Source organism: Nilaparvata lugens, chromosome X (assembly GCF_014356525.2).
Source record: "Nilaparvata lugens isolate BPH chromosome X, ASM1435652v1, whole genome shotgun sequence".
Lineage (NCBI taxonomy): Eukaryota > Metazoa > Arthropoda > Insecta > Hemiptera > Delphacidae > Nilaparvata > Nilaparvata lugens.
Genome location: NC_052518.1, coordinates 20,436,369 through 20,577,478, shown reverse-complemented (window position 1 = coordinate 20,577,478; position 141,110 = coordinate 20,436,369). Strand labels below are relative to the sequence as shown.

The following is a 141,110-nucleotide window of genomic DNA, read 5'->3' as shown; positions in this document are numbered from 1 at the left end:
TGGCTTGGAACGGTGTGATAAGGCAATCTCCATAAGATCAACACTTAGTATTACCAAGCCGTGTCTCCTCAGATCTTAAAATTAGCTTAGTGTACAGCTGGTAACTTTAGATGATATTATTCATATTATTCCAATTATTAATTTTAATGGATTTTATTTGTATGTTGATAATTTTTCAACTGCAAAATAAATTATTTACTAAAAATCAATTGATTCTAAACACCAAAGACAATGGCACAGAATTATTCGAAACAAAGCAAAAATGTCTTTAGAGCATGTAAGTATTTAACCTGAGGCCGCACTGCTGGATGGCACAGAATAGTCATTTTGTTCAGAATAAAAAAATACATGGGTGGTTATGGAGCAGAGCAGCACACACTCTTGTCCACTATCTACCGGCGGCTGTTGGATGATGCATCAGATTATAATCACATCTAAACAAGAGTATTGTTCCAGACCAGAGGTTATGCTACTTGAATTATCCTTATCTAGTACTGATGAATTACTCGTTGGTATCTGTTATCGCCCACCAAAAATAGGTCATTTTACAGATTTCGAAAGTGCCTTGCTTTCTCTTATGCCTTGTTATAGCCGTATACTAGTTATGGGGGATATGAACACCGACTTGAACATGACAAATCGTAACTTTGACTACTTTCAACTGACTACTATTTTCCAATGCCTAATCATGACTATTTTACCTCTCGATCCAAGTCATCATACTAATGAATCTGACACACTCATTGACCTTCTCATTGTTAGTGATCCTAACGAGGTTGTTCAAGCAGGCCAAATCCCAGTCCCAGCTATTTCTGGACATGATTTGATCTACTGTGTACTTTCCCATAAGATATACCTAAGCCAGAACAGAAAATTATCACTTATAGAGACTTTAAAAACTTTTATGAAGCCGCCTTCCTGACTGATGTGGCTCAGACTCCATGGCATCAAATTGAAGCGTTACCCTCAGTTGATGACATGGTCAAGAATTTCGAGAATTGGATTTTGACTTTGTATGACAAACATGCACCTTATGTGACAAAGAGGATTAATAGAAAACGACGAGTACCGTGGATGACTGAAGACATACTTAAGATGATGGGACGTAGAGACAAAGCACACTGAAAATTTAAAAAGACATTTGACTTGGACAGTTGGATAGAGTATAGGAGCCTTAGAAATAGAGTTAAACAGGAATTACGGAACTGAAAGATTAGGTACTTGAATTCGTTTATGACAAACAATAGACAATACTCTAAATCACTTTGGCAGGGAATAAAAGAATTTGGGCTTGGCAAACAGAAATCAAATTCCCAAATTGACTTACCATTGAACAATATAAATGACCATTTCGTTCCACAATCTAACCAACGCGACGAAGTTATCATTGCTAATCATATCTATGATCTTGAAGAGCAGGTTACAAACTTAGATTTACCAATTACTGATCAATTTCATTTCCATCCAATCTCAGAAGAAGACACTTTCAGAGCAATTCAACGTATTCATAGTAATGCTATGGGTGTAGACAAAATTCCTATTGAATTTATCAAGAAGATGTTATTTGCTATTTTACCAATCATTACATACATTTTCAACAAGTCACTTGAAGAAGGCATTTTCCCTGAAAACTGGAAGTTTGCTCTGGTTTGCCCTCTAAATAAAGTTCCATCACCCAATAAAGTTGAGGATTTTAGACCAATCAGTATTTTACCTGCATTGTCCAAAGTGCTAGAAAGACTCATTCATGCTCAAGTTGTAAAATTTCTAGACAACAATAGTAAGCTTCATAACTTTCAATCAGGCTATAGAAAATTCCATTCAACTGAGACAGCTCTGCTTCGTGTCACTGATGATATAAGGTTAGCTATGGACCAAAGAAAATGCACCATCCTCACCCTATTTGATTTTTCTAAAGCATTCGATACTGTTGATCATACAGTCCTTCTGAATAAGTTGGCTATTCTTGGTTTCAGTCACAACTCGTTAGTTTGGTTTAAATCCTATCTATTAGGTAGGAAACAATGTGTATCCACAGATAAACTAAGTCCTATATCTGTCGGTGACAAAAAGTCTACTTGGAAAAACGTTATGCATGGAGTACCACAAGGTTCAATTTTAGCCCCTCTCCTCTTCACTTTGTATGCTAATGACCTTTCTTCCATTATCAAATTCTCCAGTTTCCATACTTATGCAGACGACCTTCAAATCTATTTAAGCTGTCCCATAACAAAAATTAATGAAATAGTTGGAATAATGAATCAGGATATCAATTCGATAGTGGAATGGACAAAGAAGAATGGCCTTAAGCTTAATCCCATCAAAACACAACCCATTATAATTGGATATTCTCGTCTTATAAACAATATTGACCTTGAATCGATTCACAAAATTAGTGTAGACGGTAATGACATTCCTTACTGTAGCTCAGTTAAAAATGTAGGCATTATTATGAATAATACTCTTGACTGGTCAGAACAAGTGAACAAAACTTGTAAAATGGTATTCTCAGCCATGCATGCATTGAAGAAAATGCACGATATTCTCCCTAAAAACATTAAATTATTATTGGTTCAATCTCTCATCTTCCCACATTTAATGTATTGTAATTCTGTTCTTAACTATATGCAAGTCACTCTGAATGATAAACTACAGCATTGCCAAAATTATTGTCTACGTTTCGTCTACTCTCTCCAATGCCATGATCATATCACCCCAGCCCACATTGCTAGTTCAACATTCAAGCTTCCCGATCAAAGGCTTTTTCGAATAGTCAAGCTTGTTAGAGATATCTTGAAATACGGTAATCCGAACTATTTTAAAGATGATTTCAAATTTGTCTCTGAAGGTAGGAGGATAGATGCTTCACATACTAGAACCGGAGAAAGTACTTTAAGGATACCCAATCATCGAACTACTATTTTCACAAAATCCTTCTTAGTCAGTGCCTGTCGTGCATGGAATGCACTTCCTGTTTCTATCAGGTCCATCGAGAGCAGTGAGCTTCATCCTGACTTTGGAAAAACATCTTTTGGAACAAATGACTGAAACTGTCCGTCCCTAGAACGATCACGTGAAAACCATCCACAATTCATTATATATATATTATATCATGATATATATATATATAATATATATATATATATATATATATATATATATATAATTCATATATATATTATATCATTATTTATATATATATATATATATAAATTAAAACAGGAGACACAATATAAATAGATTGAAAACACTTGAAAACTTACATTAGAAATGGGGGAAATTTTCGGAGACTGTGTCTCCTTTCTCAACCGAGAAGACTGCAGTTTTGAATCCAATGGTTGTGTGACCACAGAGTACGCACGGACCCTCAATTGTAGCAGCAGAAACCACAGATTATGCGGTGCAGATGGATGGAGAGAAAAAGGGTACAGATTCAGGAGACATTATGGGGTATTTAGGTGGCGGTTACAAACGGGATATTTAAGATTTGAGTGAGTTATGAATAAGGAAAGGTGTAGCTTATGAATTGATAGAAAAGAGGAGATTTAAAATTAGAAATCAAAAAAGAATTAGACTAAAATTAGAGAAAGGAATTGTAGAGTTGAACTTGCATTAAATTTATTTTTCATTTTTATTGAACATTTAATATATTATATTTGATGGCTGTTAAATTTATTATGATATGATGAAATTTATTTCAATTTAATTAAACAGTTGGTAGCTATGGTACTATTGCTGTCTGTTGAGACCAGGACTGGAAGCAGCTCCAAGCACCCAAATAAAAGCCAATTCTTTCGTCTTGACATCTATGGAGGGGGCTGTGGGAGGGAGGGTGTTAAGGACTTTGACTTTGAAGCATTGGTCAAAGTTCTTGTTGTGCTCAGAGCCATGGGTAGGGATGGGTAGGGAAGTATTATTTTTAAAGGAAGCCCTGTGATTGTTGATCCGGAGGTTTAGGGCAGTGGTGGTTTCACCTATGTAGAAGGTGACAGAAGTTGCAGGAAAGGAGGTAGATGCAATTTTTGGAGATGTAATTATTACTGGATTGATGGATTTGATGGGTGTAGTTGGTGATAGGACTGGTAAAGGAGATGGAAGAATCAGTGATAGGACAGGTTTTACAGCGGGGGCGTTTGCAAGGTAGGGTAACAGGAGACACAAGACAAAAAGATATACTGTTTAACCAGCGAAAGAATGCCCCCGGCGGAGTGGAGCAATCTTAGGCTGTACTAGATTTTTTGAACCGTCCTTAAAACATCAGTCATAAAATAAAAAATATCTCCAAAAACTTCATAAATATTGAATTAGTGATGTAAAACAGGTCAGAAATCGTTTTTGTCCAGTACTTTTTTTTATAAATTCACTCATTTTAAAGATAAATTTCATTTTTGTCAAATTAGTTAGTATTTTCATTGAAACCCCGTATTTTTTCGTTTACAACTCTTCTGACCAATAACTACTGAACGGAATAATTTTTTTCTTGGCATGCATAATCCTTGATTCTTCTTTAAGCCGATGTTATAACTATTCTTTAGAAAAAAATGTTGGTTTTCTTGAAAATGGGCCATTTCTTGGATAACGTTAATGAATTTTGATTGTAAAACACGAAAAAGTTAGTAATCGACAAACTTTTTTATGGTTAGAATAAACTACACACATGCATCATATGAAATAATTATAACATTCCAAATTTATTTTCTGTGAGAGAATTGTCAAAATCGACTGAAGCGTTTTCAAAATAGATTGAAATTAATTTAGCTCTCATGTCATAAAGTACACGCAGTTGAGTATTGGATAGAGAGTTGCCAAGATATAACTTTCTAACGGATAAAATCACACTAGAAATAAGTTGGATGTTATACAATATTTATGTATTTGAATCAACATTGAAATAATTTTTAATATAACTTCAATCACTCACCCACATTGTGTATCTTTAAGTTAGGCCTAAACATCGACCAACTCTGCACAGCCCAACTCACTATCCTCTGATGTTTCACTTTCATTCAAAATTTCAGCCTCAGAATCATCAGAACATTCTTTCTCTAATCCTCCCAAAGAAATGATTAATTCGTCAACAGCACTTTCCATTAGCCCATCCTTCTCCCAGTAATTTGCTTCTAATTTTTTAACATGTTCCATGTAGCCTTCCCAGTCAGCCGCGCTAACTTTAGTTACAGCATTCAAAATTACGTCTTTCAAATAGTTCACTGTAAACTCCCCTGTAACATTCATTGCCCTTACCTCGCGTTTTACTTTTGCCCAAGCTAGTTCAATGGGATTCAATTTGCACATATAGGGGGGAAGTCTCAATACTGTATGGCCATGTTCTTCTAATAGACTGTCAACATGGTACACTTTTTGATTTGGCTTATTTTTTTCAATCAAAGAATAGAGCTGGCCTTTCCTCATTGATTGCTCAAAATGAATATTTTTCCCCGCCAACCAGTTTATCATTTAATTTTTGTTGGCATACTTGGATGGGGGTTTTTCTTTTTGAATGCAGTGATAAGGGACACCCCAAAATACAGTTCACTCTCGAAATAGAAGAAGAAGCTAAACTACCGTTCTTAGACATTCTAATCACCAGAAACGAAAATGGCAATCTAGAACACTCTGTATACAGAAAACCAACCCATACAAATAGATACCTCAATGCACTATCTCATCATCACCCCGCACATTCCTTCTCTGTAGTCAATAGTCTAATTTTTCGATCTCTCCATTTCACTGATGAAAAAAGCAAAGAAGAAGAGATCTAGACAATCAAATCCATACTGAAGAGTAATGGTTACAATAGTAGTATAATTGAAAAATCTTTGAAAAAACAACTGACACCTCCAAAACCTAAAGACCTGTATTTTGGGGTGTATCTGGTTCAGCTGATAAAGGAATTCGAAAAGTTCTTCTTTACCATGAGGCCAAATGATAAAGATATCATCGACATATCTCTTCCAAAGGGTTGGTTTCAGTTTTGTTCTACTGAGAGATTTTTCTTCAAAATGAGTCATGAAGAGATTGGCTATGGCTGGAGAGAGGGATGATCCCATGGAGGCTCCTTCAATTTGTCTGTAGAATTGGTTATTGTGGGTGGAATATGTATTTTTCAGGCAGTGGCTTGTCAGGTCAATAATTGATTTAGAAAAGTGTGCATTTTGATTCATGATGATTAGGGCTTCATCAACAGGGATGTTGGGGTATGTGGGAACAAGGAGGAGTTGTTGGTCAGTTGGAAGGGTTTTGTTTCTTGTCCTATCACCAACTACACCCATCAAATTCAACCCAGTAATTGCATCTCCAAAAATTGCATCTACCTCCTTTCCTGCAACTTCTGTCCTGCCTTCTACATAAGTGAAACCACCACTGCCCTAAACCTCCGGATCAACAATCAAAGGGCTTCCTTTGAAAATATTACTTCCCTACCCATCCCCACCCATGGCTCTGAGCACAACAAGAACTTTGACCAATACTTTCACCCTCCCTCCCACAGCCCCCTTCATAGATGTCAAGACTAAAGAATTGGCTTCTATTTGGGTGCTTGGAGCTGCTTCCAGTCCTGGTCTCAACAGACAGCAATAGTACCATAACTATCAACTCTACACCAACTGTTCAATTAAATTGGAATAAATTTCATCATATATAAAAAATTTCACAGCTATCAAATATATAATAAAATATATATTTTCAAAAAAAAATAAATTCCATTCCAATTCAATTCTATAATTCCATTTTGTAATTTTATTCTACTTCATTTCTGATTTCTAATTCTAAATCTCCTCTTTTCTATCAATTCATAATCTACACCTTTCCTTATCCATAACCCACTCAAATTTGAAATCTCCTGCTTTTAGCCCATAATGGCCCACCAACTAATCCCATAATACTCCTTCAATCAGTACACCTCAAGTACTATCCTCAAGAAACCTTTCACCTACAGATCAATCAGTCCTCAACAAGGGTCTCTCTTTTGCCCCAACTCCCTAACTTAATGCCATAAACCTTCTCTCTGATACTGTTCACTTCACTAGATATCTCAGATGGCAAGTATACTCCAGTGACAAAAACACTTCTGACCCTTCTTGCCCTCCGCGCCTCGACTACTTCTGACCAAATCATCAAAAAGTTTGCCCCAAAATTCAATCGTGAACCCAAGTCTCTCCCAGCCAACCACCCTGTTGAAATCTTCTGCAATTTACTTCTGAACAAAGTCAGTTCTAAAAAATTCATTGAGTCTTACTGAACACCACAGATTACATCAATGAAGCCAACCGGCAACTCACCAACCCTGAACAGTATCAACTCCTGCCTTCTGACCCTACTCCACAAATCCAAAAGAAAGTCTTCAAATTTCTGATGCAATACGGTCCATCTGAAGGCCTCACGGACTCTCCCAACACACCACACTTCTATCTTCTTCCAAAAATTCATAAAGAAGGCAATCCTGGTCATCCCATTGTTTCAAACATAAATAGCCCAACTGAACGAATCTCTGCCCTTGTTGATTTCCACCTCCAACCCATTGTTGCCTCCTTACCCTCTCATATCAGAGACTCCTTCCACTTCATAGATATATCCTAAGAAACACAACCTTTCCAACTGACCAACAACTCCTTCTTGTTAGCATTGATGTAGCCTCCCTCTACACTTCCATCCCCCATTCTGAAGGCTTAAAATCCCTTGAGCATTTCCTTTCCTCACGACTCACACCCTCCACCCCTTTGACCTCCTTCCTAGTAAACCTTGCCAAACTGGTGCTCACAAGCAATGCCTTCAGGTTTGAAGATGAATATTATCTTCAAACCCAGGGTACAGCGATGGGCACCAGGATGGCACCATCCTATGCAAACCTATTCATGGGCCTCCTTGAACAAGATTTCCTTTCCAAACAAACCCTATCCCCCCTGATATGGCTCCGTTTCATTGACGACATATTCCTCATATGGCCTCATGTCCATGATACCCTCTCCCACTTCCTCAATCAACTCAACTCCAACTACTCTGTCTCCTTCACCTGGAATATTTCTGAATCCTCAATCAACTTCCTAGATGTCAATGTAATCCTTTCCAACTCCAATACCTTATCCACCAATACATTCACCAAATCCACCCACACTCAACAGTTCCTACACTCTCAGAGTTGCCATCCCTACCACATCAAAAGATCCCTCCCACGTTTCCTCTCAATCCGAGGCCAAAAAATTTGCAGTGATCCCCACCATCTTGACCAGTACCTCAAAAAACTCCACCAATCCCTCCTGAAATGTAACTATCCTGAAAGGTTGTTACAGAAACAAATCTCGTCCAAAACTGGCACTAATCCAACCACAAAAAATTCCCAAATCCCACAAACTCCAAAGCTCTGAACCACCTACTTCCTTCGAATTGAAAACCTCAAACCTGTCCAAATCTGTTTCATGTCGTCTCCTCCAATCCCTCTACAAAACACCTTTTCAAGCAACTACCCACCCTTATCTATAAGCAGCCTCCCAACCTCAAGAAAATTTTCAGTAAAAACAAATCACTCACCTCTGATGAAATCCCAACTCCACCTGGTACCCTAGCACTTGGAAATTTTTCTCGACTCCTGCCCAGGCCAAAACAAAAACTTTACAGCAAGAAAATATTCAGTGAAAGCAAATCCTTCCATCTCCTTCACCAGTCCTATCACCAACTAAACCCACCAAATCCATCAATCCAGTAATTGCATCTCAAAAAATTGCATCTACCTCCTTTCCTGCAACTTCTGTCCTGCCTTCTACATAGGTGAAACCACCACTGCCCTAAACCTCCGGATCAACAATCACAGGGCTTCCTCTAAAAATATAAATCTTCCCTCCCCATCCCTACCCATGGCTCTGAGCACAACAAGACCTTTGACCAATGCTTCAAAGTCAAAGTCCTTGCCACCCTCCTTCCAACAGCCCCCCCCCCATAGATGTCAAGACAAAAGAATTGGCTTTTATTTGGGTGCTTGGAGCTGCTTCCAGTCCTGGTCTCAACAGACAGCAATAGTACCATAACTATCAACTCTTCACCAACTGTTTAATTAAATTGAAATAAATTTCATCATATAATAAATTTCACAGCTATCAAATATTAAATGTTCAATGAAAATGAAAAAAAAAATTCAAGTTCAATTCTACAATTCCTTTCTCCAATTTTAGTCTAATTCTATTTTGATTTCTAATTTTAAATCTTCTCTTCTCTATCAATTCATAAGCTACACCTTTCCTTATTCATAACCCACTCAAATCCTAAATCTCCCGTTTGTAACCGCCCCCTAAATACCCCATAATGTCCCCTGAATCTGTACCCTTTTTCTCTCCATCCATCCAAGAGAGCTCCTCTCTCTTGGCTATGTCGAGTGAGTGAACGTGTGTCAGCTCGGCTCCATCTTCTAACAGATATTTCGTAGGGTTATACAGTTCAAGTCACTAGATATTATACATCAAGTTATTCAGTTTCTCGAGCTAAATTCAATAGTGTAATTATATTTTTGATTAACTCACACTCTTTTTATTTATCTTGAAAAAACATTCCTAATTCTTCAGTTCATCTTCTCGCCTAGCCTATAAAAGTGTAAATCCACCTAACGGTACACGATGGCTCGACCGAACAGAGGCACGCCAAAGAATGAGGTCAATGCTCCGAAGCCAGGGCCAGCTATTTCTGGATCACTGTCTGAAGAGACCCTCCGAATTATTCGACAGCAAATCGAAGAGTCTGTCCATTGTGCTGTATCAATGGCTGTGAAGTCCATTTTCGAGGAACTTCAGGCATTGAAGGAGGAAAATAAACAGCTGCACGATAGAATTCGTGAGCTGGAGGTGTCTTGTCACCTGAAGGTCGACGACCTCGAGCAATATGGGCGCCGACATTCCATACGTATTTTTGGGATCCCAGAGAGCGACAAAGAAGACACAGACCTGCTGGCGCTTGATGTCTTCAACAAGAAGCTGAACGTGCCCGTGACTCTGGCGGATGTAAACCGCTCGCATCGCGTTGGAAGGCGTCAACCACCTCAACAAGGGCAAGCTAAACCCAAGGACCGACCCATCATAGTTCGACTCTGCAGCTACCGGACCAGGAAGATGATCTTCGATGCTAAGAGGAAGCTGAAGGGTTCCGGCGTCACCATTCGCGAGGATCTGACTGCGGAGCGTCTCAAGATCCTCAACGCTGCGGCCGACCGTCATGGGCACAGGAATGTCTGGTCATCTGATGGGAGGATTAAGATCTCTATCGGCGAGGGAGGATCCAAGAGGGTCCACACAGTCGAGAGGATGACCGACCTTCAAAAAATAAAGGTAAATTAAATCATTTCAGGATTCAATGACTAAGGTGCCCTTCACCACAATAATAGGAAATTCGTATTAATAGATTTCACAGTAGATATACCTTGGCATTTTTCATGAGCTGGCTTTCTGTTCTATAAATGAATCCTTCCACTGCTATTCATGATTATATATAAGGCAATTATTTCAAACTGAAGAGATCCACATTTGTTAATACTGATTAATAATTTATCTTGATATTAATTCCCAAAACTACGTTCAATGCATCAACTACTTTACTCCAGAGGGTACAAAGAAAATCATCATCTCTATTCTTACTAATAATTACATCTCTTACCAAAAGTATTTCCATAATTAATAATTATTTTCGAAATGCTAAATTACAAATAAAATGGATGATTAACATATGTTATAGATATAGATGTAATCTATAGGTATAGATAGTAATCTCTTCTATATTAGGTATACATAATGATATCTTCTACTATTGCCACAGCTCGAACAATAAAAGCTAATGTGTGAAGAGTTATTGATGGAACAGAGAGGTGGGTAGTCTGTTCATATGCTTATAAAGGGGCTGTGTTTCATTTAACGTTGTCTTAGACATTCATCACTAAAATATTACAGTACTCAATTTACTACTCTTATCGTTATTGTAACTCCCAATAGTTAATTATACTTCTAATACTATTTAATATTTTTTAAACTTCACCGTTCAATCCTATTTAAAACTTATCTAAAATAATCTAGCTCTTTCTCAAGCGTCTCCTCTACTTCTTATTTTTCTTTCTCATTTCTTGATTTTTGCAATGATGATTATTATTCGTTTCTATTCTTCTTCGTCTTCTTCTTCTCCTTCTCTTTCTTTTTCTTTTCTTCTTCTTCTTTCCTTGATCAATTCAAGATCACAATACGATGTTCTATTTCTTATTCTATAGTTCAGTTTCATAATTTCTTCTCAATTGTGCACATTCCTTCTTTCTCTTCTCTTCTTCCTCATTATTATCATTATTTTCCCTGTGATTTTTCCACTAGCTATCCAGCATGTTCAAATATTTATTTCTCTTTCTATCTCTATTATTTCTCTTTCTTCCTTTTCTCTTTCTATCTGATTACTTTCCACTAATATCCATATTTGATATTCGGTTCTTTCTCACATTAAATCATACTATTCCTCTTCCATTTTATGCAAATATTATTCATTATCAGTTGTATTATGTATCTTTTCTCAATTGATAACTTTCTTCAAAGATCTTTCGTTTTTCTGCTGGCTATTTCTTCTCTTTTGCAGTTTTTAATGGATCCCTTTTCACTCTATCTCCACCTTGAACACGATCTTCCACTACTGGATACCTTCTCGCTCTACCTCCACTCGGACTCGATTCTTCCACTACTGGATACCTTCTCGCTCTACCTCCACTCGGACTCGATTCTTCCACTACTGGATTCCTACTCGCACAATCTTCACTTCGACTCGATCTTCCACTACTGGATACCTTCTCGCTCTACCTCCACTCGGACTCGATTCTTCCACTACTGGATACCTACTCGCTCTATCTCAACTTGGACTAGATCTCCCACTACCAGCTCTTCCTCAATCTTCATCGTATTCACCATTAGGTGAATTATTCATCACCGTAACTCCACAGATCACAACATCTACATCTTATTGATGTGTTTAGTGAATTTTTTGAACTAGTGTTTTTAAATAGTGAAGGGAGCCGAACTGTCAAGGCATACAGGATGCACTCGAATCAAGAGACTTTTTCATTTAGGTTAAGTTTTATCAGTTTCATCCCCATTTTCCTCGTCATGTGTCGTTCTGAGGTCGGTTCACGATTGGTCTGCTGCTTCCATGATGCCTCTCACTGATACGTCAGCTTGCTCGCCCTCAAGTAGGTATGATTATTTAAATAATAGTAATAATGACGCAGGTATGTTTCTAGCAAATAAGCTCCACTCTTCCAAAAAACTTTTCAAGGCTGCTCACCTTAACGTCCAATCCCTCAGCTGCCACATTGATGAACTCAGAGCAATCTTCCGTTTTCAGGACTTCAATATAATTGGAATTTCCGAATCATTTTTGAAGCCTAGTATTTCATCAAATTTTGTTGCATTACCAGGATATAATCTTTTCCGGAATGATAGATTAAATAAAGCTTGTGGGGGTGTAGCAATTTATGTGAAAGATGGTATCAAAACAAACGTTTTAATCACATCTAAACAAGAGTATTGTTCCAGACCAGAGTTTATGCTACTTGAATTATCCTTATCTAGTACTGATAAATTACTAGTTGATATCTGTTATCGCCCACCAAAAATAGGTCATTTTACAGATTTCGAAAGTGCCTTGCTTTCTCTTATGCCTTGTTATAGCCGTATACTAGTTATGGGGGATATGAACACCGACTTGAACATGACAAATCGTAACTTTGACTACTTTCAACTGACTACTATTTTCCAATGCCTAAACATGACTATTTTACCTCTCGATCCAACTCATCATACTAAAGTATCTGACACACTCATTGACCTTCTCATTGTTAGTGATCCTCCATGGCATCAAATTGAAGCGTTACCCTCAGTTGATGACATGGTCAAGACTTTCGAGAATTGGACTTTGACTTTGTATGACAAACATGCACCTTATGTGACAAGGAGGATTAATAGAAAACGACGAGTACCGTGGATGACTGAAGACATACTTATGATGATGGGACGTAGAGACAAAGCACATAGAAAATTTAAAAAGACATTTGACTTGGACAGTTTGATAGAGTATAGGAGCCTTAGAAATAGAGTTAAACAGGAATTACGGAACTCAAAGATTAGGTACTTGAATTCGTTTATGACAAACAATAGACAATACTCTAAATCACTTTGGCAGGGAATAAAAGAATTCGGGCTTGGCAAACAGAAACCGAATCCACAAATAGACTTACCATTGAACAATATAAATGACCATTTCGTTTCACACTCTAACCAACGCGACGAAGTTGTCATTGCTAATCATATCGATGATCTTGAAGAGCAGGTTACAAACTTAGATTTACCAATTACTGATCAATTTCATTTCCATCCAATCTCAGAAGAAGACACTTTCAGAGCAATTCAACGTATTCATAGTAATGCTACAGGTGTAGACAAAATTCCTATTAAATTTATCAAGAAGATGTTATTTGCTGTTTTACCAACCATTACATACATTTTCAACAAGTCACTTGAAGAAGGCATTTTCCCTGAAAACTGGAAGTTTGCTCTGGTTTGCCCTCTAAATAAAGTTCCATCACCCAATAAAGTTGAGGATTTTAGACCAATCAGTATTTTACCTGCATTGTCCAAAGTGCTAGAAAGACTCATTCATGCTCAAGTTGTAAAATTTCTAGACAACAATAGTAAGCTTCATAACTTTCAATCGGGCTTTAGAAAATTCCATTCAACTGAAACAGCTCTGCTCCGTGTCACTGATGATATAAGGTTAGCTATGGACCAAAGAAAATGCACCATCCTCACCCTATTTGATTTTTCTAAAGCATTTGATACTGTTGATCATACAGTCCTTCTGAATAAGTTGGCTATTCTTGGTTCCAGTCACAACTCGTTAGTTTGGTTTAAATCCTATCTATTAGGTAGGAAACAATGTGTATCTGTCGGTGACAAAAATTCTACTTGGAAAAATGTTATGCATGGAGTACCACAAGGTTCAATTTTAGGCCCTCTCCTCTTCACTTCGTATGCTAATGACCTTTCTTCCATTATCAAATTCTCCAGTTCCCATACTTATGCAGACGACCTTCAAATCTATTTAAGCTGTCTCATAACAAAAATTAATGAAACAGTTGGAATAATGAATCAGGATATCAATTCGATAGTGGAATGGACAAGGAAAAATGGCCTTAAGCTTAATCCCACCAAAACACAACCCATTATAATTGGATATTCTCGTCTTATAAACAATATTGACCTTGAATCGATTCACAAAATTAGTGTAGATGGTAATGACATTCCTTACTGTAGCTCAGTTAAAAATTTAGGCATTATTATGAATAATACTCTTGACTGGTCAGAACAAGTGAACAAAACTTGTAAAAAGGTATTCTCAGCCATGCATGCATTGAAGAAAATGCACGATATTCTTCCTAGAAACATTAAATTATTATTGGTTCAATCTCTCATCTTCCCACATTTAATGTATTGTAATTCTGTTCTTAACGATATGCAAGTCACTCTGAATGATAAACTACAGCGTTGCCAAAATTATTGTCTACGTTTCGTCTACTCTCTCCAACGCCATCATCATATCACCCCAGCCCACATTGCTAGTTCAATATTGAAGCTTCCCAATCAAAGGCTTTTTCGAATAGTGAAGCTTGTTAGAGATATCTTGAAATACGGTGATCCGAACTATTTCAGAGATGATTTCAAATTTGTCTCTGAAGGTAGGAGGATAGATGCTTCACATACTAGAACCGGAGAAAGTACTTTAAGGATACCCAATCATCGAACTACTATTTTCACAAAATCCTTCTTAGTCAGTGCCTGTCGTGCATGGAATGCACTTCCTGTTTCTATGAGGTCCATCGAGAGCCGAGCGAGCTTCATCCTGACTTTAAAAAAACATCTTTTGGAACAAATGACTGAAACTGTCTGGCCCTAGAACGATCACATGACAACCATCCCCCACCCATCCCACAAATACAAACCTTTAAACCTGTTATAGAACGAATTGTATATATATATTATAATTATAAACTCATGTTATTTCAATTATCCACTGCATACTGCTGTATATTACTGAAAGTTGATTACCCTGATCTACTTTCAGCCTACTTCATTTTATTAATCAATTATTTGATCTTATCTACCTATATCATTATTTTACTTTATCAATTTTCCGTTTTTTTTTTTATCTTAAATATTCATATTGATTAAAACTTTTACAATATTTCCATTAATAAATAAATCCTTAGTTTAAATAATGAAATTAACGTTTTGGTAGAGAGTTAGTGGGGAGGATATTTTTAATATTCTTTCCGAAGAATGGACATTGATATGTCCAAAGCTCCGCCAATTTATGTAGATGCATAACAATATAATTATTATCTATAGTTATTATATTACAAATTGCTTTTTCATATCATATACAGTTCAATAATTATTTTCTTAGTCTATATCATGTAAATTCATCTATAATTTTGCTGTATTGTAAGCTATTGTATATAAGTGTATAAGCCAGTATATATTGTAATCTACATAAATAAAGTACTCAATCAATCAATCAATCAATCCATCTGCACCGCGAAATCTGTGGTCTCTGCTGCTACAATTGACTCTCCCTGCGTACTCGGTGGTCACGACCATTGTATTTGAAACTGTACCAGGCACTACTCGGTTGAGGAAGGGAACTCAGTTCTCAAAAATTTCCATTTCTAATGTAAGATTTCAAGTGTTTTCAATCTATATCTATTTATGTCTTGTGTCTCCTGTTATGTTCTATATATATATATATATATATATATAATATATATATATATATATATATATATATATATATATATATACAGGGTGTCCCAGATAAGCTGTAAACCCCGGCTACCATAGATTTTACATGCAATTTGCAACAAAAAATGTTTAGTAAAATTTTCTCCTATCGACCTTCGTTTTCGAGATATATCGATTTTTTAATATTTTTCAAGTAGGCGTACTTCCAGTCATTAAATCGTCAATATCTCCAGAACCATTGGTCTTAAGTGAATTGTGAGGACATCGTTGAAAAGAGGACAAAATTTCACATTGGTTTGAGGTATAAAACATGCCAAAGTCAATTATTGAGTAGTATTTTTTAGCGGTCAAAGTTGAAAAAGAGTGATTTTTGAAGTTTTTTTGAAAACTTCAGACACATTTTTCTCGATTTTTTTTCCAGGGTACGAAATAACTTTTATAGCGCAAAAACTTCCTTTTTTGATTATCTTTCGAATGATACCAAATACAGGTGTCTAGCTCAAATCATCGAATCAGAATTTCAGTTTAAATTCTATTTTTTAATTAAAAACGAGACTTATCTTGTTTGAGTGTGAATAATTGTCTACAATTTGATAGCTTTATGTCGAGTGATTGAGGGCGTGAAAATACTTTTTCTATAGGAAAAAGTATTCGTTCGTGTTCCTGAGTTATTAAGTCTAGTTTTTTCATGAGTGTTTGATTTTTCCAATTCACTATTTCAGTTTTGTTGTTTTCTGTTTCCAAGTTTATATTTTAGTTAGAGTATTGTTTTCGAGTGTAGTTTGTTTGAGTTTTTTTTTAGTTTATTAGTATTTTAAGTCTTTTTTCTACTCATTGGCTGAGAAATTCGGCTGAGAAATTCAATGAAACTGGTTAGAAGTTCGTATCTGCAATTGTTATTGAGATACAAATTGAAAAAAGTTCAAAGTCGAGTTAAAATCTAAACTTTTCAAACAGTTTTTTCTTGACTTTTTTCACAGTAACAATATTTTTGCAATAATGAAAAAACTTTGCCATTTTATAAACTATCGAATAAGTATAAATTTTCCAGGAAAATTTCAAAACTAGAGTGTTAAAAAATAAAAATTTTCAAGAAGAGCACCCTAAAGACATATTTTCGTTGTTTTAAATTCATAACATTGAGATTCAATTGAGTGAGAAGGAAAAATCAATTTGTTCATTAATCAGCTGCTCTGATAGAATAGAAAGTTTTTCTGATGCTCACCCAACAATAGAGACAATTCTCGCAGTCATTGTATGAAAAGTAACGTGCTTCCAGTCGGTCGATAATGATGTTTTTCCAGTCAATAGTCAAGTTTTTCCAGTTCGTTAGTTTGTGTTCCTGAGTTATTAAGTCTAGTTTTTTCATGAGTGTTTGATATTTCCAATTCACTATTTCAGTTTTGTTGTTTTCTGTTTCCAAGTTTATATTTTAGTTAGAGTATTGTTTTTGAGTGTAGTTTGTTTGAGTTTTTTTTAGTTTATTAGTATGATAGGTCTTTTTTTACTCAAGTTAAATAAGATATCAAGTGTCCGTGTTTATTATCGTTATCAACATGAAATTCTCCACAATTGAGTATACAGACATGCTATTGGTATATGCAGAATGTGCTTACAACTCAAAAGAGGCGGAGAGACTCTACAGAAGACGCTTCCCTCATCGACAACATCCTTATTTGAACTCCTCCTCCTCCTCTACATTGAACTTTTTTCAACTTGTATCTCGATAACAATTGCAGATACGAACTTCTAACCAGTTTCATTGAATTTCTCAGCCGAATTTCTCAGCCAATGAGTAGAAAAAAGACTTAAAATACTAATAAACTAAAAAAAAACTCAAACAAACTACACTCGAAAACAATACTCTAACTAAAATATAAACTTGGAAACAGAAAACAACAAAACTGAAATAGTGAATTGGAAAAATCAAACACTCATGAAAAAACTAGACTTAATAACTCAGGAACACGAACGAATACTTTTTCCTATAGAAAAAGTATTTTCACGCCCTCAATCACTCGACATAAAGCTATCAAATTGAATTTCATGTTGATAACGATAATAAACACGGACACTTGATATCTTATTTAACTTGAGTAAAAAAAGACCTATCATACTAATAAACTAAAAAAAACTCAAACAAACTACACTCAAAAACAATACTCTAACTAAAATATAAACTTGGAAACAGAAAACAACAAAACTGAAATAGTGAATTGGAAATATCAAACACTCATGAAAAAACTAGACTTAATAACTCAGGAACACAAACTAACGAACTGGAAAAACTTGACTATTGACTGGAAAAACATCATTATCGACCGACTGGAAGCACGTTACTTTTCATACAATGACTGCGAGAATTGTCTCTATTGTTGGGTGAGCATCAGAAAAACTTTCTATTCTATCAGAGCAGCTGATTAATGAACAAATTGATTTTTCCTTCTCACTCAATTGAATCTCAATGTTATGAATTTAAAACAACGAAAATATGTCTTTAGGGTGCTCTTCTTGAAAATTTTTATTTTTTAACACTCTAGTTTTGAAATTTTCCTGGAAAATTTATACTTATTCGATAGTTTATAAAATGGCAAAGTTTTTTCATTATTGCAAAAATATTGTTACTGTGAAAAAAGTCAAGAAAAAACTGTTTGAAAAGTTTAGATTTTAACTCGACTTTGAACTTTTTTCAATTTGTATCTCAATAACAATTGCAGATACGAACTTCTAACCAGTTTCATTGAATTTCTCAGCCAAATTTCCTATAGAAAAAGTATTTTTACGCCCTCAATCACTCGACACAAAGCTATCAAATTGTCCTCTTTTCTACGATGTCCTTAAAATTCACTTAATACCAATGGTTCTTGAGATATTGACGATTTAATGACTGCTTGAAAAATATCGAAAAATCGATATATCTCGAAAACGAAGTTCGATCGGAGAAAATTTTACTAAACATTTTTTGTTGCAAATTGCATGTAGAATCTATGGTAGCCGGGGTTTACACCTTATCTGGGACACCCTGTATATATATATATATATATAATATATATATATATATATTATATATATATATATATATATAAGTTACGGAAGCCTCAGCTGACGTCTTTCACTATCTCTATGGAGACAGCTAAGATTATGATGTTGATTAAATAAACAATCATTCTTTGTCTGAGTTTCAATGAGACGTTTTATTCCTATCTACTTAACTGGTGCCGAAACCAAAATATTATCTAGTATTTTTAGTTGAAGTTAATAGGAATTTTCGGATAGATTTTGAAAATGCCAAGGAGGAAAAAGGAAATTGCATCAAATATTGAAATTACCGGGAAAGAACCACCACTTATGGACGTGAAATGTCTCATGAATTTGATCGGATCAATTCAGGAGTTCCAAGGAGAGGTAAAAGAACTTAGTCTATTCTTGGAGAGAATGGATGCCATCCATTCTCAAATTATTGACAGCAATTTTGATGAATTAACAACTACAAACCTGCATTCGTTTTTCTTGTCTAGAATAAGTACATCAATTATGGTTGATTTGGGAGTATCGTTCAGTTCATCTTGGGAGGATGTTAAAAAAGCCCTTGAAGAACGTTATGCAGGTGCAAGGAAATCAGTCTCTGCAATGGCAATGAGAGTGTTGGAATTGAATCGTGATTTGGGAGAGTCAATTGGTAGTTTTGCCAATCGGTTATCGCAATTGGTTGAAGAATTGAAATCGAAAGTTGTTTTAGATTCGTGTAATACTAAAGAGGAAGGGGTATGGAGAAATAAAATCTATGAAGAGTTATCAATGGAAGTTTTGTTAAGAGCAGCTTCGGAGCGAGTATGTACGAGTGTGAAAATTGCAAAACCTCAGTCTTTAGAAGAGACTATTCAAATTGTCAAAGATGAGGAGTCTTATTGGAAAGAAGCTAGTCATAGACACTCAAATTGGAGAGTGGTTGAGAATAAGAGAAGATATTCACTTAATAGTAGAACCTTTCCTGTTTATGGTAACAGATCGAACCAGAAATGGGGAACTGATGTAAAGGGATCGGTTACTAATGGGAAAGGAAATAGAAAGGAAAGAGAAGGGAAATTAGCACGAAACGAGTGTTGGGAGTGTAGGGAAGAAGGGCATTTTGCCAGAGAATGTCCTTACATTTATAGAAAGGAAGTTACCCCAAAAAAGAATTTTGGAAGAAGAGAAGTCAATGCTTTGAGGAGGAAGGAAAATCGCAAAAAAAATTTGGAAGGTAGTTCTGATGGAGAGTTTAACTCACTCCTCAGATAGTGAAAATAGCTGTTACCGTTATGAAAGTCAATATCGAGAGAAAAATGAAAAAGACTGGCCTGAATTGAAGGAAAATAAATCAACCAAATTATCGACAAAGAAAGGTAGGAATAAAGATTGAGGATTTCGGATGAGGAATATAGGTAGCAAGGAACAAAAAGTGGATTGCAAAAAAGGAGAGCTACCTATATTTTATGTGAAGAGTTGGGATGTTTATTGCTTGTATGATACAGGATCGGACAGTACAATAATTTCGGAAGAAGCATTAATAAAAATTGATCATAGTTTGAAAATAGAAGGGTGTCTTGTGAAATGTTAACTTTGACAGGAAGAAAAGCTTTAAAAGGGGAAGTAGATTTAAATCTGTTTGGATTGATTGGTTTTAAAAAAATTATGAGAGTTCATGTATCAACAGAAATAATGAACAACAAGTATGATGTGATAATTGGTTGTGATATGATGAGAGATCTTGGAGCTGCTCCTATCAATATAAATGGTCAATGGATAATCAAGTTGGGGGATAAAAATTATAAATCGAAAAATTCAATTGCTAAAGAAAAACATTTACTAATGGGTTCCATTGTGAGAGGAAATTGTAATGAACAATTTATAGACAAGGAACAAGAAAAATTAGCATTCTATATGCTGGAAAAGTATAAGGACACTTTATATAATGAAGGAGAGAGTCTGACAACAACAGGGAGAGTTCAGCACTCAATTCAATTAAAGTCATCAAAACCAATATTTATAAAAGCCAGAAGGTATCCACATGCAATGAAAAAAATCATTAGAGAACACATTAAGGAGATGCTAGAACAGGGCATTATAAAAAAGTCTATCTCTCCATTTTGTAATCCATTATGGGTTGTACCAAAAAAGTCTTCCCCTGGAGAACCGCCAAAACATAGGGTGGTTGTAGATTTCAGAGTTTTAAATGATCAAACAGAGTTGGAGAGATATCCCCTTTCAACGCTAGAGGATATGATTGACAGAATGCACGGAGCTAAAGTTTTCAGCACTCTGGATCTAAAGTCGGGATACCATCAAATAAGAATGAATCCAAGAGACATGGAGAAGACAGCATTTAGCTTTGAGAGAGGACATTATGAATTTACAAGGATGCCTTTTGGGTTGAAAAACGCAGTACCAACGTTTCAAAGGCTGATGGATGAGTTTTTAGAAGACATAAATGAAGAAGCAATACAAATCTACATGGATGATATCATTGTGTTCAGCAAGAATCTCGAAGATCATAAAGCACATCTCACACAGTTATTTGAAAGAATAAGGAAGTTTGGCCTTAAGCTGTCGAAGGAAAAAACTAACTTGTGTCAATCTGAAGTGAAATTCATGGGTCATGTGATTTCGGAAAGTGGAGTTCGTCCTGACAGCCAGAAAATTAGTGCAATAAAAGACATTCCAATTCCAAAGAATTTGAAAGAGATAAAAACATTTTTAGGCATGGTCGGCTATTATAGAAAATTCATTCACAAATTTGCACAGATGACTGAACCATTAACAAACTTATTAAAAAGAGGTGTGAAGTTCCACATATCATCAGATGTTATCCAAGCAGTTGAAAAGTGTAAAGAAGCAATTTGTTCAACGCCTATACTTCAGTTTCCAGATCTTCAACAACCCTTTACATTAACAACAGATGCTAGTGGGGAAGCAATAGGAGGTGTACTATCCCAAAATGAGAAACCGGTTGCTTTTGCAAGCAGGAAACTTACTCCGGCCGAGAGGCGTTATAGTACAATTGAAAGGGAATTTCTTGCTATTGTATGGTGTGTTGAGAATTTTAGACCATACCTTTACGGAAATGAATTTGTGCTAAGAACAGATCACATGCCACTTTTATGGATGAATAAGCTGAAAGAAACATCCGCCAGGATAACCAAGTGGAAAGAAAAATTGGCTGTTTACTCATTCAAAATTCAACACATTAAAGGAGTAGATAATGTAGTTGCTGATTGTTTATCTCGGAATATAAATCCTCTACAAGTGAAGCAAATTAATTTGGAAGTGATGTAAAATTGCATTATAAATGATAAACGTAATAAAATAATTCTTGAAAGACAAAACTTTGGAGGTATAACAAAAACTACCCATCGTTATGGCCCAATTCATACTTATACAATTACAATTGGCCCTCAGGCGACAGATGATGAACTGAAACATACAATAAAGCAGTTGATTGTAAGGGGGAAAGTTTATTTTATATTTTCCAAGGAAAAAGATTTTATTGATAAAATTAAGAGCTTTCATAAAGATGAATGCTGGGACTCAAAAATACACTTGATAATTTGTGATAGACAAGTTAAAACAGTTGAAGATAGAAGAGAACAACAAGAAGTTGTAGAACAATATCACATTGGAAGGACCAACCATAGAGGGGAAAAGGAAACGTTGCAACACCTGAAACGGCAGTATTATTGGCTGAATATGGCCAAAACAATAAGAAATGTGCTGGGAAAGTGTGCAGCATGCAATATAGCAAAATATGACAGAAAGCCTTACAAGACGCCTCAGATGGTCACACCTACTCCCGCAAGACCAGCAGAAATAATTCAAGTTGACATTTTCTATTACAATAAACTGAAGTATCTTACTACAATCAATTGTTTTACAAGGCTTGCTTCTGCATGGATTTTAAAGAATAAAACAGCCAAGTGCATGGAACAAAATTTACTAGCATTTTTTGGGCTCTTCAATACCCCCAACATGTTGTTAATGGATAAAGGAAAAGAATTCGACAACAATCGGATCAAAAAACTTTTAGAGGAACTTGGTATCGACAGCCACTTCACTACAGTAGGACATCCGCAATCTCATGGAATGATGGAACGTTTACATAGCACGCTAACTGAACATTTGCACTTATTAGAAGTTGATAGAAACATCTGTGGGGAAGAAGCAATGGCAAGAGCTATTCTGGCATATAATAGTAGCATACATTCTTCAACAAATTTTTCACCATTTGAGTTAGTTGAGCATCCAGAGGAGCATAGAGAAGTGGAGAGAAAAATCATGAACGAGAAAGTTCGGAGGACAAAAAAGTATAATTTGGAGGTGGCTGAAGACATGAATAAAATAAAAGTAGGTGACATAATCTTCAAGAAAAATCATCACAAGAGAACGAAATTGGATCATAGATTTGTTGGACCATATGAAGTGATTGATCTACTACATAGGAACCGAGTGGAGGTAAAAAAGCAACACAACAATGGACGAGGTAGACATGAAATTGTGCATTTGAGTGAGATTAGAAGATCGAAAAGGAACTATAATGAAGATGAGTAAGGAAAGATTTCCAAAATGTTTTTATTATGTTGTTTTCCATGTTTTGTTTTTATGAGTTCTATTTACATCTCTATAATAGAGATAGTAAAGACTGGAGGGGGGTAGTTACGGAAGCCTCAGCTGACGTCTTTCACTATCTCTATGGAGACAGCTAAGATTATGATGTTGATTAAATAAACAATCATTCTTTGTCTGAGTTTGAATGAGACGTTTTATTCCTATCTACTTAACTTATATATATGTGTGTGTGTGTGTGTGAGATGTGTCAGGATCGACCGAGATTCGTGGCGGAGGCCAAGGCCCACAGAGGGCTGTAGGTAAGACCTTACTATAAGGTCTTAAGGTCTACCTTACTACCTTACCTACTGTAAGGTACCCTTTAAGCTTACTAACTATTGCTAAGCTTTACTATACTATTACTAAGCTTGTCTCTTTTATGTATAGGGCTACTTGTAATATGAATAAAAATAGAAAACCCAGTACCCTTATTTTGAATTATTTCATCACAACATGTTTCATCATACATTGAAAATGGCATGAATATTGAAACATGTTGTGATAAAATAAATAATTTTGTAATAGGGAAATAAATAATTAGTCCAGTCAAATGATCGTTTTCCAGGAAACAGTATTTTGGGGCGCTGAATTCGAATCCGAAATCTGCTGACACGCCAAAATTTCGGACTTTTTCCAATTCTCCCATTTAATCTCGAAAACCTTGAGTTTCTCAAGAAAAATAATTTTTTACAAAATTAAAGAGAATAATATTTCCCAATAAATTGAGTGGTCGCACAGGATTCTACCATTTTTAGTTCCGGAGCTACGAATTTTCAAAAAAGGGGAGTTTTTCAAGGGGTTTTCAAAATTATGCAAACCCACCACTTCTACCCAATACAACTTGAATATTTCTCTAGTATAGATAAAAATCACACATCACGTGAAAGAACAATTAATTCCTCTCTTCCTAAATCTCCTACAGTATCTAACTGTATTGGAAACAAAACTAAGATATTTATAGGCTCACATATAATATGCTCAGATCAGAGAAAGGTGGTCAATTTGCGTTATCTATCCTGGCTCTACTTAATAAAAAAATTCTATTGACCGAACCGTTGACTGCTTGACCAGTAACTCGAAATTGATAGTTTAATATGATCAATAAAATGGAATACTGCTATTTATTACTTAAACAAACGTTAATATTATATTGAAAAAATATTATTTATATTATCTGCCATACCGGTACGCTATAAATAAGAAACTAGGTACCCTATTATAAAGGGAAACCTTATGTATGAATGCATGATTAAAATTATGTAGCATGTTAAATTATTTAACTTTTCGAGTGATTTCTATCCTTCTATAGCATAGGCAGAAGCTGTATGTATAGTAAGGTCCACGTTATAATGACAGTATTTGATCAACTTTGGTTTTGCTATCCTTTTCTATCATTCGACAAAGCCGTTGGTACTATCCTTTTCTAGGTCCACAACGATGCCAATTATGTTTTTGACAGTGTAGAAATATAATTAATTAATGCAGAGAATTGGCATCGCTTTTTTCCATCTCTTCCTTCCTCCATCCCATCTTTTCATACCTACCGTCTATTCACTTTTCCTGATGCATTTTTCACCTTGAAGGTTTTCCTAGTATATGGATAACCATAGTAGGAGAACCCTTCAATCCTCTCCCCTTTTTATCCACCACTGTTCTTTTGTTATATTGTGATTGTTTTGCATGTGTTCATTTTTTTATTCATCTCGTGTGTGTGTGTGTGTGTGTGTGTGTGTGTGTGTGTGAATAAATACGGTACATTGAAAATTGAATTCTATGATGGTCTTTTTTTCTTCCAAGTTCCAATTTTTTTTCTTCAATATTCTAGAATGGTATAACCTAAAATGCAGTATTCTTATCTATAATTTTAGTTATTCATTCCATTACCTTCCAAATAATTTTATATTTCATTTTTTAAATCCTCCTCCAGGGGAGCACAAGACCTGGTCGTGGTGGAGGGGCTTGTGTACTCCCGTGACCCGGAGAGCTATACCGGCGGTAGTGTAACTACCAGTAGGGCCACCCAAGCCGGACAGGTCGAAGGGTAGGAGTCAGACGAACAAGTGCTTCAAAGAAGACGTCGTTGGGCTAACCGGCCACACGTCGGTTTACATCGGATTCAGAGTACTACAACTAGCGTCGGACGGGACAGGAATTTACGTATTAATAAACGGACAAGCCACTTTATCAGATTCGGGACATGGAACATAAGAACGCTTACAGGAAAGGGGGATGTTTCTCCCTGGAGATTGGAGATGTTTCTCCCTGGAGATTGGAGTGGAGATGGTGGAAGAAATGAAGAGATATAAGATGAAGGTCTTGGGGATTTGTGAGACGAGAAGAAGGGGAGTGGGAGAGAGTGATTTGGATAATGGTTATGTCAAGAGATACTCAGGAATGGCAGAAGGAAGAAGAGCATGTGGTGGAGTCGCGATTGTGGTTGATGGAGATACCAACACAAGAGTCAGAAGCTGGAAAGCAATAAGTCCTAGAATAATTAGAGTGGATCTAGACCTGGAAGAAAATATTAGCATCATTCAAGTTTATGGACCTACTGAGGATGCAAGTGTGGCAGATAAAGATGAATTTTGGTTGCAGCTGGAGGGAGAAACATTTGAAGCTGAAGAATCAAGGAAACTCATAGTGATGGGAGATTTCAATGGAAGAATTGGAAAGGATGAACAAGATGGACATGGGAGTATGGGAAAATATGGCTGTGAGACAGTAAAGAATGATAATGGACAGCGTCTGATTGAGTATTCATTACAACATAATCTTCTCATTGGGAATACTTGGTTCATACACAAAAAATCATAAAATCACATTTGTAGGAGAAGGTCGAGAAGCAGAAAGAATGATTGATTGTATCAAGGAGATCTTAGGTATGCTGTGAGGGATGTCAAAGTGATCAGAAGAGCTGAGCTGGATACTGATCATAGGCTTCTAGTAGCAGACACAGGTTTTGCAGAGAGAAAGGACGGCAGGCAGAAGGCATACATGAGAATCAAACACGAATAATTAAGGTCTAGGGAGAATAGAGGAAGGTACCAGACAGAGCTCTCAGCCTGTACAGAGAATTGACAAAACCAGGAAGAAAGATACACCGATGTGGATAAATTCTTGAGTGACTTGAAAGAAGCCGTGACTGGAGCTGCCAAAGAGGTATATGGTGAGAGGAAAGTTTAAAAAGAGGACAAGGTGGTGGTCAAAAGAAGTGAAGAGAAAGGTTAAAGAGAAGAAAAAAGCATATAAGAAATATATGATCTCTAAGAGGCAGGAAGATTTCAGAACGTATGTAGATAAACTGAATGATGCTAAAAGTACTGTAAAATTGGCAAAGATACAGGCATGGAAAGGATTTGGTAGAGATCTACAGGATCAGGATAATGACCGAGCCTTCTGGAAAACAGTAAAACACCTGAGAGGAAAGTTTGGAAAGAAGGTAAGAACAATAGTGAATGAAGATGAAAGATTGGTGTCACAGATGGATGAAGTATTGGAGAGATGGAGAAGATTCTATGAAGTTAAATTGGAGAATAATGAAAATATGGGCGAAGAAAATGATCAGAATGAAGATATGCCTATGCTGGACGAAATTGAGGGGATCACGTCAGATATTACCAGAGATGAGGTTGAAGAATCTTTGAAGAAAATAAAGGTTGGTAAGGCAGCAGGGGGCGATGGGATTGCTCCAGAATTGATGAGATGGGGAGGGGATATGCTGACAGGGAAACTGCTGATTCTGTTGAATTTAATATGGCAGCAAGAAAGAGTTCCTTCACAATGGAAGGAAAAAATCATCATTCATCTCCAAAAAGGCTGCACTTCAGACTGTGAAAACTATAGAGCTGTATGTTTGTCCCAGCTGTGTATTGAGCTTTACACAGTTATTCTGGAGAAACGCTTACGCAGGGTGGTGGAACAGGAAGAGGAACAAGCGGCGTTCAGACCAGGTAGGCAGACCCAGGAGCATATTTCCTCTCTCCGAAATATATGCTCGAAATTCATTGAGAGAGGGAAAAATGTTTACTTGGCTTTTCTGGATCTGAGGGCTGCATTCGACACAAAGTGGAAGTGGATATGGAAGGTGTTGAGTAATAGAAGAGTACCTTCCAAACTTGTGAAAGCCATCAGAAGCGTGAATGAAGGAATGTCAGCCAAAGTACGAATTGGAGGAGATGTATTAAGAGCATTTCAAATGGAGAAGGGTGTGAAACAGGGAGACAGCCTCAGTCCTCTTCTATACATCTTAGTGATGGATGATATACACAATATATGCAAGAGGAGGATACCGAACATGGTAGTAGGGTATTGGAATACAAGGACAATTGGTACAAGAGCCCTCCTACCTGCTGACGATATAGTCTTGATCTCTGAGTCTTCAGCAAAAATCCTGCAAGCTGTGACGGAATGGTCAGAAGAACTGAAAGAAAAAGGAATGGTTCTCAATGTAAGGAAGAGCAAAGTGATGGTGGTCTCAAAGGTAGGAGGAGAAAATATGGAAATTAGGGAGGTGCTTGACCAGGTGTCGAAATATGAGTATTTGGGTGTGTGGTTCTCTGATGATGGAAAAATAGATATTGAAGTGCTGAGCAGGGTAAGGAAATGTTTAATGGCTTATTATTCCGTCAAATACTGTATATTTGGTGAAAAAGAGATCAGTAAGAAGATAAAGAGCCAAGGATACAGATCAATAATTGAACCAATTTTGCTGTATGGGAGTGAAAGCTGGCCCATGAGATCATGCCATGAAAATAAAATAAGAACGGTGGAAATGAAATGTCATAGAAAAACATTGGGGAAGACAAAAAGGGATAGAATACGAAAAACACCAGAATAAGAGAGGAAGTTGGTATGAGAGATGTAAGTGAGAGGATTGAAATGAGGAACCTTAAATGGTATAGACATATACAGCGGATGGATTACAGTAGAAAAGAGAAACAGTTTGTGAATGTGAGAGTGCAGGGAAGGAGAATTGTAGGACGACTGAGGTACTCAGGACATGAGGACAGAATTGAGGAGATTGAGAAGAGGGAGATGAGAAGGATGGCGATGGACAGACGGGTATGCAAGAACTGGGTCGAGGCTACCCCAACGCTGTAAAGGCATAGTGGGCAGAGACAAAGAAGAAGAAGAGATTTTTTAAATCATGAGATCAATCATATTATGTCAGATCAAAACACAACATGACAATTGTTACTAGTATTAATCGATATAAAACACTTTCGACTATTCATGAGCCCCTAAATTCAAGTAAACTACACATCATTTTTAATAATACAAAAAGTTCTGGGTTGAGGAAACTAAAATAAAAACAATATTTCAACACAATAATCTCTATTTTACTGAATGTAGTTGATAACATACATTTAACATGATCTCTTATATTGGTAACATTATTTAACATCAATGAATTCGTGAGAAAATTTATAAAGTAGAAATATCCAATATCAGTAAATATCAATATTCAATATCTGTCCAAATATAAGGAAGTTCCATTTCATAAAATTTACAGAGGTTGCGAAGGAATCTTAGCTTATGAAAATAATAGAATAAGGTTAGAGATGAGTCTTTGATTAACTGTTTGCTGTGTTTTTGCTATTTTGAAAGTGCTTTAACTGATTGGTCTCCAATTTTCTTCAACCCTGTATATGAAAGATTAGCTCAACACTCGGATTTATGATGGACTGGTGCATACAACATCAGAATCAGTCTGAAAGAGTAGTCATGAGTTCAACTGTTAAACATTCTTATAGTTATAGTATTCTATATGCGGAACGTTCTTGTCAAGGGCGTTTATCGTATGAAGTGTAGGCTACATAAATTATTGTATGTTTGAAAGTATTTAACCAAAAATATGACATAAATGGATAAAAAAATTAAAAAAAAACACACGAGATGATCCACAAAAAATATATCATAAAAAGTTCATGCTTATATTTGATTTAATTATCTACTATTTGAATATTCATTATAGACATATAAAATTGTTGGAACTATTGTACTGAATACTTAGTGAATGTGGAAATTATGTGGCGGCACGACTGGCAGCATTATTTTAGAATCCACGATTTCATCACGAAAATTAAAATGCACATCAATAAACATGTTGGATATTTAAGTAGTTTAGTTTGTACTTCATTCAGAAATTCAAAGATCAAATCACAATATATAATGTGATCGTGTTGATTTACATATATCATAACGAGGGTAATATATATATATATATATATATATATATATATAGTAGGACCGATTCGACAGCCGGTCTAATATCCGTTCCGTTGACGGGACGCTGTAGACTGAATGTCGTCCATTCGTCTGTGCTTTCATCAAGATATTCCACTGTATTCAAGAAGCCTCTGCCTGCAAATAAAAAACATTATTTCTCATAGAAACAGTTGGAAATATCTCAAGCAAATCATCCAAACCATATAAACAATATCAATTTGTCGAGCCACAAACAACAATAATGTCTTAACAGAAATATTTCATCTAATAAGTTGGTCATTACTAGCATTATATTATTCACTGTAATCATTCTTTTCAATACAAGTCGACTATGACTTACTGACTTATTTATATATCTATTTGTTTACTATCTTACAACTCATAATTTGTTCATTACCACTAGTGGTGATGCCTTTTTGTTGTCAAATAGAAATAGTGTACCTACTAATACTCTATTTCAAAATGTATAATGGACGCCTGAAAAATTGATTTCCCTTCACTTGAAATATATAAGCATATTTGTTTCAACGTATCTTGCTTTTTTATATTCATAATTATATTTATAATTTATTTGACCTAACAACAATTTAGAAAGATAGAGATGTTATATAAATTTATATAAAATTAATTGATCAACAAGAGGATGATATTTCTAGGCATAATGAATTCCATGAGTATTAATTTTACAGTATATATATTTTTTGTATTTCACTTGAAGTGTGCAAAAATAATTGTAAAATTTACAATTTCGGTATTTTACTTACCAATACTGTAAATAAAAAATCTAGACAAAAACAAGAACATTAAAATAGAAGGTGTGGCAGAACCGATTAAGCAGTTTGTTTCGATTGTCACATGAGCTGTGGTAGAGGTAAAATTTCACAATTGGTCAGTTTTTGTTCGCTACATAACCTGTGATCGCTACAAAACGAGCTTTTAACGACAGTTCAAGATTACATGAGAATGCGAGAACCGCATCAACATGGCCGTTCCTAATACTAACACGATTCGGTCCTGGGTTCGGCAGTTGGAGCTAACTAACTACATGGTCGACGCAAATCCATTCGAACGCAAGAAAATAGGCAGAGAATGAAAGTAGATCACTGGAACGTTCTGCTCATCGACACAATCACACGCAATCTATTGCATTGGCGATTTCACAACGCAGTTTAAGAAGGATTTTGAATTTAATTTTGAAATAGAATCCTTTTAAAAGCTGCTGGGCTGAAGAAAACCCTCCAACTTATTCATGAAAGACTGCAAAACATCGAATTATTGATAAAGTTGTACCCCGCAATATGTGTGCAAGAGTTGCTGAAAACTTCAGAACTCTTCTTCAACATTGTAATGATGCTAATGATTACCATCCTCAGGACATTTCTATCAAAACCTAGTCCATATAAAATGTGCAGATTTAGCTATTTTAGAATGGAAGAAAATTTACTCAATCCATCCTTAGTCACTTTTTATTGCTCCTTAAAACTGTTTAATCGGTTCTGCCGCACTCCGTATATGGAATTTGCATTAGATTTCTTTATTTAGTAGTAGATTACAGTAGTCTATAGTTCTAGATTATTTTTTGTTCATTTTAGAAAATATAATCAAATGTTCAAAGAACTTGAACAAAGAATAAAATGAAGAATCATTGGACAATATGAATATGAGATGCAATTTTATTATTATTGATAATAATAATATTATGTTGTTGCTTAATAGAGCGTTGAAACGTTTGAATATCCATTCTTGGAAAAGGGCATCTATTTGTGAATGAAAATGCATGATGATGAATAAGACTCCTAGGCCCTACCTGAAAAACCTCCAACCGCATACAATCTTCCTCCGATAACAGCAACCCCAGCATTGGACCGTGGTGTAGTCATGTTTGGTCCCAGTGACCAGATTTTCTCAACTGGATCATAAACTTCAGTTGTGGAAAGAGAATACGTGCCATCAGATCCACCCACTGCGTAAAGTTTTCCTGCAAAATGAATAAATTATTATTATTAAATATCGTCGAAATAGTTTTAGAGCAAAAGTAAATGAATGGGAATAATTCCAGAGGTGAATGCTTCAAGAGTTAGAACCAGATAGAGTGAAGAAAGAAAAGCTGCATTTTCTCAATAAACGAAAAGCTGATTGATTGTTTGTTTTTATTTTGTGCTACGTCTAGACAGACCCATTGCACATCAAAATATTATACATCATAAATTATAAGTAGCATAAAAAAATAATAATACAGAATAAATTATATTCTGTATAATAATACATAAATTATATACATAATATATAATTCACGCGAAAAATAAAGATATAAGACTAAGTATAGGTTCGGAGCTCGAACGGAAAGGTGTATTGATTTTGTCCTCTCTTATCGCCGATGATTAGACTGTAACTACCTGATCCGTCTATGGACTATTCTATTGAATTGAGCATTCTAACCTATCAATTGAGTTAATTCGTGAGCTTTATGACAGTTTGAAATTATTACTTTGAGTTGTTGTGTATTAATTGAGTTATTCATGACAGTTTAAAATTATTACTTTGAGTTGTGCTTATAAAACTGTTCCAAATTCGTAATAGTATGAGTGCCTGTGGAAAGTGCAACCAACCGGTTAATCGATCCGACGTAGCTGATAAACTCTTCTGTAAGGAGTGTAATTTTTATTTTCATATAGCTTGTCTTAATATAAAATCAAGTGATTTATCATTTTTGAAAAACTCATCGTGGTGCTGTCCTTGTTGTCTTAAACAACAGCGTACATCGAGACAACACTCGTTAGATAGCACACCAGTTCAAACTAACGTGACCCTCGAGTCAAACTCTTCGAATATGACCGATCCTACTGTCTCAATGGAGTCTTTGGAGCAATTAATTGGAAATAGTCACTCGCAGTTCTCCGCCAGTATTGAGGAGTTAAAAAATATAATTAAAACCGGTCAGGATGGGCAGAGTGAACTTAGTAGTGTGATTAGTAAGCAGAGCGAGATAATTGATCGTCAGCAGCAGCTCATAGATTCACTTCGGATTGAAATTAAAGAAGTTCGTGAGCGACTGCAGTCTACTGAGAATCGTCTCGATGACCAAGAGCAGTATACCAGAAGGAATACGCTTGAGATCCACGGTGTTCCCGGGAAGGCGGACGAAGATGTGATGGAGACGATTGCTGAGGTGGGACGAGCGGTGGACGCCTGCCATCGATTGCCGATTCGTACGAGAGGACGTCACGCGGCGGATGCAGCTGGCGGCGGTATACGGCCGGGCCCCCCTGCGGCCATCGTCGTCAGATTTGTGAGACGTCTCGATGCTGATCAGTTCATGGAGCTGAGAAGAAAGATAGGTGTCCTCAGAAGGCAACAGGTCCACGGTCTGAGCCAATCAAGGCCCAATCTACATCAATCGCAGTCTCACTGCTAAGAGAAGAAAACTTCTAGGGATGGCTCGTGATCTTAAGAAGAAAGGAGTAATCAAAGATGCATGGGTTGATCGGACTGGATGTGTTCGTATCCGTAAAAGTGAAAATGATAGCTCACCGACAGTGATAAGAAATGACAATGATTTAAACTTCCCCAAGCTTTAAATTATCTCTCCTCAAATAAGCTTTAATTTTCAATCCATTAGTACTGGAGTCACGGATATATTATTATTTTACAGTTTCAGGTAAACGGCCAGTTTGTTACTTGCAAATATACGAACTTTTTATTCAGTTTTTCATCCTTCGTATCTTATCACAGTATTCGCTGTTATTCTTAAAGTAGTGATTGTTTATTCATTTTCTGGCTGATGCAATGTATGAAGATACAATGTGCAAAGTATTTTATTTTATTCATGATTGTTGTCTGATTTCATTTTATCGGTCCTATGCAGATAAGATAGCTCACTTTTGCTTTTCGTTAGCAATACGGCTAGGCTCATAATAACCTTCAATATAATGGCAGTTCAATAGCTATATATAGTTATATAGGGCATTAAATGATAAACAATCTAAGCTTCCGTACTTTCAAGATCACCAACAATTTTTCATTCTAAATTAAATCGATTGCTGCTGTTTTCACAATTTTTATTCTTACATGGTTTTAAATCGCATGCATCAGTTGGAGTTACTATTATTGTTTTTTTTCTTCTTTGAATCAGGAGTTGGTTGGGTAAATCTCATCTAATGTTATTATAATGTCCATGGACAGGCTAGTGTTATACTTTATTAAACAAATACTAATAAGATAATACTTCATCACATAATTTTTATCATCCTCAGTTTAAAATTTTGCTGTAATCACCTATCATATTTCATTCTTCTCCCATATATATTTTTCTTTTTTATTTTATTTCATTTTTTCAGTTTTTTTTCTCATAATACTGGATTTCAATATCTTATACCAAAATGTTAGAGGTCTGCGTTCCAAAGTTCCAAGCTTTTTCCGGAAGGTTTTAGAGTGTGATGCTGATGCAATTGTCCTCACTGAAACATGGTTGTACGATGGAATCCATAATGAGGAATTGTTCGATGAGCGGTACACTGTCTTCCGCAGGGATAGGTCTGGTGATCAGGGGTTGAGGGGTGGTGGAGTACTTGTTGCTGTTCGCAGTTCTCTTAAGGCCGTATTATTATCAGAATTTTCATCGCCGGTTTTCGAATCTATCTGGATTAAGATTTTATTAAATAATAAAGATCCGTACTACATCAACGCTGTTTATTTTAAACCATCGACTTCCTATGAGAATTATCTTCGATATTTTGAATTGATCGATTCATTCAATGAAATTTCAAATAACAATGTAATAGTCATTGGTGACTGGAATATTCCTGAAATAGGTGGCTCTAACTTTGACTTCAGTAGAGGGTCTCGTCTGGCAGCTGCATTGGGACTTTTCATGGGGGTGATGGGCTTAGAGTCTTATAATGGAATTGTCAATAGTAATAATCGGACTTTGGATTTGGTTCTTAGCTCGTTCCATGTTAATGTTTCAAGATGCGATGACTGTTTGGTTCCCGAGGATAGCCATCATCCTACGCTTTCTATTTCTTTTCCATTGCTTCACATGAGGGGAGATCACGGTGATGAATCAAATGACAACTTTCAATATGTTTTCAAGAGAGCTGATTTTCTTCGCTTGTATGAATCTCTGAGAGACGCTGATTGGACCGCTGCCTATTCATGTTCAGAAGTCAATGAGGCAACTGAAGTTTTCTATAACATAGTTTACTCATGTTTTCACCTGTGTGTTCCTAGAAGAGCCGCTGATGATCGGATTGGCAGGTACCCTCGGTGGTATACTAGGGATATAATTCAAGACATCAAACGGAAGGAGAAATGTGCCAGAAAGAGGAGAGTCTCTGCTTATCACGACGAGGAATTTAGAAGATTGAGATCTGCTTTGAAACTTAAAATTTCTCAAGCTTATCAGGCTTATATGAATTCAGTTCAGTCAAGTATTGGTGGTGACATGAGGAACTTCTGGTCATATATAAATAATAATCGAAAGGGTAAGCGGTCAGAGAATTTTATGAGATGGAATAATACTTTTGTCACAGGTACTGAGATTCCAAAGGCGTTTGCAGATTATTTCTCATCTGTTTTCAACAGAAGCGACAATCATGCTGGAGTTTTTGATGACAGAATTGTTCACTCCCCTTTCCATTTGAATTCTATTTCAATGACTGATATAGTTGATTCTATACGGAGCTTGAAAGGTAATGGATCTGTTGGGCCGGACTTGGTTCCACCGTATGTCATCAAGGGCTGCTCTGATTTGTTTATTGAACCGCTTAAGTTCATTTTCAATCTAGCACTGAAAACATCCACGTTTCCTGATCTGTGGAAGCAAGCCAAAGTAATTCCCATTTTTAAAGCTGGGAGCAGACAATTTGTTGAAAACTACCGTCCAATATCTATTATTAATTGTTTTGCAAAGATTTTCGAAAAATGTATTTATAAAAAAATATTCAATCATATAGAACCGTGGATTGCTGATAGCCAGCATGGATTTTTGCCAGGCAGGTCTACAGTGACTAATTTATTGCATCTCCGGAGTGAGGTATCAGCTTGTCTTGATGCAGGTACTCGTGTTGACACTGTGTATACAGATTTATCAAAAGCTTTTGATACTTTGAACCACACGATTTTGTTCCGGAAATTGTCATCCTTTGGGTTTTCGCTGTCAAGTGCTAGATTTATTCTTTCCTATCTGTCTGATCGGAATCAATTTTTTTCTGTTGGTGGTCTTCATTCCAGATCTTTCAGTAGCCCATCAGGCGTTCCACAGGGTTCAAATTTGGGGCCTTTGCTCTTCATAATATTCATAAACGATTTTCCGGCTGTCATAAAGCATTCATCTTGTCTGCTGTATGCAGATGATGTGAATATCTTCAGGGTGATTAGGTCTGAAACTGATTATCAGCTGCTTCAAAGTGATGTAGATAGTTTGATTGGTGCTTGAGAAATCAGCTCAGAGTTAATATTGGTAAATGTGCTACGCTGTCTTTCACAAGACAAAGAGATCCGCAAATTCCCATCTATAGAATCAATAACCAAATAATTAAGAGAGTGGACCAGTTTAAAGACCTTGGTGTAATTTTTTATCCTGAGCTCAATTTCAATCATGTGAGAAGTTTATGTTCCAGAGCATGTCAACAGATTGGATTCATTCGGAGAACCTGCTCTCAATTTGATAATCACAATATTCTTATCCTATTATATAAGACACTTATCAGAAGTTTATTAAACTACTGCTCTGAAGTATGGCATCGATATCTCGCCTCTCATGATCTGGAATTAGAAAGAATTCAAAGTAAATTTTTGAGGTTTGTATATCTCAAGCGTTTTAAAATGTTCTGTCCTTTCAATTTTCCCACAGCTAACCTAAGAGCCATATTTGATATGCAATCCCTGGAAGCATCTAGGAGCTGTAAATTGCTTTTGTTCCTATATAATTTATTGAACAACCGTGTTCTATCAACCTACCTCCTTTCATTGCTGAATTGAATATGTGTCTTCAGTTTCACGGCGTTCCGGCTTCAGATTTCTTCCTCCCCAATGCAACTCCAATAGTCACTTCAATTCTCCAATCAACCGCATGATGAATCTTTATAATTACCATAGTTTTCACCTAGACCTTTTTCATATGAATCCCAGTCAGTTAAAGAAGGCATGTAAGCAGCTTCACCCAATGTGACACCTATTCTTCCCACGCTAGACCTCATCAACTTACATAGAGTAGCATATTTAGTAGATGACTTCCTTTCATTCTCAGCTCTGTTATCATTCACCTCATTCTTATTCTTAATTTATTCTCAGCATATAATTCACATCATTCTTGGAATGTTATTTGTAATTTCTTGATTCCTCTCTTGTTATTTTCTCGTATTGTAAGTGGTTTCTAGCATAAAGTATAGTCTCTAGTATTCAGTATATTTAGTTTTCAGTATATTTAGTTTCTCATAACATTTTCACTAATATGAAATAGTTTTTTCCTTGTTTGTTTCTCTCGATTTTCAATTTCTTTGTAAAGTGATTATTGTAATTTTTTTGATTAGGGAGCAATTTTTGGGGGTTTCCCGTATGCTCCCATATTGTTGTAAAAAATGAATAAATGATATAAGACTCAATAGATTGGGCTGATGGGCAAACAAGAAAAACACCATGTCTAGTAATCAACGATCATGAATCATACTCAGTGTTTTCCACTTCGGGAGCTCGATGGATAATAAAAATAATAATAAAGCAACTATACCTATACTTTAGCAAATTTTCTATTATGTTTGGAAAAACATACTTATTTTGAAATATTCGAAATGAGGAACAATGATTTCTAGAAAAAGTCTCCTCTTTCAACTTCTCTGAATGATTAAATGGATGAAGTCACTATGTAGAAGTAGTAATTATCAAAATAATTATTTTATATTTATTATTAATTAATTATTTTATATTTTTTAATTAATAATTATATTTTATATATTTCATCATAATCAATAGCCTCTGAATAAATATTGATGCAAGATGTGAACATCAAGCATTATTAGAATTGTAAATTGTGAAGCTACTCATTTATTACCTTTAGGGCCGTTTGCACAGTGTAAAGCTTAAAGCAATTCTGGATTTTTTTGGTTTAAACTAAAATTCCGTTTGCACAGTATCAGTTTGAACTCTGTATTGAGTTTAAACTCTAGGAAAGTTTAAACCTCCTGGTGGATTCACGGAGCATCGGCAGCCTTGATTGTGGGTTGATTAGTTTGTGCGTTGCTTACGGAACTACAAGGCTAGAACACTCAGGTGATCAGCTGTTCAAAAGCGTACACTTCAACCCGTGTTTACATTGAAATCCCTATGTCGAGTGGAATTTTTCGTGAATAAACGTTGATAATTCTACTGTTAATTACTTTTTAGAATAGTGGCTTGTTATTTTATTTTCCCGATACATATTTCAACATCTATCATTAATTTTAAGGGCAGCAATCATTGAGTTCTCACAAAATTCCTATTTATTAGTCAACAAATTTGTAGGTTATTTGTACTTCAGTTATAATCACGTTAAATTTCAAAACACGTAGTCTAATAATTTATTGTCATGAAATAAAGATTATAGTTGAGTTGCTGAAAGTTTTAAGAACTAGGCCTACAGATTGTTTTTTTATTTTTATTACAATACACCTTGATTTCCAGAGAGGAACTCAGACTCCCCATTTGAAATCTTGTAGTATGGCAATCTAACTTTATTTGATTTCATAACTTTTCAGATGAAATACACAAATAAGTCTTATTAGAAAGTAAGGCGAAAGTAAATTTGTAAGTTTTTTGTCATCATATAATATAATAAGTATTTCTTTTTCTTATAGAGCTTATTATTGGAATATAAATTCTACTTCTACTTGAAGTACCTATAACAAGAATGTTATGAAATTGGAAACTTTTATGGTTTGGATTATATTGAGTAAAAGAGCCCAACATATTTCCAATAGTTTTTATTATAGACTAAAATATGTTTTAAATGATTATATTAGCTTACTCAGCAAAAGATTTCAATATTCAGCCTTATCCAGTAGGTACCGGTAACTTATATTTTATTTACGAATTTAAGTACAATGTATTTACGGTTGCGCTCAACTCTATTCTGGAGTTTAAGACTAAATTCATTATTATTTCAAAACTTCCAAGTAAAAAAGTGTTGATTTTAAATCGTGTAGGATAAAAATATTATATATATATATATATACATATACCGTATATATGATTCATGGCTGGCATACATTTAATAGAGAATGAGTTACAATTTATAAAATAGTGTACCGTACCCTGGTAGGTCTACAAAATTAACTGTATAGTTTAACACCGTAATTTTTTTTATTGAAATTATGACATTTACAATCATGAATAATATTTCAATTGAACTACTGTATATACCTATACTTTCTTCAAAGTTTAGAATCATTAAACTGCCAGTAGTGTTTTGGATTACGGTATGTGTTTCCTCTGACCCCACAACTGTGGGTAATTGATAAAGGAGAAGTTATTGAAGATCGTGCTGTAATTCAAATAGCAGAGCTTCAAAACTGAATGAAGTATGAACATATCAGTTTTTGACATTATATTTTATATTAATATATATTAGGTAGAAGTAAAATTACACTCATTCTTTCACCAATTAATCTATTTACTCACCCGGATAAGTAAGAAAGTCGTGTTTCAGTTGATTCGTTGTTGATTATCCATATTTATTACCAATATTATTACAATGTATTGTATTTTGATAACTTTAAACTGAAAAAGCACATTCTTTTGGTGTAACGACGACCGTTTAGTGCTGGTGTTGTACATTCTCAAGCCAAACAGAAACTCGAAACGGTCGTCGCCACACCAAAAGAATGTGAGTGTTTTTTCCCTTTAAAGTTATCAAAATGAAATATAGTTAATGTTCAACCTTCTAGTGGCGCACTAAGACACTACCTCCGTAAACTCGGAGGTGTAGTGACTGAGACCGTAATTGAAAAAAATTTAAAGACGACCAATACGGTATGCGCTTTTTTAAGAATTGACAGAAAAATGTTGTTAATGTTGTTCAGTTATAGGGTCTAGAAATTAAAAATAACTAAACCTTATTGACTTCTATATCGCCCAGAATAGGCGATTTTTCTGCTCTTACCAGCGTTTTCTTAGCTTTCAAGAGAAAATTCTTACGTTTGGTACAAAATTTCAGGTAACTTGAGGTGTATTAGTTATGTAGGCTATTGAAAGGGCTTAGAAGGTGTGCTAGAAATTGGCGTTTTCAGTGTTTATCTGTGTTTTATCAGGATTTTCAAAACCAAATAAGCAGAAAATGTTCAAATTTTATACACATTTTTAGCATAATTATGAAATAACAGTTCAATGAATGAAATGACAAATTTATAGCAACACTGAATTGGGTTATTAATTGCGCTATGATTCCCCTGCCATTTAGCAGATAATCTTAACTCAGCTGGGGGACTCTAGCCTTTGCATGTTAGAAGAGACCATCATGAATATTAATATAATTTGTGCAAGAGCGCGCTTAATTATGCATAACCAAGCGTGCAGACAAGAAACGTACAATATCTGAAAAGAGCAAAAGGAACACTAGCTCACACTGAAAGCGTGCTTGGTTGCGTTCAGTGTAAACAACGTGTTTCAATAGCACTTTTCAAATTTAGTTTTCAGTATATTTAGTTTTCAGTATATTTAGTTTTCAGTATATTTAGTTTTCAGTATATTTAGTTTTCAGTATATTTAGTTTTCAGTATATTTAGTTTTCAGTATATTTAGTTTTCAGTATATTTAGTTTCTCATAACATTTTCACTAATATGAAATAGTTTTTTCCTTGTTTGTTTCTCTCGATTTTCAATTTCTTTGTAAAGTGATTATTGTAATTTTTTTGATTAGGGAGCAATTTTTGGGGGTTTCCCGTATGCTCCCATATTGTTGTAAAAAATGAATAAATGATATAAGACTCAATAGATTGGGCTGATGGGCAAACAAGAAAAACACCATGTCTAGTAATCAACGATCATGAATCATACTCAGTGTTTTCCACTTCGGGAGCTCGATGGATAATAAAAATAATAATAAAGCAACTATACCTATACTTTAGCAAATTTTCTATTATGTTTGGAAAAACATACTTATTTTGAAATATTCGAAATGAGGAACAATGATTTCTAGAAAAAGTCTCCTCTTTCAACTTCTCTGAATGATTAAATGGATGAAGTCACTATGTAGAAGTAGTAATTATCAAAATAATTATTTATATTTTTTAATTAATAATTATATTTTATATTAATATATATTAGGTAGAAGTAAAATTACACTCATTCTTTCACCAATTAATCTATTTACTCACCCGGATAAGTAAGAAAGTCGTGTTTCAGTTGATTCGTTGTTGATTATCCATATTTATTACCAATATTATTACAATGTATTGTATTTTGATAACTTTAAACTGAAAAAGCACATTCTTTTGGTGTAACGACGACCGTTTAGTGCTGGTGTTGTACATTCTCAAGCCAAACAGAAACTCGAAACGGTCGTCGCCACACCAAAAGAATGTGAGTGTTTTTTCCCTTTAAAGTTATCAAAATGAAATATAGTTAATGTTCAACCTTCTAGTGGCGCACTAAGACACTACCTCCGTAAACTCGGAGGTGTAGTGACTGAGACCGTAATTGAAAAAAATTTAAAGACGACCAATACGGTATGCGCTTTTTTAAGAATTGACAGAAAAATGTTGTTAATGTTGTTCAGTTATAGGGTCTAGAAATTAAAAATAACTAAACCTTATTGACTTCTATATCGCCCAGAATAGGCGATTTTTCTGCTCTTACCAGCGTTTTCTTAGCTTTCAAGAGAAAATTCTTACGTTTGGTACAAAATTTCAGGTAACTTGAGGTGTATTAGTTATGTAGGCTATTGAAAGGGCTTAGAAGGTGTGCTAGAAATTGGCGTTTTCAGTGTTTATCTGTGTTTTATCAGGATTTTCAAAACCAAATAAGCAGAAAATGTTCAAATTTTATACACATTTTTAGCATAATTATGAAATAACAGTTCAATGAATGAAATGACAAATTTATAGCAACACTGAATTGGGTTATTAATTGCGCTATGATTCCCCTGCCATTTAGCAGATAATCTTAACTCAGCTGGGGGACTCTAGCCTTTGCATGTTAGAAGAGACCATCATGAATATTAATATAATTTGTGCAAGAGCGCGCTTAATTATGCATAACCAAGCGTGCAGACAAGAAACGTACAATATCTGAAAAGAGCAAAAGGAACACTAGCTCACACTGAAAGCGTGCTTGGTTGCGTTCAGTGTAAACAACGTGTTTCAATAGCACTTTTCAAATTTTGTTTTCTGGGTCATGCATGATTCTACGTAAATTTGCACATATCCATTCAATGTGATCATACAATTATTCTCATGTATCAGGATATTATTCATATTATTACTGTTGTGACCAAGAATAAATCTTTCAAGTAGTATCCTACCAGAGCGTCAATAGACATATCATTGGTTCATTAGCGCTATTGAAGAATATGCATAGATTTTTCATGATATGACATGGTCTTACATATGATATAAATATAAAAACTCTGATATCTCACTCTGCAATAAATTATTATTTACACTGTATCGATCAGCCATAACCCATAAAGAACACTTTACTTACTTACCGGTACAGTACTTACCTCCGATGAGTAAGATGTACTGTATTCCTCACGGTCCTGGATCGGGGAATCGTCAAATTTTCAAATTGTGTCAAACTCACTTTGTTAAGAGTAGAAACAGATTAGAACATCGTTTCGTTCCGTTTCTCCTGTTCCGTGGCGTTCGAGCTGAACGCAATTACCTCGTTTCGTTTCGTGATATATGTAAAATATCATATAGGCCTACGCATAAAGACAGGATATCGTCAGCAGTAACTTCTACACACGAGATACAGTCCACTTCCTCGCCAGTTCCAAGGTTAGTGCAAATTAAAGACTTACTTTTGGGGCTGTCGACGTTTTCGTGAATTAAATCTTAACTGTACCCCAATCCATAGGTTTGGGGACAGGACGGGATTACCACCTCCAAAGCAGGAGGTTTAAACCAAACAATTTGGATAAACTTGACATCTGTAAAGATTTGATGGAGAAACAGCTGATAGTAAATTATTTTTCGACGTTTGTTTTTATTGCTTCTGTAGACGATAATAATAATTGTTTAGGTTATAGTGAATCATTATTTGAATGTAAAAATAATATTATAGGAATTGATAGGAGTTTTTAATGCAATAGATAAAGATGACTGAGAATTTTGAAACTGAGAAAAGTTGGGAAAAAAATGAATAATTTAAATTTCTGGGATGATAGAAAAGTTTTTTAACGATTTTGCTTGAGTAAAGAAACTGCCAATTTAGTATTTGATTGAATAAATCACATTATATAAATCAAGACAATATTTATATAGGCCTACAGTGGTCTTTGATTAGAAAACATGTTTTTAATCATACATAACTGAGATATTTTGCTTCCGAGAGATTTCTAATAAACGAGGAAGACCGTAGTAGACTCAAGCGTAACAAAATAACTTTTTTATCTTACATTCTGAAATATATTTTTTGGAGCCAACTAAACATAAGTTTTTAAAGAATTTCTTGATCGCTTTTCACTTTTATTACCGTTCAGCTTACAGCTCTGTGGATTTCTAATAAACGAGGAAGACCGTAGTAGACTCAAGCGTAACAAAATAACTTTTTTATCTTACATTCTGAAATATATTTTTTGGAGCCAACTAAACGTAAGTTTTTAAAGAATTTCTTGATCGCTTTTCACTTTTATTACCGTTCAGCTTACAGCTCTGTGGATTTTGAACAAGAAAATAGTAGATACATAACCTCAATTTACTAATGGTTTGTAAACAAATAACAAATTTCCTGTAAAAATCAGCCTTCCTGATATTATAAACGATGACATTCTATTACCAACTTAGCTCTAAACTAGTTTAACTTAAACTGGATTAGTAAATGCACTGAGAAAACCGATTACAGTTTAAACTTTCAGGTTAACTTAAACTCGATTAACTTAATCGAGTTTAGCAATCTATACTGTGCAAACGGCACCAAGTATAGTTGAGATATTATATTTAGATATAGTTAATTACCTTTGAATTCGGCTACACCACAACCACGTCTAGCAGTGATCATAGGGGCCGCGAACATCCAAGCGTCACTTTCCGGATCATAAACTTCGACAGAATTCAAGCAATTCCAGCCATCACATCCTCCCACAGCCCACACTCTTCCATTGAACGCACAAACTCCAGCTTGATATCGACCTACAATAACAATTTATTAAACATTCAAAATTTATTGAAGAATTTTCATAGTTTTGACCAAATTTTGTGTTTCGGCTTTTCCTGTTCATTTTTGGCTTTCCTGTGTTGAGGCTGATTGGATCATACTCACTCAATTACTCAAGCATTCTTTCGTGTTTATCATATATTGTTGATGTGTTTTTTACAAAATTGATAGAATTTCTTCCAAAAATTATAAAAAACACACAATTAAAAATACCATAATATTAAATACAAACAGTAACCTTATGTGAATATGAACAGTGTAGAATCATCAAAATAAAATGTTTAAATCATTCAAACTGGTCAACAAGCTACTTGGACTTCTTATCCATTGCCATTCTAGTGTATATTACACCAAGATGAATGAAAAATACTTACCGTACTTGATAAAATAGATGGATGAATTTTGATGATAGCTGAGTTTAATAATACTAAAAAAGCAAGTTACACGTAATATTCTATGCATATATTGATCAACTTATTTTGATTATTGAGCTCTTTAATGAATGAAAATACTGTTGAATAGTGTCAATTCCACTTTTTGGAATTTTTAATTCCAATATTTAATAGGTGATCAAAATAAAATATTTTGATATAAATATTGACATCATTTAATTAATTCCAATATTTAACAATTTCTTCGTGCATAAATTATTTTCAAAATAAAAGTTAGTAGAACAAGATTGATTTATGAGAGACTGTCTATTGTGCCTGCTGATGTACTAACAATAACAAATGTAATCGGTTCATTTCTGAGAAATCAAAGACGTTTGTCTGATTGTCTACCTTTTTGAAGCTGAGCCATGCCTCCCCATTTCTTATGGTCAGGGACAAGACGATCGCACTGTCTAATGCCCATCTGACCATTCCAGCCACCAATGCAATATATCTTTCCATCCAGCGCACATACACCTGTCGATCAAAACGTGTCAAAAGATTGTGAATTTTCATAAAAACTGATAATGTGTTTCAACTCTTCCGAAACAAACTTGATAACTGGAGATTTGATTATGGCAAATTAGTGATTATGTTTAACTAGTAAACAATCAGTGAAGAAAAGCATCCGTACACAACTTGGATGTCATCCTTATTGTGAATAATGTTACAATTGAATTTTTCATTCGACTAAATACTCGTGTGAAATACCAAAAGTTTGATGAAAAGAATAGAAAATTAGAAAGACACAAATAAAAATTAGGAAATTTATAGAACATTTCTAGCAACAGGAGTAGTCTAAGTGACTTTTACATCAATCAGGCGAGCTAGTCTTATTGTAAAGTATCACAGCTCATCTGATCAGATGTTTCAGTCTCACTGAGAGGATTCATGAAATAAACTTTAAAATAATGATACTAATAAGTAGTATCTATTAAGGGCAGAGTTAGGACTCGGGGTCCAATCTGCCACACAATCCTAGATAGATAGATGCATAGATAAAATGGATTTTCATTGATAAGAGTGGAACAAAAACACTGTTTTGATGTGTATGTTCTACCTCACCTCTTGGTATTGAAAGAAGGATATCAGTTGAGGTAGTTTCTTAGACAGACGACACCTCACTCCCATTTTGGGATCAATCACAAAGTTGCTAGAATTCGTATTTACATCTAATGGAGGATACATTGAATATCTATGATGCATTTCAATAAGCTTCAGTATTTTGTTATTAATTCAAAGTAGTATGTGATTTGTTAATATTATGCCGATTTTAATGAGAAATAATTCTATTTGAAATAAGATGATTTATAAACATTGTGATTACGAGTATCCTAACCTGTATTGGACCTAGCCAAGGGCAGAGGTGTAACAGTAGTCCAAGTGTGCCGTTCGGGAGAATAACATTCGACAGTGGCCAGTTCCGTTGTCCCATTGCAGCCACCAACCGCATAGGCTAATCCATCGACAACTGCCATATTGAATCGTCCACGAGCATCTTTCATGGCTGGAAGTTCACTCCATGTGTTTTCGGCTGGATTGTATAATTCAACGTTGCGCAGGCATTCCACCTTGTCATAGCCACCTTTAAACGAACAACAAATTGCACATGAAACAATGATTCTAGTATAATATTACAATTTGCGATTGACATAAATATTACAAACACTAATCATCCTCCCTGAGCTCTCTTATTCTTAATGATGTCATACAGCCATAGACATTACTTGAATTAAATTCATTCTACATAGAATTACAAATTAAAATGTTTTGATTTCCTCGTACTTTATTATATAATACTTTATACTTTATTGAGCAAAATAAAGTATTTTTGCGTTCTTTATCTTGCTTACAAAGTATAAAGTACAAGACCTCCAAATAAAGTACAATACTTTATTCTAAAGTACGGGTGGCAACCCTAGACAGTAATAAAGCGAAACAGTTTCTGAATGTGAGAGTGCAGGGAAGGAGAGCTGTAGGACGACCGAGGCACTCAGGACATGAGGACAGAATTGAGGAGATTGGAAGGTGAAGAGGGAGATGAGAAGGATGGCGATGAACAGACGGGTATGGAAGAACTGGGTCGAGGCTACCCCAACGCTGTAAAAAAGAAGAAGAAGAAGAAGAAGAAGAAGAAGAATAAGAAGAAGAAGAAGAAGTTTTATTAATAATGAAGTTTGAAAGAACCATATTGACTCACCACAAACAAACAGACAATCGTTCAAATTAGCACATCCTGCTCCGCTACGCACAGATGCCATGTTGGTCAGTCCGCAGTAGAGATCAAGAGGTTCACCACCCTCGGAGTTTGGCTGACATGTATCCGGCGTTTGCAACGGACTCTGCTGTGTTGCAGATGCCACTTCGTTCAGACGCAACAGGATGGAAAGTGTTGCCAGGCTTCGGTTGATCATTACGAGAGCCAGGAATGTGTGCTCTACAAATTCAAATCAAACCAAAATCAATGTATTTCCCAAGTAACGGGTGTTTCATCAAGGGCAAAATCGAAAGTTGAATGACAAAATTTATTGTAACACATCATATGATATTGCACATACATGAAATTTTATTACAGCGAATCTTTACAATTGTTCAATAACTTCCGGGGTTTCCATTCTATCCATAGGTCGCTGGTTCATATCCGGCCCGGAGAGATGGTGGATTCACGGAGGATCGGCAGCCTTGATTGCAGGTTGATTAGTTTGTGCTTTCCTCCCCTTCCCCCTCTCCCAAAGAGGCAAGATAACCTCTCTCCCTCACCCCTCCTTCATCCTCCCCATTTATCTTTCAACCCAGCACTTCAAGAAGCGTGCTCGAGAAGTCAACAACGTTTCATTCCATTTCTCCTGTTCCGTGGCGTTCGAGTTGAATGCAATTACCTCGTTCCGTTTCATGATATATGTACAATCTCATATAGGCCTATACATGAAGACAGGATATCACCAGTAACTTCTACACTCGAGATATACAGTCCACTTCCTCGCCAGTTCCAAGGTTAGTGCAAATTAGTAGACTTTCTTTTGGGGCTGTCAACGTTTTCGTGAATTAAATCTTAACTGTACCCCAATCCATAGGTTTGGGTACAGGACGGGATTACCACATGGTCCTACCAGGCCTGGGATATGTTCTATTTCCAAGAGATTTATTTTTCAATTTAAATTTCAATTCGTTAATAGTAGGGTTACTTGTTGATACATGCACTGATATCCATGTTAAATCCAGTTACAAAGTTCCTTTCCAAATCTCCTTGTTTATCTAATCAGTTACTTAGTTACAATGGCAAGCCCACAAGCCTTGCTTACTATTCGTGTGAAGAAGAAAGAAACTTTGTTTAGCCGTGTTCAACAAGCTTATGACTTGTTGAAGGACATCAATGATCCTAAAATTCAATCTCAATTTTTGATAAGAAGCATATCTATTGAAAATAATGTGAAAGAATATTCTACACTCTTAGATGAAATCAATGAATTATCTATTCAAGTTGAACCTACTAAAGAAACTGAATATCAATCACTTACCATTATTGATAATTTATCCTGTGCAATAATAAATGCTCGTGATAAATTGAATCAAATTAAAAATGAGAAACCGAAGGAGAAAAGTGAACCCTCAACTTCAACCTCTCATTCTCCCCGTTTGAACATGATATTACCTCCAACTGAAATAAAACCGTTTGATGGCTGTGATATTTCAGACTGGCCTAGATTCAAAAATATCTTTTCATCATTGATTGTGGATGATAAATATTATTCTCCTGTTCATAAATCTCATATTTTTCATAATTTGTTGAAAGGCGAAGCAGCCAGAGTAGTGAAATCTTTTCAGATAAGTAGTGATTTTGATTTGGCATGGAAAACTCTATGCAAGCGTTATGAAAGTGATTGGGTGCTAGCTAACTACTACGTAAATGAGATTTTGAAAACTAGTTCAATCCCATTTAAACCTTCGTTACAATCGCTGCAAGATTTTCTTGTTAAAGTAGGTGATAGTATTACTACTCTGAAATCATTGAAAGTTCCTGATTTGGCTGATTATATCTTGTACTCATTAGCTATTCGTCAATTAGACAAAATATCACGTGAATCGTTTGAGCTCGAGGTAGCTGATAAGAGCTTTCCTTCTTGCCAACAGTTGATTGATTTCGTGAATAAGAGAGTTAGATCTTATCAATTATCTGCATCTGATGTGCCATCTGTTAATGAACAAAAATCTATCGAAAAGCCGAAAAATAAGTCTTTTCAGAAAAAGGTTGTCATATCTACTTGTGAATTAAATGATAGTGCTGAAACAAAATGCTCACTTTGCAACTCAATGAATCATTTGTTATTCAAATGTCCTGCTTTCTTGAAAAGAGATCCAAAAGCTAGGAATGAATTTATTAAATCATTGAGAGTCTGTTTCAATTGTTTCTCCAAATTTCACGCTGTAAACCAATGCAAGTCTAAATCGTTGTGTTATTGTGGCCGTATGCATAATAAATTACTTCATTATCCTCATAGTAGTGATAATAGCCGTTCGAATTCTCCTGCTCGTTATCAGAAATCTACTTATAACAACTCTAAAGTTGCTTTGAAATCGAAATCTGTTGATTTGATTACTCAAACTGATAGCACTATGAATGTTGTTGAGAATTCAAATTCTTCTAAGCATTGTGGTATCACTGATAATGTTATTGATAAATCATCAATTGTTAGTTTAATTCCTAAAACGAGTGTTGTTCTAGGTACTGCTCAAGCAGTTATTCAAAATTCATCTGGTTCGTTTATTGGTGTTCGTTTGATGATTGATTCAGGTAGTACTGCTAATTTCATCACAAAAGATCTTGTTATGAAACTTGCTTTATCTGTTCATGATTGTCATCAAAATTTCTCTGGTTTGAATTCCTCGAGTGTAGGGAATTCTTCTGGTGTTGTGAAATGTTTGTTGAAACCTAAGGGCTCAAATCACCCTTGTCTAGAAGCTGAGGCTTACGTGATTGATAAAATAGTTGGTTCATTGCCCCCTATTTATCTCAGTTCGAAAGTGCAAAATGAGTTGAAAAAATTCAACCTTGCTGATCCTGTGTTCTATGAAAAACGTTCCGTTGATCTTCTATTGGGATGTCAGTTATTCAACAAAATATTACGTCATCATAGTCAAGTCTCATCTAGTGAAGAGTGTTCGTTTTGCATGATTACTACCGTGTTTGGTGACATTATTTTGGGTGAATTTCCAAATCATTCCGGTCTTCTTAATCAGTCATTGACTGCATTAATGACGTGTCCCACCTCTGAGAACTCGTTGAATAATTTGGTTCATAAGTTTTGGGAAAGTGAAGAAATTCCTAATCATAAATTTCCTAGTCCCGATGATGAGTTTTGTGAAAAACATTTTGCTGAAACTCACACACATGATACTGAAGGAAGATATGTTGTTCGTCTTCCTTTCAAAGTTGACACTAATCAACTCAAGTTTCATGAATCTCATGATGTTGCTATAAATCGTTTTCTGTCGTTGGAGCGTCGTATGCTGCGTGATGTTCGTTTGAAATCTGATTGCGTATCATTTATGGAAGAGTATCTTCTTTTGGATCATATGGAAGTTGCTAAAAAACCAGGTAAATATTTTATTCCTTATTTTTGTGTATTCAATCCGTCATCACCTACAACAAAGGTTCGTGTTGTATTTGATGGGTCTGCTAAAAAGAGTCACATTTTGTTGAATCAAGTTCTTCTTCATTCACGTCCAAAATTGTTAAATGACATATGTGATGTGTTAACTAGATTCAGACTTCACTCATTCGTATTCACGTGTGATGTTACGAAAATGTATCGTGCTATCCTCGTTGATGAAGAAGATCGTTCTTTCCTTCACATATTGTTTCGTAAAGATCCTTCCGATGATATTGTCGTTTATGAGCTCAAAACAATCACATATGGTTTGAAACCGTCTGGTTTTCTTGCTCAACGTGCTCTCATTCAACTGGCGAAAGATGAAGGAGATAAATTTCCGTTGGCAGCAGCAGCTATTCGTGATGATATATATCACGACGATTTTCTCACAGGTGCTAATTCTTTGGAAGAAATCTGTGAAATAAAATCACAACTTTGTAATCTTCTAAACTGTGCTCATATCAAGTTGAATAAATGGAGCAGTAATTCTCCTGAGTTCTTGGATTTGATTCGTTCTGAAAACACTCAAGTACCACTTCATATCAGTGATGAGCCTAATTCAAATGTGAAAGTTCTTGGCATAATGTGGAACCCAACTACTGATTGTTTTCATATTAAAGTCTCCATTCCAGAGTTTCGAAAGAAAAACTCCAAGCGCACTGTTCTGTCCGTTATCGCGCGTCTGTATGACCCTCTCGGTTTTATAGCTCCAGTATTATTCAAAATGAAATGTTTTTTACAAGAGCTGTGGAAGTTGGACATCGATTGGGATACGCCGATTCCTGTTGACTACAACGAATGCTGGAACGAGCTGATGAGAGAGCTTCCTGCTCTAAGTTCAATTTCAATTCCTCGATGCGTTTATGGCGATGCTTTTTCTTGTCAAATACTTGGGTTTTCCGACGCATCGCAGAAAGGAATCTGTGCTTGTATCTTCTTGAGAGTTGTGTCGTCAGAATCTACGGTGAAATGCTTCCTGTTGAAAGCTAAAACTAAAGTTGCGTCGTTGAAAACTCTGTGTATTCCTCGATTAGAGCTTCAAGCTGCGTTGTTGCTTTCGCGATTGTATGTTTCAGTCCTTCCTTCACTGGAAAAAATCAATCTTCAATCTACGTTTCTGTTCAGTGATTCAACTATTGTTTTATCTTGGTTGCATATACCTCCTTACAAGTTGCAAACGTTTGTTGCAAATCGTGTTGTGAGAATATTAGAGTTGACTAATATTTCAGATTGGAATCACATTGGTACTGATTTCAATATTGCCGACGTTGGTTCAAGAGGCGTTTCTCCCCAAAACTTGTGCAATTCGCAAGATTGGTTCAATGCTCCAACGTGGTGTTCTAATTCGTTGTCATGTTGGCCGTTGTCATCTATGACTTACCCTGCTACTGAAATTCTGCCTGATGTGAAACAAAATAAAGGTGTTGTTTTGAATATCACTGAAGAGACTGCTGTTATCCAGATAACACGTTTCTCCTCATACATGAGATTGTTACGTTCCTGTGCTTATGTTTTACGTTTCGTGAATAACTGTAAAGCATCAATTAGTGGTGTCTGTCGTAAATCAGGCGCACTTAGTGTTCAAGAGTTGAAATGTGCACAAATTTATTGTGTTAAAATTGTTCAAAAGTGTCATTTCAATCGTGAACTCGACCTATTGAAAGAGGGTAAACCTTGTGATAAGTTTCCAAAAATTGTCTGAATTCTTGGATTGTGATGGTGTGATTCGTGTTGGTGGCAGATTGGTAAATAGTGCTTTAGGATATGAAGCCAAGCATCCTTGTTTGATACATAAAGATAGTCATTTTACTAAACTCCTCATTGAGTATTATCATATTTCTCATCTTCATCTTCTGCTGGACCAAGAATAGTGCGTGCTCTTATTCAGCGTTATTTTTGGATTGTTGGAGCAGACAGTGTTATCAGAAATGTGATTTTCAATTGTACTCGTTGCCGTTTATTCAATGCAACTCCTGTTGCTCCCGTCATGGGTGATCTTCCCAGCTCTCGTGTTGTTCCCAGTGCTCCCTTTCTGAAGGCTGCGGTCGATCTAGCTGGTCCTTTCACTGTCAAAGAGAGTATTCGGCCCAAAGCTCGTACGTACTTTGCACTGTTTGTCTGTCTGGCAACAAAAGCTTGTCACATTGAGGTGCTTACAAGTCTTTCATCCGAAGAGTTTATTAACACTCTCCATCGTTATGTTTCTAGGCGTGGATTGCCTAAAGAAATATTCTGTGATCAAGGGACGAACTTCAAAGGTGCTGCGCGACAATTGAAGGAAATTGTTGAATTTCTCAGATCATCAGAAAATCAATCCAACGTCTGTGATGCGATGTCATCTAAAAGCATCCGATTTCGTTTTAATATTCCACATGCTCCTTTCATGAATGGAATCTGTGAGTCTAAAATTGAAAATGTGAAATTCCATTTGTTTCGTGAAGTGGGAAATTCGGTCCTAACTATTGTTGAGCTTTCCACTCTGTTGGTGAAAATTGAGGCGATACTCAATTCGAGACCGTTGTATGCGCTCTCTTCATCTCCTGATGACTACGAGGCGCTGACTCCCGGACATTTCCTTGTTCATCGCCCTCTGTTGGCGGTTCCTGAAATTGACGTGAGTGATGTCAACGAGCACAGACTGTCTCGTTGGGAAAAGGTTAATCGCTTCACTCAGAGATTGTGGAAGAGGTGGGAGAGTGAATACCTCCACACTCTTCAACAGAAGAATAAGTGGTTTGAGAGTGACACAAACCTTCAGGTAGGGCAGTTAGTATGGATTAAAGAGGACAATTCATCACCCTTACCATACCCGTTAGGTAGAGTCACCCAAATCATAAGTGATGCTAAGGGTGTTGTGCGCTCAGCTCACGTGAAAACTAACTCTGGTGAGTATGTTAGGCCAGTTAGGAAACTTGCCCCAATACTTCCCTATTAGTTTAACCCACACATCAAGTTTTCCGTTTTCATTTCCTATTTCCTTCGTTTCTCCTGTTCCGTGGCGTTCGAGTTGAATGCAATTACCTCGTTCCGTTTCATGATATATGTACAATATCATATAGGCCTACACATGAAGATAGGATATCACCAGTAACTTCTACACTCAAGATATACAGTCCACTTCCTCGCCAGTTCCAAGGTTAGTGCAAATTAGTAGACTTTCTTTTGGGGCTGTCGACGTTTTCGTGAATTAAATCTTAACTGTACCCCAATCCATAGGTTTGGGGACAGGACGGGATTACCACATGGTTTCTTCCTTGATGGCTTCCGCTTGCATTTTTTCCAGCATCTTGTGACTGACTGCCATGGCTTTGAATGGTAACAGGTGGGCCACGTTGGATAGGAGACTTTCAACCTCTTCATAATCGCATTTGCCACCTAGCTCAACAATAACTCTATGCGCTTTCACAGGTGTCACGTAATGATGGATGTTTCCTTTTCCGCCTCCCATTCTGGTTCCTTGCGATCGTTTTGAGATAGCCTGCCAGGGAGCATCTATCCTCCACTGCAGGAACATCCTTTTCTGGTCGATTTGACGACTCAGAGTGTTCCTGATCATTTCCAAATGACCGAATTTCCAATTAACCAGCGACCTATGGATAGTATGGACCTCTCAGGGTAGAATTCTTGTAAGAAAGGAACCTCAGGCACAAGAAATTCGTATTAAATGCGAATCAGACCTTGACAAAATTATTTAAAGATATTTGTACTCGTAGTGCTTTGTAGTTACATAATTTGTTTTCTTATTCCTGTTATCTGCTATTTCAAATCTCTTTTTATATAATGTGTATTATCACCCTATTCTCTGTAATGCATGAACATACTATCCCAGGTAAACTCGAAATTATAATTACAATCCCCTTTTAATTAGTCAACAACTACAATCATGATTGACAATGATTTTCAAATTGAGGAGATGGTTTTGCCATGCAAAACGTTTCCGACAATCGATAGCTGGCTTGCTGATAAGAGCGTCCCTTCCTTGTTAGCTCAACAGATTAGTTATCCGTTCAAAATTATTTACCTTAATATTAGATCATTGCGACAGAATTTTGACGAACTTACTGTAGCTATCTATAATGCGAAAATCGATATTATTTTTATAAGAAATCAATATCGATCCTGACCTAAGTAGCCTTTTTCAAATAAATGGTTATAAAGCTGTATACAAGTGTGCTCCAAGCAGATTTTATCATGGCCTTGTTGCTTTTATAAAAAAAATATTCATTTCAAGGAAGTATCAGTTTCAAGTGTCAATTTCAGTTCAGAAAATCTAGAATATATTATGCTGAATTTCAATGTTAATAACCTGACTCTTAATATAATAAGTCTGTATAGACCACACAGTTTTGATAAAGATAATTTCATTACTGATCTAGAGCAGTTAATTCTTAAGGTTGATAATACAGCTAATCTTATCATTATCGGTGATGCGAACCTAGATATTCTTAAATCCAATGATCAATTTGTACAGTTATATGAATCAATGCTTTTTTCTTATGGTTGCAAAAAAGGTATTTCTGCTGTCACAAGAAAAGAGCTCAGACAAAGTTTGCTCACTCAAACTTGTATTGATCATTTATTCCTACGTCTAAATAGTAATTTTATTGCTCATACCGGAGTCATCAATGTAAAGATCTCCGATCATTATATCATTGGTTGCAAAATTCATTGCAACCCACAATCGAAACCCAATCATGACCAAAAAGTATTCAAAACTATCATAGATAAGAAAAAACGTATATCTTTATTAAAACAAAGTGAATGGAATAGTTGTCAATTACTTTCCTCTCCCAATTTGGTATATGAAAAGATTAAATTAAATTTTGATAGTGCAACAAAACAATCTGAGAAAATTATTCGTATTAAAACCAATCATTCCAATGATTTTAAAAATAATTGGATGACATATGAACTATATAATAAGCTTAAAATAAGAGGTATCTTATTCAGGCGTTCCAAAAGCAACCCTACGAATACTGTGTACAAAAATGATTATCAAGTTTATAGGAACAAACTCAATAAAGATATCACACTTGCTAAACGAACTTATGTAATAAAAAGCTTCAATGATTCAAAAAACAATATCAGGAAGAAATGGAAGTGTATAAATGGTATTTTAGGACGATCATCTGACGTCTCAGATAGTAGAATCCTTAAAGACTTCTCTCACAAATTCTCAAATCCAGACCAAATTTGCTCAGCCTTCGCGGATTCTTTCATAACAAATATTAGAAATACTTCCCATTTATGTCCAATAATTCTTGATGACTCTGTTTCAATCCCACCTAATCACAACTTTTATCTAAGATAAGCTACTATTCAAGACATTAAACAAATAATTCATGATATGGATAAAAACAAATCTCCTGGATTTGATGGTATAGGAGTATTGGAATTGCAAACCCTTGAAGACTATCTTTGAACTCCTCTTTGCCGCATGATCAACCTATCTATTCTAAAAGGCATTTTCCCCGACTCCCTGAAAAATTCAATAGTTAAACCAATTCATAAATCTGGTGCATGTGATAACTTCAATAACTACAGACCAATCTCTAAATTGTCAGTACCAGAAAAAAATTTTGAAAAATATTTATTAACACAATTAAATAAATACATGATCCGGAACAATATTATATCTAATTATCAGTACGGATTCCAAAAAGGAAAATGCACTGAGTCACTTCTACTAAATTTTACACATAAAATAAATACTCTCCTGAATGACAGATATCATGTTCTTGCGCTATTCATAGATTATTCAAAAGCATTTGATACACTTAATCATAGGATACTTCTTGAAGAATTACTTAATATTGGAATTACTGGGAATGTATTGAAATTGTTTGAGAGCTATTTGAGTGATAGACACTTCATGGTTAACCTAGGGGGCAATCACAGTGGGTTATATAAATGTGACAATTTTGGAGTTCCGCAGGGAAGCATTTTAGGTCCCATTTTGTACAATATTTATGTGAATTCAATTTCCAATGTAATCAGACATGGAGAAGTATTGATGTATGCTGACGATACTGCTCTGATTGTTGGACGTAAGAATTTAAAAGTGGCTGAACAATTAATACAGTTTGATTACAACAGAATTCTGAAATGGTCCCATGACAGAAATCTTATAATCAACAGGAAAAAAACTGTACTAATGCACTTTAAATCTCCACATCTAAGATGCAACGTAAATCCAACTGTATTAAGCCACGACTGTCATTGCCTTCATGCGAATGTTTCTCAGATCTGCACTTGTCCGTCTCTTACTTTAGTAAATAGTACCCGTTACCTTGGCATTATCGAATAATCGATAGCAGCCTGAGATGGTGTCCTCACATAGACTACATTTCAAAAAAACTTCAAGCGCTTAACGCAAAAGTATTTTATTTGCATAAAAATATCACCCCGGATTGCCTATATCTAATTTATAAGTCCTTGATGGAACCAATAATTAGATATGGCATTGAATCATGGGGAAGTGCAGCCGATTATCTTTTATCTAGAGTTGAACGAATACAATCAAGAACATTAAAATGTATAACTACCAGAATTCCTGATGTTAATAATATTGATCCATACAACCCACGTAGCTTACAAATATTCTATCATACCTTATCGCCCAAACATTTCTACCTTTTCAAAATTGTAATACTCCACAAAGAAAATTTATACTATAGACTCCTTGCTCCTCCCTCACCCTACAATTTAAGATCTCCGTCAATATATGTAGTACCCAGATTCAATAATATTTATGGTAGAAGATCCTTACATCATGTAATTCCCTACTTATTTAACAGACTACCTCCAAATATTCGTGATTACTCTAAGAAGGATGTAATGTTGTATCTCAATAATAACAGCACAATCAATTTATAAAACTAATAATATTACAAACGTACACATAATTTTAAGAAACGTCAAGTTAAAAAAATGACAGTATATGCTTACATTATTAGAATTTTTCAATTTTTGCTGGCAGAAGTTTTGAAATTTTCCTTTTATTGTCACTGCCGCCTGCCTCAACGATAAAAATGTACTATTACTTGTGTAAAAATTTTTCCCTTTTCCTTATTATTTCATTCCTTTCTAATAAATTTTCATTTTTCCCTTTTTTTTATTAATTCTGTATCAAAATCTGATGTATATTTCTTATTTTATTTTTTCATTTTGCATTAGTTTTCTTTCATTTATTACTTAAAATCTTTGAAGTGTAATATTTATTTTGTCTAAGTTTATTTATCTTTTGTAACTCATTTTTTTCCTGTAACTGGGCACCCGCCGAAAAACCTTTGGGTTTGGCAGGACCCTCAACCGTTTGTATTGTGAAAAAAAAATTTTGATTAGATTTTTGATTTTGATTTGATTTGGTTAACTTTGCTGGCCGGCTAGTTAGCTTCTTCTCATCTTGTACAAAGCCATTTTTTTTAACATTTATTGATCAACCGCATTATTTTCTACTCATTATGAACTGAAGTATGGGGTTACTCAATTCATAATTTGTTTCCCAGGTTTGTAAGATTTACAAACAATATAAGTCTCTGAAATAATCACGCGTTCATCCTTGACAAAAACCATTTCTGACGCAACGTGTGTTCGAAACAAAACGGCAACTAAAACAGCAATAGTGAAAGACTAGCTCTCTTTAACTAACTCTAGCATTTTGCATTTGATACACTTCTGCCAACATAGAAGTTTGGGGTTTGGGAACCTAAAATTCACCCATATATTACTACTACCTTCTTAAATTTGGATTGTAAATATATATATGAATAATTCCCCCAGGTCTGTAAGTAAAGGAAGTTCAATGAACTATATGTAACCTCATCTAAATTTTGGGAGAGGAATAGCAAAAGTTTACCTTATTTTTTCTCTCCCTATTATTTTGATGATGTACTTATTGTATGAATCAAAAAATAATAAAGAATTTGAATTTAAATACAATAACAATTATAACTCCTAGGATGAGCGCATACCAAAAGAGGAGGAGGCTCAATAAGCCAACAAGAGTACTTTCATACCACAAATATGTATAAATAATTTATTTATTCTTTTATTCTTTATTTATTCTTTTTACAATGGAGCACAGATCGGGAGGGAGAAAATAAAAATACCTTGTACCATCTCTCTCCCAAATTTAGGTAACATTAAAAGTCCAAAATGGGGTTATGTCTTCTAGATTTCCACAAAATTAAAGTAAATTTTGTAGTGAATTAAGTAATTGCAAAAGGTTTCAATTAAAGTAAGACTTACATTAGTAAATGTAGGTAGTTGAAGTAAATTTTACAACAAAGAATTTAAATTTTTTCATGATAAGAATTTTTATGGAGAACACAACAAGACACATTCTGACGGATTAGCTACGCACAGTACTTCTTCACAGTATTATGTTGGAAGTGGATCATATTCAGAAGTTCTTGAAAAGTCACTTAATTGTATGAAAAACATGATATTGTTCGAGATAATAAATAATAAAATAATTATCGATTTGTGCCAAGCACTGTTTTTAATTCACCCCCTTTTCCCAAGTTATAATAGTAAATTTAATACGCAATAGACTAGAGCCATTATTGTAAGTGAGTTAGCGAAATAAATTATATTCTCTCTCTATTATGAACGGCCATGACTTCGAGTTTCCCAGGATAGATATTTAAAAATTGTGGCTCCGAGTCGTCGAGGAATGTAGATTATGGAATCTCTAAAACTTAGCCTTCCTGTCGCGACATAGAGTGCGCGATAAGTTGGAAAACAGCAAGTATTGCAATTATAAAAAACTAATGATTTTGCAGTTACTGTTTGGTCCCAGGGTGTCCACTGAATGAGGCTCAGAAAATTCCCGTACAATTCCCGCATATTTCAAGTTTTTCCCGGTTTCCCTCGCTGGTTAAAACACATGAATAACCCTTAGCATTCTGAAGGCATATTTCCAAAAAAGTCATATCACTCTTGTGGCCTGCAATGCAGCCCAACACTATCTCTCTCACAGCTGTGAATATACAGTCGAAGCTCTATTTATAACGAAGTCGGTTATCCCGAGAAAAAATTCGCTGCCGAGAGGTATTCGTTATTGAGAGGTTCTGTCAAGAAAACTTCCACGATCCTAGGGATCTTATAATATCGTATCACGGCGGTAAATAAATGAATATGGTACATAAAACATATCATCGCGAACGTAGGTAGGGTACCTATTAGGCCAATATTAATATGGGAATTTGAAAATTCATGCTGTCGAAAAAACATGTTTTTTTGAATATTTGTAGAACGTAATAAGTAAGTAAACTCACCAATTTATTTCCAGAAAGCTAGATTTGTACTATTAGTAGAATTTAATCAAAGTACATATTCTGTAGCAATATTTTTCAACTTTTTACGTGTTTAAACTAAAGAATTCCTTGAAAATTACCGTCTGCTTCCTATATACACTACACTTTGGGTGTTGAAGTCAAGAGAAAACTTCGTTGTTGAGAGGTCTGAAATTCGATAAATAGAGGTAAATAAGCAGCAAAAACTCTAAAATGTCATGGGAGCAGGTAAAACTTCGTTGTGTAGAGGATTTCGTTAAGTGGAGGTTCGTTATAGAGAGGTTCGACTGTATAAAGCACTGACGCACCGATCAGCTCTCGTGTCCTGCATTGCGGGACACAGCCATTTTCTGCTACAGGTCTCTAGTCCTGCAATGCAGCCCACTGTTAACTGTTAACTAAATATCTTCTCCTTCTATTTATGACATATCTAGACAATTCCAATGTAAGAATATAGGTTGGGGGGGGGGGTCTATGGGGTTACTCAGAAGGAGGGTCAATTTGGAAAAAAATATCCTTAAATAACAATATTTCAAAAGTGCACAAGTATGTTTTTCATCAAAATGTAGCACCATTATACGATTATACTGTACACTGTATTTAGAATAGTATAAAAAAGTCAATTTAGAAGAAAAAATGAAACTCCCTAACCTACCCTTTACCCTTCAAACCGTTGTACTCCGGTAGTCACTACCGGTGTATAAATTGGTGTTTGCAATATATATTGTAGTTCTGATTTTTTAATATATTGTTTGGATACATTAGAGAAGTCTAGAACCAATTTTGCATGCGAAATCTCCAATATCTTCCGATTGCCACAATTTAAATGTATAATTCAAAATCCCTCTGGGCGTAATTTTAAGCTCTTCAACCTGAGACCAGAAAGCGCACAAAATTACGCCCAGAGGGATTTTGAATTATACATTTGAATTGTGGCAATTGGAAGATATTGTTGATTGAAAACTAAAATTCATTTAAATTGATTATTTTGTTGAAATTTTACTCGTTTTTGTAACCCAGAACACATTAGATATAGAGAGTTCCGGATAGTTTCATTGTATTCAGAATTTTATAATATGAAAAAAGGCAAGAGAAAATTCAACTGTCCAACGACTGAGTGGAAATAAGCTGGAAACTAGAAAATGAACCGAAAATACGAGGTGTTTGGGCCATTCTGTATCCATCACAAGGAAATTTTGCATGAAAAAATTGGTTCTAGACTTCTCTTATGTATCCAAGCAATATATTGAAAAATCAGAACTCAATATTATATTAAAAGCACACTCCCTTTTCATGTCTATATTGACTGGAGACAGGACTAATATTAAATATCCCCTCCTTCAGAGGAAGGACCTACAAAAAGGCCAGGAGTGGAACTCACTTAGGCCACGAGGACCAATCAGTCTGAAGAGACTGCCAAGCATATCACACTGGATTGCGACAAGCAACCAGGTGATGAATGGGATGTCAGCATAGGGAAAAATTCCTGGTTCCTGTAAAGGACACAGGTATTGGTTTGCCTAACTAACATACTACTTGGGGAACACAATAAGCTTCGGTTGACGGGTGGGGTTCCTTGAACCTTTGAATCCTTGAATTCGTCCCTTCAAAAAAAAAGAAATAAATAATAATAATAATAATAATAATATAATAATAATAATAATAATATTAAACAGAACATTTAAGGTTCTTAAAAACATAGTGTGATTTGATTCACTATCAATAATTTCAACATCGATAATAATACACCAGATACGGAACTACACCTCAAATGGATATAAAACAAATTCCCACATTCCCACATGCCCAACCGAACCTCGAACAGCGTAGCGAATCGTACAATCCGCCGTGCATCGAGCCGTGTGCAGCGAACATAAGCCATATGTTTCATAATATTAACACTCAGCTGTTAAACAACCGCCGCGCAGTTCTCCGAACCGTTCGTCGTCCCACTAGCCGCTCTTTTAACCGTTCTCCACGCCGTTCGCCGAACGCGGAACTTTTCAGCCAATCAGAGCCCTAGATTAAAATTCGCCGTGCAGCTTGCGGTCCAATTTTGGCTATCCATCACAAATGGAAAACATGTAATTACTTTTTCTAACATTATTAATACAGTACAGGCCTTTTCTCATTTTATTTTAACAATTCATTGTCAAGAATCATAAATTTATAGAAATCTATAAATAATGTTAAATGTAAATAGAATAATTTCTGAAAAATTATTGATTGGATAAATTTCAATATTAAAATATTGTTGACCAAGAACTCAGTATCATGACAATTAAAATTATAATCATTTTGTTATTTTTAAACTAATATAAATTTCATCAACTAACCATAAGTTGACTGGAATAGATTCTGTAATTTTCATATTCTATTTATTTTAATAAATACTACAGCATATACTTACAAAAAGTGACACCTTTATAAATATTTTCCACTTGCCATCGATTTTCGTTGGTAAGAACATTGATCATTGTTATTTCACGAAAAAGTGGGTATAGTTGTACAATTCCCCCCAAAAGGTGTCTGGTTTGGTCTATGTTTTGGCAACCCAAAAAACTTACTTATGGTCTGTGTAAAATAAGTTGAGACTTGGCCCTCCATCCGAAGAAATTACAGGGTTGCCAAATCGTGAAAAATTGCAAATTTCTCTAATTTCCAATTCAACGTCATAATTTGATATAGAATATCATCCCCGATCCCGTGAGGGGTTGCTAGTCCTCCATCGGGCGCCTCACCAGGGTGCGGATAGGGGAATGCCTCCCAGATATGGGTGGTACCGGTAAAATCAAATAGCCGGGGCGGACCAAAACTAGCAAACCGGCCAACGGTCTCGAAGGTGGATGAGGAGCAATCCCAACGGTGGAGAGGGCGGATGAGCCTAGGGAGTAAACCCAAATGAAATCCAGGGTAGGTTACACTCTGAAAGCTGCAGCGAAAGCAAGTGCCTACGAGAAGGCGACTCTAAACAAACGATCCTGGTCCTCCAGGTTGGTGTGGTGTTAGCTGCTCCACCCAGTAAAAATTCAATTTGCTGTGAATCCTTCAAACAAGCCTCGGACGTCGGACGGAATTTCGGAAAATTATAAAGGAAAAAGGAATGATCTAAGGAAAACAAAACGGAAGTATGTATTGAATGTAGCAACATGGAATGTTAGGAAAATGCTGCAATCTGGTAAGATGACAAGTTAATTTTAAGTTAGCAAATGAGTGTGAAAAGTTTAAGATTGATGTTTTAGCACTACAAGAGACTCGGTGGTGTGGGAATGGAAGAATCGATAAGAAAGGATATTCTCTCCTCTATAGCAGTCCAGGCAAGAGAACGGGGCAAGCAGGAACAGGGTTCCTCATAAATGCAAAGGTCAGAAGGAGCTTCATTTCTTTTGAGCCATGTGATGAAAGATTATGTAGAATTGAAGGGGCGCTTTAGGAATATATCTATTATATCGGCATATGCACCCAAAAATGAAGCACCAGATGAAGACAAGAATGCTTTTTGAGCAATATGAGCAAACTGTGAGAAAGGGTATCAAGGCATGACTTGTTACTTGTAACGGGAGACTTCAATGAAAAATTAGGGAAGGAAGATTTCCTGGCAGGAATAGCAGGAAGGTGCTCAATGCATGATGAGACAAATGAAAATGGAAGATATCCAGCACAGTTTGCAGCAGAACAAGATCTTTCCGTTGCAAGTACCAGGTTCCAGCACAAAGAAATACATAAAGGAAGATGGAAAGTGCCTGGAACCCAAAATACTAACGAGATGGAGCACATTGTGGTGTCTAAAAGGCAAACGACATCTCCACTGGATGTGAGACACTGAGGGCCCAAACTAAGAGTCAAACCACAAACACACACACAGGTATCATACTGCGCTACTGGAGGGGATATCGCTAGTAGGCAATCACAGTGCACCTAAAACAGACAAATGGCACCTGCAAAAGCTGCAAGATGAAGTAAAAGGTATGAATACCAACAAGAATAATTGAAGAGGCATTTTGAAAACAATGAAAGAATGGAGGATATGGATATAGATGTGACATGGTCTGACATGAGTAATGTAATCAAAGATGCGGCAGAAAAAGTAATCGGAAAAAAGAAAAAGGTCAAAAATGCTGAATGGTTTGATGATGAATGTCTACAAGCAGTGGAAATTAGAAATCAAGACAGACTGGTTGCAATGCAGAGAAAGACAAGACTTGCCCATGAAAAGTATGAAGAAAGCAGAAGAGAAGCAAAGAAACTCATCAGAGGTAAGAAAAGGGATTTTCTGAAGAAAGAGATGGAGAAAATAGAGAGGCTGAAAAGTCAAAATGAGGTTAGAAAATTCTACGAAGCAGTAAGAAAGTTGGGATTCCAGCCAAGAATCAATATGTGCAAGGGTGAGAATGGCTCTCTTCTGACAGAGGAAGGTGAGGTTCTGAACAGATGGGCTGAGTTCTCTGAAGAGATTCTTGGTGGAGATGACGAGGTGAATGAGGAGTGGTCACCAAAGTACCACAATGCCGAAATTGAAGTGGGAAGTCCAACGCTAGAGGAAGTGGAGCAGGCCGTTAGGAGGCAAAGTAACAATAGGGCTCCCGGTGGTGATGTCATACCAGCTGAACTATGGAAGTATGGCGGGAAAAAATTGAACAGCATGCTCAATAAATTGATAATGATGATATGGGAAAGAGAGACAATGCCCTCAGAATGGAACAATGGACTTATATGCCCAATACTGAAGAAAGGGGACAAGCTAGATTGTAAAAATTATCGAGACATTACACTCTTAAATGTGGCATACAAAATCTTCACCTCAGTCCTCATGCAAAGAATAAGTGCGTATGCTGAGAATATTATAGGAGAATACCAGTGCGGCTTTAGACCTGGAAGAAGTACCACTGATCAGATATTCAATGTGAGACAGACAATGGAAAAAAGTTATGAATTTAACATAGATCTACACATGCTATTTATTGATTATAAGCAAGCATTCGACTCAATAGATAGGAATAAGTTGCTAGATGCACTTGAGTGCTATGGTTTGCCAAAGAAGCTTATAATACTGGCAAAAATTACATTTATGAGAAGTCAAGCTATGGTTCTAGTGGCAGGAAAGTTGAGCCGAAGTCTTGACATTGTCAAGGGCGTCAGACAGGGAGATGCACTGTCAGCTGTTCTCTTTAACTTGGCATTGAACAATGTCATGCGGGAGATGGTCCCAAGAGGCACAATAATATATAAATCAAAGCAAATTCATGCCTATGCTGACGATATCTTGTTGATGACCCGGAATCTGGCTACACTTAAGGAGACGTTTTTAAAGATAGAGCAGGAAGGAAAGCCACTAGGACTTAAGGTGAACGAATCTAAGACCAAGTATATGCTAATGTCAAGTGCGCAGGCCCAAAGAAGAAGAAACGAACCAGTTAGAATAGGACAGTTCTTGTTTGAAAATGTGAGTAGTTTCGTTTACCTAGGCACAGATCTGAATGTAGAAAATAAAATGTCTGAAGAAATGAACAAACGAATAATCAGTCGTAATAGAGCATATTTTGCAAATGTTAAAATAATTAAGTCCAAGCTGATAACGCGTGACACTGAAATAAAACTCTGTATAACAGTAATCAGGCCAGTAGTTACATATGGCAGCGAAGCATGGACATTCACTGTAGCCGATATATCCGCACTTAAGAGTCTTTGAAAGGAAAATCATCCGAAGAATTTTTGGACCAGTTCGGCAAGATGAAACATGGAGAATAAGAAGCAACAGAGAGATAAACAATATCCTCCAAAACCAGGACATAGTTCGTTTCATCAAATCACGGAGAATCAGCTGGCTGGGACACGTCTGGAGAATGGAGCAGAACAGACTCCAGAGACAACTGCTTGAGGGTGAAATTTTCCAAGAAGAGGGAGACCCACGAGAAGGTGGCTGCAGGATGTCGAAGGAGATCTGAAAAGAATGGGGATTCGTGGATGGAGAAGGATGGCGAATGACCGGAACGAGTGGAGGCGAGTGACGGAGGAAGCCAAGGCCACCCCAGGGCTGTAGTGCTAAGAAACAACAACAACATATCATCCCCGATATCCTAGTAGTGCTAAAAAAGTTTCAGGGTTGAAGGATTGAAATGAAATTAATTTGATGTTGCTTTCCATGACGAAACACTATATAATAACTCTGTTGTAGTTCTGACACTGTGTTACTTGTAAATATTTGAAAAACACTTACTTTTCTTGGAGTATTGAGGAATGCATTTCACTCCTGAAGAGTGAATACTCTTCAATACTCCTCAAAGTATACAATATTCCTCAATACTCCAAGAAAAGTAAGTGTTTTTCAGATATTTACAAGTAACACAGTGTCAGAACTACAACAGAAATTTAACTTTTATGATAAAATTGGAAACATCGCGAAGATTTGCTTTTCTTTTGAATATCACTTCTCTCAGAATCATGTGGCGTCGTAATGCGTAATAATTTTATATCAAATTAACGGGGTGAATGTGTCCTTTCTATTGGTGTTTGGATCATTTTTATACGACATATAGTTATTTTTTAATTAATGATTATGTTCGTCAATGTCGAGACATTTCGAGCAGAGAACATTAAATTTTCAAGATACTAGAAACTTTTTTGTTTCAAAAGATAGGTAGTTGGTTAAAGCGAGAAAGTTTCTCAGAAATAATTGAAATTATTTTTTCAATATTGTCAAACGTACTCGGAAGAAGGTATTATGGCCTCTCAGGAGTTTCAAAGTCAAGGATAGCGGCTGAATGGTGTGCCACCATATGCTATCAATAGCTGGGATCAACAAAAACAAAATACAGAACGATTGAAAAATTCAGCAACTGCAAGCCACATGATCATAAATAGTAAAAATTACAACCTCGCCTCGAATAATCCAAGCAATGTTTCATTACAGCCTTTCTAGAGGCAATCAGCTGCTTGCGTTTGAAATGATTCAGTCAAATTATTTTGTAAATTGTCAGCCTTTAGCATACAATTTGGTACACAATGCATACCATGCAGCCGCTCTCCTAACTTTGAAATCCCTTGGAGACCGAGATACCTTCTTCCGACTACTTTTGACAATTGAAAAAATAATTTCAATTATTTTTTAGCAACTTTCTTGCTTTCACCACCTACTTATCTTTTGAAACAAAAAAGTTTCTAGCATCTCGGTAATTTCATGTTCTCTGCTCGAAATGTATCGACATTGACGAACATAACCTTCAATTAAAAAATAACTATAGGTCGGATAAAGATTGTCCAGACACCAATAGAAAGGAGACATTCTCTCCGTTAATTTGATATAAAATTATTACGCATTACGACGCCCCATGAATCTGAGAGAAGTGATATTCAAAAGAAAAACAAATCTTCGCGATGTTTCCAATTTTATCATCAAAGTTAAATTCCCTCTCAATCCTTGAACCCTGAAACTTTTTTAGCACTACTAGGATATCGGGGATAATATTCTACATCATATTCTGACGTTGAATTTGAAATTTGAGAAAGATGCAATTTTACAGGAATTGGCAACCTTGTAATTTCTTCGGATGGAGGGTCAAGTCTCAACTTATTTTACACCGACTATAGGTGAATAGGACCTTTTTAGGCTCACCAATCTATACTATAATAAAGTGAAGAACTGGCTTATATTAGTACAGAATGGGAGAATTATGTTTGACGCATCATCACGTCTGAACTACTGGACTGATTAACTTGAAATTTTGCACATATATTCTTAATTAACCGAGGATAGTTATAGGCCTATTTAAAATTCATCAAATTTTCATTACGTCAAGTTAAATAATAAAGTTTTGATCAAGGAATAAGGGAGTGTTCTTTTCATCGATTTGCAACATTCAGAACAGTACTGAACTGTACTCTGCATGACACTCCACAGCATTTTCGGCTGACTGTACAGTGCATCAGTCTATCAGTGACTTTTGACTTAATGACTTAAATGAGAAAGGGGCTGGAAAATCATAATTAAATAAAAATATCATAGAGATTTACAATTTATTGATGCAAATATAAACACATCAAAGAATGCGTTTTCGCATTGCAGATACATCATTAAAAACAAAAACATTAAGCAGATTAAAAAAGTTTATCCAATATGTTGTTTATTTGAAATGACCCTGTATAAAAACCGGATGAGCAAGGTTTATAATATTAATTTTTCGTGATAGGTTATTATTTATAACTACTCTAAATACTTTTGTTACCAAATATATCATACTATCTTAGAGCCTGTTTGATTGAATTCTCCAATTGGTTTCAATTTATTTAGTACCTATAAATTCAAAATGGATGATCAATTAATTATTGATTCACAAGGAAGTATGATAAAGAGAATCCAAATCAAATAATATTCTAATCATGTTTAGAAAAAAATCAGTGATTGGAACATATATGTCTTGAAATTATTTCAGATATCATTGACAGTACGAAAACTGATGATTTGAAGCCGAAATTAGTAAAATAAATCAAAAGTATAAATGTTTTATTATAAAAATTGAAAAATATTCACCACTTAGTATTTTGTTGTTTGAATTCGCTGAGCGGTTCGCTGCACGGCGCGCTGCACAGCGAATTGCACGGTTCGCTGCGATGTACGAGGATCGGTTCGGCATGTGTGGACATACCTAAATAATGAATATCGCAAGAAAACCTACTCGTTCCGATAGATCCTATTGATGCAGGGCACCGATAAACGCCGAATCGATACACGATATTTATAGAACGCCACATCGATACATCAACCTGCATCATCCATCACTAATACACCACTCATCCACTGGCTAAATTTCAACTCTGTCCTTAATTAATATACAATTGGCTAGTTGACGGGAGTGTCAAAAAATTCCCGTACCTCAACAAAATTCCCGTACATTTCCCGCCCAAATGAAATTCACATACAATTCCCGGTTTTTCCGCCGCGTGGACACCCTGGGTCCTAAGGCTCTAGAAGCCACGCGAAGATTTGTCAAATTGATTCCCTTCGCACAATAGGAGACCTGTTTCTAAATACAGTAGTGGGGCGATTCCCAGCCGAGAGACCAGATTACGTTTCGGAGGACACTTTTGCTAGGAGCACTACGAGAGTGAAGATGTAGTCGATTTGTTTCGCCCTTTTTGGGCAAGTTTATAATTTCATTAGTTAATGTAGGAGTAATTTTTATTTTTATTTAAGTTTAAATTTTCTAGTAGTGCCATGTCCTGAAAAGTTTTATTGTGTTGCTTCATAATGTAGGAATAATTGTTTCTTCAAATAACCGCTAAGGTACGTAAAATAAGGTTAAAATATAATTTAGGGAATCATATTAATTGGAACTTCCATCAGAGTATTGAATCAAGTTATTTTTAAAGTTAATAATATCGATTGAGAATAGTCCTTTTGTTCTTATTAGTAATGGTAGATAATTTTTTTTCTAAAGAAGTATATAGAGAGTAGACCATGTACCACCCCTTTGGTTCCGCAACCTTATGAAACACCGCTTCAACACACCCGTTCAGATGACAGGTCTAGGGACGTAAGATGACGTCACCGTCAAGCCAAATTCAACCGGTAAAAGTTCACCGCCAAAAACAAGGTACTGTAACTTCGACGATAAAGCAACGTACATACCAACGAAAGCGCAGTGTAGTGAAACAAAAGGTTCATCCAAGAATGTCAGTCAAAAGTGGGGATTCGAAATTTATGAAATGGGTTATATGGGTTATTATCGACGAAAATTGGGTTCAATGGGTTTTTCTTTCTTGAAATTTTGCATTGAAATAATTTGTTGTTTTATGACTGATATTGTTTGATTTTGTGACGTATTGCTATTTAAACAGGGATAGTAATGCGCCCCCAAATCAGATGAAGAATGTCAACAAAGTAACATGAAATTTCCTTTGTTTCCTTTGTCCGGTTTTAGTTGCCAATGTTTATTGAAGTTGTTTGTATTTTTCAATTATTTCAAAGTGTATAGTGTTAGTACCCTGTAGATATGGCAGACCACAAATGAACTTTCACGTCACGAAATTTAATGAATGGCTGACCAGGGCAATATCTCGTACTGATGATATAGATATATTGGACCTAGCGAAATTCGAAAGAGGAGATTATACTCGGCATGGCCTACATTTGAACAAGAGTAGTGGAAAAGAGAAGTTGAGGAAACTTATTACAAGACACGTTATTGGCAAAAGAACCAATAAGGATGTTACTGGGCTTAGTAAATCACATGTAAATAGAGTAAATAGTGTAGAAATTGGCTGCTTTGGAGTTTCAAATTTGGATTCATATAATAGCAGATCAAATAATTTTTTATAAGTGCCAGTGAATCTTGTGCAGATTATCAAGCAAATGCAATATACAGACAAAAGACTCATCCTCATAGAAACAATAAGCAGGACCATAAGAGTAGGAATGATAGAATAACAAAAAACTCACCTAGATATAATAGACCATTAACAATATTCCATCTCAACATCCAAAGAGGACTGCAAAGTAAACTAGACAGACTGCTTATCGAGATAGACAAATATTCTCCAGACATATTGATCATTTCGGAACATGGTTTGAGATTTGAGCAATTAAATATAACAAATATTGAAGGATATAGACTGTTAAGTGAGTACTGCCGGTCAGAAAAAATGTGGGGTGGCATTGCACTATTCTTAAAAAATGACATATCTTTGGAGATTGAAAAGATTCAACTAGGTGATTTAAGTGAGCCAGCTGAACAAATCTTTGAAACTGTAGCAATGAAGTTGAAATATGGATCTCGTAACCTCATTCTGATAGGAACTTATCGGTCCCCAAGTGCTAACACAACAGCTATATTCTTAGAAAAATTAGCCCATCTTCTACAGCACCAAGCAAGAAATAATAATCATATTGTTATTTTGGGGGATGCGAATTTTGATATTTTAAAAACAGACAACCAAGGAGTAAAAGACCTGCAAAATTTACTGATTGAATATGGGTGCCGGATTTGTGACATTCCTATAACAAGGAAAACTCAGAGCACAGCATCCAGTATTGATGGCTGCTACACAAACATACAGAAGGAAGACATACACGTTCTAGCAGAAAGCTCAGCTATATCCGATCATCACCATTTAATATGGAAAATAAAAAATAAGAACAGAGCCCAGGAACCAACATTTCAATACTCTCGAAATTCTTCAAATGCAAAACTGTCTGATTTAAAAAATCTACTAAAATCAACAAACTGGGAATCAGTATACACACCAGCCTCTGTTGAGATGAAATATAACAACTTTTTAAGGATAATGCGCAATTCTCTTGACCAGATTATGCCCAGGATATCAAAAAAGATTAATACAACTAAGAAAGCCATATTTTGGGACAGCAAAATTATCCAATTGAAAGCCCATTTAAAACAAGACCAAGAGAGATATACACTTACAGGATCAACTAATGATAAAATAAAGTACCAAGAATCTAAACAAATCTATGATATGGAAGTGAAAAAGAGAAGAAAACAACATGCCATAACCAAAATCATGCAGTCTGATAATAAAACGAAGCAATTTGGAAACATGTAAATAAAGAGCGGAACAAGCAGTGCAGTCATTCCAAAAACATCAGCCTTGTTGACAAGGGCAATCAAATTATGGATCCACACTTGATCAGTAATATTTTCAATGAACAGTTTACAAAACCAAACCCTCATCCTAACCAACAGGATAGTACTCAAATAGTTCCAAACAAAAACATACCAGCTCTCTTAACATTCAAAAGAATTACACAGTCTCATTTGGACATTCTTTTCAATAGACTTAAATCAAATAACTCAACTGGATTTGACGAGTTATCGGGAAGGATGATAAGATACTGTAAACAAGAAATAATCAAGCCCGTATTACATATTATAAATTCTTCTCTTAGTCAAGCAGCCTTACCCACGAAATTAAAGATAGCCAAGGTACATCCCACACACAAAAAGGGAGACAAACAAGATCCTAACAATTATAGGCCGATAGCCAACCTGCCCATTGTATCAAAACTTCTGGAACGAACAGTTTACGATCAGTTAGTCAACCATCTGGAGAATAATAAACTGATAACAAGTTTCCAACATGGGTTTAGGAAGGGGCGGAGTACTAACACAGCTATAGCCGACTTATGCAGCACAATAAATGAGATCTGGGAGGATAAAAGGATAGCATCAGGACTATTTCTGGACCTCCAAAAAGCTTTCGATAATCTTGACCAAAATATACTGATTTCTAAGCTCAGACAGCTCAACATAAGCGAACTGGCCTTACGTTGGATCCAGAATTATTTCTCTGAGAGATTTCAATACGTGGACATATTATACCAGAACGAAACAAGCTTACAAAACATCCACTCATCTATGAAGAAAGTCACTAGGGGAGTACCTCAGGGGTCAATCTTAGGACCTTTTTTTCCTTATTTATATTAATGATTTCCCAGAGCTACTCACAGAAAACAAAACGTGCATCCTTTTTGCTGACGATACTACCATTATTTTACCTACCAATCAGAAAGCAAACAATAGTGGAGTAAGCCTAGCATTTGAAGAAGCCACATCAATCTGCAATAGTCTGAAACTCAATATCAACAAGAAAAAGACAACGCTCATCAACTTCACACCAAACAACTGCAATAGAGAGGATGAGGAGTTGAGAGAGGACAGCATGCTGGCGGTGGGCTCTACTAAGTTTCTTGGTGTGATGGTCGATAAGAACTTGAGCTGGAAACAGCATTGCGACTACTTATCTAAGAAATTATCCTCAGCACTTTATGTGATACGACGAATAAGAAATACTACGGATGAAAAAACTGCTCTAACTGCTACTATTCGCTGTTTACTTCGCACCTGCGATATGGGATTGTTGCCTGGGGAGCTGCACCCCAAAACTGTCTTGACCAAATACTTAGAATACAAAAAAAGGCAATAAGAACAATTTTTCAAACGAATGTAATTGAGCACTGCAGGCCTCTGTTTCTGGAAAACAAAATTTTTACAGTAATATCTATATACATCTTGGAAACTATAATACTAGCAAAAAACTTAAATCCACCTTTAAGAGGCAATCAACATAGCTGCAACACAAGAAATAAGACCAATATGAATATCACTCGGCACCGACTAGATAAATTTCGAAGATCTCCAATTTGCACAGGATCACGATTCTTCAACCTTCTCCCGCTACATCTCAAAACTATTGAGAGCAAAAAATTATTTGTCTCAGAATTAAAAAAATACTTGATTGTAAGGCCATATTATGCAGTTTCTGAATACACAGAGGAACATACTTTCCAGCACTTGCGAAAATAAACTATTAAGATTTGACAATTGGATTATTTATATTAAAAATAAATAAATATTTTTTTTTATTTATATCAAATTTTGATATTGAGATTAATAATAAAACTTGACAATTCCCCGGTCAATTGACTGTGGCGAAGAACTGAAACTGAACTGAACTGAACTGAGTTTATAGTAGAAACCTATTAAATCAGGCATGGCAAGATTAATTGAAGCTTTCTTGACTCTAGCCCGTTCACCTGCATGAATTAAGTACAGACTCAGGACTCAGGTATTTTCTAGATTTGTCGGCCTATTTCCAAATTCTAAATTTTATTCCAAATTATCTGTTTTATTATCTTTTAAAAGGCCAGGCACAGATTATTTTAGAGTTATGAAGCAAGTTAGTCAACTAATTGACAAAATTGAATACTAGGCTACTGAACTAGAAAGAATTAGTTAACTAACCTGCAACTTTAATAGACGCCACTACTGTCCAATCTGTGTTGTTCTCTTCTAGCCTAATACTACTGTCTGAGATATCTCTAGAGTAAAGCAAAACGCGAGGTTTCGCTGGTTGCACCTGTTTCCTCCTATGACTCTGCAACACAGACAAAGAAACATGATAATAATTAAAAATATTTTATAAACCATAGACTGTATTATAATTACACTAGGGTCGGGTTTCTAGACATGGACCACTCGAATGAACCATTGAATAATAACAACGCACTGCACACACATAAGGAAGATGTACATCACTACCTATAGATATCATTGAAGATTTGATACCATTGAGATAGGTTCACTTGAAATAAGTTCGAAAGTAATCATCAATTCTGAATTTTTAATTAATTATAGCGAAGAATATAAATAACCTAGAGCAATTCCTCTTAACCACTATGAACTAGAATAAAATTCACCAAAAAAGCATTAAAATGAGAGTAGGACTTTCTCATTTTACAATTTCTTTTGATGAGTTGAAAGGACGTAAATAAGTCAATGATAGTAGGGTATTTTATTTTAATTATTACATATTTAATATGTAAAAAGGTAGTCGAACAATATATTATGTGACAACATTACATATAATGCTTGAAAAATAGTTACCAAATATGACGTGATTAAGATATGCATACGAATTGGTATGGGTTTTAAATAATTTTATAATTACGTGATTAAGATATGCATACGAATTAGTATGGTTTTTAAAATAAATTATGTAATTAAAAATAGTAATAATTATAAATAAATTATTTTAAATACATTTTTAAAATAAATTATTTAAAAACCATACTAATTCGTATGCATATCTTAATCACGTAATATATGGTAACTATTTTTCAAGCATTATATCTAATGTTGTCACATAATATATTGTTCGACTACCTTTTTAGATTTAAACATTCACTTCACAACAGCCAATCTATGATTTCATAAAAGATTCTGTACACTGTACATTGACTTCTTCCTTAGATTAATTATTTCGATAAGTTAAAAAGGCAAAATTGAAAATTGTTGTACCTTTGGAGGGTGCGCCTGCAGATTCTTCTTGGATTGTCGTTTGTAGTCTTGTACAATTTCAGTGTTGGATACGTCATTGCTGGGCAATTCTGAGCAGTCCTTCAGCGAGTTATCTAGCGCTAGATAGAGCAAGTGTGTCTGCAAAATTAATTGTCATTTTAATTTGACTCTGTCAGTGATTTAGTAAATGCATTTATTGACAATGAATAAATAAATGTTTAACTTGAATGAGTGATTAAGTAAATATCTAAAACAGCAACACTCTGTTAAAAATACAATGATATTAACATTTGAATAATTATGACTTGAAAACGTATGAGGAAGCAATGATCTTCTGTAGTTGAAAACTAATTATTACTCAACAATTGAAAGATAATTTGGAATTGATACAATCACCTGCTTGTAGGTTTATCAGGGTGTGAATATATAAAATAAACACTTGAAAAACATGAAATAGTTAGATATTGTCAGTTCCACATGTAAAAAACTGACAATATCTTATTCATTTCATCTTAATATGGAGAAATTCCACAACATATAATTATGTATGTCTAGTATAAACTTGGAAAAATATTTTATAAAAAGAAATTCATTGTAATTAAATTATGTAGAAAAACCTTTTATATAACATTTTATGTGTGTGGACCTTTTTTAAATATTGTGCAGTAATATTTTTGGTTTATTGATAATTTCAAACTCACTGAATATTAATGTTACGTGAAGAACATCACTGTGAACCTACAATAATAATAATTATTGTGTACAAACTGCTACAGTGAGGCCCAAGTTATGATGGCAGCATTTGATCAGCATTGGTGTTGCTATCCTTGCCTATCATTCGACAAAGCATACAGCTCTATCCTCTTCTAGCTCCGCAACATTTTCATATCGTTTTTTTAACGATTTAGAAATATAATAATTAACAAAATGAATAACCTAATTTTTAAATATAGAAATATAAATTATTAAGAATTCAATCTTAATTTTAAAAATTATGATTAAATCAATAAAAAAATTATTTTATTGACGAATAAAATATAATTGATCATTTTTAACAAGAATGAACAGTTAATATTTCATCAGATATACCGGTATTAGTTCTATTCTATAGAGGGCAGTGAATCAGACAGTGAAGATAGGCAGTGGAAACGCAACGCTGTTCTCCTATATTTCTTCACTGCCACTATAACATGGACCTCACTATATAATTGAAACAAAATAAATATCATACAGTTAGTACCCTTTTATATTTTATTAATGCATGACAAGTTTCAAGTCTTAAAGAGTCATTTACAAATGTAAATAGATAAAGTAAACAACATTTAATTAATATGACATAACATTCAACTAAATAATTGTTAATAAAATAATTGAATAATAATAATTAAATAATAATAATTGAATAATAAAATAGAACTCTAATTAATTGATAACATTTAAATAAATATGAATGAATGCTTGTAAAAAATGTTTCATTAATAGGCCTAATAGTGGCCCTATAAAAGAAAAGTGAAACTGCTATTACTATTTCGAATCCAACCATTCAATTCAAAAACCATCATTTACATTTAGACTTTTTCATGCTCAAGCATGTTGCACCTTTCCGAAAGGTTTAAAAGCTGTTGCAAACGGAAAAAATACATACCTTGTCAATTAATGCATCAATTGTCAAATCATCATCAGATCTCTTCATCCAGTCAAGAACAAGACAAGCGAGTGATTCAGGTGATACAAGCGACATCTCCTCTCGAGTCTGGTTGAGTACTTCCACCCTGACACAGGGTAGGTTCAGAAGCACCGAACTTTTACAAACTGACTCAAACTGAAAAGAGAAACATGAAATTGATAATACATATTATAATTTTAAATTATTGAAAACCAACAATAAAAAAACAAGTTTGATTTAATGTTTATCTGTATCTACACCATCATCAATCTCTAGTAAGTTCCAGTAGCCTCCAGTGTTTACTAGAGATTTATAATGGTTTAAACCGTCACATGCTTTTCGGTGCGATGAATGAATAGCTTCCACTTCATGTCAATCACCTCCTCAAGTTCCAGCAGGTTTGTGGGACAATTCTTGAACACAAACCAACCTTTTAGTGAGCACGAAGAAAGAGAATCATTGGGTAATAATTGTTGTAGTCTTTAAGACTTTCCAAGAGCAGTTGTGAAACTATGAAGTTCTTTCTAATTTTCACCTTTTAGTATTGGAACGTTTCATTTCCATAGGCTACTCTATATCATCGTAACTTTACCATAATAAAACCACAACATTCATTTCATCAGTCGAAACTCTTTCCTTTAAATTTTTTGTAGTGAAGGTCTACCACATCACTATAAGACAAACAGTTTCAAATTCAAAGGTATTCATGGTAAATTTAAACGACTTGAAACTGTCGCAAACACTTATTTATTTGAAATTAACTAGTTCCGGTGTCTTCACCATTATTGATCTCTAGTAAGTTCAGTGTTTAGCCTTAAGTCATTAGCCGTCAGTGTTTACTAGAGGTTAATAATGATGTAGCAACTTAAACTAGTTTCTCAATTTGTCTAATTGAGATAAAAAAATCTAAGAGATTTTTCTAATTGAGATAGAAATAAGTTAGTGGGTGTATCAATTTCAATACCTTCTATTAAACTGTACAACTACTGTGATTAAATTTTGCATTGAAACCTACTTACATGATTTTTAATGAAAGAATCAACATGAGCAGCCAAATCGATATTCCTTGCAATGCCTGGCAATGATCTTATTTCGATGCAATTTTCTACACTGAGTTGCTGCAATAGGTGGTTGGCGCATTTTTTCATCACCTGTTGCATTTTCAAGCACTGCGCAGTCACATAAACTGTCTTCACCATGTTTGCATTCACTTCCAATCTGAAAAATATGAAGCAAATCGATGACTTGAAAAAATCTATTCGAATCACATACCAATCCTATAATGATATTAAACCATTACACTCACATTGAATCATGGACGGCCGATGTTTTTGCCGTCCTTATAAATTCTAACAGACTGAGCGGAGCTTGATAAACAATTATGTTCAATCTAATAGAATTTTTGATCGCGAAACATCAGACGTTCATATGTGAATAACTAGACTTAAACGTATTACTAATGATTTACATTTGTTGAAATGTTAAACTTAAAAACTTAATACTTTACATTCAATACTCGTAACAAGGTCTGAAGTACATGATGATGAGTTATTGTCTTAACAGTAGTGATGAGGTATTAACTATTTGTATCTACCTAGCTGTATAAGCGTAGTTGATAATTATCTCCAATGCATCCTTGTCAAACTGTCCGTTCAGATGATAAGTGACAACAGTCTCTCTCGTTCCGCCTTTGAGACCATCTTCAGCATGGAAAAGTTCCAGAAAATGAGGACAAGACGCAGCAAGAACCGCCTTATGTGCAAATATTTCAGTGCCACCAACCTATCAAAAAATAAAATGGTTCATTCAAAATTTAAAAAAAACCGCACATTTACGTCCGACAGCTTTGTTTTAGTACGAACTGCATGTTATCTGGTCCTGTACAATGTTCACAGTAATTTGTTTCTAATGTCGGATACTATACACTACTTTTGAAACTCGAAAGTAGAAAGCATTTGCCCACTGTTAAGTAGTAAGTTAGTAACAATCGCCTTGAAATGTTACATTGGATCTTCAAACGGAATGATCATCACCAGTAACAGCACCGTATCGTTGCAGTGAGTGAAAATGTTTCTTTCAAGATTCAGAAGCAGTGTATTATACTCAAATATTTTTGTTGATAAAATTGTTTATAGAAGCTATTTACAACAAAGTTGTTTATAAAGCTACGGGACTACAGTTCAGTAATCGAAATGAAAATTGACAATATTCAGGTGATTACATAAATCAGAGAAAAATTGGACCCAAAAGTCAATAATTACTACAAAACAAGAAATTTTTATTATAAATGTTGTCGATTGTGATAGACACTATTATAAGCATCAAGAAAATGAGATTGATGTTGTACAGGCATACATAAGAAATTTAACACAACAGTTGATAATTTCTACAAAACGAGAGATTTGAATTATGAATCTCGATAGAAACTAATATGAGCATCAATATAATAGGGATTCAGGTTATACGGATATAGCTCACCTTCAAGATCACATCACAAAAACTGCGATTTTTGCGCATCATGTTCATATTATGCAGGGTTCTTGGAGGCAGCAACTCATCCTCGAAGACAAGCCCAGCGTTAGTTTGTTCCGCCATCTCATCTGAGCTGAGATCTGCAAATAGAATTGATATTTTACAACTTCTCATAATATTTTAAACAATCAATTTCAGATATTGAAAAGATAAATTTTTCTGTGGTGTACTGATAGACCTATCCAAAGCATTTGATTGTGTAGATTCTTCTTTATATCTATTTATATAAATTTAGATGATATTAAGGAAAATAAAATTATATACATTACAAATTATATTTGTATTGAAAACTTGAAGATGGATATGGATTTGAAAATGAAAAAGAGAAATTTATTTGCCATGATTTTCTTTACAAATAATAGATCAAAGTAAAATAACTCATTGAATTTCAATAGCAATCATTTGGTTCAGTATTTTAATAAAATTTATCTTCTGTTAAATACAAAGAAATGCAAGTCTAATATATTTGTTTAATTAACATTTGACCGCTCATCCCAAGCTAGTTCCTGACTCTCAATCATTAGACAACTCCAATGTGATAAGGGTTCTTGGAATACTTCTAGACAACAAGCTCACTTTCTTACAGCATAGAGATCATCTGATAGGAAGATTCAACGAGTATACATATTATATGTAGTATGACGAAAATTACACCACATGACAGGAAAAATAATTTACTACTCCCTAATATACTCTCATGGAGTCGAACTGTGGGGTAGTTTATCTAAGACAAAAAATATAGATCAGATATTCATTGTTAAAAATTAAGATTTCTAGCAGGTCTTAATTTTAATTAATCTTGAAGGGGAGCATTCACAACTCACGGTATTCTGACTGTTTCTTGTATTTATATTCATGGACTTTTCATACACACACATGGTTGTATTGAAAAGTATCCAATCAATTGTAAAGTTCACAGTTATAATAATAGAGGAGAAGGGAACTTGAGTGCAGTGACACAAATATTGAGACTTTTGAAAAGAAGCCTATTTATATGGTGTAATATTACATTTTCTCGATAAAAATCGAATCTTCAATTCGATATTCAAAATATTAATAAAACTTGATAGCAAATATTGGTGTAATCGATATGAGGACTTAACTTTTCACCGGAAATTGATCAGCTACTCAAATGTTGAACAACTCACTTTGATAAAGTTCTATTTCTGAATTAACAGATAGTTCTAAACAACATAAAGGTTAAATAAATTTAAAATAACTTTAAAAATAAAGTTTTATTGAAAACAATAGATATAATGTTTGTAAACTTGTATTCTTTATTAGTTGGCAATCGAAGACGTGTCTTGCTTTGAAGCTCTAGGCATTTACTTCAGGTACTTCGCTCAGGCGTTTCTATCAAAATGGGCTGGCAAATGTTAGGAGTTTTTGTCTGCTGTTGAAAGTTTTTCTAAATAATTGAAATTTAAGATGTTTTATTTGTGATCTAAATGTTTTTTTAAAGTTTATTGATGTTATTGAACATATGTGAAATGTAGATTTCAATTTTTTTTTCATTTTGTATTAAAATTTTCATTTAATGTTGAAAGCATTTAGCCTGCCTTGAAACCTGTAAACTAAGGATAAGTACAATTAATTTATAAGTTGAATATTTTGATCTTGATTTGAAACAATAATTTCTGAGTTTTTGTGAAAGCTTTTGAATCTATTTTGATGGACATATCAAACATATTTGTAACCTCAATCATGTTCAATCTATGTTCGATCCATGTATGATTATTTGTTCTGGTGTAAACTTAAATTTTTGAATCATTTTGAAAATTATAATTTGATTTGCTCTGAACTGGATTTCTTATTCATAGGCATTAGATCCATTCATGATTTATCAAGATATTAGCATATTTGGAACCGATAACTTTCTTTAGGTGATGGGTGAAAGCTATCAAACCAATTGGATAAATTTGGTAGCACGGCAATGGGGGCCAAGCTATATAATCACCAGCCTGTATCAATGAAGAATGAAATTAATAATTCTTTCAAAAATTATATTTTTTCATTACCGGTGAGCAAGGATATTATAGTTTAACTGAGTATTTTGATAAGTTTTAATCTTTGTAACTTTTTTACCCCCAGGATTGCGTGATGATGTGGTGTTCAAATATGATTTAGCCTAACATTTTTTTTTATTCATGACGATACACCATTGTTACATGTCCTTGTACAAAATGTGTGAATGATGTATTTGATTTGATAGTTGTACTGACCAATATAATCAAGGAAAGTCTCACACACGGTAGGCTCAAGATGAGCTCCATTTTATTTCAATTTTTCAATATTAATTTAAACAAGATAGTATTTTTACTTTGATGACGTTTGTGACTGTGATGATACGTTGATGACTGAGTAAGTGTAGGTTATGATACGAGCTATGATGATAATAATAAATCACATGATGGAAATCGCAAATGCCTTTACGAATATATTTTCACGAATAAATGACTGAAGCAGCGGTATTATATTGAGCCACTCGACCAAGCTGGCTTGACGATAGTAAGATAAATATGATTATTCTTATCATACTACACTACAAAATGGTACGATAATAACTCGCGTAGAATGAATTATCTTCATAATATCAGTGATGTGACAATATTAAATTAAAAATATCTTAGCTCAATTTTAAATTATATTGAATGAATAGATAATAAGAAACTTTTAATATACCACAGACTTAACATCAGCTGTTAATTTCCATTTTTTCACTATTTAAAATCTCAACTTTATTTGTACCAGCATTAAAAATGGTCTTGTGTTTGCAAGTGTGGCAGAAGAATGATTGGATAAAACGATTAAACAATATTTCAGTAGCCATCAGGTTTGAAGCATAGAAAATTCATTCTCGAATCCCAGCCATTTTGATTGCTACCATTTACCAAAACATCCACCATAGTAAACTCAATTGGAAAAGGGATAGTATTTGAATGCAACCCCTAGTAATAAAACTGTATTATATTATGCAAGGAAATCAATGGCTCAAGAAAATATAAGAATTTTTTTTTTTCATAAATCACACATCCAATTGTGAAGCGATCTGACTCTGACAATCTATAATAACGTCTGTTAAGTAGGATTTTTGTGGCTATTTTTAGTTGAAAACAACTGCTTGAACATTCAACTTATCAAAACTGTCACTAGTGTAATTATAGTTATCTTGAACTACTACATTTCCCATGTCATTCATTCAAACATTAAATCCCCAAACAGTTGAATGAGCTTCATAAAGTCTGAAAGAAATCAGTATATAACTAAGTAACTCAGTTGAATGTCGTAAAGTTGGATAAATTTTTAGACCTGAATGAACCCATGTTGTTTCGTTTTATAAAACATTAAAAGCTAAACAAAGCTGATACTGCCAGATAGTAGAATATAATCTTTTAAAATAGTTAATATTTGGCAGATGAGTTCGGTTTGACTCATACATGAATCCTAAGATTTTATTTCTCACAAATATGCCTGAAATCCTCGATTAGGCTATCTAGAGTTTTATCACGTTTCGCAGCTCTGCCATTGACAAATAACCGTTTGGTTACTTCTTAGGTAATTTTTTTAACCAAATAATTATCAAGGAATTTTACTTTTTTGGCAGTTTAGTGACAGTGAAAAACTTCTATTGAATAGCGTAATGGAAGAATCAACTTTCATGATGTTGAGCAGTTTTTACCAAATGAAGAATGATAATGCATCAATAGTGAATAATATGAGAAGATAATATTATAATTGCATTTTTAAATGGTTGCATATTATCTGTAGAATAGAAAGTGGTTCTATTCTAATAAGCCAGTGTTACTCTAAATCTTGATTGACTCAGTGATTCATAATCATTGAAAACATTACCTAATTTTGCTAATTAAATTATTTGAGGACTATGATTCATCAATTCCATTCATAGTCCCCGAACAAATCATCGATTCATAAAGTTTGTAGAACGGATTTTATGTGGAACCTTTCATAAATATAATTATTGACAAATATTGACAGTATAATCAGTGTATCTAGATTAGCAATTATTACTCAAATAATCAAGTTCTAATTCATCAAAATATAAGAAGCTTCAGAGAAAACTTCGATTTATTTCTAGTAAATATGGAAAATTTAGAAAGATTACTGGAAATTGTGATATCAATTGAAATCTGGATAGACACTAATGGATTGGACTCCTACAAGATACCCAAATATCTTGCAACAAACTGTCTTGTTCAAAATGGAACAGTAAAATAAGAGCTGGCGGAATAATATTCTATGTTATCTTATCATTATCTAACGATAATGATGTTGATGACATCCTTTCAACTGATATCGTTACATTTCAAATCGAAAAATAATATAGTACCATATATCTCTCCAAATTATCGCTATCTATAGATTCCCATTTTTATGAGTTTACAACGAATTCTTCAACTGAAGAAATGAATCCATTTCTAGGAACGATTAGAAGTCCAAACCTTATCGTAACCCATGATCTGAATATAGATCTCTGGAAACCAATTTCAGATAATTATAGGATTATTATGTCAAGTCATGAACTCGGCAAAATGAGATAGTGTTTGTAAAATGTTCTGTTTTTTGTCAATAAAGAATTAGGTATTTATTTGTGAATAATTAATTTCAACATAACTCATAACGTTTAAACTCATTTCAGATTACAGAAGACTATTCTAGAAGACATAATTGAGCGAAGAATAATTAATTGTTGCTGTTCATGGAAAAAATATCGCAATTGGCAAGGAAAATTCATCTCCAAAACGAATTTTTCAACTTGTTGATAATATGGCGGAAAAATAAGGTAAATTGCGTCATTCATATGCAACCTGCTCACGACAGGTTTCCACACGGACAGACTACTCATTGCAAGGGTTTCCGCACTCAAGCTTGTATGGCATCTTCTGAAATTATGGCGATAATTCATATGAACAGAGATCTGTTATATTTTCAAGCATTCACTTGAGGAGCGGACCAAGTGTTACGTGTCTTTTAAGAAGACGTCACAATTGAATACAGGGGAGGACCTAATGTTATTTGTTACATTCTAAGAATGAAAAGTGAGAACTGTTTCCATCAATTATAATCAAAAACGTTTAACAAGATTAATTGATGGTTCAGAATCCACCTAGAAACTAATAATGTACTAATTGGTCCTCTCACCATCATCCCTCGTCCCTTCCCATTACCAACGCAGCTTATGTGGGCATCCTTAGCAAGATGAAATCTTGGTAGGAAATCCAGTCACTTTAATAAGAAGGATTCAATCATTGAAATGAGAGCCTAAAATAAGTACACTCAGACATTCTGATTACCGATTTTATGGATATGGAGAGTACCGTATTGAAGTTTTATTTAGAAAACATGACAAGCAAGAAAATTATTGATCAACTTAGAATTGTAGATTGTTATAATTGCAATTCTCATTTACCAACTTCAACGTGAATAACTGATGAGGTGAGGAGCGAACACCAACTTGAAATTAATGTTGAATGGACCGACTGAAACTCTACAATGATATGCCTTCATCAACAGGCAAATTTTCGACCTCAAGAGACCACTCTATCTCTTCACTCTTTACCACGGAGGTGGGGAAAATACCAACCAAATAGAACCAACCTTGATGTACCGTCGTTTGCTCAACAATCAATCGATATTAAAAATGCATCTACAGTTGACAATATACTGCTTCTTTGTATACTGCTGCCTCAAACAAAGCAGAAAACGATCTTGATCTCTTGCAGAACAAATATTAGTCGCAGTAGACAGTCAAAAAACTTGAATTATGACTTAGCAGATCTAACAAGAAACTAATCGAATGTTGATGTATTAGATCATGATTCTTATTGGTAAGTTTACTTTAAATGCCTTGAGCAATTGAGTTGAACAATAGGAGTGGGAATTTGGGAGCTGGTGATCAATAATTAATTATTAATTATTAATAAAAACGGTCCGCTGATTTACCAGCACATTTCCAAGATTAAATCTGTGGTGGAATGATGATTAAGACTCAATCTGAAACTGAGCTGACCAAAAAATATATTCTATCTTGAATATGGGGTTTATTTATTTCATGTTTATATATTTAATGTAAATATATTTGACATCTATATTTATTCTTTTAGCTGCACTTACGATACCATGTTATATTATTTTTTAATTAATATTCTCTTATAAATTTGGAAGATATCACTGACGTAAATTTTTTATAAGTGGTTTTATGTTCTACTTGAACATTGGCTGATTTAAATAAATGTTTTCCCATTTTTAAATTGTGATTATTCTGGTTTTATGACGATTAAAAATTATATAATCAATAACACAATTTATGCATTTATTCTAATACCATCAATAATCGGTATCGTTTATTTCCTATTCCTAGAAACAATTTGAAGAATTGAATTTTGAACGTGAAATCTAATGAAGAGTTGACAATTTAATTATAGAAAATGTCATTCCATTACCACGGGAGATAAAATTGAACACTGTCAAGGACTTGAGTTTGGAAAATTTTTACATACCACAAAGTTCTAAGTTGAGGAAAATATTGATTAAAACTGGCAATTTTTGAATATATTCTCGAAATTTCGAAAGTTGTTATAGAGGGTTTATCTAATTTAAAATTTTCAGAAAGTAGAGATAAACTAGTCAACAATTCACGAAATGAACAGTCTTAATCCAATATTAATGGAACATGATATCTGAATTTCCATTTATAAAATTGTTCTTCATCAATACTGTTTAATGGTGGTTTGAACTTCACTGTAAATAAATCATCAAATTCAGGCCCATAATACATATTTCAATGAAATGTTTCAATTCAATATCATTTTATCAATATTAGAAAATTATATATTTTAAAATGAAAATTCATCAATTTCTTAAATTTCAATCAGACAAATTTCATTCCTCCATCAAAATAAAAAACATAGGTAGCTCAAGAAAATCTTAAGTAGATCAAGAAAACTGTGGAAATCCAGTATAAAAATTCACTCACCTATGGAAAAACTTAAAATCATGATAAATGTGCTTCATCGACTATGAAAACCAAATTCACATCCAATATAAGAGTAAACAAAGCATTATCGCATGCTAAGCGTTCGCCAAGACGACAAAATGTTGAAAAACTGAGCAGGCCACGTGACGTTTATGAAGGAAAACGCCATGAGGAAATTTCAAACAGTTTCCACCACCACAACTGCCAAGTCAAACGCTTGACACGCCAATTTTTGAGACGTATCATTAATTTGATATACTACCGACTTGAGTATCATGTTCGGGCGTTCAATAAGTTACCCCACAAGAAATTATCACTCTATATCTACCAGTACATTAAGCAAGTCAGCTGAACTGAAACACGCCTTTACAATCCGCTTTCATTCACAATGTTGCAATTGTTGAGTTGAGTAGTTCACGTTGATGAACTAGTTCACTAAACTGATACTAGTTTTCGAGACATGTAGCATCTCATGAGTGTTTGTGATAACATTATAATATACACTATACAACTAAGAGTATGGTCAAGACTGATCTAAAAATATTTTCACAATTGGTGGCACATCTAAATGATGAGAGCGACACATCAACAGCTCAACAAATCTACAACCACTGATAGAATTTAGTTAAGTGAGCAAACTCAAACATTTCATACAAACAATCTTCTTTTGATTATTGGTATCGAATTATGTGATATATGGCCCTCTCCAACTCACACAGTTTGAAAAGAAAATGAGAAATAAAAAACTCCAAGTACTTGAGAGTATTTTCTACCTTTCCATGGCTCATGGTTCAATTTTCTTTATTGTTTCAATAGCATTTTAGCATTGATTTACCTAAAATGAACTGTAGTTCACTAAATGAGTCAGTTCGTTTCCGAACTGCCCATCTTCATTTTGGACTCATCACTGGATGTCCGTGAACGAGATGCCCTCGAAAGAAAATCAATCGTTAGTCTGTGCCAACCTGACGGCAAAATTTCCCCTGTCGGGCTGTTCATCTCAACAGGTGTCTCGATTGATTGCTCACAGCCAAATAATCCACCATAATGTGTGACGTGAGTCACACAAATCAAAAGACTGAGCCTTGACTCAGTCAAATACTATCATGTTGACTTGAAAAATCAGTGAATAATGATGTGATTAATCTTAGTATGTTACAGCATACAAATACATTGGAAGCATTAGTATCTATTTATAAATAGCTTCATCTATTATTAAAGATCACGAACCGAATAATTGAATGAGGAGAAAAAGAAATAAGAGGGATAATTTGTGAATGAAAAAAAGATCTCAAGGCGAAATAGTATATTTCGCACCTAGGGCCGAAAATGAGACTTTTCTGGCTCGAAATCGGTTTTCAAGTCCGAGGCCGTAGGCCGAGGACTAGAAAAGATTGAGAGCCGGAAAAACATTTTTGCCCATGGTGAGAACGTAATTTTTCGCCACACAGAAAAATAAACAATATATATATGAGAATAATAATTATTCTCATTGTCTATTATAAGCACTTCCGAAAGCAAAAGTGGAAGGTCATAGCTCTAGCAAATCTGAATATCAAGAAATTGTCCAAGTATTTTTATTTTTTATTCTGATTTGTCTAAATAACCTAAAAGATTATGTTCAATTATGTAAGAGATTGAGTTTATACTTTTTATTCTTCCAAATGACAATAAGATGATAAATTATTATAAATGTTTTAATTATTGAATGATAAACACAATGAAAAGTTTTTGATCAGCTGGTTTATCACACTTGAAAAAGTTTTTGATCAGCTGGTTTATCACACTTGAAAAAGTTTTTGATCAGCTGTTTTAGCACACTTGAAATTCGGCCAATCTGATGTGATCTGAATGTCAATGGAAGTTTAGGTTAGAAGTTCTATTCTTCTATGAAAATCGAATTATTTGAATAGTTTATAATATATATCTTATCTGTATTTTATTCATTTAAATAAAATGATAGTATATTATTACAGAATACTTTATTGAATTCTAGAAGCATAAAATGATTCTGTTTATCCACCATGTTCCATGATAAACGCTTTACTAGGAGGTTTGAGGTTAGATTCTATTATACTCTGAAAATTAAATTTGAATAGTTTATAATATCTCATTTGTATTTCATTCATCCAAATAAAATGATAGTATCTTATTGCAAAAACTTTATTCAATTCTAGAAGCATAAACTGATTCCGTTTCATAAACTATTTTGTAAACACGTTCACATCAAATCAGAATCAGCTGACTTCAAGGTTATTTTACAGCCCTAGGGCCGTAAAAATTTTACCGGCCTGGTCAGAAAACAATCACTTTCGGCCTCCATATGATGCACGTAAACCAGCTCATTACATCCAAGTGGGGCGAAAAATAATTTGTAGCTTCTTTTATAACTGTAATAGCTTCAATTAAGAAGGTTAAATTACTTTCATATTGATTTCTGATCTTACAAGATCAGGCAATTAAAAGTGAAAATAGATTAAACAAAATAAAATTGGATTGGATTAGATTTCTGTAATCACGCAGATTACAATATGTAAGGGGAAAAATTGAAAATGAACTCCTCAAACAGCTTTGAAATTATTAATACTCGATACGATTTCCAAAATTGTAAGATGGTCAACTCGAATAAACACCTTTTCGGAAATACCAGGGATTTTACAGAAATAAAATAAAGTCATGAAATTAATACTGTGATTGATTTTTTTCTGAGATGAATACTCTTGCGTTTGCATGATTAATGGAAATTTATGAGCGAATGTGAATTAAAATAATTTACAGAATATACAATATTCTCCTAAGTAAACCCATAGGTCCAAAACAGGAAGCAAGAATAATGTGTTCTAGTCATGTACATAAAGTTACGGAAAGTGTGAGAGGAAGTCCAAGGCTAAGAAGTATGGACAAAATTGAAGATGATTTACGAGAGACTGCCCAGAGGGAGAGAGAGTGAGTTCGTCTAATTGAGAGAGAGTGTGAGAGAGAACAGCCACATAATGTAGATGGCTCAACATTTTCCCTCAAGACGGATAGACTCAAAGATCGGTAAAAGAACGATTGATCTGATAGAACGCCCAAGATCCCATTTTTGGTACAAACGCTTGAGTCCTGAAGACATTTTGATTGTCATGTAAGTAAGAGTGAGTAACTACCCATACTAGACAAAATATAGCATAGACAAATGCTCATACTCTCACCCGGCCAAGACAGTAATAACCGACAATAGTCGATAGTAATCGGCAAGACGAGTGAGCAAACAAAAAATCGGCTTGAAATTTGGAACATGAACTCCCTTCAACAAGTGATATCTTAAGCTATCTTTTCTCGGTGCTTCTGTACATAGTGAGTCATATGTATGGGAGCCCTTCAATAAGTTGGAGACTATTGTAGATATAATACTGTAACTTTCAGGATAAGTTATTTGTCGAATACTCTTCCTATTGACGTGCAACTTAATTTCAACCCCTCATAAGGAGATGACTTAGCGGTTGTAACTCAATATTTTAAATGTAAACACCCATTGTGTGGTACATCATTTCAAAGGCCTTTTAAAAACAAGAAAGATGACATCAATAAAAATGTTCTATAATACTTGTGTCCAAAATGGCGGTTGATTAAGTTTTAGTTAAAAAAAAGATTGGTAAAGTAATGAAACTTAAAACAACACTTTTTTGAATGAATAACGAAATACATTGAAAAACTGGATATTTATTTAGTAATGTGTTTACCACTATTTACATTTCATTTTAAAGTATTACGCCATCACTGAAGATGAGGAGCAGTGAGTATAGAATGTACAATCTATACTGAATGTACAATCTATACTCACTGCTAAGGAGTCATAAATTAGTGCGGTGTCATCATTTCATGACAGACTGGCACACTGTCAAATGAGAGGAGGGCATTTCGAGCATCTTTTTATATTAAATTTAAATAGTAGTAAACACATTACTAAATGAATAACCAGTTTTTTCAATATATTTCGTAATTCATTCAAAAAAGTGTTGTTTTAGGTTTTATTACTTCACCAATCATTTCTTTAAAAACTAAAATTTCTAACAGCCGCCACTTTGGATACAAGTATCATAGAACATTTTTATTGATGCCATATTGCTTGTTTTTAAACGACCTTTGAAATGATATACCACACAATGGGTGTTTACATTTAAAATATTTGAGTTACAACCCCTAAGACAAATCCTTTTCATGTGGGGTTGAAATTCAGTTGTACGTTAAAAGGTAGAGTATTTGACCAATAACTTATCCTGAAAGTAACAGTATTATTTCTACAACAGTCTCCAATTTATAAATTTATTGAAGGGTTCCCATACATATGACTCAGTCTGTAAAATCTCATGACATTACTTTTGCTTCTTGGTAAAGTATTATGTTTCTCGAAGATTTCACCAATTAATATGCCTCTAATGAAGATTGAATAAATTCTCAGTGATACATACATTTTATGATTTTAATTTCTCAAGTTTATACGATGTGCTGTGCTCAAATTTTAGGAAAAATTGTAGTTATAGAGGTTGTTGATGAATATGCCACAATATTAGACATTCTCATAATTGAAATAATAAAAATTATGCCTTATAAAAAGTGAGGGTGGAATGTAGGTAACGTATAATATATTACAGGTTACCGTCATTGGAAAAGGTCAATTATTTCAACTGCAGGATGGCAACTTCATAAAGTCAAAGAAGGAACGAGAAATACGTGGGTCTACAATCGATTAGCAAGGCTGACAAATATTTGCAGACGTTACGAAATACGATAACGCGCAGAATATGACAAAGGCAGTAGTTAAGATTCCAATGTATACACTGATAAATAATTATAGGTATATGATCCAGTCCGTAAATTAAACGGCATTATAATAATAAGACATTAATAGCCTTCATTTGGCAATTGATAACAATGAAAAGATGTTATGATGATCCAAATTGAATCTGCAACACCCAACATTCTACATCTATTATTAACATAGAAAAGTGATGAAGAATTTTTTACTATCTAGTTCTTCAATAGAAATAGCTCCTGGTTATCACAAAAAAAGAAATAACAACTGTCATAGTATATATCTACAATATATGGTAAATTATAAGAGACATGACATATCAAGTGATACAGCTTAGCAACTATTAGAACTTGTTTATTTATTAATGAGAATTTCACTCCAATTATTACAGGGTATGAAGCTTTCTGTACAAGAAAAATCATGAACAGGTAGAACTTTTATAGAATGAAATTGTGAAAAATAAATGTAAACTAAGAATGGAAATATGTACGAGGAGCAATCAGAAGGTTCGGGGAATTTTTGTGAACTATGGTGGTACGTACGAGGTGCAGCCAAAAAGTTGTGGGAATTTTCGTGAACTATTGGTGGTACTATCGGAAGCTGCTAGACTTGCCAATAATAATCTTCAGTGAACCCATGACCGTGCGGCAGGATTTATGCAACATTGCAACTATTTTAGATAAAACCACCTACAAACGTCGCCTGTCGCTTATCATTCTCAAATTTCAAATTATATTTAGACTACTCACCCTTTTCGTCTTCGAAAATAGTATCTAGAAGATATTGATATCTTTGAAGAGTTTTTGGTGAGCAAATTCATTTTTCTTGTAAATTTATCGAAAATTTGTGAAGAGTATCCTTATTGAAAAGGTACGGTAACTGTTTATCACTATAACCTGATGGGTGAGTGGGAAAAAGTTCACTATTTATTCTGAAGATAGAAAAAATATCAATAATATTAGTTTTCTACTAATATTTCAAATAACTTCTATTTTATTGGAATTTCGTCTTCCCATAAAAATTAACTTCAACTTTGCTATCATAGATTTTGCAGAATTTTCCATAAATTAGTAAAAACAATGAATAATAAATGAAGCTACAGTTATTAGTCCCAGCTGTTCATATTTATAAATTGAGATATTGATCAAGAATCAACTAAATAGATTTAGTAACAATTTACTACTTAACAATTGAAATTTAGCAACAAATTCGTGTGTTTATTATCCAAAGTTTCAAGCAAATTTTCTCTCATACGTTACTCAAAATGAATGGAATGATAAAATAAGAAAACACTTTCAGTAGGAACTATCATTGACTCCATATTAGTTATCAAATATCACAGGATAACACGCAAGGCCGTTTTAATATCTTACAGGTTGTAATTGAGAAGGTACTACATTAGGGGGCCAGTTTTATAAAAAAGTTCACATAATAAAAGAGCACATGATCACACTGTCAATATGTAGCCTGTATCATGAATCAATTTACCTGTATTGAGTTACATACTTGAGTTGAATGCTATATATAAGCATTTTTTATTAAACAGACAAAATTAGTTCATCGCGGTCAATCGATTAATTCAATATGGTAGACCAGTAGTTAAATAAAAGATAAACATTGGAAAAGTCTCAAATCAATTTTTAAAGGAACAATAGGATCGAGGGGCTGTACTATATTATCTTATAAGAGATACTATAGCCTAACTTCCTACATAAACCAATAGACAATAAATATGGTATACATTCGAATTTATGATAAATATAATTATATACTATATATTATGTATTAATTATTGATACATAGATATAAAACATCAGGCCTATAACTCACATAAAACGATAGGTAATAAATATGATCAGCTATCTGGGAAATGGTATTAAGGAACAGTTTGTTAAAAAATCAACTGTAGGCTATTAATTTTACAGATGGCCATCAAGTTATTCCTTGTTGGAAGAATTTATTATTTCTATTTCAAATTCTAATAAGGAGCCAAAGGCATTTCCATTTATGAGTCACTATGACTCAAAATACAGTAAATGTAGGCCGATATTAGCAAGTATGACAATAAAAACAGTGCCTGTTAATATATCTTAACATCCCCCATCAATGTCCATAATAATTAACCCAAATCCAGAAAGATGTATTTGGTGGGAATAAACCGCTACTAAAATTTTGGAAAAAGATAAATTTCATACCGGTAGCTGAAGCACAGAATAAGGAAATACGTTCTTCATTACTCCGTGGCTGAATCCTGTAATTGCTTATTATGGGCATCATAAGATTCACAACCAAATATTCATACTGTTTTTCCAAACATTTTTTTTAAAATTAGAACAAGAGAAACAAAGCGAAATTTTTTATTTAATAAATATTTAGAATTTGGTCATTTTCCATCCCACTTCAAAGTAGCCAAGATAATTCCTTTATTCCAATCAGGTGATAGAAAAGCTCCGGAAAACTATCGCCCAATAAGCTGTATCAATAACTTATCTGAAATGTTTGAAAAATTATTAAAACAGCGTATGATTCATTATCTTGAAAAACATAATTTCATAGCTGAAACTCGGTTTGGTTTCCAAGACGGAAAGTCTACTGAGGATGCAATGTCTCAGCTGGTGAGGATTATATCGGATGACTTCCAAAACAATAGAAACACTCTAGCCGTGTTTTTAGAATTTAGCAAAGGCGTATTGAAGATTAAGATACTATACCTCACAAATCTCTCCTAAAAAAGTTAGAAAATATAGGTTTGCAGGGAATAGTTTTGAAACTTTTTGAGGACTATTTACATGATAGATCACAGATATTAAAAACGAGTGAAGTAGCTCTATCCTGTTTTTATCTATATTAATTATTTATTAAATATTAAAATAAATGGCTGTTTCACGATACAGCTTTAGTCTTTACGGGTTACAGTTGAGAGAAATCTAAACGTTAGACGGGATCTGGGGTTACTAGTTGTTAAGTCTTGGCTGGATCGGCACACTCTGACATTAAATGTTAAAAAGGGCGTCTATATGGTTTTCTCCCCTACAATACATTCCATACCTTCAGAGATTCTAGATGATGGAATTAAGATCCACTCGTTGGATTGTGCTCGTCAGAGTTGTCTGTTGAACTTTGATGTTGCAGGTGGGAACTGTATCTGTTAGACTTTGAAAAGTGTCAAAGAGGTAAAATAACTTTGTGTGTTATTGGATCAACATCTTGGATGAATGCACATATTTACAATATGTGTAAGAAAATAAAAAATATTATTCATAAATTTTATATACTAAGCTGTATATGTGACCTGAATATGTTAATTAGGGTCTATTCAGCATATGCACAATCCATATTCCAGTACGGTATAAGGGTTTGGGGTGGTGCTCGGGACACTCACTTCAATTAACTAGAAGTAATACAGAGACACAAAATAAAAGCGGCTCTCCGGAAACCAAGACGTTATCCCAGCCAATTACTATAATGTAGATTTCCCAGTCCTAACAGTAAGACAACTTTACAAAAAAAACTAATTATGTAACATAAATAAAGTCAAAAACTCTTTCACTCCTTATATTCCAACATACAATTTCCGCTCGCCTTCAAATTACATTGTACCTAGAACAGATATTGTAGTATGCCGTAGACAGTTTCCATATTCAAGTAGTTAGTAAACTCATAAACCTGTTACCTGAACATTTCATCACTTGCAACACTACAAACTCAAGTATTAAAATAATAATTCAGTGGATTGAATCAATAAGTGTATTTCACTTTCTACATAATTAAATCTCATTGATATACATTATATTATATCATTTCTCACTCCTCAATATGAATAGCAAGCTGAAGCGATAAATCTAGAACGTAAGTAATGAGGTAAGTAAACAACGACACCCCACTGATGGGACGAAAAGGACGATTCCCCGGACAAGTAGACTGCGGAGAAGGCAAAAGAAGTAACAAGTAAGTAACTGAGGATAATATAATATTCTAATTTACGAATTGTTTTGTTACTCCTCGTCAGCATACAAACGAATTAGGTTTTGCTGGTAATTCCAATTAATTTGAAGGAATTTTAAATCATTATATATTTTTTGAATTTTCAAGTGATATTTTTTTCTAATATATAATGTATTGCTTTTTGTATTATTTTGAGGCAGTACAATTTGATTTGATTTGTAGCTGGATAAATCTAAAATGATCATCATAGCCCTTTCTGGTTTTGCAATGATTATAGATATTTAGGCTATCATGCAACGATCCCACATAATTTAAGTTTACCAATACCAAATCTGATTATCAGCAGTTAAAAAATAAAAAATGTAAAGCATGTAAAAAATAATATTCATATTTTCGCAGATCCATAATACTATTTTCCAATTTTATCAAAGTTTTCATACATTTATTATTAGCGGTTCAACAGTTGGATACCACTTCCAGTTTCCAGCTCAAGTGATTTAGTCAACAATAAGAATGTATCATAGTCAATGGGAAGGAAAATAATACTATTAAACTTACCACTTTCGGATTGAGAACTAGCCATCGTCATTTTTCTTACTGGAAGTAGAAAAGGGACCAAAACACGATGAAACGTTGATAGAACACTGATGTATTACTTCTTTAAGAACACATGTGTGTGTAGTCGTAAAGTTGTAAGTAATTGGTTCACAGCATCAATTTCGACGCAACAGCTTGATGATGATATATATTAAAAATATTGAAATGATAAGTAACTAATCAATTGAAAGACTACTTTGCCACTATGAAATAACTTCAAATCCATTTGCAAAAATGGAACGGTAAGTTACTGAACGACGTTGTTGATTAATGGGAGCAGTATGATAGTGGAGCAGCAGAAAAAATTCAAATTAGAATGACTGTTGGGGGAGTTCAATATCCAATGAAATAATTGATAGTGATAGTAGTATACTGATAAGGTACGTAGGTCAACGTAGTACAGTTCAAAATGCAATAATTGATATTACTAGTATACAAGTGTGTACTGTAGAGCACGAGATATAGCTCCGGAAGCAACACATACACAAACACTCTACACTCACACTGTCTACACTTCTCTCGTATGAAGAGGAATATTCCTCTTCAAACCTCTCTGATCACAAACCACTCTCTGTCTCAGACAGCACCGTATCGCGCATGCGTTAGCAACGGGTTTTTCCCGTTCCATTCAGTCAGTTCTTTGAATGTAACGTTCTTTGTGATGATGGTTACCGAGCACTGTAACTGGAGCCAATCGTCATTCTATTTGATGAAAATATTATTATCCAATGATGATTTATCATTTACTTCAATATAATAATCGATATATTATTATTTTATTTAATAAAAGAAAGAGTACTTTTGAAAAATATAATTAATAAAATATAACAGTTGTTATTTAACTGATGTTAAAAAACACTATAACTAAGTCAGCATATTGTCATTTCAAAACAGAAACCGAACCCTCAACCTCCCCTTTTACATTTAAAACATCAATAAACATCACTATTTGAAAAACCTCTAATCCCTTCCAGCATATTGCAATTTCAAAGCAAAATCCCAACCTATCTTTCCACTTTTGAAAATATATCAAAAAGCATAGTTCTACCTGGACCCTAGCCCTTTCTAGCATATTGCAATTTTAAAGCAAAAACCTAACCTAACCTTATGGAACATTATTAAATATAATCCAAAAAACCTAACCACTAACCCCTAACCCCTTTACATTCAATAATTTAGATTTCAGAGCAAAATCCTAACCCCCTAACCTATCCTTTCACATTTGAAACATCAAAAAACATGACTCTAACTGCACCCTAGCCCCTTCTAGCATATTGCAATTTCAAAGCAAAAACCTAACCTATCCTAATTACACATTATTAAATATAACCTGAATAAAACCTAACCTCTAACCCATTCACATTTAATACTTTGGATTTGTTCGTCATCTTTAGAACAAAACATAAACATTTGGTTCATTTCATGAACATGTTCACAAAAATGTGGTTCATTTCATGAACATGTTCACAAACATGTGGTTCAGAGCAAAATCCTAACCCTCTAACCTATCCTTTTACCTTTGAAACATCAAAAAACATAACTCTACCTGGACCCTAGCCCCTTCTAGCATATTGCAATTTTTAAGCAAAAACCTAACCTATCCTGAAAAAACATTATTAAATATAACCTAAATAAAACCTAACCCCTAACTCTTTTACATTTGCAAATCGTACACTACCATTATAACGTGGACCTCACTATAGATACTCAAAGAATACTTTTGAATAACTATGTTATAACTGTGACTGTTGCTGGCCGTTACTCTGTTTCTGAGACAAAGAGAAGCTCCTCTCTGATCATCGCAACCCAGCATACCGAGTACCAACCGGCAACGGTCACTGCTATCACCAACGAGCTATAATAGTAAAAGGAGCTTCTCTTTGTCTCAGAAACAGAGTAACGGCCAGCAACAGTCACAGTTATAACATAGTTATTCAAAAGTATTCTTTGAGTATCTATAGTGAGGTCCACGTTATAATGGTAGTGTACGATTTGCAAATGTAAAAGAGTTAGGGGTTAGGTTTTATTTAGGTTATATTTAATAATGTTTTTTCAGGATAGGTTAGGTTTTTGCTTAAAAATTGCAATATGCTAGAAGGGGCTAGGGTCCAGGTAGAGTTATGTTTTTTGATGTTTCAAAGGTAAAAGGATAGGTTAGAGGGTTAGGATTTTGCTCTGAACCACATGTTTGTGAACATGTTCATGAAATGAACCACATTTTTGTGAACATGTTCATGAAATGAACCAAATGTTTATGTTTTGTTCTAAAGATGACGAACAAATCCAAAGTATTAAATGTGAATGGGTTAGAGGTTAGGTTTTATTCAGGTTATATTTAATAATGTGTAATTAGGATAGGTTAGGTTTTTGCTTTGAAATTGCAATATGCTAGAAGGGGCTAGGGTGCAGTTAGAGTCATGTTTTTTGATGTTTCAAATGTGAAAGGATAGGTTAGGGGGTTAGGATTTTGCTCTGAAATCTAAATTATTGAATGTAAAGGGGTTAGGGGTTAGTGGTTAGGTTTTTTGGATTATATTTAATAATGTTCCATAAGGTTAGGTTAGGTTTTTGCTTTAAAATTGCAATATGCTAGAAAGGGCTAGGGTCCAGGTAGAACTATGCTTTTTGATATATTTTCAAAAGTGGAAAGATAGGTTGGGATTTTGCTTTGAAATTGCAATATGCTGGAAGGGATTAGAGGTTTTTCAAATAGTGATGTTTATTGATGTTTTAAATGTAAAAGGGGAGGTTGAGGGTTCGGTTTCTGTTTTGAAATGACAATATGCTGACTTAGTTATAGTGTTTTTTAACATCAGTTAAATAACAACTGTTATATTTTATTAATTATATTTTTCAAAAGTACTCTTTCTTTTATTAAATAAAATAATAATATATCGATTATTATATTGAAGTAAATGATAAATCATCATTGGATAATAATATTTTCATCAAATAGAATGACGATTGGCTCCAGTTACAGTGCTCGGTAACCATCATCACAAAGAACGTTACATTCAAAGAACTGACTGAATGGAACGGGAAAAACCCGTTGCTAACGCATGCGCGATACGGTGCTGTCTGAGACAGAGAGTGGTTTGTAATAGTAAACTATAGAGCGGCTGAGTGGCCACTATTCCTGTTACGAATTGAACATTGGTAGCCATGACAGAGAGAGGCAAGAAGCGGCGGGAAATTTGAATGGCCCTATTGTTATAATGGGAACTTGCATAAAATACATGGCGCAAATCAGTTATCAGCATGTAACTACATTGAATTTTTATTGAGCATTTCAAATGTATGTATTACAGTTGTTATGCATCCATAAAATTAACTGTTTGAATTGCTTTACTTGAAGCCTTAGTTACATTGTTTATACTGCTTAGCCGTATAAGTGCTCTACAAGTTAAAAAGCCATACTGTAACTGCAAAATTATTATGATTTTAGAGATTGGATTTTTATGTTATTTTGAACAAAGAATTCGAAAAACCAGTTTATGTTGACGTTTCTTTGATACCAGCTAATGGTACTTATTCACTTAGTATCTACAATATCTCCAAGTTCAAAACAAGAAGGCAAAGTATGATAGGTAGTCAAAAGAATAACAAACTAACTTGAGGACGCTATTGGACGGTAATATTTCTGTCATATTCAGATCATATGAAATAAGCAAAGACCTTAAAGATTATCTCTTTAAGGTCTTTGGAAATAAGTTGTACGAAATGATTTTTTCATGTCATAGAACTATTACCGCCTAATACCGGCCTAACATCACACATAACAGGCATAAATAACGTGATCATACATATAAGCTAATATCTATGTTCATTCCAGTCAAGTTTGTATATCATCATCATCATCATTATATATTTATCACCAGCAGGTAACCCGTGCTTTGCAAGGGTCTATTTTAAAACTTGACGTAATTAAATCCAGAAGAATTGAAAATAGGCCTATAAGAATCCTCGGTTGATTAAGAATTTATAAGCAGCATTTCAAGTAAATCAGTCCAGTAGTTCAGACGTGATGATGCATCAAACATAATTTCCCTATCCTCCATACACGTGTGTATACGTCTTTAAGCCAGTTCTTTCCTCTATTATAGTATAGAAGATGATAGATGGATGGATTTATCATCCATTTTATCTATCATCTTCTATACTATAATAAAGGAAATGAATGAGAATACATTTTGAAAGGTTTGAGATATCGATGTGTGGTTTTCACCATACCTTTTCTCTGGAAATCCTGTATCGGAATCATGTATCATATGACCACCTTTCAATTAAAAAAAGAAGTTGTATTGAAAATGGTGGTTCCAAAATGGCGGAAAAAATTTGGGTGCGACGGAAAACCTGTTTTTATCATTCGAAAAGGATCCCCAATTATACCTATCTTCTAATTTCCCTTTTAAGAGAAATGTTCTGCTGCTTCCTTACAACAAGTGAAAGCATGACAAATAATTGAAAAATTGACAAACTGAAAACTTGATGTAATCAAATATTGGAGAATTTGAAATAGGTTTATAACTATCCTCAGTTAAGCAAGAATCTATAATGCAAAATTTCAAGTTAATCAGTCCAGTAGTTCAGACATGATGATGCATCAAACATAATTTTCCTATACTACTTTACACCTGTATACGTGTATAATCCAGTTCTTTAATAATATAATAATTTTTTTTAATTCCGGCCATATGATTTGGTGATTTTTCTTATGAAATCGTATGTACTATAAATGAAGTTTGAACATTAATTTTGAAAAATCTAGAAGGAAATTTGAAATTTGGGCTTCCAGGTAATAATATCGAGTGACCTGACTGGCTCAGGTCTGGTGTCAGAGTTTTCAGGTCGCAACTGATCAATTTCAGGGCCTCTGACATGACCTAACGAGTGCTTTTTAGGCAGCCGGGACCATCCTTAATGTGTCCATCCGAAACACAGGAGTGGCCCGAGATAAATATCTTGCCTGGCTTCCAGGTGAACGAGATTGATATTTTTAGAATCTATGTTCAAAATTAGCAGATCTGAATCATTCCCGTTTTTCCGGTATGCAATCCACAAGTTGGCATGTTTTGATGCAAACAAAAGAAACACACGAACAAACACAACCCTACTCTCTCTTATTATATAGATACTATTATAGTCATGGTCTCTTTATAGACCTTGATTATATTATTTTATAATATGTAAAATAGATGTATACACTATTCTGGTAGAATGTAAGCTGTATGTCCAGTCTTCATTTTCAACAAAATAGTATGCATATATTCCACATACCATTAAAATAATATATTCTCTATTATTTAATATAGTTGTTTACTTTATGAAATTTAATGTACACATTTTATATATATATCTAGTTGGACTACAAATGGGTATAAAAGAACCAACGAGAGACGAACAATCTAATAAATATTTGTTATATTTATAGTTAATTGAATTAAGTAACATTCTTTAGCACCAAACAATATAAATTTTGCACAATACAATTCCATAGTTATTAGTAAGTACATGAATTTAGTAGCTAGTAAAAGGCTATAGTAGGCTACTCCTTAAAAATTATTCACTTTTATGAGTTTTAGTTGAATAGTAGGCTACTCAGTTCAACAAAACATGTTTTAATCTATTAAACTGGGTTTACACCAAAGTTATTAACAAAATGTTAATAGCTTAATCCCTATATATATTCTATCAGATTAAAAATAACTTATCATACACATGATGAACATAATATCAAGTTCCGTTCAATGTAATAGTTTCTATAAGAATTAAGCGATTAACATTTTGTTAATAACTTTGTTGTTAACCCAGCTTTAGGCTATAAATCAAATCAAAATCCATTTATTTTCAAAGACAAATTACGATTTGTATAGGCCACTCCATGAGAAAATTACATAAATTATTACATAAAAAACATATAATCATACCACATAAAAACAAGAAATCATCACATTAACGTCTTACAAATTCTCCATATTAAAGGCAAAATATTCATCATTAGTATAAAAACAGGCTTCTTATTAGAAAATCCTTAATTTTGAGTTTATATTCACTCACTAGTAAGCCTCTTTATATGTAACGGTAACTGATTATAAAACCTAATTGCACAAGCCCTAAAACTAGATTTATACCGACAATATTCGTTTCTAGGTTCAACCTATTTCTTGTGTTGTGCGAATAAACATCAAAATGACTAGAGAATGAGAGCAAGTTAATCTTTATAAATAATAAACATTGAAAAATAAAAATACACGGCAAACACATAATTCTCAATCTAACAAATAGCGGGTTGCAGTGCTTAAGGGGAGGAACATGACCGTATACATGGTTCTTATTGCTCTTTTTTGTAACCCAAAACGTGAATGGAAATCACTACAATTGGCCCATAATATTGCTCCATACAAAAGATGTGAATGAACGTAACTATAGTAGACATTTACTAAAAAAATTTGACACACTATTTCCTTTTATCTTCTCAACATAAAAACACCTCTTGTTACCTTGCGTTGGGGATAGTTCAGTCAATAAAATAATGGCAATATATTATACAAACACATACCACAATAAAATGTGACTGTGGGAAATCTATCCAACTCGACTGTAGTTTCATATGCAATTCAATTTGTAAGTAATATCACAAACAAAATTATGAAATAGTCGGCATGATCTAGTCTAGCCTACTCCTATAGACCTACATTTATATTTTGTATCCTCAGTCGATTCTGAACATTCTAGAGGTTATTTCAATGAAATAAATATTCTCACACATACCTCATTCAATTTTCGTAAAAGTACCAATTGGAATGATAATTTTATATTGATAGAAATCAATTTGAATAAAAATAAACACATCTATTCCTGCAGTGGCAGACTGGCTCTTCTTGAAATCTTGCCTCCATCTGTCATGGCTGCCCTTAGTTGGCCATGTAACAAATTGAGAGCGTTGTAAGCACACCAACAGACACTCTATAGTTTACTATAATAGCTCGTTGGCTATCACAGAATACTTGGCAAAGGTAACATAATCTTAAACGCAAAATGTTCATTGATATTAAATTTCAAAGATGAAGACAAAGACCTTAAAGACCCAAAGACCTGCACCTTTAAGGTCTTTGGATGAAGATGCGAACGAACTTATTTTTCCTCCACATACCGTCTAAATAGCCTACTTTACTCTCTGAAACATAATACTAAAGTGTCGCTTTTTCGCTCTTGGTAGGAAAAAACAGAAAAACTCTCAAGAGCGTAAAAGTAACTCCATTTAAATAACATGGGAAGCATCTCTATTTTAAAAATTTACATTTGAGACTTAGACCAGTTATAGAGTAGACACGCTGGGAAGTCTAGCCTCTGACGCCAACATCTACTGCCAAATCATGACGTCATCATCGGATAGAAAACTTTCAGATTGTGTCTATTTCAGAAGGATGTAAATTATTATTCATTAAAATGGTAGGCCAAACTTCCACTGAAATAGAGACAATCTGCTATGGAAAACAATGTCAACAAACTCTACAGAAAAGTTTTCTGTAATCTGATGCCGACGTCACGATTTGGAAATATGACAGTAGAAGTTGGCTTCATCGACTTTCAGTATGAATATACAATGGGCCGTGTCTATTCTATAACTGGTCTAAGATTTGAGATAGGTTAGAAGATCTAAGCTCAGATAAGGAAGCATGTAGAGTAGTCATTAAACCAACTAAATTCAATACCTCAACTATAGTGAGGTCCATGTTATAATGACAGTATTTGATCTACTTTGGTTTTGCTATCATTGTCTATCATTTGACAAAGCCGGTGGTACTATCCTTTTCTAGGTCCACAACGATGCCAATTATGTTTTTCACAGTGTAGAAATATAACTAATTAATGCAGAGAATCGGCATTGCTATTCTTCTATCTTTATCCACTGCCATTATAACGTGGACCTCACTATAGACATTTATTTGATCAATATAGTATGAAATATATTTTTCATGCTAAAATTATTACAAACTTCATATCAGTATACTATAAAAATGTATAAATATTTTCCTTTAAATTCCATGTTATTCAAAATACCAACCAAAGAATATTCCTGACTAACTAATCAAATTTGAAATGGGAACTTCATCATAGTGTTGTAGTCGAGTCGGCGGCCATTGTTGTTACAACTTTTGCTGACAGATAGCACTGTCGGCGGTGAACTGTGTGATTACAATACAGCTGTTTAATTTTTGAGTTTTGTTGTAACACATTTCACTGGTCACGTAAGATTTAAAAATTATTTTATTTGCAGTTTTTATAAAAATGTAGGTGGAGGAAAAATAAAATCTACTGGGCATGCGTGGATAGTTAGCAGCGAAAAAGTAGATTCTCCTCAGAAATAAGCTGTTTTACGAGGAGAATTGAGTATGTAAATTCTTTCTTTATGTGCAGTTGTAGAAAAAATGTTTTTTCTCACTCAGGAAAATTGTTCCCTCAAACTTTTCCCTTAGGGAGAAAATACAGTACTTTTCTCTCTAGATATACAAATAGCTATTTCCTCCACCTACTGTCTAAAGTACTTACTTTACTCCCTGGAACATAATACTTAAGTGTCACTTTTTCACTATTGGTACTAAAGAACAGAAAAACTCCCTAGAGAGGAAAAGTAACTCCATTTAAATAACATGGGAACCATCTCTATTTTAAAAACTTACATTGGAAATAGGTTAGAAGGTCGAAGCTCAGATGAGGAAGCATAATAGAGTAGTCATTGAGCCAACTAAATTGAATACCTAAACCAGAAATTTGATTAACATATGAAATATGTTTGTATGCTAAAATTACCTATTACATACTTCATATTATATTAGTATAATATAAAAATAGGGAGATATTTTTTCAATATTCCATGTTATTGAAAATACTAGCCAACAACCCATGAACTAATTAAATTCGGAACATGAACGTGCAGTTATGAGTTGGCTATTGTTGTTACAACTTCTGCTGACAGATAGCATATAGTGCTGTCAACGGTGAATTGTGATTACTTCCAGCTGTTTACTTTTTAGGTTATGTTGTAACACATTGTTACTGGTCACTTGGGTTTTTAAAATTATTTATTTGCAGTTTTTTTAAAAATGTGGATGGAGGAAAAATGTTGTGTATATAACAAGTAAAAAATACTTTTAGTTTTTCTCCCTCAGGGAAAAGAAGCGGCATTTTTCACTCCAGATATACAAATAGCTATTAACTAAAGGGCAGGTCACACCAACGTCTGCTAGCGGTAGCGAGCTCGCTCCCGCGGAGGTAGTATTTCTGGAAGCAGTTCACAACAAAAAACGTCAGCCAGCGGTAGTTTGGTTTTGTCTTGTTTTGATGAGGCTGGTTCTCTAGAAGTGGGGGAAGGCCGGCAACCAGAGTGAGTCTCGGTATTCTGCGCATGCACTACCGATGGCGAAGTTCTGGAGTTCGCTTTCCATGTTATTAGATTGGCCAGGTCAGACCGAGCTCACTACCGCTAGCGGTACTCCCACTAGGAGACGATTCAAAACTTCGCCTGGCTAGCGAAGTGAAACTACCGCCGAGGTACTACCTCCGCGGTAGCGAGCTCGGTGTGACCTGCACAACTTAATAACATGGAAGGCGAGTTTTTTGACTTCGCTACCGCCGCGGACGCGAGCTCGGTGTGACCTGCCCTTAAAGGTGCATACAGACTTACGCTCTGCAATCGAGCATAACTGGAGCTCAACAATAGATGATTGCAGGTCGAGCAAGAGCGGAACTCGAACAGAGCTCGAGCTTGGAAAGTTCCTGTAGTGAGGTCCACGTTATAATGGCAGTGTATGAATGACAATACTGTTGCTGTCCTTTTCTATCATACAACAAAACAGATAGCGCTATCTCTCTCTTGCTTTGCAATGTTGTCAGTTTGCCAGAATATTTTATTTTTTCTTTTGACAGTGACTGTACAAAAGTAACTCAGCCACCATTTTTTCCTCATTCTATCTAAATACTTTGGTACACAAGTCGTATAATTTATTTAAAATGTATTTTTGAAACAATGAAATAATTTTTAGACATTACCGTATAGGAAACACAAATTAAAATACCTGAAATGACATTTTAAAAGTTGATAACTAACCATCCTAGACTTCATCCATGCTTCAGTTAGCCAACACGTTTAGGTTAGGCCTACTCGTACTGGTATAAATAATATTACAAGGTTATTTTAGAAGTATTTCATTGAAATTACTCATTTTTAAAAGGATTTCTTTTTTTCTATCATTTTTAAAATAAATTGGGATAGAATACCTACCAAATAACTTAATTTCTGTTGTTTTGACATTCAGATTGGTGTATCACAGCTTTTTAAATTAGCTGCCATTTCAGGTTTGTATAAAAATAAAAATCTGATCTTATACTTATAGAAGCAAATTTTTGAATCAAGTTATGAAAAAATATTTTTTCTTGATTAATTTGACATTAAATTGATTATTTTATCAAGGAAATGATAATTATTATTAGATCAAATTCAATGGGATGAATTGAGTAACAGCTGTGTACAATCGGTGGCAAAATGGAGAGACTTGGCAACGGTTTTCTCCTATCTTTCTTCTCTGCCATTATAACGTGGACCTCACTATAGGACGAATCAACCAATAGTTGCACATGCGCGGTTAACGACTATGTTGGATCAGTTACGATCTCTGTGTTAGCATATTATAAAATTATCTAAATTAATAACTAATTATTATATCATCAAAATTAGATAATGTAAAATTATAAAAACATTTTTAATAGGTACCAGCATATTAGAATTTAGAAGAAAGAAGCCTAACTCCCAACCATGCCTTTCACACTAAAGTGTGAAACATCTTTAAGGTCTTTGCTTTCACCTTTCAAAACATTGATAGACATGAACTTTTTTGTAATAAAACATCAACTTAAATGCAACAAACATAATAATTATCATCAATGTATTATATATACATGATTAATAAACATAATTAAGCTACTCAGCAATCCCCTGGTCAGAATAGCCTATTTAATTTAGTTTTGTTACCCAAACAGCTGGATTGAACGTTTCACATTTGTGAGGTTAGGTTGTAGTGATAGCGAAGTCAACAATACAATAAGCGCGCGATCATCCTTCAAACATATTTTGAACCTCTAGCGAACCCTTGCATAACATCTTGTGTAAATTTCATGATTGGAGCGAGTGTGGAGCGTTTTCGAGGCGCGTATATTTGTACACACCTTTTGAGGGTTGAATTTTTGCTATTAAATGGTGAAATGCTGATACTATTAAGCCCCGTTCTCACGACCCGTGACTTGCCAAGTCACAGACGGCCTTGATCTGCCGCTCGTCGAGTAACGCGTCGTGAGAACACTGCATCAGTTGCTTTTCGACCTAGCCACGCGCCGCCACGAGCCGTTCCCGACGTTTGTCGGTAAACTCATGAAACATCAAAGGCGCGAGCTCGAGCAGATGCGAGCCTCGCATCGGCTTGTGTACCCATTCTCACGGCCTGCCATTCGCCGAGCCGAGCGCATGTCGAACGCATGTCCTTTTGTACTGTGTTGTTGTTGAGTTCGGTTGGTGGTTTTTAACTAGTTAAAAATGGAGTGGACTAATGAAATAGTGATAGAGTTTCTGGATTTATACGAGCAGGAACCGATCATATGGAATCCCGTCAATGAAGAACATAAAGATAGGAACAAAGTGTATGATGCTTGGAAACGGATTCAATCAAATTTCTCGATAGAATGCTCATTAAAGGAACTGAAAAAGAAAAAAGAAAACCTAATGGCGACCTATAGGAAACTCTCTGCAAAGGTGAAAAAGACTAGCAAGACTGGAAGTGCGACATTTCAAGTTTACAAGCCAGAATGGTTCGCGTATGAAAAATGGCCTCTTTCTTGAATGTAATTTACGTACCCAGAGCAACCAAAGCAACTGAGACCGAGGTAAGTGTTAATTTATGTTTGTTTAATTCAATGTAACATAATGTTATTCAACCTAACCTAATCGTTCAGGTGTCATGTCAGGGACTAACACCAGCAGGGCACACGGGAGAGAAAAGGACAGAGTCATGTGATGTATATAGTTCGACATATATTTAAAAAAAAAACGTATTCACATAAAAACATTTATTCAAAGATATTTATCTAATGGAAATATCTGTAATTTTAATTATATTATACATATTACAATTGACATTTTGTATGGACTCTACTTAAGTTTTGTAACATTTTCTCCTCTGTTAAATAGTTATGTTTTACTGCAAATTATGGTGTATTACAATACTTTTACAATACAACGGAGTTGCCGATACAACTTGTAATAGATTGAACTATTCAATTATATCATTGACCAAAACATAAATGTAACAAATTGTTCACATGAATATTCACTTCTTTTACACTCCGTGTCACCAGGATCAATACCGCTAGTGTGTATGCTTGACATCCAGTCTTGAGTCTAGCAGTATTTGTCTTGCCAAGCTAACCTCCCACTTGTTGTGAAGTACTCAGCAAAGCACGCGCGAATAGCCTTGGCTACTGCCCCTGGTTTTCTAGGAGCCCCTTGTAATGGCAAGAAAGATGTCATTCCATCTTGGTCATTTCTCCAAGATCCTCCAGCAAATGTACCGTCTACTTCAACATCAAACGTTCCTGGGGGAGTATACCGTGATCTTGAAACACTATTCTTCCTAAGGAAATTATGTAACAGTGCGCAAGTTAAAGTGACATAATAATAATAATAATAATAAATTTTGACTTTATTTCTGCATTAAAAAAAAAAATACAGAACATGTGAAAATTAAAAGTAATAGAAAACTAAGCATGCAGTATTATCATTCTGCTCCACTATAGAAATACAATGAGAAAAAATAACAAAACAAAGAAGCAAAAAAACAAAAACAAAAAACAATACAGTTAATTGCTTACTCTACTAGAGCTACACTGTGAACGAAAAATACATCAAAAAGACTACTCTACTAGAGATACATTAAAATAACAGTGGACAGCAATTCAAGATAGAGATTCACAAGTTACAAAGATTATAATACATATACAACATGCAGAAATAAGTCATTACTGTATGCAAATGACCTTAAGAGAAAGGTCACGTCCGCATACAGGAGCACCAGACAAAACAAGCGTTGAATTAAACTGTTAGTTCTATGAAAAATAGAAACCAAATACATATACATATACATACATATATATACCTACACATACATATGTCTCCATAGTAATAGTTTAGATAGATTTATATGGAAATCATTAGATATAATTATTGTATGAGCGTGATATTATGTACATCATTTTTGTAATAGTCCATGTGTATATTATATAATGTTGTTTTGCAAGAGGACAGTGTTCTGTTACTTTGGTTACTTTGTTGGGTTCTAAAGTCATGGGCTTTCTAACACATAATTCCGAACACGTTTTCAACAACAAGTCAAGCACAACAATGACGGTAGTTGAAAACTCTGCCTGCACTTCCTTTCTCTAAGGTCCCAGGATATGGCTTCATCATGTTACGACTTAAGGCAAATGCTGAATCGCCTAAGAACACACAAGGCAAAACTTTATCTGATGATGGTAGTTTCCTATCAGATGGAAGATTAAGCTCCCCATTTTGTAATTTACTGTATAAGGATGAATTGTAGTAAACTCCACCATCACTTATTCGACCTTGACATCCAATGTCTACATACGTAAAACAGTAATCTGCATCTACTAACCCCAATAACACAACACTAAAATGAGATTTGTAGTTAAAAAACTCAGATCCTGTATTAGGTGGGCTTTGTATAACGACATGTTTTCCGTCTATCGCCCCCAAGCAGTTGGGAAAGTTCCATTGCAGTTCTGTTGAGCGAACTGTTGAGCGATTTCTAGCCACTGATGCTCCTCCATAGGCAACTGAAAAAGATAAAATAATTTCATGGTAATATTTGTGGAACAAATATAATTTCATTTTTAAAGCTCACACAATTATTTCTTACTAGCTGACCAGTGCAGGCTTCACCCTGCGTGACATTTTGAAATAGGTAAACCCTCAGTTACTTCTTACACGTAAATCTGCACTCACACTCCAAACTTTCACATTTATAATATTAGTAAGATTATAACACAATATAATAACAATAAAATAAAATAACACACAATAAATAACAATACAATAACACAATGTACAACAAGTCTCCCATTACATTGATACCATTTATTTTGTTTTAGATTCCAGATAATACACAAGATCATCCACAAGATATGGAGGATGAAGACACTGAATTCGACAATACAGGGGAAACAGAAAATAATGCAATTGATCAAGCTAATTCATCGAACTCAACAGCAGCTGCCAACACTATAAATACTGAAAGTATAAGACTTCCTAATTTAAAGAATGGTGGACCACCACTCGCTAAAAAAAGAAAATCGATAGAGGTAGCACAAGTTCAGAAACGAATGGATGACGCTTTATGGCTTCTTGAAACAGGTCGCAAATAAACCAAAATCAACAAAGGACGAAAGTGAATTATTTTGTGATCTGTTATGTGTGAAGTTGCGAGCTCTAGATGAAGACACCCGGGCAAATGCAATGCATGACATAAACAACTTGATGTTCAACTACAGGAAACCCATCAATCCGCAAATAAGTAAAATGAATCAGTATCAACACCACAGCCCTGGCAGTAGCTCCGTCTCCCCTGCTCCGTCTGCTTCCTATACAAGTGGTACTGCATCCATGGGCGTTTGTGAAGTAAACCAACTACAGGATGTTACTCCCCAAACTACAACAGAGCTACAGGACGATACTCCCCAAACAATAGCAGGGCTATTTTCAAATTTCCCAAATCATAGTTCACAGGATTCTCATTAGTTAAGCTTATCAATCTTATCCAAGTATAAAATAACCTCCTGAACATTAATTTAAAACCTGTTTATAATACTGTTCATAATAGACAGTTTAAAATTTGGCTGTTCTGGTAACCTTCAAAGTACAGCATGAGAGGTACATTTATTTTTATTAGTATAATAATAACAATCATCTGTGCTTTTTCTCCATTAACAGTAAGATTGTAATATGGTCAACATGTTTCTTGTTTGTTTAATTAAAGATTATAAAAAAAATTACCTGTATTTCTTCTTTTAGTTCTTCTATTAAAGCCTTGCACACTTTGTCAACACATTTTGATATGGTTTGTTTTGAAATCTTAAATAAGAATGATAAACTACCATAGCTGTCTCCACTGGCAAAAAATCTTAAAGCTACAGCCAATCTCTCTTGAGCAGGTATATTTTTCCGCATGTTTGTATCTTTTTTGATTAATGTTTGTGCAATTCTACTAAGTAAACTTTCAAAATCAGTAGCATCCATCCGACAAAAGTTATGGAATCTTCCAGATGGTTCTTTTTTTAAGTCAACCAGCATGTCAGTAGCATTGTACCTGTAACAAACATATTATTTGTAAGAACGAAAATTATTGTCGTTTTTGGTGGTTCAGCACGACAAAAGGAAGAGTTTTATTATTTTTTCCTTGTATGTGTATGTCCATAAAATAATACATATATATATATATATATATATATATATATATAATATATATATATATATATTTAGTGAGCTGGTGGCGCAGACAGTAGCGCGGTGAACTTGAAATCCAAGGTAGCGATATCGTGGGTTTGAATCCCTGTGCCGCCGCATACTTTTATCAATAATTTTTGGTGGTTCAGCACGACAAAAGGAAGAGTTTTATTATTATTTCCTTGTATATATATATATATATATATATATATATATTTAGTGAGTTGGTGGCGCAGATGGTAGCGCGGTGGACTTGAAATCCAAGGTAGCGATATCGTGGGTTTGAATCCCCGTGCCGCCACATACTTTTATCAATAGTTTTTTATGTACTTACCTTTTTCGGCTTTTATTATAAGAATCCACCCACCAATGCTTTTTCCGTCTCATTCGTCTTTTCAAATATTCTCCAGTGCAGACTACATAGTATGCTGCAGCGCAAGCTATTAATTTGTTATCATCATTCCACATATTTCTACACTCCAAAAAACCTACATCAAATGATTTACATCAAATTCGAGAAGTCACAGCAGTTCTTTGCTTCAACAATTCTTTTCTTCAACAGTTCTTTGCACAACAGTTCTAAACAACAACCAGACACCGACCCAGAGACCACGGTGCTCGTGTACGTCTGAACGGGCTTGAGGTACGACATGCCACCCCGAGTCCCACCGAGCCACCCCGCACCGTGAGAACTGTTGGCTCGCAATTCCAGAGACTTCTCGACGATCTGTGGCAGATCCAAGGACATCTGTGACTTGGCAAGTCACACGTCATGAGAACGAGGCTTTAAGGTGCATATACTGATATTACGTGCCTTGAACATGCTCCGCACATGCTCCAATCATGAATGTTATGCAAGGGCAAGGGTTCAAAATATGTTTGAAGGATGATCACACGCTTATCATATTGTTGACTTCGCTACAACCCAAGCTCACAAAATGTGAAACATTCAATCCAGCTGATTGGATGACAAAACTGAATAAAATATTCTGACCACGGGATTGCTGAATAGCCTGATAATACATTATGTTTATATAATAAATTGATGAGAATTATTATGTTTGTTGCATTTATGTTGATGTTTTATTACAAAAAAGGTTATGTCTGTCAATGTTTTTATAGGTGAAAGGCGTGGTTGGGAGTTTGGCTTCTCTCTTCTAAATTATAATATGCTGATACCTATTATTAAAAATGATTTTATAATTTTACATTATCTAATTTTGATCATATAATAATTAGTTATTAATTTTGATAATTTTATAATATGCTAACACAGAGATCGTAACTGATCCAACAAAGTTGTTAACCACGCATATGCAACTATTGTTTAGTTCGCTCTAGGAACTCACCAAGCTTGAGCTCTTTTACATGCTTTGTCACAAAGTAGAAGGAATTCTTTCTTCTCTGTGGCTCTGTTCACGGTCCACTCTTGCTCGACCTGTGATCATTTATCGATCTGCTCGTGTGACGTTCGATTGCGGAGCAGAGCATAAGTCTGTATGCACCTTTAGAAGTATTTCAAAAATTACCTACAATAGACAATAAACGTGATGCTTAGTCACCATTAATGTTTAGTAATAACTGGGAATGGAACACATTCAACAAAATCGTTATATGAACATCCATATTATGGGGCTGTGTTTGGTACAGATGGCCTTATTCCTGTACACACTGGTTCCAGCCACAAACACACACACACACATACACACACACACACACACCACACACACACACACACACACACACACACACACATACTAACAGCACACACACACAAACAGCATGGATGAGCAGAATAAGATCATAGAGTAGCCTACCCCATTATTGATGCTGTGGTGAGGTTCGTGTTAAACACAAGGACAGTTATGACAGTGAAAAAAGATGAGAGAACAAGGTTGCCAAATCTCTATACAAGCCTATAATTTCACTCCATTTTGCTACTGAGTGTACACAAGAACACAACTGTTACTTAATTTACCCCATTACATTTGATCTAATATTAGTTTTCATTTCTTTGATAAAATAATCAATTTCATGTCACATAAACTACATTCATCAATAAAATATCCTTCATAATTTGATTCAAAACTTTGCTTTCATAACTGAGATCAGATTTATATTCTCATACAAACCTGAAATCTAGGCGGCCAATTTAAAAAGCTAAAAATCAACAGAAATAAAGTTATTCAGTAGGTTTTTTTTCAATTTCTCTTAAAAATATGAGAAAAAAAATCTTATTCATAATAAGATTATTTCAATAGAAATAATTCTGAAATAACATTTCAATATTATTTATACATAACCTAGACAAAGCAGGACTAGGATGGTCAAAGTTATCAACTTTTAAATTTTCATTCCAGGTATAATTTGTGTTTCTCATAATTATGATATCTAAAAAAAAAACATTAATCCAAAACTAAATTTTCAGATCAAAATCATACGAATAGTGTACTGAAGTATTTTTGTAGGATGAATAGAAACATGGCGGCTGAGGATTGTTTGTTTGCATCTGTTCAGTGACTGTCAAGAATAAAATATTTCTATTTGCTGGCAAACTATTGCAAAGCTAGAGAGAGATAGCGCTATCTGCTTTGTTGCATAACAAGGATAGCAACACTTTTGTCAATCGATTAATGTCATTATAATGTGGACCTCACTATAATGTCATTATAACCTGGACCTCACTATAAATAATTGCCACTCTGGGTGGCATCGGCTATAGTTATAATATTACTATATAACTGTAGTTATATGTCATATTATGACAAAGCTGGTAGAACTTATAAATGATCTTTCTTATTTTCTTAGTTGTGTACAATATGGTCATTCAATTTCAATTGATCATACCTAGATATTTAACATTATCAGAGCGCTTAATCACAGTCACAATCACAGTTTCAATTCTCCCCTTTACAATAATGGAGATTCATTGATAACTTCATTGCTTGTATGGTAATACAAATCAAATCAAACTTCATTTATTCAAGTAGTTGCATATAAAATACAAGCTTCACAATATTGAATCATCACAATGAATAATAAACACAGAAAATACAATAGTGCAAGGAGGAAACATCAAAGAAAGAAAAAAACAAAGAAAAAATACTTGATAGAACACTGTTCCAAACATAGAAAATCATGTAATTCCATGTATAACTCTCCATAAAAAATCTTTGACAATATTGTTATGTCAATCAACAAGTAGTATCTGAGTACTGTAATAAAAATAACAAAATTATTCACTCAATCCTTACAATACAAAAGCCAATAGAGAAACACTTTGCCTAGGAAATCAATGAATATTATGATTTATTAAATTCAGCATTATAACATTTTATTGCAACTAATATCACTTAATCTTCTTCAACTTCAAGGTATTTTTCAATTCTTTCCCAGTCGAATAATTTTTAAAATAAGTGCATGTCTTATTTCAAAGTCTTATTTTAAAATAAGATTGTAATATGGTCAACATGTTTCTTGTTTGTTTAATTAAAGATTATAAAAAAATTACCTGTATTTCTTCTTTTAGTTCTTCTATTAAAGCCTTGCACACTTTGTCAACACATTTTGATATGGTTTGTTTTGAAATCTTAAATAAGAATGATAAACTACCATAGCTGTCTCCACTGGCAAAAAATCTTAAAGCTACAGCCAATCTCTCTTGAGCAGGTATATTTTTCCGCATGTTTGTATCTTTTTTGATTAATGTTTGTGCAATTCTACTAAGTAAACTTTCAAAATCAGTAGCATCCATCCGACAAAAGTTATGGAATCTTCCAGATGGTTCTTTTTTTAAGTCAACCAGCATGTCAGTAGCATTGTACCTGTAACAAACATATTATTTGTAAGAACGAAAATTATTGTCGTTTTTGGTGGTTCAGCACGACAAAAGGAAGAGTTTTATTATTTTTTCCTTGTATGTGTATGTCCATAAAATAATACATATATATATATATATATATATATATAATATATATATATATATATATATATATTTAGTGAGCTGGTGGCGCAGACGGTAGCGCGGTGAACTTGAAATCCAAGGTAGCGATATCGTGGGTTTGAATCCCTGTGCCGCCGCATACTTTTATCAATAGTTTTTGGTGGTTCAGCACGACAAAAGGAAGAGTTTTATTATTATTTCCTTGTATATATATATATATATATAATATATATATATATATATATATTTAGTGAGTTGGTGGCACAGATGGTAGCGCGGTGGACTTGAAATCCAAGGTAGCGATATCGTGGGTTTGAATCCCCGTGCCGCCACATACTTTTATCAATAGTTTTTTATGTACTTACCTTTTTCGGCTTTTATTATAAGAATCCACCCACCAATGCTTTTTCCGTCTCATTCGTCTTTTCAAATATTCTCCAGTGCAGACTACATAGTACGCTGCAGCGCAAGCTATTAATTTTTTATCATCATTCCACATATTTCTACACTTCAAAAAACCTACATCAAATGATTTACATCAAATTCGAGAAGTCACAGCAGTTCTTTGCTTCAACAATTCTTTTCTTCAACAGTTCTTCGCACAACAGTTCTAAACAACAACTAGACACCGACCCAGAGACCATGGTGCTCATGTATGTCTGAACGGGCTTGAGGTATGATGTGCCCCCCCGAGTCCCACCGAGCCACCCCGCACCGTGAGAACTGTTGGCTCGCAATTCCAGAGACTTCTCGACGATCTGTGGCAGATCCAAGGACGTCTGTGACTTGGCAAGTCACACGTCATGAGAACGAGGCTTTAAGGTGCATATACTGATATTACGTGCCTTGAACATGCTCCGCACATGCTCCAATCATGAATGTTATGCAAGGGCAAGGGTTCAAAATATGTTTGAAGGATGATCACACGCTTATCATATTGTTGACTTCGCTACAACCCAAGCTCACAAAATGTGAAACATTCAATCCAGCTGATTGGATGACAAAACTGAATAAAATATTCTGACCACGGGATTGCTGAATAGCCTGATAATACATTATGTTTATATAATAAATTGATGAGAATTATTATGTTTGTTGCATTTATGTTGATGTTTTATTACAAAAAAGGTTATGTCTGTCAATGTTTTTATAGGTGAAAGGCGTGGTTGGGAGTTTGGCTTCTCTCTTCTAAATTATAATATGCTGATACCTATTATTAAAAATGATTTTATAATTTTACATTATCTAATTTTGATCATATAATAATTAGTTATTAATTTTGATAATTTTATAATATGCTAACACAGAGATCGTAACTGATCCAACAAAGTTGTTAACCACGCATATGCAACTATTGTTTAGTTCGCTCTAGGAACTCACCAAGCTTGAGCTCTTTTACATGCTTTGTCACAAAGTAGAAGGAATTCTTTCTTCTCTGTGGCTCTGTTCACGGTCCACTCTTGCTCGACCTGTGATCATTTATCGATCTGCTCGAGTGACGTTTGATTGCGGAGCAGAGCATAAGTCTGTATGCACCTTTAGAAGTATTTCAAAAATTACCTACAATAGACAATAAACGTGATGCTTAGTCACCATTAATGTTTAGTAATAACTGGGAATGGAACACATTCAACAAAATCGTTATATGAACATCCATATTATGGGGCTGTGTTTGGTACAGATGGCCTTATTCCTGTACACACTGGTTCCAGCCACAAACACACACACACACACACACACACACACCACACACACACACACACACACACATACTAACAGCACACACACACAAACAGCATGGATGAGCAGAATAAGATCATAGAGTAGCCTACCCCATTATTGATGCTGTGGTGAGGTTCGTGTTAAACACAAGGACAGTTATGACAGTGAAAAAAGATGAGAGAACAAGGTTGCCAAATCTCTATACAAGCCTATAATTTCACTCCATTTTGCTACTGAGTGTACACAAGAACACAACTGTTACTTAATTTACCCCATTACATTTGATCTAATATTAGTTTTCATTTCTTTGATAAAATAATCAATTTCATGTCACATAAACTACATTCATCAATAAAATATCCTTCATAATTTGATTCAAAACTTTGCTTTCATAACTGAGATCAGATTTATATTCTCATACAAACCTGAAATCTAGGCGGCCAATTTAAAAAGCTAAAAATCAACAGAAATAAAGTTATTCAGTAGGTTTTTTTTCAATTTCTCTTAAAAATATGAGAAAAAAAAAATCTTATTCATAATAAGATTATTTCAATAGAAATAATTCTGAAATAACATTTCAATATTATTTATACATAACCTAGACAAAGCAGGACTAGGATGGTCAAAGTTATCAACTTTTAAATTTTCATTCCAGGTATAATTTGTGTTTCTCATAATTATGATATCTAAAAAAAAAACATTAATCCAAAACTAAATTTTCAGATCAAAATCATACGAATAGTGTACTGAAGTATTTTTGTAGGATGAATAGAAACATGGCGGCTGAGGATTGTTTGTTTGCATCTGTTCAGTGACTGTCAAGAATAAAATATTTCTATTTGCTGGCAAACTATTGCAAAGCTAGAGAGAGATAGCGCTATCTGCTTTGTTGCATAACAAGGATAGCAACACTTTTGTCAATCGATTAATGTCATTATAATGTCATTATAACCTGGACCTCACTATAAATAATTGCCACTCTGGGTGGCATCGGCTATAGTTATAATATTACTATATAACTGTAGTTATATGTCATATTATGACAAAGCTGGTAGAACTTATAAATGATCTTTCTTATTTTCTTAGTTGTGTACAATATGGTCATTCAATTTCAATTGATCATACCTAGATATTTAACATTATCAGAGCACTTAATCACAGTCACAATCACAGTTTCAATTCTCCCCTTTACAATAATGGAGATTCATTGATAACTTCATTGCTTGTATGGTAATACAAATCAAATCAAACTTCATTTATTCAAGTAGTTGCATATAAAATACAAGCTTCACAATATTGAATCATCACAATGAATAATAAACACAGAAAATACAATAGTGCAAGGAGGAAACATCAAAGAAAGAAAAAAACAAAGAAAAAATACTTGATAGAACACTGTTCCAAACATAGAAAATCATGTAATTCCATGTATAACTCTCCATAAAAAATCTTTGACAATATTGTTATGTCAATCAACAAGTAGTATCTGAGTACTGTAATAAAAATAACAAAATTATTCACTCAATCCTTACAATACAAAAGCCAATAGAGAAACACTTTGCCTAGGAAATCAATGAATATTATGATTTATTAAATTCAGCATTATAACATTTTATTGCAACTAATATCACTTAATCTTCTTCAACTTCAAGGTATTTTTCAATTCTTTCCCAGTCGAATAATTTTTAAAATAAGTGCATTACAAGTGAGGCATTTTTACGTTCAAATAATAGCCGCTGAGCCTTTGTTTCCCCATGAGGAGTACACATCTTCTCCACGAGCGCGCTGTCGGCGTTTCTTCTGTTCAAGCTCCTGTTCCCCCATTTTTATGTGTGTTTGTGTGTGGAAGTGGATAGGCGGGCGTGTGTGAATAGTGATGTTAGTGAGTGTAGCGAGTTCTACTGTTCTCCGAACTACTAGTTAGTTATATTTCTACATTGTTAAAAATCAGTCTGGCAACAGAGCACAGCATGAAAGAGATAGCGCTATCCGCTATGTTGAATGATAGACAAGGATAGCAATACCATTGCTAATTAAACACTGCCATTATAACGTGTATCTCACAATAGATTGGCTTTCTTTGAAAATGGCGGATTATGGCGTCACGATTCTAGCCGAGTTTTCACTCTGTATGTATTCAGTTGTTAAGTGTCTAGATGGAGCTGCCTCTCTTTGTCACAGATACAGAGTAACGGCCAGCAACAGTCACAGTTATCACATAGTTATTCAAAAGTATTCTTTGAGTATCTTTTGTGAGGTCCACGTTGTAATGACAGTGTTTGATTTGCAATGGTGTTGATATCCTTGTCCATCGTTAAACAAAGCAGATGGCGCTATCTCTTTCATGAATTGCGATGTTGCCACATCGTTTATCAACAATGTAGAAATTCAACTAATTGACAAAATAATTGAAGGGTTAGGGGATAGGTTTTATTTAGGTTATATTTAATAATGTTCCATAAGGATACTTCAGGTTTTTGGTTTGAAATTGCAATATGCTAGAAGGGGCTAGGGTCCAGGTAGAATTATGTTCTTTGATGTTTCAAGAGTGAAAGGATAGGTTAGGGGGTAAGGATATTGCTTTGAAATCTAGAGTATTAATAATGTGAAAGGGTTAGGGGTTTGGGTTTTTTTAGGTTATATCCAATAATGTTTCATAAGGGTAGGTTAGATTTTTGCTTTGAAATTGCAATATGCTAGAAAGGGCTAGGGTCCAGGTAGAATTATGGTAAGGATTTTTCTTTGTAATCTAAAGTATTAATCATGTGAAAGGGTTAGGGGTTGAGTTTTTTTTCAGGTTATATTTCATAATATTTCATGAGGGTAGGTTAGGATTTTGCTTTCAAATTGCAATATGCTGGAAGGGATTGGAGGTTTTTACCAAGAGTAATGTTTTAAATGTAAAAGGGGAGGTTGGCGGGTTAGGTTTTTCTTTAAAATGACAATATGCTGACTTAGTTATAGTGTTTTTTCAACATCAGTTAAATAACAACTGTTATATTTTATCAATTATATTATTCGAAAGTACTCTTCCTTTTATTGAATAAAATAATAATATATTGAATTTAATGATAAATCATCATTTCCTTTTATTGAATAAAATAATAATTTATTGAATTTAATGATAAATCATCATTGGATAATAATATCATCATCAAAATAGAATGACGATTGGCTCCAGTTACAGTGCTCGGTAACCATCATCACAAAGAAAGTTACATTCAAAGAACTGACTGAATGGAACGGGAAAAAACCGTTACTCACGCATGCGCGATACGGTCACGGTGCTGACCGAGACAACGAGCCATTGATATAGACAATATATTATAAGCTGTGGCAAAGACCTTAAAGATGCAGAACGTTAATTATGGACCCAATATTGATGTAAATACTACAGAAGCTGGTGAAGCATTAGTTGTAATGGTAGTTTCACTGAACTGTTGGTGGAAAATACCAGTTGGTTATTTCTTGGTAAGAGGGGTTTCCTCTGATGAAAAAGCATGCATAGTAAGGAGCGCATTAGAAATGCTTCACAATGTTGGAGCAAATTGTGTGTCATTAACATTTGATGGTTTGGCAGCCAATATTAGTATGGCAAATAAATTAGGTGCTGATCTCAAGCCAACTGAAGAAATTAAAACTTGGTTCCCGCATCCTATCACTGGGAATAAAGTTTTTGTACTTTTAGATGCGTGTCATGTTTTCAAGAACATTAGAAATCTACTGTGTGAAAAAGAAGTTCTGATTGATGCGGGGGGAAATGCTATTAGATGGAGTTATTTAAAGCAGTTGGAAGAACTCCAAAAAATGGAAGGTTTAAGACTGGCGAACAAGTTGACAGATAGGCACATTAATTATCAATTTCAAAAAATGAAGGTTAACCTTGCAGTGCAAGTTATCAGCAGATCATGTGCAACTGCTATTAAATATCTTAGTGAAGATTTAAAGCTACCTGCCTTCATTGATAGTGCTGCCACTGTGGAGTTTTTGATTATTTTTGATCATTTTTTCGACGTATGCAACAGTCGAAATCCCTTTGCTAATGGCACCAAATCAGCCATGAGGGAGAACAACTTTGAAAAAATAAAAAGTCTTATTGACAAAGTTGAGATTTATGCTCTCAATATGAGACTTGAAGATGGCACATTTGTTGCAAAATCGTTTAGACGAACGGTAATAATTGGCATATTAAGTCTGTGCAAATCAATTTTGGGCTTGTATGAAGAAATGATTAGAAGCAGGAAATTGTCATATTTGCTAACGTACAAAATGAGCCAAGATGCTGTCGAGCTGTTCTTCAATAAAATCCGCAGCCGACTAGGCTGGAACAATAATCCCACAGCCAAAGAGTTCAAAGCAGCATACAAACGACTTTTGATTGTGAATGAAGTGAAATCTAAAACGACTGGTAACTGCATCCCTCGAGAGGATACTCCATTATTGAGTTGGGAAGGCATAACCCAGAAATCACAATTGAGTGATGAAAATCAAAATCAAAATATCACACTACTTGATGAACTAAGTGACCATGCATACGGTCGCTATAGCACTCATTTGAGTGAATTCTCAAAGAATGCTGTTGTGTACATAGCAGGCTATGTTGTAAGAAGTGTCCGGTGCAGGCTACAATGTAAGGATTGTCTGAATGCCCTGTATGCAACAGGTGAAATCAATTATGGTGATTTGATAAAGAGAAAAAATAATGGTGGGCTAGTGGTGCCTTCGCAAAATGTTGTAAAAGTGTGTGAAATCACAGAACGAGTGATAAGACAGTACTCGAATCAAGTTTTCACAGCGAAAAATGTAGCAGTCACCATTGTGAATAATGTGTTGAGAAACACCACAAGTTGCTTTCGTGAACTGCATAATCACGATATACAAGTGTCGGAATTTCCCAGCTCTCATCTGAGCAACCTGGTTAAGGAGGTAGCAAAATGCTATTTGAAGATTAAATGTCATCATTTAGCAATGGAAAAAAGTTTAACCATTCATAAAAAACTATTGAGACAGCATTTGACAAAATCAGTGTTGTTTATGAATCAGTGAAACAAGAAAATGATTTTGGTTCTCAATTCTGTGGTCAGATGGCAAAACTTGATATGTGCATTTTTATGTTTTTTCAGGTGAGCGTTTTAAAGTTTTTGAAAATTTAATATTGTATTTACACAACAGGTATTATAGTAATATTGAAAATCCTTATGCATATTAATACTTGAATCCCCTACTATAATAGAGATAATGATTTACATAGAGATAATTATTTATAATTTTCATTGGAAAGCCATAATTTTTAAACTTATCACACTCTGCCATCTTTCATATTGCATAGCAAGTTGGTAAAACCTAATTTCAGCTAATTTAAAAGTTTTAAAATGAGTAATATACATTGCCTATGGTAAATTGAAGAAATATATCTTATTTTTAATAGAAATTGTATATAGGGAATACCGTTAATAACATTAAATTTGTACTTTCATAATACTTTAATCATGATAATAATCTCTACTCATACATTCGATTTGCCTCGTGCTATCATGATTCTGGTGTTGTGGCCTGAAAGAAGAAATTTTTGGTCAATCACTTTCAATGTTGGCTTCTCTTTCATAATGAATGTGAACATACATGTCATATCTATTCCTGTTCTGTCCACCGGCAGCATTTGTGTAAGTAATTACCACTATAATCAATTTCATGTTCAATTTGATATGGCAGACCCATTATTTTCTTCAATACACTCGATGCAATATCATCTGAACCTCTACCCCCAATGGCCTTATGTCACATGAAACAATCAGATGAAGAGCATTCTATAATATTGTGTGATTATAGACTGACAAAGTCTCTCGTAACAAAAAATGTTTAAGATAAATATGGAGAAGGAAGTACTTGTTTTAAGTCAAACACTAGAACAATTTGATTTAAAACAGTTTTCTTTTGCAGAAGCCTTGTCTTTAGCTTTCGAGTCATATCTTTTCTGTGCTTCTAAAATATGCTCAATTCTCAATAATATGCTGTTTATTAATCAATTATCTAGATTGTTTATTTGATAATGACGTTTTAATGTAGGAAACTCATCACAGGTGTTGCAAGTATGCAAGTAATGGTTATTCAAATTTGTAACCGGTATGATTGAAAACATCTCTGAAATTATCATAACATGCTCTTCTCTGTTCTTTATTCTGTCTTCGTTTCAGAACATTCATCAAACATTGTCTTGATATTTAACTAGCTTTATAGAAATATTTTTCAACAAATATCTGAAAATATCATTTTCTATCATCTCCACATTACACTTTTTCTCTAGATAAGATGGCAAAGCAAGTTATGTTAAGATAAATGAAAATGCATACCAACTCACATGCCACAAAAACACACATTTTATTTTCCATCAGCTTAAGATACAGATGTAATAAGCCTAGCTTTAGCTGTTGAAAAGCGAAATGTGCGTGTTTGTGATGCTTTAGTCTGTGCACACGTTTAGATATAACATTTTGTCACTTCAAAACAGCATTTAAATTTATAATATCTCAGATGGCAGAGCATGATAAGTCATGCATTACCTACATTATTAGGTTTTGCTTTCTTACGAGTTTCACAATAAATTATGAACATATCAAAAAATGTTAAATGCTATTGATAACTCCACTACTGTACTAGAGCTCATATCACATATCTGAATTTGCCAACTTGTAGATCTTAATATGAGGAATACGAATAAAGTTATCTCATTTCGAAAAAAATGAGATATCAGGTTTTGCCAAATGGATATTAATATTAGCCTACTGTATTTGTATTTCTTAAATACTGTTACTTCATACTATCATCCTGTATATTTATCGAGTTTAATAATGTCAAGCTATCAATTGATCTATGAGTTAATCTAGTTGAACAAGGATTGTATTATAAAAATAATGATAAAGCAATTTGAAAATTACATATTTTTTAAAATTGTTCAAATTATCACTTTGATCACTCTACCACATATAGTTTATTGAATGTTGTAGACTATTTAAATGTATGAAGTTAGTACCTATTAATTTATTTTGGCTGTAAATTTAATTTTAACATAGATAAACAAGGCACATGTAAAAATGACATTTAAAAAACATTGATTTGTCAATAAAAATTCTTTTAACCATTGTAATCTATATTGTTTTTTCTTGTAATCACCCATTGTTTTCATTATTGTTGTTTAAATAATTTTAATAGTGAGTTCGATGAGCTGCTGTGTGAGTATATTTACTATTTTATTACAATTAACAGCATTGATGAAAAACAGTCATCAAATTATTATTTACTATACTGTACTTTGGAAAAACTCCAGTTTTGAATTACCGGTAAGGGTTTTTGAAAATTATGGAGTCTGGAGCACTAGCTTTTTAGCTCGTGATTTGGCATTTGCAAAGACCTTAAAGAGATATCTTTAAGGTCTTTGGGTATTATTTGTATAAAAATGTAGAGCTTCAATGCCATGAGCTTATGAAATAATAGTTTAAAGTTTGCCAGAAACTTATGAATTCAACTACTACAAATATCAGTTTGATTTATTTATGATTGCAGAAATAATGTACTAATTGATCCATTAATTTATTGGAATTATAATTCAAATTTATAAAATTAAAGAAGTATAATGAAAAATATAATTCTAAAATATGGCACAGAACACTATTTATCGAAAAAATTGCATTTTTATAAAAATTCAAAGCACAAAACTTTCAAAGCCTATTTTATTAGATGAATAAGGTTATTTATAATAACCTCGTTTAAAAACACCGCTTCTTTGTTATTGAAACCAGAGGAATTGAATAGATAGCAGTTAACTTACATTTGAGTAAAGGCAAAATGATAATTAACTTACACTCTCATGTCAGTGAATTATTAAAACTATATTATGTCTATAATTATACTTGTTATCAATTATTGGTAACTTCAAAATTGCTTCAAATCATATAGGTAAATGATATTCCCTTAGTTAAACAGCGTAATATTAAACTGTATTGCAGCATTCTCTCCCCTATGAGTTTTGAATTTCTCGCGCTAAATTACCTTAATGGCAGCCTTCAATTTCAAGTAAGAGCTGGCATTGGGAAGGCATAGGCATTGTGGGTCTATAACTTTCTAACGTCTTTGAGCTGTGGCATTGATATAGAGAATAAGATTAAGAAGAGCGAAGTCCGCTATGATGCCACTGCGCTAGTGTAGCTACCAGAAATTTCGGGCAAGAAGTCGGGTATTCCCTGTGTAGAAAAAGAGCCTTTTTCAAATGATAATATTTTTTTATTGAAGCAATAAAAAATATTCAAAGTATGGTAGTTCCATGCAGTGCTTATGGATGAACGAATCTGCATGTGCCAGATAAAAATATTTCTTTTCATACATAAGTATTTTTATATTTTCATCTGTCATGTTTCAAGCAGGCTAAGCCTAGTGCAAAATGATCGTTTCAAGGAATATTGTGCTTAGGTTGATTCATTATCATTATTTGCCAAGTAATAAAATATAAGTTTTGGTAATATTAAAATAAATATTTTATTTCCATAGATCCAATATAGGTATCCATATTCCATTCCATTAATTTGTCTTATATTGTAATATTTTGTGAACTATGAAAATATTGTATGCTAAACTTGTATTATAAAAAATATTATTTGCTAAAATTGTCTATAAATTCTTCATTATTGCTATTGTTTTATTTTTCCCGTTCTTATAATATGTAGTTATTTATTATCTTGTATTAAATATAGGAGTAAAGAGTATAGTGTTAGGTACCTATACTTAAGTTGCAAAACGAATGAGAAACTGTTTCACGAAATATTGTGATAATGGTTAATTTATTATTATTTGCCATCTAATAGAATATATGGTAATATTAGCGATCTAAAATTTTTGTTTTATTTTTCCTGTTCTTATAATATGTAGTTATTTATTATCTTATATTAAATATAGGAGTATAGAGTATAGTTAGGTACCTATACTTAAGTTGCAAAACGAATGAGAAACAGTTTCACGAAATATTGTGATAATGGTTAATTTATTATTATTTGCCATCTAATAAAATATACAATAATATTAGCGATCTATAATTTTTGTTTTATTTTTCCCATTCTTATAATATGTAGTTATTTATTATATCATATTGAATATAGGAGTATAGAGTATAGTTAGATACCTATACTTAAGTTGCAAAACGAATGGAAACTGTTTCACGAAATATTGTGATAACAGTTAATTTATTATTTGCCATCTAATAAAATATACGGTAATATTAGTGATCTATAATAAATTAATGTTTTATTTTCCATATCCTAAATACATGGTAATAGGGAAATATTGTAAAAATGAGATTCATTTGCTAATAGAATGGATCAAAATCTGTAGTGAGGTAGGTTCACTAAATTAGATGTTTGGTCGAGTTAAAAATAATGTTCAATGAACAAATCATTGTATCATATGGTAATGGAAATGACGAAAAGTTGAAAAAAAATTATATTGAAATCCATCAAGTATGTCGAAAGATATAACGCAATGAAAGTCGATGTTTATTAGCATATAAGTCTGTCTGGGCGCCTGACTTCTTGCCCGATATTCAATGGCAACGAGAAATGAAGGAGGCATCATGCTTTCAAACACTTGAAGGTATAGCTTAGTCATTTAACTATATATATCAATGCGCTGTGGCTACAGTTACGGTAACCGTAGCTCCATTCGCGTTCCGGTAAACATTTGCACATGCGCGGCTACCGCTATTTACATGTGAATTGTGGTGTTGATGGTTTTTGGCAAAGACCTTGAAAAGATATTTGCATCTTTAAGGTCTTTGGTTTTTGGTCACATGTTTATGATAACCTATCGTTTCAATGTTTCATTCATGAAGTTTACATCCTTCCAGGATTTGAAAAAATATAGTAGTGGAAGAGAAAAAAGAATTAAAGGATGAGCTTGTATATTATGAATTGAAGTATAAATGTACTCATGGTGGTGTAATGAAAAGTAAATCCTAGTGACATGGACCAAAAAAAGTAAGTTTAAGGAAAAAGATATGCGAAAAGCCTTTATATGAATCATTATAGACCTAAGCTATTTATTACCTAAAATCCCGATTTTATTGGTGGGGGGTGTAGGGGGGTTCTGTACCCGAACGCTAACTTTACCGGAACGCTAACTGGAGCTACGGTTACCGTAACTGTAGCCACTGCCTATATTATATCACAAACCACTCTCGGTCTCAGTCAGCACCGTATCGCGCAGGCGTTAGTAACTGTTTTTTCCCGTTCCATTCAGTTAGTTCTTTGAATGTAACGTTCTTTGTGATGATGATTACCGAGCACTGTAACTGGAGCCAATCGTCATTCTATTTTGATGATGATATTATTATCCAATGATGATTCATCATTGAATTCAATTTATTATCATTCTATTTAATAAAAGAAAGAGTACTTTCGAAAAATATAATTAATGAAATATAACGGTTGTTATTTAACTGATGTTAAAAACACTATAACTAAGTCAGCATATTGTCATTTCAAAGCAAAAATCTCACCCACCAACCACCCCTTTTACATTTAAAACATCAATAAACATAACTTTTGGTAAAAACATCTAATCTCTTCTGGGATATTGCAATTTTTAAGCAAAAACCTAACCTATCCTAATGAAACATAATAAATATAACCTAAATAAAACCCAACCCCTAACCCTTTTACATTTAATACTTTAGATTTATTTGTCATCCTCAGAACAAAACATAAACATGTGGTTCATTTTCTAGAGCTGAACATATCCATTCTATGATGAGCAAGTTGAATATTGCCAACAGGCAATCAGCTGGTATAGTGAGGTCCACGTTGTAATGGCATTTAAAACATCAATAAACATAACTTTTGGTAAAAACATCTAATCTCTTCTGGGATATTGCAATTTTTAAGCAAAAACCTAACCTATCCTAATGAAACATAATAAATATAACCTAAATAAAACCCAACCCCTAACCCTATTACATTTAATACTTTAGATTTATTTGTCATCCTCAGAACAAAACATAAACATGTGGTTCATTTTCTAGAGCTGAACATATCCATTCTATGATGAGCAAGTTGAATATTGCCAACAGGCAATCAGCTGGTATGGTGAGGTCCACGTTGTAATGGCAGTGTAGAAAGAAAGGAGAACAGGGTTGCCAGATCTCAGCCTTGCAAACAAAACAGCTGATACTGGTATATCTGATGAATTTAACTGTTCATTATTTTTGAAAATAGTTAATCATATTTTATTTGTCAAATATATTTATTAAATATAACTGATTTGCACCTTGTCTTTTATGCAAGTTTCCATTATATCAATAGGGCCATTCAAATTTTCCGCCGCTTTTGCCTCTCTCTGTAATGGCTGCCCATGTTCAATTCGTAACAGGAATAGTGGTCACTCAGCCACTCTATAGTTTACTATATTTTAGCTCGTTGGACCGAGAGTGGTTTATCTAGATGTTGATGTTGTTTTGGATGTAGGCCTATTATGTAGTGTTGTGAAATGTGAACAATGTGATAAATCTTAACGTACCTCATTTTGTTCTTTTAGTGTTGACTGTCTTGACATTTTTGAATATTCACCGTATTATTTTTTTCCAGTAGTAGGCCTATTCTAGATTAGCGTGAATCAGTTTATTACCAAAATGAGTTTCGATACCGATTGGGACATCGATAAATATAGATCTAGTTTTGAAGCTGATGATCACTGGAAGTTGAAGAAGTCATTTATATTAGCAAATAAAGGCAAATATCCTGTAGAAAGATTAGTATGTCTTGCACAGGTCTTCTACAATGTCGAATTCCTTGGATGCAGGTATATTTAAAATATGTTCTTTAAACATTTAATAAATCTATTAAGGTACCTAATATCCAATGCTTATTAAACATTGGGTTTTCAATCTTGATGTTGAATAAACGTTTATCTAACATTTAAATGTCCCTGTTCTGACCAAATATCTATTTGAAAATTTGATGACGGTTTGATAATCTATAATACGTTTAATGTTTGAAAGTGTTTAATAATAAATAATGTTTGATAGCAGTTCAATAGTTTTTCAGACAATCGCTTAGGCTAATTTATTCTGTGTTCTACATGTTGGCTCAACGACGGCCAGCGCCAGTGTGTGGATGGGTTGTTTGCCAAGCTGGCCTTTTTCAGTTTTCATTGCCCTTGGATTACCAGTGTGGGCAGCCACTGCCCAATGAAGGTCAGCGTTAGCAAACCACCGATCCACACACTGGCTGACATGGAGCCAAAATGTAGAAGATGCGACATTAAATTGTAACTGAAGCCTACAATTCAATTCAATTTTTCTTCCGTCTGTGACCAGTGTAGGCCTATATACCGGATACACATTGTCATTTAATAAAAACACAAACGTTCAAAAATTTACATTTATCTCAAGATGGCCGATCAAAAATACTGACAAAGCTTACAATCTTCTCATTCAAAGAATAGAGAGGGAGGTTAATCAGTTTCTCTCGGAGCACTTTCTTGGACACTTTTCCATCCAGGTCTCGCACCTGCAGTGGAAGTCTATTATAGATTTTCAATGCGCGCATAGGGTAGTAAGTGTGCAGCTTAGCCAATCTAGAGTAGGGAAGATCAATGTTGTCTCGCCCACTAGTTTGAGTAGTTTTGGATCTGGCCTCTTGCTTGGAGTGTGTGAAGTTGGCCTTTCAGAAGCACAAGGGAGCTCAGCACATATTGATTGAAGACAGTAAGTATTACCAGCTTCCTGAACAGTGGGTGACAATGCTCCAAGTATGGTGATGATGTTATTATACGAATCACTTGAATCCAAGGAGCTTCATCGTAACATTAGAAATTTGACTATGGTCAGTGTGGACTGTAGAAACTCTTTGATGTGCGGTGGTACCGCAGTTTATGTTGACAATAGGTTATACTTGGAAGTTAAACCAATCGACCTTGAAGTTTTTTGTACAGATTCTATTCTTGAATAGTCTGCTGTCTAATGTCAGCACAACTCAGTCATTGTATTATCAGTTTATAGACCACCAAGTGGTGATGTAACCATTTTTCTTGACAAGTTGGAACAGTGTCTCAGATTTCTTTGTCAGTTTCAATGCCAAATAATAATGTGTGGTGATTTCAATATTCACCTCCAGGAAAAGAGTCTCACTGAAAACAGTTTCACCATTCTAATGAAAACTTTTGGCATGTTTATAGCAAACAGAGCACCAACAAGGAAAGATTCATGTCTAGACTCGATTGTCACAACCTTGAATTCATGGGATTACAAAATTGAAGTGGTGGACCCTGTTGTGGCTGATCATCATGCTCTAATCATGAAGGTCTCTGGTCTAAGTGAAGCTGTAAACAATATACCAGATTGGTTCTCAAGATACAAATTCACTCATAGAAAAATTGATGAGTCAAATGTCGCGATCTTTGTCGGAGCGCTGAAAAGAGTAATCTGGGAGACTACTATCGGTGTAAGTGAATCTGCTATGGCTTTCAGTCTGTTCTTTAACAGGTTCATAAGTATATTTGATGATTTCTTTCCTCAGATCAAAGCGGCCTTCTGTATTTGTAGGTAGTAAATGTAATTTAAAAGCAACTTCTAGAAATTTGTGGTATACACAGGAATTAGCCAGCATTAGAGCGCTTGTTACTGTTGCTAATAGTCTGTACAAGTCTACCACGTGTACTGAGATGAAGTCAAGATACTACAATACATATCTCAGAGTCAAGATAGTCTATCATCAGGGAATTGGTGAAGCCAAGAAGTCCAGTATTGAGCGAACTATACGGCATGCTTCAAATCCCTGTCAGGCAGCCTGGAATGTCATAAATGAATCAAGAAATAAGAGTGCAAATCCAGATGATTTCAATACCTTCTTTGTCAACTCAGTAAACCAGATTATGGAGGCATCACCAGGATCTGTGGAAAATGCAGTCAACAGAGTTCCATTTCATACCTGCAGGATTTTTGAATGGAAGCAAGTAACCGAAATGGATTTGATAGCAATTGTGAAAGGATACAAAAACTCAAATAGTCCTGATGTTTATTGCATATCAACTGCTCTATTAAAGTCTGCAATAGCTTCTCCTCTGAGTGGTCTGATTAACAGCTGCCTGAAACAGGGTGTTTTTCCAGATTTATTAAAGATCCCCAGGACTGTACCAGTTTTCAAAAAGGGTAACCCGGAAGAACTGTCAAACTTCAGACCCATATCTATAATACCGGCATTCTCTAAGATCTATGAGTCGGTAATGTTTACCCAGCTATCTACCTATTTTGAGGAGAATTTGCTTTTCACAAGAGAACAACTTGGATTTCGCAAAGGAAGATCTACTACAGGCGCTGTTCAGTCCCTGATTGATTCTATACTCAGGGCAATGGATAACAAGCATTCAGTCGCCATGACCCTTTGCGACCTAACCAAAGCATTTGATTGTGTCTCCCATGATATATTGCTTGGAAAACTTGTGAGATATGGTGTTGGTGGAGCCGTCCTGAGAACAATGCAGGATTACCTTTCTGGACGTACCCAGGTGGTTACTCTGGATGGAGCCACATCTGAGGCACTACAAGTGAACCATGGAGTTCCCTAAGGATCTATTCTGGGCACTCTTCTTTTCCTGTTCTTCATAAACGATCTCAGCATGGATGGAAAAGCATTATTGTTTGCGGATGACACCACTCTTGTTGCCCAGGATGAAGATCCCCAATTGGCCATCCTCAGGTCTGCCCAGCTGCTTGAAGAGGCCAGTTCGTGGTTTGGAGCAAATAGACTGTGCATGAACCAGACTAAGATGCAGAACATGTTATGCACTCTGAGACGCAGACCGCCTTCCTTTGGCGATCCGGAGGTTAAGCTGCTTGGTTTTATGATAGACGCCTCACTGTCATGGTACCAGCACATCAACATGGTCTGTAACCGTCTCTCCAAGGTGACTTACTTGATGCGCAGGTTGAGGAGCATTGTGCCAAGAAGCTACCTGGTGACTGCATACCATGCTTTGTTCCACAGACATATTAAGTATGGGATTGTGCTGTGGGGACATGTGGGTTGTTGTGAGAGGATTCTGCTTCTTCAAAAAAAGGTGATCCGCATCATTACATTCTCGTCATACCTGGAACATTGCCGGCCACTGTTCAAAGAACTACGGATCCTCACAGTCTTCAGTCAGTACCTGCTTACCTCGTTATTGCTTCTAAAAGAACAGCTACATAAATTTCAAGTGAGAGGCCAGGCTCATGATTATTCTACTAGAAGACGTGATGATACAGACCTGCCACGATTGCGATTGGCCAGATCACACAACAGTTTCTCAATTCGCACCCTGAAAATATTCAACAGGCTCCCATTGTGTCTCCGCGAATTGGAAGATTTAAAAATGTGCTTCGAGATAAACTCCTCAAACTTCCACTCTATTCCTTGAGTTAAGAGGAGATCAGTCGTTTTATTTGTCTCTTTGACATGCCATCTCGATAGTTTGTGTAAATTTTATGAACGTTTGTGTTTTTAATTTCTTTTGACGAAATCTATCCAGTGTAAAGACTGGTCATGGATGGAAAGAAAATTGAATTGAATTGAATTCTACTTGATCTACGTAGATTACATAGGCTCCGTTGTAACGTACTACATACTTGTCCGTGGGGAGCAAATCACATTGGCGCATGCGCTCTCAGCTCTGTATTGAATAATAGTTTCATCAATAGCTGTTTGGGTGACTGAAAAGCGGGCAAAATCATACTTGTTAAAATGCAGAATGTTGTTCAATGTGTCCAATCAGAATGTGTCCAACTAATATTCTATAGTGATGGGGGTTTTACAAAAACAATTTAATGAACGTGAAATTATCCACACACATAGATATACAATATATTTTGTATTAGCAACTCAAGTGTCATAAAATATTAATAATATTTACTCTATGAACATAGATGTTGTAGAATTTCTCCATATTAAAGGTGCAATTCCTTAGCGGCGTCTGAAGAGGCGCGTATCAAGACCTTTTTTGCATCCTAAGGACATCAGTGGCCCCTGCAAAATGACCCTACATCGGCAATCCATAGGTGATGTGGTAATGGAAGAGAGAGTGAAACATTATCACAAGATACCTCTCTGTCACCCATGCCCCTTATCTTGATTGAGCTGGGAGCAAGAGTCAGATGGTTACCTGCTATATATGACTGCTCCAGCTGAGTTTGCAGTCTAACACAAGCAGAGATGCATCATCCGCAAACATCAGAGAGGAACAGTGATCGTCAAGGTCATTTATAATGACTAGGAACTCAGCACCGATCCGTGAGGCACACCAAAAGTAACCGGAAGAGTCTGGTAGTCAAGAATCTGAGTCCTTCCAGAAATCTTTAAGCTACTAAAGTATAGATTCATTTGTTTATCACATCAGCAAAACATTTGGTTAAAATAGACCATGTTATTCTATCGAAGAATAGTAAAATTTAAAATAGCTACCAAAACTGTTCTTAATTTGATATATCTGAAATCGAACTCTATTTACTAGAAGTTTGATATGAAATGGTTCATAAGCCTACTCATATTATCATTATTAAAGAGAATACAATGTTAGAGAATAAGTATTTTCATTGGGCCTATAAAGTAAAAAGTAGCAGCCTAAAAAGTAATGATGTACTTTTTACAATATTTTCCAGGTATACAGAAAATTTGATGAAACTGGTGGAGGAACTTTCCAAAGATGTTGAAGTGGATTATCGTGAACAGAAGAAAAAGCGTTTACAGAGAACATTTGTTGCAGCTTCTGATGCTGCTGAAGCAAAAGCTAAAGGTAAATTAGAACACTGTTCACAATAGGGTATGGTCTAAATTATGAATAACATACATTTATATAATTTTAGAAGTATTCTTACTAGAAACAAATGATTGAAAATTATTTCCAAGGTTGAAATTTAGGTTAATTGTAGCATGTACACAAATTACTTTTGTGGAAAAAGAACAATCAATCAAATCGATCATACTCAAAGTATATGTTCATATGCTCATGGTGCCTATACATAGCACTACTACATTAGGACCACCCTTGCAACCTAATAAGTAAAAGTGGGGACGTTTATTACCTCTAATAATTATAGCAATGGTTTTTTTCAATACTTTGAAAGTTATCTCAGTGGAAGACGCCTAGTTGTTAGCTGTGGTGCTAATATCAGTGAAGTAAGAGATGTCACTTGGGGACCACCTCAAGGGACTGTATTGGGACCAATCTTATTTTTAATCTATGTTAATAACCTTCCTGTTATACTTGACTCAGTGGGTTCTAAGGTCCTTTGTTTTGCTGACGACACAGCACTCATATTTCAGGAAAAATCTTGGGAAGAGGTTATCAAGCAAATGAAGAGAGGTTTCTTCGTAACTGAAACATAATTATATAAAATTGAATCTTAGTAAAACAAAATACATGACCTTCAGTCCCACAACAAAATCAGACCTAAATTTTAACAGGCTCTGCTTGAATAATGCTTGTAACAGCTATCCATGTGCCTCTTGTCATGAGGTTATTGATTGTGTTAATAACTTCAAATACCTTGGTATCTTAGTTGATGAGAATTTGCGCTAGTTAGCTCACATTAGTCATCTTTGTAAAAAATTGAGAGTGGTTAACCTAAAAATACACATGTTTCGTAGTTTTCTAAGTCTATAGTTACTAAAAACTGTTTACTTTGCTTTATTCCAATCTTTAATTCAATATTGTAATTGTATCTGGAGAGGGACATTTGATACAACTTTAAAACTATTATTTGTTTTACAAAAATTAGTGATTAAAACCATAATGAAATGTCCTACAGACTTTCAAAGTGCCTCGTTGTTTGAAAATTCAAATTTCTTAACTATAAGACTGATTGTTTATTTTAAAGGCTTCAAAGAAACATGTATTTAACTGAAGAATTTTAAAAATTTTCAAAGAGGTTCTGTGCTAACCAGACAGATCACCCAAAACCTTATTATGATTAAAAGAGTCGACAGTCCTCTTTCCCGAAGAAGTATATCGTATTTAAGAGGGCCCGGGAATGGCTAATAAAAAACCTTAAGTTAAAGTCTTACATAATTGGATAAAGGAGCATTTTTCAGTTCAATTAATTATTTAGTTTTATTCAGTTTTGATTATAATAGTTCCAATTTCATTTCTAAATTATAGGTTTAGTAATATTTCCTTTTCATTATCTTTTCATAGATCTTATGTGTGTATAAAGTTAATTAGTGTACAAAATGTGTACAAGTGAGAAGTGAGTAATATTAAGTTATGTCAAGACTCACGTCGGCGTACAAGTTTTCTTTTGCTGACGTGTAGCACAATTATGTTATTTAAAAAGATTATATAATATATTTTTTGTGCAATAAACGATCTGATTTGATTTTATTACAGTTACAGTTGCTATTTACAAATTTGTAGACTCAGTAAACTTAATTAAGATCTGAGGCAATAGAGACTGAGTGTTGTAAAAATAATCTTAGGTACTGTTGAGAGCTATTCTAGTAAGTCTATACTATGGGTCAAACTAATATGGATTTCATTATCCTGTAGGGACGAAACATAGAACTGAAGAAACTAGTAAACGTGATGGAAAGCAACTAAATGTTGTTTCGAAAGCTTTGAGGAATGGATTTACCAGGAAAGAAGAGGATGAATTGTCGCCTGAGGCTCTACAGACACTCCACAAAATGAAGAGCATTTCTGGGCCATGTGGCTCAATATATATTATAGTCTCCTCTGATACAAGCCAGTATCTTAACAATTTACAAAGAACATCATCTACTTGGAAAATGCAGTTTTTCCATGAGCTTAAACAGGAGCCAAAAGATAATTGTCTTATTTGGTAAGATATTACCATAGAGAAAAAATAGCATAAGCTATGATATTAAATAATATTTTAGCATAAATTTTATAAACTTATGTTATGCAGTCATTTCTCTATGATATGTTGTTTTCTGACGAAATCTCAATTTTTTAGTGATTTGAGTAATTTGTACTGTTACAGTGCAAACTATAAAGTTCAAAATAATATATATTATTTCATATAAAACATTCGTTAATATGAAATATTTGAACGGACATGGCTTGTTCTCAATTTGGACTCAAGAATTATTGCGTGTGTATGCCGATAATAACTATAGACCGATTTGATCAAATTGAGATTTAAGATTAGTTAAACTTCAAATTTGATACCAATCTGGATATTGGAGAAAAATTTTATTGCAAATGTTTTGTTGATAGTTTTATGGTTTCTCAATTTTTGTTCAAAATATATAGCTTTGAAAAATTCAGAAATATTGGTTTATAGGGTTTGTTTAACGAAATCACCAGTGAAGAAGTCAGTCAATAACATACACGGTAATTAATCGGTTCTTGATTGCTCTAAATTTTAGATTGAAACAGTTTTGGGATAGAATAGATAAGCCAGTTGTATAATTTCCTATTTGCTACTTATATTGGCAAACATAAACATTTTTATTATTTAATGAGTATTCTTAGTTATTTTCAAGCTTGTTGTGAAATGAGTAGTATTTTAAAATAGAATGACTGATATTTGATGACATGGGAAGTTTGGGATAAAGTTATGTCTCTCCACCACTTGACACAGCTCGTTGAAGCTGAACTTGTGCTTGATACTGCTTGAATCAGGTTGTTGGCAAACAATACAAATACAGTCTAAAAATAAATTGATTATTGAGAAAACTGAAGCAAAAATAAAAATAGCAATAAAATGTAAGAAACTTTACGATTCTGTTGTTCTACCCGCTTTGATGTACGGCTCGGAAGTATGGGGGTTCCACAATCTTGAAGTATCATAGGAGACCCAATTACAATCCTTAAAAAAGCTATTCTTTTTGAGTCAATGCACGCCGAGTTGGGGAGTACGTTTAGAAACAAATAGAGTCAAACTAAACTCCGATGTACTTTGTAGAAGGCTGAAATTTCTTAGCAGAGTGCTGTCTATGCTCAACATTAGGTACCCTTCTATTTGTCTTAGACACTGGCAAGCTTTGCAGCAAATGAGTCGACGGAGACAGCTAATACATCGGATAACTGGTTTGTGCAAATAAAGACATGTAGTCTTGTCCGGGTATCAGTTGGAAATAGCGAATGAGTTTTCTCTTGATGGGATACTTGTAGGCTCTCTGTCAGAAAAATTTGGAGGGGTATACAGGATTTCTATTTTTTGAAGATCAAAGATTGGCCTTAGATTCAGCAACCTGTCCCCTTTATAGAAAAATAAATTCTCTTTCAAATCTTGAAGAGCAGCTTAGGATGAAAATACCATTTACAAAGACTAGAATTCTAACCCAGCTTCGACTAGCATCAGACAAGGGAGTATACCTGTTTAAGAATAGAGGAGTCTGGATTAACTCTACTAGAAACAGCCCTATCTGTAACTATTACGGAGAATTAGAGACTCTAGAACATTTTTTGTTGCGCTGCTCCATGTATAGAGGATGTAGAATTATTTTTTTGGACATATATTGTAATATAGTAAATAATGAGGACAGGTTAATGGTGTTATCGTCGAATTTGATGGATGAGAAAATAGAGTTTTCATTTATGTGGTTAAAGTATTAGAAATAAGACAAATTGTGGGTGATCATGTTTGAGAGTGATCAGATCCTATTTAATTCTCATATGAAATATTATATTATAACCTTCACCATAAAAATTGTGTAGCATTGTTATTTATAATTGTTATGTAGAGAGTGTATTTTTTACTATGCTTGTTGGCTCAACTCTATTTATATGATTACTGTGAACAAATAAATTTATTATTATTATAAAATGTAATAACTAAATATGATAGTCCAACATTGGAAAATGAAAAGAATTATGAGTACTGTATTTTGACATAGGAATTTTACTGTTGTAGGAGGTGTGTAACAACGTTTGGCAATATTTCTGCTATCACTGAAGGGCAAGTGAAAAATAAAACAAAATCGGCATCGTGCGAGTATATGATGTGGAAGCTGCAACGACAATATTACACTTTGAAAGTGGCGACAACGCTCACCAGAGAGGAGCTGAGCGCTCGCGACGCAGATGTGCAGAAGAGTGACGTACTGGCCGGTGCAGCCAAAGCTGAGCCCGAGGTCATGGCGGACAACGTCGGCCTCAAAATGATGAAGATGATGGGCTGGACTGGAGGCGGTCTCGGCAAGAACGAGCAAGGCATCGAGAAGCCTGTGGAGGCGGCCGGCGTCATCAGCCGCGCTGGTCTTGGCTTCGGAGGCAAGTTCGATTTCAAGAAGATCAACCAAGTGCTGCAGCAGTTCAAGCGCGAGACCGACGGCCCCTCGGAGCTAGTCTTTGCCAAGGACTTCTCCAACGAGGAGCGCAGCCAAATTCACCAGGCTGCTAAAAAGTACGGTCTGAAATCGAAGAGTGTCGGCTCCAAGTGTAATCGCCAGCTGTTTGTGACCAAAGACATCTACTACAATAAAATGGATCCCTGGAAGTTCATGGAGTTATATCTAAGTCTAAAAGATAAGTACTATCAGAAGTTTGAGTTATTTCCACCAATATTGTCTGATCTTGTGCTGACTGAAGGTGTCACATATATGGGATTAGACTCATAATAACTGGTGAAAGCATTTGAAAATAATTGAGTATTAAATGTATTAAAATGTAAAAAATAATAGATTGGTTACAGCATAGGTTCGCCGCGGCGCCAGAATATGCTGCCAGGCTACCTCCAGGTGCGCTGCTGTTATACCAAAGACTAGACTACCATAACTACTCCCCCAAATGTGAATTTTCGCAAATTTTCTGTATAAAATTCAAGTATAGAGTAAGCCTTACAAAAGGCTTATTCTGAATTTTATATAAAATTACGTTTAATTACTTTTAATTTTTTACTTTACTTTAAATTACTCGTTGTTGGTTATCCATCTTGATTTCACTGGAGTTTAAATTACATTCAATTTTTTACTTTTAATTTTATTTGAAAGTAAGTATTAATTTTAATTTTATTTGAAAGTATTTTATTTTTATTTTTAATTTTATTTTATTCCCAAGTACAACTTTTAAAAGAGTTAATTTTAATTACTTTTAATTTTTCACTTTACATTTTATTTTATATCAAAGTTTATTCCAAAGTACAACTTATAAATGACAAACAAGTCCATCCCTCACATTGAATCAGACTTTGCTTATTCTATTCACTTTATTTTTTTCATATCATCGAATTTTCTCATAAAGGAAGTCATATTTTTCTAATGCTTGATTCAAGTTACTTTTTCTGTACTCAAAGGGAGCAGTTATTAAAAAAATTTTGGGAACTCTGGATTACTGCCAAACATTGTGAAATTAATAATAATTATTATCTCCTTGTTATAAATAATGATACTATCTGCTAATGATGAAATGTTTTAATTTAAATTACTTTTAATTTTATTTTATATAAAAGTTTATTCCCAAGTATTTATTTATTAAATATTTATTTATTTACAATATCTCTTTGGAAACAACAGGTCTTAACAGTACAACTTATAAAAGACAAACAAGCCCATCCCTCACATTGAATCAGACTTTGCTTATTCTATTCACTTGATTTTTTCATATCATAGAATTTTCTCTTAAAGGAAGTCATATTTTTTTAATGCTTGATTCAAGTTACTTTTTCTGTACTCAAAGGAAGCAGTTGTTAAAAGATGTTTGGGAACTCTGGATTACTGCCAAACGATGTGAAATGTATACGGTAATAATTATTATCTCCTTGTTATAAATAAGGATACCATCTGCTAATGATAATATTATGTTGAATGTCATTCATGCATGTTTTATTTTAGTGCAGCAGCATATTTTCGTCAAGTTTTTTTTGTATTTTTTGCAAATAAATTTATTAAATTTATACTGCATAGTTATAAATTTAATTATTGTAGTTATTATATTAAAACGTGTCACTTATATCTTGAGGTAGCACTTAAATTATAAGGTATAACTCAGCAAACTATAGTTAAAAAAGGAAGATATACAGCGTTTATGAAAATTATGGAAATAGCTTAATATTTTTTTCGTGGATAATTTGAAATAAATGAGAACCTTGAAAAACTAGATGAAAAATAAAATGTTGCTTTTTAAAGTATTAGCAAACACTTTTAGTAAGAAATACCTTCACATTTTCAACACATTTAACAGAAAAGTCTGATCTGTCAGATTTTTCATGTATTCATTTATTCCATTTATGTATAATTTATTGGTATCTGTAAATGAGAATAACTCTGAAACTGTTGAAGATATTGATGTGGGGTTTCCGCCATTCATTCTTCCTCAAATTCTATATTGAAATCATGTATCATATTCATGTACCACCTTCCTACTTAAAAAAAAAAATGAAGATGGAATCAAGGTGGCGGTGAAAGTATTTTTTTTTTATTCGAATCCTATGAATACTACTGTCAAATTATCCTTGAAAAATGAATATAAAGCTGTTTCCATATTTTTCACGAACTCTGTATACAATGCTTAGATATATAATCATCCTATATACTGGAGTGATGTACTTTATGGCCGCTTTATCCTACAATACGCTGCGCTACGCTGTCTGTGTGTATTCGATTACTCCATGGCACGCCAGCTACGCTGTCTGTCTAGCATGGAACTGAAGTAGTGGCTATGAACAAAAGATAAGTGACTCAAGTTGGAAGGGTTGATATTCTTGAATATCTCGATTTTGTTTGATTATGTTTCAAAGGTAAAAGTGTTGGTTAGGAAGTTAGGTTTTGACTTTCAAATGGCAAATGCTGGTAGGTATATTATACACAATACCATGTTATAAATATCATTCAAACTTCGCTCGCCTTATCCGTGTAGCCAGGGCTCCGCGACCTGGACCCCCGAGTGGATCATCCAAATAGAAAAATGCAGGCTCGCTTCACTTACCTGCATTTTTCATTTGAACGTGCTTCCTTCCGTCAAAAAGTCAAAAGAAGGTTTCAGACTCGATTCAATCACCAGTTCCATTTAAATGTATTTTAGGGTTGCAAAAATCTTTATTTCTATAACAACTAACTAATGAATATTCAGTTATTTCTTAGTAATTAGAGACTTGGTTAAGATATGAGAATCATAGTATTTCACTCTGAGGCTCAACTCACACTTATGCGATTCAAGTTGGGAAGAGACTGCGACTCTAGTCTCTTCTCGACGCAGCATGTGTTTTCAAATCGTGACACTCAGACCAAGTCGACTCTAGTCTCCACGACCTAAGGACTGTGAGACTGAGTCGGGTGCTGACTCGACATGTTGGTCGAGCCTCGACTTGAGTTGCATTTTTAATGAAAGTGAGGTTATGTTTGATAAAAGTGATGTTTTGTCATTTTAGATGAGACAATAAATTCATAATAATTATTACAATTTGTTACATACGAAGTAGTAATGACGAATCAGATCTTATATTTTTAATAAAGTAAGGTTAGAAAATGGAGTAGCATGGAACTGAAGTAGTGACAATGAGCAAAAATAGTCTTAAGGTCGAGAGACGTATTCATCCACTGATATGAATCCAATGGAGAACTTGGACAGAAGTGAGGCCAGTTTATTGCAGTGTTATGACGTTTCCCCTAGTCATATTGTTTAAATGGTCAATGGTTTCCGAAATTCTCATAGCCAGGATATTAATGGCATGACAATCATAGTGTTGAAATCCATCATTGATGTCATTGCAGACCCATTATCTTGTGCTATCAATGAATGTCTTCATGCCGGAGTTTTTCCTCAGTTATTGAAGATGGCTCGCACAGTTCCTGTCTACAAGAAAGGTGATCCCACACTCATTGATAGCTTCAGGCCTATTTCTATAGTACCAGTATTTGCCAAGGTCTTTGAGACTGTGATGAAGGAACAAATTGTAATACCTATTCTTTGAGTCCAACAGGCTGTTCTCCAATCTGCAGCATGGTTTTAGAAGGAACAAGTCTACATTGACTGCTGTGACCGAATTAGTTGAGCAGGTTCAGAGGGGCTTTGAGGAAAGAAATGCTGTGTCTGAGTAAGGCCTTTGACTGTGTGTCGCATGAGATTGTTCTTGGTAAGATGGAGCACTATGGTGTTAGAGGTGCTGTTCTCCAGACTGCAAAATCTTATCTTGAAAACAGATGGCAGGTCGTTTCCCTGTG

General features: G+C 34.4%; 4 protein-coding genes across 4 annotated transcripts; 1 reads left to right on the top strand and 3 right to left on the bottom strand.

The window, feature by feature from the left end:
• Nucleotides 1-29,634: 29,634 nt before the first annotated feature.
• LOC111052193 (influenza virus NS1A-binding protein-like) lies at nt 29,635-95,282 on the bottom strand. The gene is made up of 13 exons (XM_039441853.1): nt 94,700-95,282; nt 78,351-78,484; nt 77,467-77,654; nt 76,892-77,090; nt 75,852-76,028; nt 74,207-74,344; nt 73,151-73,283; nt 46,647-46,883; nt 45,786-46,031; nt 44,798-44,923; nt 43,817-43,990; nt 31,474-31,644; nt 29,635-29,801 (listed from the first exon to the last, which is right to left on the bottom strand). Exons 1-13 carry the CDS (start codon nt 94,728-94,730, stop codon nt 29,635-29,637), a joined length of 2,121 nt encoding a protein of 706 aa, XP_039297787.1. The 5' UTR covers nt 94,731-95,282.
• A 13,075-nt stretch (nt 95,283-108,357) lies between these two features.
• On the bottom strand, nt 108,358-110,777 carry LOC120354525 (protein ANTAGONIST OF LIKE HETEROCHROMATIN PROTEIN 1-like). The gene is made up of 3 exons (XM_039441852.1): nt 110,644-110,777; nt 109,860-110,172; nt 108,358-108,643 (listed from the first exon to the last, which is right to left on the bottom strand). Exons 1-3 carry the CDS (start codon nt 110,775-110,777, stop codon nt 108,551-108,553), a joined length of 540 nt encoding a protein of 179 aa, XP_039297786.1. The 3' UTR covers nt 108,358-108,550.
• A 2,825-nt stretch (nt 110,778-113,602) lies between these two features.
• LOC120354524 lies at nt 113,603-114,751 on the bottom strand. The gene is made up of 2 exons (XM_039441851.1): nt 114,618-114,751; nt 113,603-114,133 (listed from the first exon to the last, which is right to left on the bottom strand). The coding sequence occupies exons 1-2, from the start codon at nt 114,749-114,751 to the stop codon at nt 113,806-113,808; spliced, it is 462 nt and encodes a 153-aa protein (XP_039297785.1). The 3' UTR covers nt 113,603-113,805.
• Nucleotides 114,752-127,432: 12,681 nt separating this feature from the next.
• On the top strand, nt 127,433-137,860 carry LOC111052192. The gene is made up of 4 exons (XM_022338827.2): nt 127,433-127,812; nt 132,647-132,780; nt 134,533-134,824; nt 136,865-137,860. The coding sequence occupies exons 1-4, from the start codon at nt 127,643-127,645 to the stop codon at nt 137,568-137,570; spliced, it is 1,302 nt and encodes a 433-aa protein (XP_022194519.1). The 5' UTR covers nt 127,433-127,642; the 3' UTR covers nt 137,571-137,860.
• Nucleotides 137,861-141,110: the final 3,250 nt, after the last annotated feature.

Excerpts from the sequence above, each read along its gene's own strand:
- LOC111052193 (XM_039441853.1), bottom strand. The coding sequence starts at position 94,730 with ATGACGATGGCTAGTTCTCAATCCGAAAGTG. Across the intron at positions 31,645-43,816 it reads TGGTGTAGCCGAATTCAAAG|GAAAACTTTACGCAGTGGGT; the intron begins GTAATTAACTAT and ends TTCATTTTGCAG. Across the intron at positions 29,802-31,473 it reads TGCGGTTGGAGGTTTTTCAG|GCAGAGGCTTCTTGAATACA; the intron begins GTAGGGCCTAGG and ends TTTTATTTGCAG.
- LOC120354525 (XM_039441852.1), bottom strand. The coding sequence starts at position 110,777 with ATGTGGAATGATGATAACAAATTAATAGCTTGCGCTGCAGCATACTAT. Across the intron at positions 110,173-110,643 it reads TATAATAAAAGCCGAAAAAG|GTACAATGCTACTGACATGC; the intron begins GTAAGTACATAA and ends TGTTTGTTACAG. Across the intron at positions 108,644-109,859 it reads AACTAAAAGAAGAAATACAG|TTGCCTATGGAGGAGCATCA; the intron begins GTAATTTTTTTT and ends TATCTTTTTCAG.
- LOC120354524 (XM_039441851.1), bottom strand. The coding sequence starts at position 114,751 with ATGTGGAATGATGATAAAAAATTAATAGCTTGCGCTGCAGCGTACTAT. Across the intron at positions 114,134-114,617 it reads TATAATAAAAGCCGAAAAAG|GTACAATGCTACTGACATGC; the intron begins GTAAGTACATAA and ends TGTTTGTTACAG.
- LOC111052192 (XM_022338827.2), top strand. The coding sequence starts at position 127,643 with ATGAGTTTCGATACCGATTGGGACATCGATAAATATAGATCTAGTTTT. Across the intron at positions 132,781-134,532 it reads TGCTGAAGCAAAAGCTAAAG|GGACGAAACATAGAACTGAA; the intron begins GTAAATTAGAAC and ends ATTATCCTGTAG. Across the intron at positions 134,825-136,864 it reads AAAGATAATTGTCTTATTTG|GAGGTGTGTAACAACGTTTG; the intron begins GTAAGATATTAC and ends TTACTGTTGTAG.